This window comes from Chinchilla lanigera, unplaced genomic scaffold, assembly GCF_000276665.1.
Source record: "Chinchilla lanigera isolate Chin_1 unplaced genomic scaffold, ChiLan1.0 scaffold00141, whole genome shotgun sequence".
Taxonomy (NCBI): Eukaryota; Metazoa; Chordata; class Mammalia; order Rodentia; family Chinchillidae; genus Chinchilla; species Chinchilla lanigera.
The window spans coordinates 498,709-637,067 of record NW_004955542.1 but is presented as its reverse complement, the minus strand read 5'-3'; the positions used below and the strand labels follow the sequence as shown (position 1 = coordinate 637,067).

The following is a 138,359-nucleotide window of genomic DNA, read 5'->3' as shown; positions in this document are numbered from 1 at the left end:
ATGTCCTCTAATCTTGTCTAGAGCCGTGTCAAGGTCAGGCGTGGCCCTTCGAGCCCTGAACCTGACTTTTGGCCGCAATTCACTGCTGCCTGCTCTGGGCAGCAGGTGTGCTTGGAGTGGGGCAGGCACAGGAGCCTGGAGGCCCCTGGGTGCTGGCATGGGTCCCAGAGGAGTGGCCCCTGTCCCCAGGAGTCCAGTGACAGAATTAGGGCCTCAGGTGTGTGTGGGGTAGAGGACATGCCTTGCTTGGCCTAGAGATTCCAGGGACTGGTGGGGGCAGAAACAGAGGTGGCCACAGGAAGCCCCTCTTTCTGAAAGGGAGCCAGGATGGGGGCACAAGGCATGTGAGAGGCCAGTGGGAGAGGCAGAGGAGGTGTGGCCGCTCCTGCAGGATAGGGCTGCTGCCCCAGGTGGCCATGCCAGGGCGCCTGGGGGCTGTGGCCCTGTGGGATGCTGGGGTGGAGGACATTTGGCCAGGTGTGTAGTGAAGCAGGAGCAGCATCTACACAAGGGTGCTGAGGACAGCCAGGCACAGGCCATGGGGGCGCCAGATCCACCCAAGCCGGGCTGAGGCTCAGGGCCAAAAGCAGAGCTGTGTGCGAACCTGCAGGCAGGAGAGGGGACTCGGCTGAGAGCGGGCAGGGCTGGCCGGCAAGCTCTTGTCCCTCCCCACCTCCCCAGGCCCCCAGGGGGCCCTGGCCACCCCCATGCTTCCTCCTCTCCCTCTCATGGCCTGGGACTCTCTTGTCCCCTCTGCTGCCACTGGACAGCTGCTAGCCAGGCCCAGCCCCATTCCAGGGCTGGACGTGAAGGGGGCACCCCGCGGTCCTACCCACCTGCTGCCCAGGACACCAGCCCCCACTGTGCCTGCGGGAGGAACCCTAATACCCGGGAAGCTGCCAGGAAATAAAAGGCATACACACGTTTTGCAAAACAAGCTTATAAAATGCCTCAGGGGCTTTATTGTTTGATTTTTGGCAGAAGAATCAAAGCCAGGAACCGAGGCAACGCCCATCTGATCCGTATTTGCAGAGCTGGGCGCTGCTCTGTGGCTCCTCGGCCCTCTGAGGCCACGCAAGGACCCTGTCCCTCTTCACCTGCCCCCCCAACAGTTCTCACTTCAGGGTCCAGGCCAGCCAGGTGCAGGGACAGGGCCCATGACACGCCAGCCTCTGGAGCTCGCCAGGATGTCCCACACTTGCCTGGCTATATCCACCGCAGAAATGCCACCAGCACCGCCTCCCTGCGCCTCCCCCACCTCCGCCAGCAGCCTCGGTGCTCACAGAGCCACTGCAGCTTCCTGTTGCTTGTGGCCTGGGGCCTCCCAAGGGAGCAGGGCAGCTGACCAGCAACCCCCAAACCTCCGCCTGCTCAGAGGGGAGAGGACACTCCTCCCTTCGAGGCCCAAGGGAGGAGCCTGGCCAATCGCAGCCTGCAAAGGGAGGGCTAGCCAGGGATTCACAGGCCCTGTCCACTGCATGGACTCCAAGCAGCCACATGCAGAGCCCTTCGGGGACCCAGGTCACCCACCCTGGGCTGTGTCATCTGGGTAGCAGCCTCGCTCTCAGCAGCAGGTGCTTAGCCAGGTGGAGGAGATAGGAAGGTGGCCACAGGGAGGCCTAGAGCGCTGTGGGGCTGAGCCCAGCGCACCCAGCCCGCAGGTTCCCGGGAAGCACAATCCTCCCTCGCTGCAGAGGGGAGCAGGTCCCTTCTTAAGTGTCCCACGGTGCTGGTCTGGGCCCTGGACCTGTGAATGCCCAGGCTCTGGGTATTCAGGTTTCTGAAGTGCCAGGCAGCAAAGACAGCAAGGTGCCTCCAGAGGTCAGGGCTGGGCATTAAACACATAGCTCCTCTCCCAGGGCCTGGCACACACTCCTACCTCTCCACGGGCATCCTTAGGGGATGCAGTCTCACTGTGTTCCCCTGTTTCTGTGTCTCGATGTGTGTTTTACAAAGTGCTGCTGCAAGCTCAGACATGAATCAGTACAGTTGATGCTTTGGGGAAGGAGATGGACCCAGTACTGGGTGGAAAGGAGCTGAGCTGAGTCCCCGCCCCTGCTGCCCTGCTGTCCCATCTGGAGACGCCTGGGAAGTTCCTGCCCAGGGGAGAGAACCTGCCAGCTGAGCGCTCAGGCCCGATTGCCCACTCCACTGTGGGTCCAGCACTGCCCTGTCCTGGCAGGGGAACAGGGCCGTCTTATTCTGCCTCCTTCCTGGACCCCCAGGGTCCTGGCCCAGCCCAGCCCACCCCACTGGGAAGAGGGCAGCAGCAGTTGGGTGGGGCAGAGCAGAGAGCTGGACCGTGTGGGCCAGAGGCTTGGTGAGCACCACCCAGAGCAAGCAGGGGCAGGCAGGAAGGCTGGGGGCTGGGCGGCGGGCTGGGGCATGGAGGCAGGGCACGGAGGAACTGGAGGGCCGGCACAGGAAGGCCCTGCCCTGCAGGTGGCTGTGCTGGCCCCAGGGACCTCAAGGCAGGGGCCTTGCCCAACGTGACCCTGCTCCTCTCTCGTGCAGAGGTGCCTTCCCATCTGTGACCTCTACAACATGCAGACGAGGGTTCTTGACAGATGTGCAGGGAGCAAGCAATTTAGGGCAGACCCCAGGCCCCCAGCGGAGGCCCCAAGCAGCACCCCCACCGGCCCCTTGCCATCCCCTCCGAGCTGGACCCGTGCTCTGGGCCTCCACCCAGGCTCCCGCCACGCCCAAGGACACGGTGCATTTCTACTTCTATTTAGGTCGCCTTCAGCATTTCAGTGAGGTCTGACTGACTGTAGAGCCTTGTACGTCTTTTGTTAGATTGTGTCTCAGATACCTGATTTTTTTATGCTACTGTACATAGTGTGCTTGCTTTGATTTTACTGTTTATTGCCAGTATGTAGTAGAATCACAGACTTTCTGCATTTCTTCATTTTATGCCTAACAGCCAAACAAAACCTCTAAATTCTAATACAGTATCCATCTGCAAATTCCTTTGCGTTTCACATCCACATTCCCGTCGTGTGCATCTCAGGACAGCTGTGCTCCTCTCTTTCTGATCCTTTGATTTTCGGCTCATTTTCTCACCTGCCTGGGGCAGAGACCTTTCCGACTGCTCACGGAGAAGGTGTGCCTTGGCGGTCACCCTCAGACTGAGACTGCTCCTTACATCCCGAGTACTCGGAGCCTCTATCACCCATGGAGATTTTATTAAATGCCTTCTCTATGTCTACAAAAATGATTCTATGATTTTTCTCCTTCCGTCGGTTAAATCGTAATTTAAATTCATGAGATTAATCTAACGACAAATTAAAAGAGTTGGTTTTCTAATGTAAAGCACAGCTCCTATTCCTACCGCAACCCCAACCTGGCAATGATGAATAATTCGTCCTGTTTACAGACTGCCGGGTTCAGCTTGCTGATGATTTCTGTGAGGTTCTGGCAGCTTTACACAGTGAGATGTACGTAGCTGGCCACCCAGGTGCTGTCCTTGTGAAATGTCATGGGAGAGGCTCACGGCATAAATTCTTCATCCGGAAAGTTTATGGGCCCTGGTTTTTTTCTCAAATATTTGGTAGGACTCACAGTCCTATCATACAACTCAAGAGCTTTCTTGGTGGGAGAATCTTAAAAATTTAAGCAACTTCTTGAATGACTATATAAAAATTATATAAATTTATATATTGATTATATAAATTAATGATTACATAATTATATAAATAGAATTAATGATTATATAAAAATTAGATTTTCTCTTTTTTATTGGTATGTTTTAGATGTACATAATGATAACATTCATTTATTTTTCTTATTTGTGTTTTGAGACAGGGTCTCACTGTGCAGTTCAGGCTGGCCTTGAGCTCACTTTGTAGCCCAGGCTGGCCTCAGAACTTGCAATGATCCTCCTGCCTCAGCTTACAGAGTGCTGGGATTACAGGCGTGTGCCACCATGCCCAGCGATGATAACATTCATCTTAGGGAATTCGTCCCTGTACATGATATATCTTGATTCTTCTGTTTTATCCCATTCCTCTCCCTTCCCTTCCACCTTTCTTCCCCCTGCCTATTTATAAAAGCTTTGCTTCCATTTTTCCTTCTATTTTTTTCTTTCCTGTCTTTCCTTACCCCTCCCCACTCTCTAGTCCCTCTTCCCATTTGAACATTTTCTTTCTATTTCATAATATCTATTATATATTTTGATCTTTACCCTTCCAGTTTCTCCCACCAGAGAAACCATGTGATATTTGAACACATGTGTCCAATTTAGTTCACTTAAGAGTATGGTTCCAAGATGTATCTATTTACCTAGAAATGTCTCAAGTTTATCCTTCCTTATGGCAGAGTAGTAGTCCATTGTATTAAAAAACCACATCTTCTTTATCAGTTCAACTGTTGATGGGCATTTGGACTGTTTCCAGGACTTGGCTATTAAAAACTATGCTATTATAAACATGGGTGTGCATATATAGCTATGCTGTGATTTCTGCTTTTGGGAAGATATCAAGAAGGGGAATCGCCAGGTCACATGCAACCTCCAGTTTTAGTTTTTTGAGGAATCTCCACACTGATTTCCACAGTGGTTGCACCAGTCTACACTCCTACCAACAGTGGAGAAGTGTTCCTTTTTCCCCACAGCCCTGCTAGCATTTGTTATTGGTTGATTTCTTGATAATAGCCATTCTTTCTGGAAATGGAATCTCAGTGTTGTTTTAATTTGCATCTCTTGAATGACTAGTGATGTTGAACATTTTTGCCCTTTCTGCTTCTTCATCGGAAAAGTATCTATTCATTTCAGATGCCCATTTTTGGATTGGGGATCTGAGTTTTTGGTTCTTTATATATTCTAAATATTAGTCCTTTGTGTGAGGAACAGCTGCCAAAAATTTTTTCCCATGCTATGGGTTGTCACTTCACTCTGTTGGTGGTTTCTTGTGCTGTGTAAAACCTTTTTATAAGATGGATCCCAGTTGTTGATTCTTTGTGATATTTCCTGTGCAATCAGGGTTTTGTTCATAAAGTCTTTGCCTATACCTATGTCTTCAAGAGTTCTCCCTATCCTCTCAATAGATTTAGTGTTTCTGTTTTAGTATTTACATCTTTGATCCATTTTAATCTTAGTTTAATTCATAGTGGAAGATATAGGTCTAGTTTTGGTCTTCAGCATGTGGAAAGCCAGTTTTTCCAGCACTAATTATGAAACAGGCTGTCTTTCTTCCAGTGAAAGTGTTTGGCTCCTTTGTCTAAGACAAGGTGGCTGAGCGTGTTTGGAGTTGTTTCTGCATCTCCTAATGTGTTCCACTGATCCATGGGTCTGCGTTTGTTTGTTTTGCCAGTACCATACTGTTTTCGTCACTGTAGTTTTGCGGTATAATTTCAGGTCCAGGATTGTGATACCCTCTGCCTTGCTTTGTGACCCTGAATTGCCTTTGCTATTCTAGGTCTCTTCTGGTTCCAAATGAATTTTAGGATTGTTTTCTCTAATTCTGTGAGGTATGTTGTTGGTATTTTGATTGGAATTGCATTAAATCTGTATAACAGTTTTGGGAGTATGGCCATTTTCACTATATTGGCTCTTCCTTCCCAAGAACAAAGAATATCTTCCCATTTTCTGATATCCTCTTCAATCTCCTTTTTTAGACTCTGTTTTTTTGTTTTTCTGTTTTTGTTTTTGTTTTTCTTCTGGTACCAGGAATCAAACTCACGACCTTGCACTTGCCACCCAGGCACTTTTGCCACTGCATTAAATCCCCAGCCCCAATCTCCTTTTTTAGAGTACTATAGTTCTCAATGCAAGGGTCTTTTACTGCCTTTGTTAGACTGATTCATAGGTTCTTTTTTTTTTTTTTTTTTTTTTTTGGATGTTATTGTGAAGGGTGTTATTTCCCTAATTTCTCTCTGTGAGTTTGTTATTTGTGTACAGGAAGGCTGTCGATTTTTGAGTGCTGACTTTGTATCCGGCTATGCTACTGAATTTGGCTGTTAAATCTAGAAGTCTTTTGTGGAGTTTTTGGGGTCTTCTATGTAGAGTATCATGCCATCTGCAAATAATGATAATTTTACTTCTTCCTTTCCTATCCTTATTCCTTTTATTTCTTTCTCTTCACTAGTTGCTCTGGTTAACGTTTCTAGAACTGTATTGAATACGAGTGATGATAGCTGACCTCCTTGCCTTGTTCTGATTTTAGAGTGAAACCCTTCAGTTTTTGTCCATTTAGTGTGATGCTGGTTGTTGGTTTGTCATAAATGGCTTTCATTGAATTGAGGTAAAAACCATCTATTCCAGTGTTCTGTAGGGTTTTTTTAATCATGAATGGGCGCTGAACATTTTCAAATGCTTTTTCTGCATCTGTTGAGTTAATCATATGGTTTTTGTCCTTGACTCTGTTAATATGGTGTATTATGTTTATTGATTTGCATATTTTGAATCATCCTTGCATCCCTGGGAGGAATCCTACTTAGTCATGGTGTATAATCTTTTTGATGATTTGCTGCAATCTGTTTGCCAGTATCTTATTGAGGATTTTTATGTCTATGTTTATTAGGGAGATTGGCATATAATTTTTTTTTTTTTTTTTTTTTTTTTTTTTTTTTTTTTGGTTGCATCCTTCTCTGATTTTGTTATCAGGATAATGCTTGCTTTCCTTGAGCTATACTTTTTACCTTAGGGTCTGTTTTATCTGATTGCAGTGCCACTGTACCAGGTATCCTTTGGCTAGCACTTCGGTTATCTTTACACTTGAATATTTAATTCATTTTCATTGAATGCATGACTGGTACAGTTGTACTTCAGTTTAACATCTTCTGTGTGCTATTTATTCTGTTTTGCATTTTCTCTTCTCTCTCACCATGCTTCAGGCCTTAGTCATCCCATCTCCTCGCCTCTGTCAACTAGGAACACATGTGACTTCTGTTCCCACGATGACTGCCCTGAACAGTACCGTAGACACCATGAGCTTGTGAATGCCAGTCCTTCTGTTATCCCTTAACTCTGCCCCTGGAGGATGCAGTGACCTGGGACACTTTAACATGGAACATTCTCTCTGCTTATCTGCTATCCTTGTGCTGAACTTTAATTCTGTAGGCTTGCAGCACAATTCCATAGGGCATTGTATACTGCTTCTTTAAACCACCATCATTCACTGAGACTGACACTCGTAAGTTCTTTGCCTTTTTTCTCCTTGTAGGTCTGGCCTGACATTTCCCTTCAACTTGAAGGTGATCCGCTGGAGCCTCTTTGAGTGTGGTTCCGCCACTTATTTATTATTTATCATCATTAACTTGTTGGAATTATTCGTGTCTTGGCTTCAGTAGCAGAGGTTGCGGGGCTTGCTGTGGGCTCTGCTTTCCTGGGTCACATTGGGGTACAACTCCCCCACTCGCCCTCTGCCGGGCCCTCTGCCACCTGCAGCGCCCCTGGTGGTGACTGCTCTGCTTTGTCCTCTGTGGGTCATCTCCTTGGCATTGGCTTTCTGCGTCTCTAGCATCTGCTTGGTGTCACCCTTTTTCTAGCTAGTGTGTCCCTGGGACTGCCGGACCCGTGGCCCGGTTCTGCCTTGGCTCTGGGCACTCTCAGCACTGCCCCACGCCACCCTTCCTCCGGTGCTCCCGCAGTGCCCGTTTGCTTTGTGTCTCCATCCTGTGTCCTGTGCTCCCATTTTTTTTGTCTTCATTCTGCATTCTGAGTAGTTTCTTCTGATCTGTTTTATTTCCAGTCCACTCCTTTTTCTGTAATTGCCTCAAATCTACTCTTAAATCTATCCCTTTATATCTTAATTTCTGATACTTGATTTCTTACCCTATTTATTTGATTCCGTAAAATGTCTTCCTTTGTAATCACCATTCCCGATGCTTTCCACACACCTGCTTCACTGTGGTAAAATACACTAAGGTTTGCTGTCCTCACCATTCCAAGGTGCAGGTCGGTGGTACAGAAGCTCATCACACCGTCGTGCCACCCTCACCATCACCCGCAGAGCGCTTCCTCTTGCAGGACTGAAACTCTGTACCCGTTCAGTGATCGCCCCTATTCACCCCTCCCTCCACTACCAACCATGATTCTGAATCTACTGCCTAGGGACCTCGTGTAAGTGGCATCATGCAGGGCGTGTCCTTCGGTCACTGGCTATGACACTCGTGATGTCTAAGGCTTATCCACGTGATCATGATCAGCATGTTCTGCCTTGTCGAGGGAGCAGTAACCCGCCGTTGGCAAATGCCGTTCTGTTTTTCCACCCGCTCCTCAGTGGGTACTTCAGTTATATCCAGCTTTTAGCTACTGTGAAGAGCGACCTGTGAACATGGCTAACAAATACAGGTCCCTCATACGAGGGCTCTGCCTCCATTTTGCTTCGGAGCCTCTGCACCATCCCCGCGGTGTCTGCAGCGTGTCGCACGTGCACACCCACCCCGGGTTGCACAGGGCTTGCAATTCCTCCTCAGCGTGGCCCACGTGTGACTCGTTGTTGCTGGCATCTCACAGCAGCCTGCCTGCGACACAAGGCGTCTCCGTGGAGCTGTGGTTTGCGTGCTCTGCTGATGCACAGCGTGAGCATCTCCGGGTTCACTTGCGATTTTCATGTCTTCTTTGGAGAAATGTCTCCCAGGTCTTCTGTGCTTCTTAATCCACTTGTTTATCTTTTGTTGTTGAATTTTGAGAAATCTCCGTATTCTAGATATTAGTCCCTAATCAGATGTGTATCAGATATCTTCTCTCATTCCTGTGGGCTGACTTTTTACTTTGTTGTTAGAGTCTTGTGATGTCTTCTTTTGTTGCCAGTGGCCTTGGTGTCATATCCAAGAAGTCCCTGCTGAGCATTCGAGGCTCTGGTCTCCTGTGAGTCCACTTTATCCATAGTATAGGTGAGGGCCCACCTGCACTCTTCTCTGTGCATATCTGGCTTCCCACGCCGTCTGGGAGAAGATGGCCCTTACCCAGGAGAGAGGAGCCTGCGGGACCCACAGCGCCCTTATGCTCTGTTCTCTGTTGGTGGACTTAGGAGCTGAATGACACAGCATGCCCAGCACCTTTGCTAAAGGCCCAGCTCCGATTCCCCTCTTCCCAGTGGCAGATGCTCGTCACCCAGAGTCCAGGACCATGAGCGCATTCACCTCGGCCCAGCACCCCAGTGAGCTCGAGGTCCTGTGACAGAGTGCTTTAGACTGGGCAGCTTATGAACAACGGGTTTGTTTCTCACAGTTCTGGAGACAGCAAGGCCCTGTCATACTCCATGGCCAGGGAGGCCTGCTTCTTGGCGCTGAGGTGGGCCTTGTTACTGTGTCCTCACGTGCAGAAAGCAGCTCTCTGGGCTGTGAGGGCACTGATCCCGGTGCGAGAGCCCCACCCTCATGCCCTAATCACCACCGAACACATCGCCTGGGGGCTAAGGACTTCCGCCGTGAGTGTGGGGAACACAGTGGTTCAGCCCGTGGCAGCTGGTGTTAGCGGAGCATCAAAGCTGAAAAAGCAGGCAAGGTTGTGCTCTGGGAAACACGCCTGCGCCCATGAGTGGCAGAGCTGGGCCTGGCAGAGCTGCCCCCCGAGCCCAGCTCAGCCCTCGGCTTCCTGCCCGCAGGTGAACAATAACGGGATCATCTCCTTCCTGAAGGAGGTCTCTCAGTTCACGCCCGTGGCCTTCCCCATCGCCAAGGACCGCTGTGTGGTGGCGGCCTTCTGGGCAGACGTGGACAACCGGCGTGCGGGCGACGTGTACTACCGGGAGGCCACCGACCCGGCCACGCTGCACAGAGCCACCGCAGACATCAGGCGCTACTTCCCCGAGCTCCCGGACTTCTCGGCCACTTGGGTTTTCATCGCCACGTGGTACCGAGTGACCTTCTTTGGAGGCAGCTCCTCCTCCCCAGTGAGTGCAGCTGCAGTTCCTGGCAGTGGGGAGGTCTGGCCAGGACCCTCAGTGTCCACACCTGAGGGCCAGACGGCCTGGGGCCCACCCATGTCACTTGGCTAGGTCACAAAGCAGGGGCGAGTGGGAGGGGCCGCACACTCCCCAGCCCTTGGTGAAACCCAGATGCCCAGTGTGGCACACAGCTGGGGAGGAGTACGCGGCTGGGGCGGTGCGGCACTGCAGGGGCGTCATTGTCTCCCAGTGCCTTTCTCCCGGCTGACGCAGGCAGCAGGCATGCTAGCGCAGGAGCAAGAGTGCTACCCAGCTTGGGGGCATGGTGGGCTGGCTCCCTGCACACAGACCCGTGCCTGGTACTACGCTACACCCACCCAGGCCGGCGCCAACTCCCAAGGTGGAGGAGGATGTCGGCACGCGTTCGGAGCCTCTGCTGGCTCAGTGACATTTCTTAAGGCTCCTCTGGTGGCAGGCAGTGTCCTGGGCACTGGGGACAGCCCTGATCAGAGCAAACGGTCAGAGGCCAGCCTCGGCGCACACGTTAGTGGGGGGCAGACACAGCCGTGTGACGGACAGCAGGGGACGTATGAAGGCCCGGCTCGTCAGGCGGTGCGCACAGGAGCAGGTTTGCTGACGTGAAGTGGATGAGTGTGCTGCACACATCAGCATCGCCCCTCAAAGCCAGGGCTTCGCAGCGCCCCAGCGCCAGCCTGGCCCTGACCACCACCTCCTGCCGCCCGTGTGCATGGTCAGCAGAGCTTTAGCACTCGGGTTTGCCTTCCTGCGGTAGAGCTCCTCGCTTGCCTGTCGGCCGTAAGCCTCCCCGCCCCCCCGCTGTCTCCAGTACCTGCTGAGGAGCCCAGTGCTGGCCGCGCCCAAGGCTGCCCCATGCAGGCCCTGGTGCAGACGGGCAGCCCAGCGCTGAGGGGGCACTGCGTGACCAGAGTGGCTTTACGCATGGTGGCGGTCTGACAGGGTCCCCAGAGCTGGCCTGGGCTGTGTGGCCACGTGCTTGGGCAGCAGGAGCACCTTTCGGAAGGTTCCCACTCTGGCCTCCTGGTACCCAGCTCAGCATGCTGCCCTCTTCATTCCTTGCCAACGAGACAGACAAAAAGCAAAGTTTCCTTGCCTGCTTGCTTGCTTTTCAGGGCGAAGTATTGAACCCAGGGCCTTCATGCTGAGCCACATCCCCAGACCTCTTACTGAGTTGCTAAGTTATCCAGGCTGGGCTCAAACCTATGATCCTCCTGCCTCAGCCTCCCAGGGTGCTGAAATTATGGGTGGCACCGATGCACCCAGCTTAAGCCTTGTCTAGGATCTTCTCCGTCTTCACTCCTGCCCCAGTGTCACCAGCTGCTCGCACCCTGCTGCGCTGTCTCTTCATGCCTTCACCATTTCCTGGAATACTGCTGGTCTTTCCTTCACTGGAAGAGATCCTTCTGGAATTAAGGGTGCCAGTAGTTTTTTGGGGCCATACATTAAGATACCTCTTTTTCTTTACTGTTTGCCATTCACTTGGATCTTACAACACTTTTTTCTGTTCAAAAGTTTTTTCATACTCATATGTACTCAGAAGTTTTCTATACTCAAATGTACAAGTACACTTTGGATTTGCTGTTAGCAAACATCATACTTCTCTAACCAGAGATGCTGTACATACTGACCTCTGTTTTCTTCTAGGACTTCTAGAGTTCCCTTTTACTTTTTTAGGTTTTTTGAGAGAGTCTGTGTAGCCCAAACTGGCCTCAAACTCACAGTGATCCTCCTGCCTCAGCCTCCCAAGTGCTAGGATTACAGGCATGTGCCACCATGCCTGGCTAAGCCTATTAAAAACTGCTTTTCCTTGGTTCCTTTTCATCTTTTCCCTTTTTTCTTTTTGTGTTTTTGCTGACTTCACACAGGAAATTAGGGAAATTTGGCAACATGAGTGCTAACCCTCTGTGTGCCTCTGTCCCTTGTGGGAGCCTGAGTCCCTTGGAAATGGGGAACAATGCCCCCCATCCGGTCCCTGCCTCTCACCCAGTGTGCTTTACTCACTCGCCCCAGGCCCCAGAAGCCCTGAGGGGAGGGGGGTGAAGCCTGTGCCGGCTGACAAGACCGTCGAGGTCCTGCCTGGCCGACTGTCCGGTGGGGGAGGCAGATGCGGGCACTGGGCACACAGGGCAGCCTCACTAGCCCTCTCTCCCTGGCAGGTCAACACATTCCAGACCATACTGATCACCAACGGCAAGGTCTCCTTCACCATCTTCAACTATGAGTCCATCACCTGGACCACAGGCACCCATGCCAGCAGTGGGGGTGATGCCACTGGCCTGGGGGGCATTGCAGCCCAGGTAGGCTGCTGGAGCCCTGCTCCCGCCTGCCAGCCCATCCTGAGCTGGGGGGTCACCTTAGGCAGAGCCCCTGGCCCTGTGCAGAGGACGGGATGAGATGCCTGGGGGTTTACCACTGCCTACACCACACAATGCCCACAGGCCTAAAGGCAGCTCCCTGCTGACCTGTCCCCGTGCCTGGGCCCCGGGCTGGTTACAGCTGCAGGCAGGCAGGAAGGCCTCACTTCATGTCACCCTGCTGCTCTCCCAGGGCTGCTCCTGCCTCTAGGCCCAAGGGAGGCCTAGAACCTGAGGAGGGCTGGTCAGGTCCTGGCTGGTGTACCCCAACGTCTGTAGGGCCCCACTGACAAGGCAATCTCCCACATCATCCTTGACCTCAGCCACCTGGGGACCCAAGGTTTTGGAACGGTGAGGAGACCCCACGCTCCCTTCCCCACCCCAGGCAGGCTTCAACGCAGGCGACGGGCAACGCTACTTCAGCATCCCTGGCTCGCGCACGGCAGACATGGCCGAGGTGGAGGCCACTACCAACGTGGGCGTGCCCGGGCGCTGGGCGTTCAGAATCGATGATGCCCAGGTGCGCGTGGGGGGCTGCGGCCATACAAGTAAGAGGATGGGCGCAAGGCTCCTCGGGAAGGGCAAGATGGGGGCGGGAGGAGGGTGGAGGCCAGGCCAGACCCGGGAGAGTCATGTTGGCCCTGGCCTGTCCCCTCAGAGAGGCCTGCCAGCCTCTGCTGGGTGTGCAGCTTGGGTGTGTGGATCTCTGGGTGCTCAAGGGAGGGTAGAGCAGGTCACCCTCTGCCCACCCCACAGGTCAGCCTCTGGGTCTCGGACACTGGGGGCTTGTGGCTTGCAGATGGCTCAGCATCACCTGCAGCAAGCAAGTGGTGGGATGGGACCTCAGTGCTGAGCCAGGCTGTCTCAGGATGTCCAGAGACCACCCAGCCACTTAAGAGGGCTGCTCACCGCCAGCCTGACCTAGTCTGGGCCACAGGGACCCAACTGCAAACAGCAAACAGCACTGGGGATCCCTAGACCAGACCTGGGGCCTGGGAGCCACAGAGGATGTATACACCAGCAGGGAGTCTCACCACAGTGCTGTAGCCTGTGCCTGCCGCACCAGAAAGAGGCCTGGCGAGCCCCAGGCTGCCCATACACTGGGGCACGAATCACCCCCAGCTTGAGTCTGAGCTTAGTGGGTAAGGGGCTCAAAGGGCAGAGAGTTCGCAACCTGAGAGCACAGAGCCACAAGGCCCCTGCAGCCAGCATCTGCTTAGCCTTCTGGTAGTGAGTGGTGGTGGCTAGGGCTGCTTTGCCTGGGGAGGTGAGGTCAGGGCACCTACCAGTGGCCAGAGTCTTGGGGTATGTGATTGAGGAGCAGAGTGTGGCATGGACAGGCTGTGTTCCCCGAATGAGCTGTAGGCTATGAGCCTGGGGACCCCATCCCAAAATGGAGGGCTTGACCCCATTCCCCAGCTCCAGTGCTCAGTTGCTGGGCACCAGTGCCCAGGAAGCAAGGCTGCTGAAGGGGCAACTTGTAAGCGCAGGTTGGCTGAGTGTCCCAAGCACTGGACGGCTGGTCCCAGGAGCCCTCCCTGGTGACAGCCATGCCATGAGGAACCTCAGCTTCGGTAGCAGAGTGCCAGCCTCCCATTTCCCGTACCAGAGGCCAGGCAGGTGGCCAAGCAGGCTGAGCTTCTGGAAGTGTCCATGGCTGAGCTGGGAAGGATGGGAGGGACAAGCAGGAACTGGGGGTGTAAGTGATTCCTGCTCCACAGGAAGCTAGAGTTGAGCTCGAGGTCCACCCCAGGTGGGCAGCATCCCGGCCACATTGGGCTCCCCCAAGCAGATCTAGGTAGTGACACCGTGACCTGTGCCACCCCCCAACAGGTGGCTGAAGGTTGGCCCTTTGGGCTGGGGAAGGAAAGGAGATGCAGCCACAGCGAGTGGTTGTGCTGCCCCGTCCTGGAGGCGGAGCGTGAGGCGCGGGCTCTTTCCTGTGCCCACAGCCTCCGTGTGCCTGGCCCTGCGCCCGTGCCTCAATGGCGGCAAGTGCATCGACGACTGTGTCACTGGCAACCCCTCCTACACCTGCTCGTGCCTTGCCGGCTTCACAGGGCGGAGGTGCCAGCTGGGTGAGTCGCTGGCCTGGGCCGGGACTGGGCACCCACAGAGGGACGCCATGGCCACACTGGGCTCAGGAGGAGCTGTAGGCACGGATGGTGGCCCTGGGGCCCCGGCTGAAGGGTGCCAGCCCCATGATGTGTGACTGCCCCTGTGGCAGTGAGCAGGGAGGGCAGACGCTGGCACCCTGGGCACCCGTCTGTCCCTGTGTCCTCCACTGAGGCCCCAGGCTGCCCATGTTTCAGACGTGAACGAATGCGCTTCACGCCCGTGTCAGAATGGTGGGACCTGCACACACGGTGTCAACAGCTTCAGCTGCCAGTGCCCAGCCGGCTTCAGGGGTCCCACCTGTGAGTCAGGTAAGAGGAACCCGCTAGCCCCATGGCCCTGCAGCTGTAGCACAGATGTGGAAGCCCAGAGAGCTCCGGGGGTGGGGCGGGAGCTGCCTGGGAGGGTTCGATGGGAAGGTGGCAGCTTGCTCCTGGGGCCAGAGGGGCAGCTGAGCGTGGACAGGCACAACTACATCTGGACACACTCTCGCCACTCCCAGCTGCTCCAGGGACAGGGTGTCAGGCCCGACTCTCCTTCTCTATCCCCACTGCACTTCCAAACTGCTGCTGGCCCTGCACCTTCAGGGCCCAGCTCCTTCGAAGCAGCTGCTGTGAGACTCAGCATCCATTTACCTGCCCTTCAGGGCCCCACCCTCACCTTGCCCACCTGGTGAGGAAAGGTGGCCCTGCCCCATCCCACAGCCTCGCCAGGTGGTGCTGCTTAGGGAGCTGGACCAAGGGAGCCTCTTAGAGTCCTGTGACCACCACTCCCCCAGCTCAGCCGGACGTGCATCCCCAAGCACTCTGACAAAGGTGGAACAATCATCGCATAAAAGTGTGTGCCTGGACAGACTGTAGATCAAGGGTTTTCAAATAGCCATATCAATATAAATATCTCAGTCTAGAAAACTACTGGAGACTCAGGGTCCTGGGAAGCCAAGTATTTGACTTCCGTGCAGAGACACATTTTCACTGGAAAGAATGCACTGAATGGCACATAGGTCTGCACATAGCAATGCACTGAGCTGAGGTTCTGCAGACACGCAGAACGGGACTTAGCTCAGGGTACACAGGGAGGAGGCGAGTGTGCGTCTAGCAGGAAGGGCTTGTGGTGTTTGCGGGCACAGCGCCAGTAGACTTGGTGACCCTCAGTTTGCCAGCACATTCCCAAGAGAGGTACTCTCCAGGCGGAAGCCTGGCCCTGCCGGCCTTCGGACCCCTCTGTGGGCCTGTGGGGACAAAGCACCCACGGTGGGACAGCAGTGGCAGAGCTGCCCAGGGGGCCCTGGTGTCCCCACCCTCCCTCTCAATGGCCGCTTCCTGTGTAGTGTGGCTGGGCGGACACGGGCCTACAAGGATGACCCTGAGGATGGCTGTGGAGCGTGCAGGAACCGCATGTTGAGGTTGCTCCTCCTTCCAGAAGCCCCACCCCCAGGAGTCTCAGCCTAGAGCAGGGGTCTGGCTCGAGGCCTTCTGCAGCTCAGGTCCACCCTCACCACAGGGTGAGGACTGGGCTCTAGCATCCCCCTAACTGGCAGAATTATACCCAGTTCAGTCCCACCTGTGCAGTGATCCAGCTGCACTGTGGTGGAGCACACAGAGGGTCCCCAAGGCCTCTGCCGTTGGACAGCACAGCCAAGAATCCAGGCTCTGTCCACTCTCCCTTACTTGCAGCCCAGTCCCTGTGTGACAGCAAAGAGTGTCAAAATGGCGGCCAGTGCCAGGGCGACAGCGGCTCTGCAGTGTGCGTGTGCCGCCCCGGCTACACAGGGGCCTCCTGCGAGACAGGTGAGTGGCTGTCCTGGGGACAGGTGCCAGGTAGCAGGGGACAGGGCTCAGAGCCCGGTTCCCACCAAGCCCCTACCTCTGCTGCCCCCAGACGTGGATGAGTGCAGCTCTGACCCGTGCCTAAATGGAGGAGCCTGCGTGGACCTGGCGGGGAACTACAGCTGTGTGTGTGCGGAGCCCTTTGCCGGACCTCACTGTGAGACAGGTAGCACCACACAGGTCGGCCACGGTGACCATGCTAGTGTGCAGCCACCGCCACAGGCCTCCCCTTCCCGCCTTGTGGGGCGCTGCCCTGGGGGCTCTGCCTGGCCTGCTTCCCAGCCCCCGGCCCTGCTGTGTGTGGCGCTGAGCCAGGCTCCCCGGTCTGAGCCCGGGTTTCCATCAGTGACCTGCAGGGAGAGGAGGCAGAACGCCCCATGCCCCTTCCGCTCAGAGACTGTGGGCTTCTAGGGCCTCCCTACCCCTGTACAAGAATGTGGGTCGGAAGGAAAACTGCTTTCACTGTGTGACAAAACCTCCCTCCTGCTCTGCTTCATAATGTTTAAACCCTGGCTAGGGCTTCTTGATCGGGGAAAAGCCGGCAGAGGTCAGAAAGCACAGTGCACAAGAGCACAGTGAAACCGTCCTCTCTGCCGCCGCCGCCGCCGCACCGGCTGCTGTGTGACTCCCTGGGCTGTTTAGGTTCATTCTGAGCCTTAGACTGAACTGAGGAGGACGCTTCTGCTGCAGGGCAGGCACCTGCGAGCCCTGACCCCCTCGGTCTGTCAGCAAGGAGCTATGAGGAGGGTGGAGCTCTGGGCCCTGCCGGGTGTCACAGCACACCTTCCCCAGGGGCTGTTTTCAGACCAGTGTATTTCACCAAATACTGGTCAAAAGCATATGAGTGCTTTCATAAGATTTTTGCATAGAAATCATGCTTTAGAGTAACTATGCAAGTGAAAATTAATAATAATAATAATATCAGAACAAGCCAGGTACAGGGGCACTTGCCTGCTCCCAGCGACTCAGGAGGCTGAGGCAGAAGAATCACTTGAGCATAGTAGTTCAAGGGCAGCTCGGGAAGCATAGGGAGACTCTCCAAAAACAAAAACAAGCTGGGCATGGCATATCCCTGTAATCCCATCTATTCGTGAGGCTGAGGCAGCAGGATTGCAAGTTCAAGTCAAACCAGGACAATTTAGCAAGACTCAGTCTAAGTGTAGGTAAGTGTAGGTCATCATTCCCTGGGTTCAGTCCCCAGTACCACCAAAAAAAAAGAGGCAGTAGGGGAAAAGGCCACATCACATGCCTCTATCCCAGCAAGACTGACAACAGAATGCTCATCAGAAGCCGTGCACACCAGGAGATGCTGGAGCAACGTCTTCAAAGCACTGAAGCAACACGAAGACCTGGAGTGCACCCAGCACCTAGCACAGCTGCCTTCAGAAGTTAGCTGAAGGAGTTTTCTTCCACAAAATCAAGAGCATTTATCTGCATTACTGTGCTGTAAAAAATGGTGAAATTCTTTAGCCTGAAGAAAAATGTTACCAATATGGATCTAATCCATGACCAAGTGTTAGAAATTACCAAATATGAGTAAGAAACTTTTGCTTTAAAAAACCTTTTAAAGATAAATTTAAAATAACTTTTATTTTAAAAATAAAGTGATAGCATGTGTAGAAATAAAATGCATATTTTTTCTGTAAGGGGTCAGATAATACTTTGAGCCTCGCAAGCCACACAGCTGCCCCGCTCTGAGCCAGCTGTAGACAGTACACAGATGAAGGGTGTGGCTGTGTCTCAATAAAACTTTATTGTTCATGGTAAATGGCAGGTGAGATTCCGTCTGTGGGCCATAGTTTGTCAACTTCTGGCATGAAAGACAGGAAGATATGAAAGAATAATATTGTAAAGTCTTCATATAAAGTTATAATATTGATTGAAGTGGTATAAGTAAAAGATAAACACTGTAAACCATAGAGCAACAATTAAAAACAATAAAGTTACATCCAATAAGCCAATTGTCAAGGTAGAATGGAATCATAAAACTATTCAATCCAGAGGCAAGAAAAGAAGACAAAAGCAACGAAGAAGCAGGACAAATAAAAACGAACAGCAAGATGATAGGTTCAGGCCATATCTGCAGCTACATTAAAATGTAGAAAGATTAAGCACAGCAGTTGAAAGGCAGAGTTTAAAGAAACCCACTCTACATACAAAGGTGCAGCTCACTTGAAAGCAACAGCCAGGTTCTGGTGAGACAGAGGAGGCGTGCGGCACCTGTCTTCACTGGACGCAGCTGTAAGGCCTGGACAGATGTGGACTCTGGAAAGTAAATAGAAACAGACGGGGGAAGATGTACCTTGAAGAGCCACCAGGCTAATGGTCAGTTTATCATTTTTTGCTCTGGTGTCCTCTCTGCCTGGACTCAGAGCCACCAGAGACCAGAACTGAACCACAGCATGACAAGCCCAGGAGAAGGTCCAGGCCAGGCTCGGGCACCAGGACCCGCAGGAGAGGGCACCTTCCTCTGCAGTTGGAGGGGCTGTGGTTTTCGGAGGGGCAGGGATAAACTCCTGTGTTTTTCCTCTTTCCCCACTCTCCTCCTGTTTGCGCAGCCATGAGTACAACCACCAGAAGCAAGTGGCAGGGTGAGGCAGTTGAAGCCCCAGAGGACCAGAAAGGGGAGCCCCAGAGAGCCTCTGGGCATGGTAGAGAGGGTAGTTTTGGGAGAGAAACTCCAGAAGGTTACTTATGAACTCTCTAGCTGCCCCAGCCAGGTATGTGCAATCTGATTCAAGGTTTTAAAGAAAGTAGCATTTGTAATAGCTCCCAAAGGTGGAAGATCTAGACATGAATTTAGTATAACATGTGCAGAGTTGGCATGCTGAAAACTAGAAAATGCTAGTGAAGAAACCAGACATCTAAGTAAATGGACAGACATACCATATTCATGGAAAAGAAGACTCAACCTAGTAAATAGGTCAGTTGTCCCTAGATTGATTAATGAATTTAAAGTGATTCCAACCAAAATATCATCAGGATTTCCTTTGCAGATATAGACAAGTTGACTCTAAAATTTATGTGGAAAGGAAAAGGACTTTGAATAGCCAAAGCAATTTTGTAAAAGAATCAATGTTGGGAAATCACACTACTGGGTATTAAGATTTGGTATAAAGCTACAGTGATGGAGACCACGTGTTACTGCCAAAGGATTCCCTATGTAGATCAGTGGGACAGGGGAGAGAATCTGAATTAGACTAAGTATTGCTGCACATTGCTCAACTGGATCTCAGAGGCATTGCACTGTCGGAAAGAAGTCAGTCTCCAAAGATTACACTCCACACGTTGTTACTTGGTTTTCCATCGCTGTGACAGAGTACCTGAGATCAGCATACAAGGAAGAAAGATTTGTTTCGGCTCACAGTTTCAGAGGTCTCAGTCCATGGTCATTTGGCCCTGTGGTCTTTGGGCCAATGGCAAGGCAGAGCATCATGGCAAGGGATGTGGCAGACAGAAGCTCCTCCCCTCCTGGAGGCCAGGAAGCAAAGAGAAAAAGGAAGGAGCCACGTCCCAGTGTGTCCTGAGCACACACCCCCAGTGACTGCCTCCTACCCCAGGCCCCCTTCCTAAGTTTCCAACACCTCCAACAATGCCATCAGCTGAGGACCATGCTTTCAGCACAGGAGCTTTTGTGAGATACATAAGATCAAACCCTCACCATGCAGTTCCACTTACGGGGCCTCTTTGAAAAGGCAACACCATGAGCTAGGCGTGGTGATGCACAACCTGTAATCCTAGCACTCAGGAGGCTGAGGCAGGAGGATCGAGTGAGTTTGAGGCTAGCCTGGGCTACATAGTGAGTTCAAAGCCAGTTTGAACTACTTAGCAAGATACTGTCTCAAAAAAAAAAAAAAAGGGCAGCACCATGGTGACAAGCAGGCCAGTAGCTGAGGGTTCAGGGGTGCAGGAGTCTGGGACTATGAAGAAAGAGGACATGGGGGGCTCTGGGGTCATGAGATGACTCTGGGCAGGGCTCTACATACCTACCCACGAGCTAAAAGTCACAACTGTGCACCAAAGTCAGTTATACTGCATGTTGATTTGCAAAGATAAATTTTGAAAGTACATAAAAATTTTAAAAGAGAAGCATTAGCAAGCACGAATCAAGAGACGGCTGGATTGGCTGCTTTCGTATCAGATAACATGGACTCTAGAGCAAGGAGTGCTAGCAGGAGGGAAGAGGAGCTGTTTACACGCCAAGGGGTTAGTACGTCAGGACGCGCTCTGCACCCATCCCTCCTCATACCTACCAACACTGTCACAGTATGTGGGGCAGGTGCTGCCAGACTGCAAGGAGAAACAGGCGTGTCTATATTTAAGGTGAAGACTGCAGTAATTCATAGAACATACAGAAACTCAGTAAGGCTTACACTTAAACGTGCCTAACAGACATTTAAAGAGTGTTAAACATTCAAGTGCTCATGGAGCATCACAGTGATGGGCCATACTGTGCACCATAAAACAAGACAGCGCTGGGAGGCTGAGGCAGGAGAATCTAAACTGGAGCCCAGTCTGGGCAACTTAGTGAGACCCTGTCTCAAAATATTAAAGCAGAGCTGGGGATGTAGCTCAGCATGAAAACCTTGGGTTCAATTGTAAGCAGCACAATTAATCAATCGATCAATAAGGCTCAGTAGCTAAAGCAGACTGTTTCTTGACCACAGTGAAGTAAAATTAGCCATCAGCAGAAAGGTACCTGGAAACCTCTGATGCTGTGCCAGTAGGACTGTCTGGAGGCCCCAGATTGGCTGGGCTCCTGGACTGCTGGTTCTTTCCAAGGAAGGAACATAGGAGCTGGGCTTCAGGGGCAGAGCAGGTATAAGTCAGCTTCCGGGAAAACCTCTGGCTTGACTTGTGCCCAGCACTGAGAACGGAGATGGACACACAACAGGGGCAAGAACTAGGCAGCTCCCTCCCCCGCCCAGGTTCAGACTCTTCCTCCCTGCCACCCCCATGCCCACTGGTGACTGCTCTCCTTCTTGCAGGAAGCCGCCCACTGCCGGACGCCTGCTTCTCAGCACCTTGCGAGAACGGGGGCACATGTGTGGATGCAGACCAGGGCTACGTGTGCGAGTGCCCTGAAGGCTTCATGGGCCTGGACTGCAAGGAGAGTGCGTCGGGACTGCCGGCCCGTGTCCCTGGGTGGGGCAGGAGACCCGAGGCCTGCATGTGGCCGCAGAGCCTGGGAGGGTGCTCTTGTGGGCTGTGCACGCAGGAAACCCACTAGGGAAAGTGTTCAGAGTATTGTGTGTGTGCACTGTTGCTTTTACAGGAGGGTGGCCAGAATCAGGCAGGGTTGGAGAGGGGCCTCTCTTCCTGCACCCCCACATGGGAGACATCCCCTCTACCCCGTGGCAGGAACCCACAACGACTGTGAGTGCCGCAATGGAGGCAGATGCCTGGGTGCCAACACTACCCTCTGCCAGTGCCCCCCAGGCTTCTTTGGGCTCCTCTGTGAATTTGGTAGGTGTCCGAGGCTGGGGGAGTGGGCACCTGCCTGTCCTGTCCTTGAGTGTCCCCATAATCAGAGTATGAATGGTTCAGACCCTTGACCCCCACCCCACCTGGGCGGGTGGCCCCAGGAGTGCCCCATCCGTCACCCTGGTGGGAGCACTGGGCCTTGGGCCACCCGCCTTGCCAAGCACACAAGATCGCCAGGAAGAGGAGCAGGAGACAAGGGAGGGCTTCCTCCTGTCCTGCAGAGGTCACAGCCACACCTTGCAACATGAACACCCAGTGCCCGGACGGGGGCTACTGCATGGAGTACAGTGGGAGCTACCTGTGTGTCTGCCACACAGATCACAACATCAGCCACTGTGAGTGGCTGGGGACCCCGCGGGGATCAGGGCTGGGAGGCCTGGCAGAGAAAGGCAGTGAGGCAGGCATCCTGGTGACTCCAGAGGACCTGCAGGTGGAGGGGCCTCTGGCTGCAGGTGCACCTGTAAGGTGGGAGGGATGTTGGGGGTCCCAGGTAGGACAGCACTTCAACCAGGCCACCAGCATGACAGGCCCTCTTCCCTCAACCCTTCCCCAGCTGTTACTTAGTGCATACCTAAGTGCATTGCTTCTGCTACTGCATATTTGTTAGTGTAAAGACGATCACATATGTGATGTGTAATTCTATATAACGACGCTGACAGCTGTAAGACATATGTCATAGATCAGTGGTGCATTCTGCTAAAATCAGGAGTCAGATACTCCAGGAGGGGCCTTAGAGCTCTTGTGAGGAATCAAGACGTCCTGGAAGTGTATTTTAAGTGGTGTGTTCCAGACAGCCTGTCTGGGTGACCCCGCGGGCACATGCTCCAGAACCACCTCTGCCTCCCTCAGCCCTGCCATCCCCCTGCGACTCGGACCCTTGCTTCAACGGAGGCTCCTGTGACGCCCACGACGACTCCTACACGTGCGAGTGCCCGCGCGGGTTCCACGGCAGGCACTGCGAGAAAGGTGCGCGAGAAAGGGGCGCTGGCAGGGTGGGGCACGCGGAGTCTGGAACGGCGAGGGCTGCTGGGCGGGGCAGGGAGCTCCTGCGGGGGTGGGCGGGTGGCTGGGGGCTCTTGAGCCGGGAGGGGCGGGGCCCGGCGTCGGCACCATGGACAGCGCCCGCCGCCCGCGCAAGGCCCTCTCTGGTTTTTTATTCCATTGTTTGCGGTGCTGTTGTGTTCTATTCCACTTATTCAGGGCAGCGCCCCACAGACTTAACTATTGTTTTCGTCCCCAATTCTGTTTTTGTTTTGTTTTTGTTTTGTTTTTCTTTTTTTTGGTTTTTTTTTTTTTTTTTTTTTTGGTCTTTTTGCAACAGAGTCTTGTTATGCAGTTCAGGCTGGCCTTGAGCTCGCTTTGTAAACCAGGTGGGCCTCGAACTCACAGTGATCCTTCTGCCTCAGCCTCCCGAGTGCTGGGATTACAGGCGTGCTCTACCACGCCTGGTTCATCCCCTATTCCTTACAACAGGCTTCATTTTGGGCTCAGCATTTTCCCAGATTTTAGAATCATGACATGGAATTAAAAGAGAAAAACTAACTTCATAAGGATTTTGTTAAATCTAATTCAGTGTGGAGAATATATATTTTACAATGCTTGACCACTCAGGGTGTATTCTTCTGCAAGTACATGGCAAGCATATTGTCTTGGCCCAGGCCGGCCCAGCCCGGGACTGGCTTACAGGCAGCTGGAAGACATGCTTAGTAGCCCTGAGGCCTGTGCTCCTGGCTCAGGGCCCTTGCTGGGCAGTCCCTCAGCCCTGGGGAAAGTCAGGACCACTTGGGCCTCACCTAGGAGCCTGCCCACAGCCTCTCTCTTCCTAACAAGGGCTGACAATGACTTCTGAGAACCCGTGGCTTCCCCCAGCACAGTATAAGAGAGGGGTTCCAAAGTTCTCGAAAGCAGAGCAGATAGAGCCACCAGCGTGGCCACCTCTGAGCCCAAACAGGGACGCACAGAGGCCGCAAGAAGCTGCTCTTAGGGTGGGGCCACTGGAGCTTCGACGTGCAGCCTGTGAGGCCCTTGGGGATGGGGAAGGCGAGAGGGTGAGCACAGCGTGGGGAAACAGGCCCTCCTGCTGCTGCACCCGCACTCCCTGATCAAGGAGTCCCAGCACTCTGACCTCCTTGCTGGCCCAAGAAGGTGGGATTTGTCAAACGGGGACAGATGTGTCTGATGTTGAAACTGCCACAGGGTTCACACTTTAAGTAAGTGGCTGCCCCACAGCACCTGAGCTCCTCGGGCACAGGAAATGCTAGGACCCAAAGATGTACCTGTGCCAACACAAGTGCAGGAAGGATGAAGCCTGCATTGACTGCTGTGGATGCTGATGTCAGCTGCGGCTCGGCACCCTGTGGTCAAATGCCTGGCACCGTGGCAGGAAGGAGGAGCACTCGTGCAGTTCTCCTCCAGGAAAGCCAGCTCTGCTTGGAGTCTAGGGCAGAGAAGAGAACACCAGAGGCCGAGTAGGAGTCTGCAGACTGCAACCCCCATCGCAGGCACCTTCTGGGGTGGTCTCTGCTGCACTGGGCCTTGGGCTCCGTCAGAAGCAGGCCTGGCCTGCTGGGCCTGCCCAATGCCAGGGGTCTAAGATGACACAAGCAGGCTGATGTGGCCAGCATTCACCCACACCCTTCTGTCCTTCACACAGCCCGGCCACACCTGTGCAGCTCGGGGCCCTGCCGGAACGGGGGCACGTGCAAGGAGGCAGGTGGCGAGTACCACTGCAGCTGCCCCTACCGCTTCACCGGGAGGCACTGTGAGATCGGTGCGGGCCTAGGGTGGCAGGGGGATGACTGGCAAGGCCTGAGCTGTGCGCGAGCCAGTGGTAGTGTGGGGGAGGGCAAGCCCTGACCTTCACCCTGACCACCCTCAGCCTGACCCTCAGCCTGACCACCATGCAACTGCTTGTCACGAAGGCTCTCAGCGTGGGGCGTTGGGGAGTTGGGGGGCAGCAGACTGTGGCATCTAAACCTGCTGGGTATCTTTTGCTTTCAGGGAAGCCAGACTCATGCGCCTCAGGCCCCTGTCACAATGGCGGCACCTGCTTCCACTACATCGGCAAATACAAGTGTGACTGTCCCCCAGGCTTCTCTGGACGGCACTGCGAAATAGGTAGGCTCCAGGCACCAGGGATGCGTGAGAGAGGCCGCTTACGCAGAGCTGGGCCAGGCCTGCAGGGCAGGAGGCAGGACGCCCCATCGTGACAGGGACCCTCTTGTATTCCTGCAGTCCCATCCCCCTGCTTCCGGAGCCCATGTTTGAATGGGGGCACCTGTGAGGATCTGGGCACAGATTTCTCCTGTCACTGCCAAGTAGGGTACACAGGGCGCTGGTGCCAGGCAGGTGAGAGACCTGGGGGGTGGGCTGGGGACATAGGTTTTCTTCCTGATTCCCCAAGAGCAGGGCAGGGCAGGGGTGGGAAGAAAGGAAGACTCAGATGTGCCCAGCTCCCTGAAGTCCAGCACCTTACCCCCACGGGCCGTAGCGGGAGCTGGCTTCCTGGGCCCTGCAGCTGGGTCAGGCAGAGGAACGGGCAGAGCTTGGACAGGGCCCTCAGCTAAGACAGGCTTCTGCCCCTTCACAGAGGTGGACTGCGGCCAGCCTGAGGAAGTGAGACATGCCTCCGTGCGCTTCAATGGGACTCGCATGGGCTCTGTGGCCCTGTACGTGTGTGACCACGGCTACAGCCTGAATGCCCCTAGCCACTTCCGCATCTGCCAGCCACAGGGTGTCTGGAGCCAACCTCCTCAGTGTCTCGGTGATTCTGTGGGCCCTCACGGGTCGGGTGGGCAGGGCCAGCATGCACTGTGTCACCCAGAGGAGCAGAGGGCTGGGCCCTCAGTGAGTCAGGCTGAAGATTCTGTGGTGACGTGGTGACCATGTCAGCTTGGCTCTGGACCGTTCTCACTAGGGCTTCCCTGTCTTCAGAGCAGCCCAGTGCAGGGGCCAACACTTTGTAGATGAAGCTGAGATCATGATGTTACCCATGGGCAGAGTCCTAAACGGACAGATTTGGGCCCAGGGTCGTCTGCTACTCCTGCCCCCACCAGCCTATGGAACCAGAATCTGCACTTGCTCAGGACACCCACAACAGCACGGGAGGGCACTGCTCCTGAGAGCCGCCCAGGGCTGACCAGAGCTGGGGTGCATGCCTGGCCCAATGCCCTGGAGATGGGGCCCTTAACTCCAGGGCAGGCGCATTACAATAAGGCAAAGCGTGTACACTGTGCTCATCGGAAAGCTGTGTGACATTCATGCAGGTTTTAGAAAAGTATTTTTAACAAGCTTAGGGGTGGGATGACAGCATCCAGAGATAAATGAGACACATAGTGCTCTGCTGTCCCCAAATGTCTGCAAAGCCCTGCCCGCCTGTCAGCCCTGCCCTGTGAAAGCTGCAAGGTTCTGGGATGGGGGACCTTCTGCCCAAAGCATCTGTCCTTTCCTGTCTTTCCACGCGCCAGGGCTCATGCAAGCTGTCAGGAGCCCACCCCTTTAAGTGCTGCTTCTCCCAGCCATTGCCAGGCAAGATGACCGTTTGCTCAGAGAACAGAAGCACACCAGCAAGACATCCAGGCCCCTGAGAAGCACAGCCATCTTGGAGAGGAATCTGAAGTCCAGGCAGCAGCCATCGTTGGAGACAGAAGCATAGGAGAGGGACCAGCACCGCAGAGCGACACACACATTTCATGTTCTACATCCTCACATCCTGCCACACGGTGGCAGACATATAAAAGTGAACATCATGTTGCCCATACAAAAAAAGGATCAATATTTTTTAAGAACTACGACGGTTGAAATAACAAGCGTACTGTGTGAGTGGATAGTGATGAGAGGAAAGCAGCGGCGCTATGGAGATGGAGTTGCTGTGGGCACACCAAGATGAAGGCGCAAAGAACAGAGAGCAGACGCAAGGACAGAAGTTCTGGGCAGCTGTTGAGTTCAGCTCCAAAGTGACCGATGAATGGGGGGTCAGAGGGGCCCTAAGAACCCCAAACAGAAGAAAAGGGAAACGGTGTAGTAAAATGTAAGGATGTCATGGAGTAATACAGAAAGAAATCTTAACAGCCAGAGGGAAAAACATCACCTACCAAGGAACAAGAATCAGACTGGCATCAGACTTCTCGACAGCAACCTCACTGTCAGATGACAGAGGATGCTTTGAAATAAGAGGAGACCCACTGGGTTAGGGTGGAGATGGTCGCTTTCACCATGACATCTAGGAAAGCCCATGAGGCCTAAGGGATCCCATCGTTAATCCACCAGAGGGCTGAGCATTCAGGAAGTTCAGGCAGGCCTCTCCTAGGTGAGAAAGGGCTGGTGGTGTGTTCATCCCTAGGCCCCAGGCCAGCAAGGGCCAGTGCCTGGAGGCTCCAGAGAAATCCAAGCACGCTGTGAATGCTGTGTGGTATGCACACCGACTGGGCTGCCATGGTGCAGACCAAGCACTGAGCTGAGCACCCAGGTTCTGCCCCAGGGTTGCTATGAGCGCAGTGGCACCAGGGGCAGCCTGGAAAGCGGAGGTTTCATCATCTCCCAAGGCAGAGACCGCAACTTCAGCTGGAGGCAGAGGCTCCCCCAGCACTCAAGTGCAAACTGGAGCCACAGGTGGTGCCCAGCCCGGCCAGCTCCGCTCCTAGCAGCATCAGCAGAGCCGCCGCTCAGCCAGCTGCCTGACGGAGGACAAGGCCCACGTGCCCGGAGAAGGGAGACTCTGGTCTCTACTCTCCTGGACACTCCGTGTCTGAGAAGCATGAGGTTATGACGCAAAATCCAGAAAATAAAGAGTCTGCAGAAACAGGCCTGCATCTGCCCAGCGCTGGAATTTGCAGGCAAGGACTTTAAAATGCCATTATAAATTGTTATAGAAAGCAGAGGAATTGAGGAAAAAATGGACAAGATTACTGAGAATGTGAGAAGCAAGGAAGTTTTAAAAGTAGCAAAACAGAGCTTGGGGTGTAGCTCAGAAATAGGACGCTTGCCAGGCACACTCAAAGCCCTGGATTTGATCCCCAGCACTGGGAAGAGGAAGAAAAAAGGGAGATGAGAACAAGGAGGAGAAAAAAATAGAGATTCTAGAACTGAAAATAAAACATTTGAAATGAATAAATTAGATAGGCTTAGCAAGAGAAAAATTCATAGAACTCAGGACAATATAATTATCTAAACCACAGATAAAAGAGAAAAATTAACTTTAAGATGAGTTATTAACTATGAAAAAATGAATTTAAAAATAGGATAGATATCAGGTATCTGTGGGACAATATCAAATAAGCCCAGAAATATAAGACAGAATGGGCAAAAGAAATATTTGAAGAGATAATTACTGAACATTTTCTAAAAAAGAAATACTCCACATCAATCTGTAGATCCAAGAAGCTCAGCAAACCCCTAAACAGGACAAATATTGTAGTAAACAAAGTTAAGACCTAAAAATGTATATCAGTCAGGTGTTATTCAAATGTGAAAGATAATAAACATATTCTCATGCAAACAGCCTCGGAGGCTTAGCAGAAAAAGTCCTTGTTTTGGCAGAATACTTAAATCATAAGAAATCCAGGCAAGAGAAAGAAGAGTTATTACATATTGGCAAAGCTTATCCCTATCCAAAAGGAAAGTAGGCAATCGGGGGAAATGGCACATATGAAGACTAAAAAGAATTACGGAGCCATGGTGGTGGTACACCCCGTAATCCCAGCACTTGGAGGCTGACTCAGGAGGATCACTTTGAGTTTGAGACCAGCCTAGGCTACCTAGTGAGTTAAAGGACAGCTTGAACTACATTGTAAGACCTTGTCTCAAAAAAAAAGACAGGAGCTAGGGATATAACTCAGTGGCACAGCGCCTGCCCGGCAAGCACGAGGTCATGAATTAGATTCCCAGTACCAAAAAAAATAAAATAAAATAAAAATAAATTATGGTAGAAAAAGCACAGACAAATATGAATATACTAAACTCTCTAGGTAAGACGTTATCAGACTTGCTACAAACAAAGCAAGCTATATGCTGCTACAAGAGATACTCTGAAAACATAAGGACCAAAAGTAAAAATCAAGAACAAGTATCAGGGGAACAAAAATCAGAAAGCTGGAACACCAGCACCACTGTCAGAAAAACTAGGCTGCCATTAAGAGCAGCAACAGAGGGAGACAGCACCGCAATGAACACCCAGCCCTGGACACAGCAGTCCTGACAGCCACGCAGCAAAGTCCTAGCTATGGGAGAGTCCGAATCCACCAGAGCACCAAGAGGTTCTGGCCCCCTGTCTCAGTTAGCGGCAGGTTAAGGAAGGAAACGAAATCAGCAAGATGAAGATTTGAACAACACACTCAACAGCTTGAGCTAAAGCATTCTGTCTGAACAGGAAAAGATGTGAGTAATAACAAGAAGGCACGTTTTAAAATCTTTATGGAGACTGGAGATACTTTAAAAGCTGTTTTGAAATAGCTCATGAGTCAAAGGAGAAATCATAAGGGATGCTGAAAATTTTTAAATGATTAACAGTGGGTAGTTAATGTATCAAAACTTGTGTAGTCCAGCAGAAGGAGGGTTTCCTGGGAAATGAACAGCCTCAATATCCACAAAGCTCAGAATCCATAAACTAAATGTCTTACTTCAGAAGTTAGGATAAAAATAACAAATGATACTATTGAAAGTAGAAGAAAAGAGGCAATAAGGGTAAAAGCCACAACTAATGAAACAGAAACCAAAGATACCAAAGAGAAGATAAAGCTCCTGTCTTTGAAAAGTCTAATAAGATATTCAAGTCCCGCAAGGACTGAGCAAGGAAAATAGCACAAATAAAAACCCTTACCAATTAAAATGATGCTGTAACCACATACACAGCAGATTAAAAACATAGTAAGGAAATGCTATCAGCTACACTATGCAAATAAACTTTAAGTCTTAGAAGAGATGGACATGATATTCATAGAAAAATACGGCTTAAGAAAAGTGACTCAAGGAAATGTAGAACGCCTGCATATCCTAGCACTGTTTAAGGACATTAAAGCAGTAGTTAAGCGTTTTCCCATAAAGAAAAGTGGGCCCAAATATTTTTTTTCTTTTCTTCCATGCCAGGGATTAAACCCCGGGCCTCCGCACACTTGGCAAGGGCTCCACCACTGAGCTATATACCCTGTCCTTTGGGAATTATTTTTGTTTTATTTTGAGACAGGGTCTTATTAAGTTGCCCAGGCTGGCCTTGAACTTGCAGTTATGCTGCCTCTGGAGTAGCTGGGATTACAGGTGTGAGCCACCATACCCAGCTTATTTTATGGGTGAATTCTACCCAATGCCAAGAAGCAGGTCTTGTAGTATTTTACAGATTCTTCGAGAGAGCAGAAAATCAATATGTGTCAATGCAGCCTATGTGTTTAAGAAAGGAATAATATCAACCTTACATAAGCTCTCTTGGAAAACAGGAGGGAGAGCTACTTCTACACTCACTTGATGTAGTACTGCGTTGATACCCAGTCTGGCTCTGATACCCAAGGAAGATGGAGACATTACAAAAGTTAAAATTATAAGCTAATACTACGGTTATAGACACAAAAACTCTTAACAGTTACTACATCAAACCCAGTATTGCACAGAAAGGATAACATAGTCGCAACCAGGTGGGAGTTAGCTCAAGAACACTAGTTGGCCCAACATTTGAAAAGTAAGCAATGTACATTACAGTACTTCACCATACTGAGATGGAGAAAACTGTATGATACTTCAGTTGATACAGAAAAAGCATGTGAGAAAATTTAACTTTATTTAAAATTCTTAATGAACTAAGAGTAGAGGTATTTTCCCCAGTCTGATAAAGGACATCCATAAAAATGCACCACTAACAAAAGTCAGTGCTGAAAGCCTTTGCCTTGTGATGAGAACCAGGCACAGTGTCCGTTGCCCTCATCCTTCTCAGCATCTTCCTGGGGGCCCTGGATAGCGGGATGATGTGGAAACGGCGGGTGTGGCTACTGAAGGCAGAGAGGGCCATGACTCATCTCATCTACAGAGACATTTGACTATATAAAGATTAGGAGCTTAAATCCCTAACTCCTGAAGAAGAAAGTGAAATACAAGCTAGAACCTGGAATTCTGCTGTGTATATATGTGTATACGTGTATACATGTGGGTATGTGTAAATATATATATATGTCTATATGTGTTTATATGAGACTGATTATAAAACTACAAGAACACTAATGAATCAGTAAAAAAAAAAATAATAACCCAGTAGGAAAATAGGCAAAACATGAACAGGTTGTCCATGGAAGAAGACATACATAAGACCACTGAAATAAAAAGAAATAGTCTACTTCATTAGTAATTAGGTACATACCAGTCAAAAAAGAAGAGTGAGGTACATTTGGTTGGCAAAATTCCATCATCTAAACGGCCTGCGTGGGTGAAGGTCCACAGGAGCTCTTAGAGACTGCTGGTGGGAGTGGCACTTGGTGCAAGCACTTTGAAATGATTTGGTAACTTCCCTGTGCAGTTCACCATCAGCACAGCCTGAGTCCCAGCAGTTCCACTTCTAGGAACAGCTAAGTAAAGCCTGCACATCCACACTAGCAGATGTGAAAGCACATTCACGGTAGCACCTTCTGTGATATCCAGCACCGTATGTAGAACCAACACAGTGCCCAGCAGACAAGAAGGCATGACGTGCTCACCACGGATTATATAGCAGCGAACATCGCCAAGTGCTGGGACCCCAAACAACACAGCCTTCTCTTAGTAATAAAGTGTTAAGTGGAAGAGAGCATGTATTGTGATATTCTATTAATAAAACTCATAAACAGCAAAAGCAGTACCATATACTGGATAGGCAATTTATAAAATTTAAAAACCTAACTTTAAAAAGGCAAAGATGAAATAACTACAGAAATTGGTATCCCAGAGGGGCAGAGCCCTGAGCAGATGAGCACCTAATATTCAGGCTCCAGGGTGGGTGGGGGTCATTACCATTCATTCGTTACTTCCTGGACACTGCAGTTAGCCATTTAGTTTTGGGGGGTTTTGGTTGTTTTTTTTTTTTTTTTGCTACTGGGACTTGAACTCAGGACCTTGTGCTGGCTAGGCAGGCACTTGTGCCACTAAGCTATATCCCCAGCCCTGCAGTTAGACATTTAAACTCAGGAGCACAATGCCTGGTTTAAAAGAAATCTATGGTGCATCTTTTAAAACTATCAGTTAGTCCCACAAATGTACTATTTTCCCACAGCTGTTAGTGATAGAAATGGCAAGATCAGGCACAAGACATTCCTGCCAAACCCTCTGGGCCTGTCTACCTGATGGTGTGGGTGGGTGTTAAATCCCACTGTTTTCTGAGAGGCTGGAGGTGATCATGAGTGTCCAGGGCCTTTAACAGACCAGGCCATGCCCAGCCCCTGGGACCATATCCCCACCTCCCCGCAAGAGTGTCCATCCCTGGATGTGGCCTTCCAGAGGACCAAGGGGATGGTGTGGACTCTGACTCCTCAGACCTCATTTATACTCATCCTAGTAACTGCCACGCGGCTTTATTCTTGGGTCTCTCCTCTCTCCCAGAAGTGGACAAGTGCCAGTCTCAGCCTTGCCTGAATGGGGGCTCCTGCCAGAGTCAAGCTGCTGGGTACCAGTGTCTCTGCAGTGCAGGGTACGAGGGAGCCCGCTGCGAGCTGGGTAAGAGTAAGAGGGCTGGCCCACTGGGGTGGCAGCTGAAGACGTGGGCCCCTGGCCATGGCCACCTTGCCAGCCACTCTTTCCCCTGGACAGCACTGTCTTGTCCCTCAAGCTGCTGCCAGCTTTGCTGTCTGGGACAGAGATTTACAAACATCTCTGCCTTCTTCTGCCCTGGAGACTGAGCCCAGCTGAAAAACTCTGACCAGGGAGGTGGGCAGGTCTCAGGACTGCCCGCCAGTAGAGCGGGGAGGCCTGCTCAGTGTGTGGCTGATGGATGGGCCCCTCACCCCCGGGGCCTATGTGTATAGCTTGCACTCTGAGTCAGAGATGCTGCCTCAGAAAGGAGCTTAGAACTGTGTCCAGGAGAGCCTGGGGTGGGGGTTGTGCTAGCAGACAGTGCAGGGGTGTCCACAAGGACCCAGGTGGGGCTGTTGGAGGGGAAGGCCGAGGCCCAGCGTGCCAGCCCCAGGCCAAATTCTCAGGGCCACAGACTCCTGGGGACATGCAGAGGTTCTTGTTGTGCAGACATGGACGAGTGCCAGGCACAGCCTTGCAGAAACGGGGGCTCCTGCAGGGACCTCCCGGGGGCTTTCATCTGCCAGTGCCTCACAGGCTTCGTTGGAGTCCACTGTGAGACAGGTAGGGCTCCCCTTGATGTGTGATGTGTCCCCATGTGCAGAACCCAAGCCATGGACAGTCAGGGAGAGGGACACCCAGGATGGTGGCTGCCTCGGGAGGAGGGAAGTTGCCCACCCCGTCCAGCCTCTGCTCCTCGCTGCCCTGTCCCTTCTTCTGCTGTCCTGCCTCCCTCTCCCAGAATCCCCCACCCAGCTCGAGCCAACTGTCTGGCTGTTCTCCAGAGGTAGATGCTTGTGACTCCAGCCCCTGCCTGCATGGAGGCCGCTGTGAGAACGGCGGTGGGGCCTACCTGTGTGTCTGCCCGGAGGGCTTCTTCGGCTATCACTGTGAGACAGGTAGGGGCAGCGGGTTCTCTCTAAAGGCTGCTCCTTGAGGACTATGGTCCTTCCTCTGGTCCCCTTGGTGCCTCTGAGCCTGCTGCACTTCCTCCCCAGAGACCCCACCTCACCCCAGCTCATGCCCAGGCCACGCCTCATGTCACAGGACAGGCCACGCTCCTTGCAGCCCCACGTCCCACGGTCTCCATCCTTCTGCAGCCTGTGTGGGGACCCTCCAAGCAGGGCCTTTCCTGGCCACTCACCCATCCCTCTAGAGTTCCCTGGAGCACTCCAGTTGCCCTGGAACTGCCTCTTCCCACCAGAGTCCCCTTCCTAGGACGGGAGCCATGGGGTGGGAACCTAGCATGCGATAAGGCTGTGTTAGAGCACAGGCACCATGATGGTGCTATCCCATGCTCATCAGGCAGGAAAGACCCCACTGAAACCCCACATTCACTGCTCCCCCAACAGTGAGTGACCCCTGCTTCTCTAGCCCCTGTGGGGGCCGAGGCTACTGCCTAGCCAGCAACGGGTCCCACAGTTGCACCTGCAAGGTGGGCTACACAGGCAAGGACTGCGGCACAGGTGAGCCGGTGGGTCACCCATGGGGAGGGAGAGGCAGCTGGGATGGATGACTCTCCTTCCCTGGGGGGCTGCCCAAGAGTGGTCCCCAGGGTCAGGGCACAGGCAGTGCTGATGCAGGCAGGAGGAGTGCACCAACACAGCCAGGGTGCAGAGGCAGGAGCCTCCAGGGGGGGCTTGTGGAGGTCCAAGGAAAGGAACCCGGGTGAGGAGAGGGCTCCCAGCCAGCAGCAGCCCACTGCCCAACCCCAGGGACCAGAGGAGGCACCAATGGGCTGGGCTCTCCAGCGGGCAGCTGACCGTGCCCTTCCCTTGTGTCCTGGCCGGAACCCTGAAGAGCTCCTCCCACCAACGGCCCTCAGGGTGGACAGAGTGGAGGAGAGTGGGGTCTCTATCTCCTGGAGCCCCCCCGACAGCCCCACCGCTAGGCAAGTGCTGGATGGTTATGCAGTCACTTACGTCTCCTCCGATGGCTCCTACCGCCGCACGGACTTTGTGGACAGGAGCCGCGCCTCACACCAGCTGCGGGCCCTGGCACCGGGCCGGGCCTACAATATCTCCGTCTTCTCGGTCAAACGCAATACCAACAACAAGAATGACATCAGCCGGCCAGCAGCGCTGCTCGCCCGCACACGTGAGCCGCACCACCCTTGGGGCGGGGCCCTGGCAGGCCCCTGAGGGTCGCCTCAGTGAAAGCGAGCTGAAGCTGCCGGGATCTGCAGCAGGGGTGGCCTGGTGGAGAAAAGGGTGGAGGAGGCAGGCAGCACCCTCCTGGAGCTATGGGCCAGGCCCCTGGAATTAGAGGAGCTCAGGGCCACCCTGGACTCAGACAGCCTGTCCCTATCAGAGCAGGGTCCCACCGGAGACCAGATGTGTGCGAGGGACCGCCACCCACGCCCACCCTCTGGGTGGGGCACTGCACCACCGGGGGCTGAGGGCTGCAGCGGGGCTCTGGGCTTGGCCCCTCCCTAGTCCCTGTGCGGCGGCACCAGGCACACGGAACTGAAGTCGAAAGTGCCCCTTCCCTGCAGTCCCCAAGGACATTGCTGTTTCCGTCCTCATGCCAGCAGTGTCCAGCCATGCCCAGGTGCCCACTGCTACACCAAGCTGTCAGCACAAAGAAGGGGAGTGCTTGGGTTAGCAGGGCTTGGAAGTCTAAACCAGGACAGAGATATGGGCTGGCTCTGAGGTCCTGGCTGCCCCAGAGCTGTGCCCACAGTGGCTGCTCTGTGGCCAGCACTCCCACAGGGGGCACCTGGACACCTCCACCCAAGTCCCTCCTGGGCCACTGAAGGGCGCCTCTCTCCAGCTCCTCTGTGGGATCCCTGCACCTGTAGAGCCTTGTTTTGTCTTGAGGCCCCTCCCCTGGGAGCAAGGAGGAGCTGGCCCCTACTGAGCAGCCTGCTGCCCCCCTCAGGACCCCGCCCTGTAGAGGACTTCGAGGTCACCAACGTGACAGCCAACACTATCTCAGTGCGCTGGGCACTGCACAGGATCCACCACGCCACTGTCAGCAGGGTGCGCGTGTCCATCCTCCACCCAGAGGCTCCTGAGGCCCAGGCCACCGATGTGGACAGGAGCGTGGACCAGTTCACATTTGGGTAAGCAGAGACACAGGCTCGTGTTCCGTGTCTGTGTACCTACTATCCCTGCCTGGATAGGTCTGGGGCCCAGGGAGTCAGGCTCAGCTCTGGGGCCTCAGTGTGTCCGTTGGGGGAAGCCTGGCGTTTGTCCAGGACCCCACGATGAACCCCATGGGGTAGCCACTGGTCTGAGGGGAAATCAGGGCAGGCACTGCTGGCAGAGAGAGGAGGGCAAAGGCAGGGGTCTGGCAAGTGGCCCCTTGTGGTTCCTGGGTCACTGCAGGGGCAGGGGCAGGGGCAGAGGGAGGTGAGGGGGTGCTCCCCGACAGCAGCCTCGGGTCAGCACAGGGGCTGCTGTGTGAAGGGCTGAACCTGACCGGCCCTGATGGAGTCCAGCTACCAAACAGTTGTGTGGGACAGACTCTGCCCTGCACTGGTGGGGGCAGAGGCCCCTGCTTCTTCCTCCGCTGTCTCCACCAGAACCTGCCGCTCCCTGTCTTGAGTCACACTGCCCCGTGATGGCGAACCTTTTAGACCTGTCAGTGATAACAAACACCCAGCTGCAGCACATGTGCTGTAGTTTCACCACCACGGAACTGCCGGAGGTGGCCTATGGAAGGCACACAGCAGAGCCCCGGGTGGGTGTGTGAGCGGTCATGGTCCCAAGACCACCCAGCCAGGCTCACCACGAGCACCCAGCACAGGGCGGCTCCTGCAGCCAAGACCCACCACAGAGAGGGGACAGGGTGAGCTCCGGGCTCCTCCCCGGGGACCTGAGCCATAAGCCCTGCGCCCGGGCTGTTTCAGGGCTGGCCACACAGCACCCTGTGCCAGTGCACATGGAAAGTCCAGGCCCCAGGAAGGTCTTCGTGTGAATCACAGTGTCTGGAGACACTTCAGGCACAGGGAGCCTCTCACCTACAGGGCAGTGGGGAGCCCCTCAGTCCCTGCCCCCAGGTGCAGCCCCTGGCTGGCTATGCAAGCCTGTGTGGTGATCTTGTCTGCTGCCCCTTCTCTGGCCTTGCCCCTCTGACCACACTGTGGCTGCCCGCAGAGCACCAGACCCTTCTCAGTCCTGACCTGGACAGCAGGCCTGAGGGCTGCAGAGCTGCTCCTTGTGAAGCAGCCTGATCCCCATGAGGACACCCCCGCTGTTGGTCACACAGAGCTGGCTACTGGCCCCAGATATCCCTGCCCTCCTTCTTCCTCTTTCAGGGCCCTGCTGCCAGGAAGGAGATATACAGTGTGGGTGGCCACCCTCAGTGGGCCTGGGGGAGCAGAGCATCCCACCGAGAGCCGGGCCTCAGCGCCGCTGCCCGTGTGGACCCGTAAGTAGGCAGCAGTCTCCATGCCCACACAGTGTCCTCCTAGAGCTCTGGCCTCCTCCTTCTCCAAGTGTCCATGTGCCAGAAACCCAGGCCCTGGCCTTCTAAGGTCCCTTCCCATGGGGCCCTAGGAGGGGCTGCTGTGCTGGCTGATCAGAGGGCCTGAGAGCACACTGGACTGAGAGTGCCCCTGGAACTGTGTAACTGACTCCCTGTGCCTACAGTCCCTGGTGTCACCAGGCCACAACCCTCCCACTGTGTAGAGGACATGGGATGGACAAGTACCAGGGAGAGGTACGTCACAGCAGGCCTAGGAGGAGTGGTGGTCTGCACAGGACCTCCCCTCCTGGGGACAGTGTGCTCTCTCGGACACAGCCCACCTCAGGGAGGCACTGGAAGGCCCATGTGGCAAGGACCCCTCCCTGTCAAGCCTCCTTCATCTATCCTGTCCCCACCATTACCAGGACTACTCAGGTGTCCATGGTAACCAGATCTGGCTTCTGGGAAGGCCTCAGGAATACCTTTCAGGGCCTATGCTGTGTCCCTGTAAGTCACTTTCCGCCCTGTCCTTCACCTCCCTCTGCTGTCTGCGCCTTGTCCAGGGCCGCTGCCACCAGCAAACCTGACTGCCTCCCGTGTCACAGCCACCTCTGCCCACATGGTCTGGGATGCCCCCACACCAGGAGTATCGCTAGAGGCTTACGTCATCAACGTGACCACCAGCCAGAGCACCAAGAGCCGCTACGTCCCCAATGGGAAGCTGGTGTCCTACACAGTGCGCGATCTGCTGCCTGGGCGGCGGTACCAGCTCTCGGTGACAGCTGTGCAGGGCACAGAGCAGGGCCAGCTGCACAGTGAGCCCACCCACCTCTACATCATCACGTGTGAGTGCCCCAGGCCAGGTGGGGTGGTGTGCTGGGGTGTGGGTCCCTGTCTAGGACCCTCACCTGAAATGGGCCACGCTGTCCCCAGGACATCAGCCAGGCTGGGAACAGGCCTGGTGCAGCGTGGCAAGTCTGAGCGGGGGTGCTCTCTGCATGAGGGAGGGATGGGCTCATCCAGGGGCACTGACAGTCTGGACAAGCAGGCATGTCCAGCCTCCCTACACTGCGCCCTGCACTACACCCAGGCAGGTGGGCAGGCAGCACAGGGCATCACCCTGCAGCGGGTGCCAAGTGGGCAGTGTGGGAAAGGCCCCAGAAGTGGCCTGGCAGGCTGGGCCTTACCCACAGGACCTGCTGGACATGAGCATGGCGAGGGACCAGGAGGCTGGGAGGGCTAGGAGATAGAGGGTGTTTCGCCCAGCGGACTGAGAGCATCTGGGTGAGGGCTCAGGAGACCCACCAAGAACCAGGGTTTGTTCCCCAGGGCAGGGAGCCCCTGCTGACATCCACCAGCAGAACATGCTCTCCCGCTGGTATTCTCAAAGAAGTGAGAACACCACCTGTGTGGGCAGAGCAGGGGGTGAACCATGGCAGTGACAAGAGCAGGAGACCAACAAGCCGAATGCAGAGCCAGACAGACCGGAGCCTGAGAGTAGAGAGGCTCCCTCCTGCTCCCCAGCTCTGCAGTCTCCCAGTGTGGCTGCAGGCATACCTGCTAGGTGGGAAAGGTAAGCTGGGGCCAGGGAGAGATCTCAGCCTGCCTAAAGAGGCAGCTTCTAGGATGCAGACAGACCAGGTGACCTGGGCCAGGTCCCCATGTCCATCCAGTGTCTGAATGCAGAAGGACACCGTGGGTGATGTGCCTGTCAGGTGGACAGCAGCATCTCTCCCTCCCCAGGCAGGAAGAGTGAGTGTGGGCTGGGCTGGGCAGGGCAAGGGTACCCCAGGCCAGCCCTGTGGCCGCTACCTTCCACCTGCCTGCTCTGCAGCCCCCAGGGACAGTACCGACAGACGCTGGCACCAGGGAGGACACCACCCACGGGTACTCAGGAATAGACCACCCCCTGTGCGCCTGCCAGAGCTGCGCCTGCTCAATGACCATAGCCTCCCTGAGGCACCAACCCAGCCGCCCAGGTACATGCCCTGGCCTAGCCTTGTGGTCCCAAAGGTGTGCTCTAGCCATGGTGACCTGCCACCCCGTGCTCTCGCAGGTTCTTGGAGCTTGTAGATGGACGGGGACGTGTGAGTGCCAGGTTTAGTGGCCCACCCAGCAAACCAGTCACCTCAAGATCACGTGAGTGCTCTAGCTTACCTGGGACAGACTCAGTACCACTCCCCCTTGTCCCTTACAACCTGGATGTGAAGATACCCAGCATCCAACCCTTCCCCAGCCAAGACCTTGGGAGGGGCCAGCTGGTAAGGGGCCTCTGCGCTGGCAGAATGTGACCAGAGATGTAGGCTGCAAACAGGCACACCTGGGAAGTCCAAAATAAAGCCATTACAAGTAGATGCAGAGGTGACTTGCTCTGGGAGCCAAGAGTGCAGCCTGCACAGAACGACAGATGAGAGGAGGAGGTGGTGCAACCCCCAAGGAGCACGGACGGAGGGACAGCAGTGGCTCTGAACCCAGGAAGGAGCGCGCCCCTGCATTAGCTATAAGGAGGCGGGGTCTGATAGAGTGGGTCACTGCAGCCTTTCCACAGCCACTGGGGTAGGAGGGTGGGACCTGATCCTCCACAGGAGGCAGCACATGGGGACCGGTGGGTGGCAGGAAGCTGCTCAAAAGGACCACCAAGACAGGCCTGGGCACAAAGCAGCATTCCGAGTGTTCACCTCTGGCTTTCCCAGAACCCACCAGCCTGGTGCCACTTGAGAACACGGAGGAGGCCCCTGAGCAGGTCTACCTGGCCCTCCAGCTCCCTGAGCGCACCGACAAGGACACGGAACGTAAGTCAACAGCATGAGGGGCTGGGGACTGACTGTGCTCAGGTCACCAGTGAGGAATCCCACATCAAGGGGTCTGGAGGCACAGGGTCCGCCCAAGGGGCAGCCAGGCACCCCCTCCTGGAAAGTGGTGGCATCCGTCCTCCACAGGTGGCAGGCAGGGAGCAGGCTGGAGCGGGACCCACTCAGTCACCTGGGGCCGTGTTGGAAGGTGGCCTCCCCGCAGCTGTCCCTGCAGCCCCACACCCTCGCTGCTCTGCACAGCCATGTTGAGTGAGGAAGATGGGAATCAGTGGTGGGAGTGCACACAGTGCCAGCCTGGCCTGAGCGACACCCAGCCAGGCTGGGCCTGCATCCAGGCTCCACGGTGCCTGCACTGTCCCTGGTGCAGTGCTCCACCTTGTGACAGCCACAGCCAGGGAGGTCTCCAAGGAGGCTTCTCCCCTGTGGACAGCATGATGAATGATGCTCCATATGCAGTCAGACTCTGGCCCTGACTGGAAGGTTCTGCTACACCCCACGGCCCCTTCTCCTGAGTCACGCCATGGGCACAAGCTGGGCTCACCCATCCTTCTGACCCCAAAGAGAGCCAAGCATACAGAAAGGCATGAACTCTGAGGAAGGTCCCCAAGGACAGCTGCAGTAGCAAAGGAGGTTTTTGCAAATGCTGGCTCCACTACGACCAGTCCACAGCCTCCCTTCACTGCAGGCAGGCTCACAGGCTCTTGGCTCATGAGGGGCAGGCGGGCAGAACAGTGAGCGGCCACCAAGGAGGATGTCCTTCCCTAAAGGCACAGCTCATCCTGTGAGCAGACACTGGCGTTGTTGCTTTTGGAGTGGCACAAAGCAGGCATCCCATCAAATGGTTTCCATTACATCTGCCTCTCTAAGTATTAGGCGCTCATTTCATGAACCTGAGAAATAAGGACTTGAGCTGGCTCCCCTCAACCCATTCACTGGCCCCGAGCTCAACATGACCCTGGAGGCTGCCAGACAGGGCCCACGCCCCTGTGGGGTGAGATGACTGTAAACGCTGGGCAGGAAGAGCTGGACGTGGCCTGGTTTCTTACGTGCTCGCTGTCGTCACGGGGCGGTGGCTGTGTGAGACACTGGCCCTCAGGTGCAGACGCTGCGAGGGTTTACAGAAGCGCTGCTGTGAGCTGCTCTGCAGTGCCCGAAAGGTAACGGAAGACGGGAGTGCACAAAATGGGTTAGGTGGAAGCTCAGTTACCCAGGTTCTTCACAGTCCATATGTGGTAGGGTTAAAAATAAGGGATTTTTCTTTGCTTTAAGCCCACAACTCATTTTAAGCAGAAAAGAAATTCCTCCAGCTGGGCACAGTGGCCCATACCTGTAATCCTAGAATCCTGGGAGGCTGAGGCAGAATAATCGAAAGTTCAAGCCCAGCCTGGCAACCCAGCAATTGGGCAAAGCGCTGTTCCAGTTGGTGAGCTGGGAATGGCAATGCACGCCTGTAATCCTAGCACTCGAGAAGCTGAGGCAGGAGGACTACTGCCTTTCAAGGCCAGCCTGAACTATGTAGCAAGCCCCTGCCTGAAAAAAGGGGGTGGAGTAGGAATGTAGCTCAGTGAGAAGGCCCTGGGTTCAGTCCCCAGTAATGAAGAGCACAAGAAAAGCCCCAGAGAAGGGGCTGGTGCTGGCCAGCAGTGGCCTGAGGCCTTCACAGGCACCCTGGGCCCAGGCCCAGGAAGCCCCTGGAGAATATGGGGAAGGGCTGGATCCCACGGTGGGGGATGGAGCCTCTTAAAACTAGATGTGGTAAGTGCTGCATAATCCTCACTCTTCAGCCTTCTCAATGCTTTCTAAGTTAAAACATGAAACAACAGGTGTCTCGACAAAGCTGGAGAAAAGGACAGAAGCTAAGGGCAGCCGGCACTTGGGGGGCAAGGCAAGGCTATTGCTGTGTGGTAGGGACACACAGGGAGGTGGGCACAGACATGAGCACAGAGGACGCCAGCCAGTTCTGCACCGTAGGCACGGGCCTCAGGCTCCATGCAGAAGCAAGCCTGTGTAGGGCCAAGGCCACGGAAGAGCAGGCGGGGAGGGGTGTGACGAGCTCGGCACAGATGCCCAGTGGACTCTCTCCTTCCTCTTTCCTTGAAGTCAGAGGTCGGGCCCAGGCGATGGAAGCCACCTCCTCTCTTATCCTCTCTCCACACACCTGGCACGAGCCCTTCCTCCAGGCCCAACAGAAGTGGGTCACCCAGAGGGGCAGCCTGCCTGCCAGCAACTGACTCTTCTGGCTCTTTTCCAGGTGCCCAGGGAAGCTGCTCAGAAGATGCCTGTCACAACGGAGGCACCTGCGTGCCTGGCGCCGACACCTACAGCTGTGACTGTGGGCCAGGGTTCAAAGGCAGGCGCTGTGAGCTTGGTAAGTCAGGGCTGGCCACAAAGTGGGGCCTGGACTCGGCCACAAGTGGGTTTGCCTGGGGGAGGGGCCCAGGTCCAGAGGCCGACGGGCAGGGACCTCTGAGGTGACCAGGAGCCATGGGGGACTGCACAGCCACCAAAGCACCAGGATGAAAGGTGCTGCCTGACAGGGAGGAGGAGAAAGTCACAAACAGGGTCCCAAGCAGCAGCCACAGTGCAGCAAGGCATGGCTGCAGGGCAAGCGTAGAGGTGAAAAGGAGCAGAACCCACAGGAGAGACAGGGACTCCGCTTTTGGACTGAGTGCCAAGGGAGGCCAACAGGCAACCTACATCTGCTAGACCATCCCAAGGCCAGTCTGGCTGCAAAGATGGCCCAAGGCAGGGTGACCCCTGTGGGCACTGAGCACCCCTGGGAACAAGGCCTCTATCCCAGGAAGCAGGCAGTGAGGACCCCCAGGCTCCCCCACAGGGAAAGGCAGGAAGAAAGGCCTGCTCTGGCCCAGAGCTTCCTCCAAGCCCCCACCTGTCCCTTCTGTGCCCGCAGCCTGTGAAAAGGTGCCTCGCCCCTGCACGAGGCTGTTCTCGGAGACGAAGTCTTTTCCAGTCTGGGAGGGAAGCGTCTGCCACCACATGTAAGTTGTCTGCCCTCAGCCTCACTGCACTGTAGAGCTCTCAACTTCCCCAAGGGTTTTCGTACTAACCTGCGGCAGCAAGGCTGAGTGGCCGGCTGGGCCTCCATAGCTGAGCACCTGGCCCGATGCCTTTAGCCTCCTCTCCCACACCTTGGGCCCCCCTGGACACAAGGCCACACCATATGGACGTCAGGACTGACCATCCCTTCCCTTCCTCGGAGCCCTCTGGGAAACAGACAGCACATGAGACCACCAGTCCCAGAGAGGCCTGAGAAAAGTCACAGACAAGGCCCTACACAGCAGCCGATGCGCAGCAAGGCATGGCTGCAGGGCAAGCATGGAGGTGAGAAGGAGCAGAACCTCCAGGAGGGGCACAGGCTCCACACAGCCAGTGCAGTTCTGTCACGTGGCCGTGGGCAGAGCACCCGTGCTGTTTCCCATCTGACCAGTGGGCTGTGGAGGGAGAGACACCTACTGCGCTGGTTTCTGGGGACCACTGCTGCCGACATCTGTGGCTGAGTCGCACTCACAGTGGCTTCAGCTCCAGACCTGACTGAGCACCTACCCATTGCAGTGAGTGCAGACAAGGGCAGAACCTAGTGAGAGCAGGCACGCTGGCCAGACTGCTAAGGAGAAGGGAGAGGTGAAGCTTGGAGAGCCAGGGCGGCCAGAGTAGCCCCCATGGAGAAGGTAACTGCACGGACATGGATGAGGTGGGGATCTAAGGGAAGAACATCCCAGGTGAGGCTGTCTGTTGCCAAGGTTTTGCCTCCCAGTGCCCCCGGTGTGTCTGAGGAACAATGCAGGGGTCAAGTGGGGCTGAAGCCAGTGAGGCAGAGAGTGGTAGGAGGGCAGGGGACCCTCAGAAGGACCCTGGCTTTTGCTGTCCACAATGAGGGGCTACCAAAGCCTTCCGAGCTGAGAGTGATGTGTGATTACATTTCACCGATGCTCTGAGAAGTATGGGAAGAAGGGGGCGAGGGCAAGCAGCTTCATGAGTGCAGTACAAGCCAGGCTCCATCACAGCAGGAAAATGCAGGAGCCTCGGACCCAGATGAGGCTCCCAGCCATGACCCTGGGCTCTGCAGTGTGACCGTCCACACACAGTTCCTTGGTCTTTCCACCCTGCTGGATGCCCCAGATCCTGCCAAGGAGAGCCTTTCACTTACCAGGCGCCTCCTCCACTTTTCCTTGTAGCCCACCTGCATGTCTGAAGTGACCACAGCTGACACGGCTGGGTTTAAATCTACGTTACTGATTATACTTCTTTGATTTGGAATTTGTTGAGCAGTGGCTCTAGGATGTACAACACCCCCCTTCAGCTGTCGGAAGCTACCTTCAGTTACTAGCATCCACCTTTAATGTAACGCCGCTTTCTTCCAACAGCACAGGTCCACTTCCCTCATCATCTGAATCTTCATTAAGCTTTTTTAGTTTCACACGTGCGCGAATGTCACAGTATTTTAACTTTGTTCTCAACAGTTACCTTTTTTTAAAGTGTTCAAAGTAAAGTCTTTTGCATTTACTTGTATATCTGCCACATCTAATACTTGTGTGAGCATTTTGTCCATCAGGTATCACCTTCCTTGACCTAAACATACAGTATCACTTCTTACAGCACAGGTCTGCTGCTAATGAATTCTCTGCTTTTGCCTGAAAAAGTTTTTATCTCATTTTCATTTTTGAAGGAAACATTTGCTAACTATAGAATCACTAGCTGATGGCTGTGATTTTTCTTTTTTTACCTTACTGCTGTCATTCCTTGGTCTTTTGCCCTGCATAGTTTCAGCCAAGACTGCAGTCATGCCCACCTGGGTCCTCCCCACCTCATGGCTGCCTTTACATTTTCTCTTAATCACTACTTCTGGCCAAGTTACATATGAAGTGCTTTGTGTTTTTACTCTCTGAAGTGTAAGCTTTTTTACACCTTTGGGGCTTTAGATTCTGTCCAATTGGGAGCATCAAGGCCATTATTCCTTACATTTTTTCTGTCCTTTCACTCTTCCTCCTGTCCTGGAACTCCATAGATCACTGGAGCCCTTTTCATTTCGTGGAAGTGTTAGACAGATTCTACTGCTGTGTGTCCAAGATCATAATCTTTTCTTCTGCACCATCTAATAATCTGCAATCAATTCTATTCAACGGAATTTCAGCCCTGTCATTTCTAGGCGCCCACTGAGCTCTCCCTTTGATCCTTCACTTCTCTGTCATGTTCACACTGCTTTTGTCACCAAAACGGAGCAAAGGCATCATGTTCAGGGTCGTCACCTGTGACTCCTGTCATCTTTTTCTTTTTTTCTGTCCTTTCCCCTCTCTCAGTTGAGTCATATTTTTCTGACTTTTTAAATGTCTTATAATTTGTTAATGGATCCCAAACTATAAATTTTATGTTACTGAGTACCAGATTTTTTTTCAAGACCATTGTTGGGGGTTTTTTGTTTGTGTGTTTTGCAAGGCACTTTTTGAGTTTAGTTTGATTCTCTTGAGGCTTGCTTTAGAGTATCCTTATTCTAGGGCAGTTTCGCCCCCTTGTTATTAAATGAGATCTGCCCATTCCAGCTCTAGTGTGATACTGCTCCTCTGTCCTTTCGTCCAGCCTCATGGACTCCACTGTGTGCATGCATAGCTTGACCTACAGCCACAGGTTTCTGGGGCTGCTCCTCTGCAGAATTCCTTCCTCTCCAGGACACTGCCCACAACTCCTGTCTTCCTCTGCTTCCCCACTGCAGTCTGTTTCAACCCAGCATGACCACTGCCCAGCTCCCTCTCTGCAGTGCTACGTAATGGTGCTCCAAGCTGAACTGCAGTGTGACTATAGGGCTCATCTTGTGTATCTGTCTTCTAAGGGTTTGCAGTCTGTTTCTTAGATTGCTTGTTTTCTAAGATCAGAAAATAGTTACTTCTTATTTCAGCTTTGCCATCACTGGAGCCAAATATCCAACATTCACAACATAAAGGAGTAGATTTAATTTGGCTCATGGTTTGAGAGGACTCAGTCCAGGGTTGGCAGGCTCCAATGTAGAAACATCAGGGTGAAAAGGTGTGGTGTGGGGCAAAGCTGCTCATGCCTCACTGGCTGGAAAGCAGAGCTGAGGAGCCACACCAGAGAAGAGGCCAGGGCCCAGATACAGTATCCAAGGTCATTCCTCATGACCCACCCAGACACACCCAGAAATGTCCTTACAAACCCCTAGGCAGCTCTGAAGCCAATCAAACAGACATCCAGTTCAACAGTCACAGTCATATGCCTTGTGCACGCTGGGAGTTCGCCCTGGGAGGCCCAAGCACCAGGCTTAGCAAAGCTTCCACCAGACTTGGCATGGGCGGCAGCTCTCCCATCAAGCTACTGTGTGACTCAGAGACAAACCCCTTTCCATTCCTGTCACCTATAAACTTGTAAGAGAGGTGGTATGCAGAGCTCCCACTTTACATAACACTGAGACTTACAAGTTAAACAGTCTTACTCGAAGCAGCCTGGTTAGTAAATGGGAGAGGCAGGCTTGGAGTCAAGTCTCCTGGTCCAAACAGTCCACATCTGCAAGCTTCTCAGTCTTCTCCATGAAATCCCCAAATAGACAGGATTGGGGTCACCCCTTCCCAAGGCCTTGAAGTAGTGTGCTTCCAGGAAAGTCATGTCATTGAAATGTCACCCGGCATCTTCTAATACCATACAGCTTTGTCAGCACTCATCAAAATGCACTCGAAAATGGGTACATCTTATGTATACTATACTCAGTAATGTTTTAAAACTCACATGGGTTTTTATGTTAGACATTTACATGTACTCACAGGAGGTTAAGATTTTATCAGGAAAATAGTGGTCTTCCCCTCAAACACCATGGAATTCACCTGTGGTCAGCACAGCCTAGGCCAAGCAGCTAGGTAACATTTACTTCGGTGTCTGGTTTCACAGAGCTTTCTTGTGATAACAGGTATAAAAGAGTCTACAAAGTTCACCAAGATGTCTGCTTCAAAGAGCGCTGTGAAAGCACAAGCCTCAAGAAACCCCAACCAGGTGCATCTCGGGGCCCCAGCTGAAGCCTGCATATAGCTCAGGGCAGTGGGCAGAGGTGACGGGTTGGCTGAGCCAGGTGGCTGGGCCCTGAAATGCAGACCCTGCGCAGCCGTGCCTGCTCAGTTATGTGTCCATGCCAGGCTGGGCATGAAGGCACGGCAGTCTGCACACTCACACAGGACGTGGTGCACAGTGAGAAGGCACGTGTTCCCTACAGGTCCCAGTGTGTGACCACAGACACAGGGCACTCATTTACTGTGCTCACACCTAGGTTTCTTCTCAGAGGGTTTGAGGTGGCCACAGAATGACTGCTGTTTGGGTTTCACTGCTCTCACAATGGGGTCTGACCCTCAGTCATCCCTCCATAGACACAGACCTTGTTAGCATGATGGGGCACCAGGCAATGGCTAAAGGGTGCCACTCACCTAGGGGTGCCACTCACTCCATCGCCCCCGTTCTTGCCTGCCCCCTTCCACACCCTCCCCGTGACACACATCCAGCCAGCTGCTGTCTTCTCTTTCCACGGTGACCCCCTGGATCCAGGCTCACACTGAGATGTCAGTCTGTGCACCCCTGGAGCAGATATGAGCAGCAGATGGCTAGGGCAGCATCCTGGATGGAGGGCGTGCATGGTGAGAGGTACACAAGTCTCTTTGTCTTAAAGCACTTTTCTTAATTATTTCAGGAAACAAAGTAACAGTCAAACACTGAAGAAACCTTAAGGTGCCTTACCCAGCCAACCTGAGAGCTGTTGGCCAGAGGGAAAGGTGGGCCCATCTGCCCCAGGCCAAGCACTGCGGCTCCTCTTGGCACTGCCACAGCAAGCACGCGGGCTCTGCTATTATAACCCTGACCAGAGGCTGTGGAATCCCACCCACGCCTCCCAGCAGGCATAACCTGGTCAGCCTCAGACACAGTCATCTTCAGGTGGAAATAAGTCCCACTGTCTCAAGGGGAAGGAGAGTAGCTGGAAGAGGGCCTTCAAGGAGGCTGGAGACTACCCAGAAGACCACCTGGCCCCCTGGAGGGAAACCGGATCAGGTGGTGGGAGGGCAAGGAAGGCTGAGAACCCTAGGGGTATGAGAAGAGCATCCTACTGTGAATGGCGTTCTACTGGAAGGAAAATGGGCTGAGGCCTTGGCCAAGCAACATCTGGGAGGTCCTGAAGACAGCAGACACTGGTATTTCCCACATCATCAACTCTGAAATCAAAGAAATGCTACCTTTGTTTGATCCAGCATTTCCCAGACTCTTCTGCAGATGAAACTCTGCATCATGCTCACCTCCCTGCATGTGCTCTGCTGACTCTTAAAGAGCACTGTTATTCACAACTGATTGGAAAATACTGAGTGGGGCCACAGAAACACGCCTGCAGCCTGAAGCCCACTCCACACCGAACTTCTCAGCTGCACGATGTCAGTGGGATGAAAGCTGTGGCCTCCAGCAGCTGCCTGCACTGCCTCTGGACAAGCTGGCCTTGTAGGGCAGGAGTTGCCTCCATCAGGAGCCACCTTGGGCAGTCTCCCTTCTCTTCCACAGCTCAGGAGAAGAGGAAATGTCACTCAAAGGGCATAGACCAGCCAGAACCATGGGGCTTCTGGGATTGTCTCACACAAATGAGGGGTCCACATCATAGGGCGCACTGGGTACAGCTCTACAGGCATCAGAAGAACAAGCTGTCAGACGAGGCCTATGTGACGGAGCACGTAGCACAGCCAGGCTGGCTCAGATGTGAAGTCTGTCAAGAACAGCTGGCAGCACTCAGTTCCTGTCCCCTCCCCTCTCACCTCTAAAGACACACACAACACTCCACGGTGTGCAAGCAACTGAGTCCTGGTAGGGACCAAGAGTTCATAAACATCCTCAGGGCTTGAAATATTTCATGGCAAAGCACCTGAAATATTAATGTGTATCTTTTAAAAACTCATCTAGCAAATGTTTCTATGAAAACTGTGCAAGCCCCAATTAATTATCAAATACTGATTTATAGAAGTTTTATTCTGAAACAATGAGGAAACTACAGAGGAAACAAATACATCCACCTGGACACCAATCCAAGAACAATACAAAAATTCTCTGTAATCCAGAGCAGCCTCAGCGAGGAGACCCGGTATCACCAAGAGGAAGAGGGAGAGGAAAGCAGCCTGCAGACTCAAGTGAAGCCTCAAGGCTGAGCGCAGACAGCCCTGAAGTCAGGGTGAGTCTGGGCCTCCACTCCCTGCCCTCCACACACAGCCAGGCTGGAATTCTGACACTGGAAGAAGATGGGGTCTCTAGGGACAGTGCTTATGGCCTCCAGAAAAGGGAGTCATGCAGAAGGCAGGCAGTATGCGTCCTCCTCCTCATGCCTCACTTTGTTTTTCCTTCAAAGGCTTTGGGATGTGCCTGTCACTGTCTACCCGCCTCAAGCGTTGCTAAAACCCAGAAAGATGATGTCTAACAACTGGATCATAAAGAGCCCCTGAGAGACAGGGTTCTAGCTGGAGGCAGCCCCTTCTGCAACCTCCAGAAAACAGACTACTACACACACCACCATACCTGGTGACTCCTCCAGGACAAGTCACTTGTGAGGCACTGAAGCCCCTGTAATCTAACCCAGGGTGTGGTTACTCAGAGGTGTAGTCTGTGCCCAAGTGCAGAAGTATGCAGTGCACCCAGGGTAGCAGGGCTTCTGTGGCAATGTTCCTGCAGCACTCAAAAACCAGCTCTCAGACTCCAGTTTCAGAGAGAGAAGCCTCCCTTGATCCCTAACACATGGAGGAGACAAGACCTCCGCCAGCTTCCAAAACCTAGACCAGTGGGATGCACAGGGTGGAGACAAGGGAGCCACCCACTCCATGCCTCCAGTTTATGCTGTCTGGACTAGTGTGACAGAAAGAGGAAATGTTCATTACTACTAAAGGGGAGCTTAGTTTTAATCTATACATGGGTTGGCACTTTTTCTAAAGTTCCAGGTGGTTTTTTGGGCTTTGCAGGCCTCTGTGACAACCACTCAGCTCAGCCACTGGCACAAACCACCACAGAGGTGCAACTGGATGGGGTGGTTGTTCCAATAAAACGTCCTTTACAAAAGCAGGTGGTGGCCAAATTGGCCCACAGTCTACGGTCACCTAGGCTTGACTTAGAGGAAGCCATGCTCTGGACCTGTGGACATTCACAAAACAAAGCTATCCAGACCCTTGCTCAGAAAACCATGCCACACCCCAGAGGTCTCATTCATTTATAAAAATATCCTTTGAAGTTGTATTTTAGGCCATCTGTTTTTATTAAATTTTACATGCACATGTCTGTGTATTACACAGTTTGTCATTTCCAGAGGAGGAACAGCCATGAGGAAATCGCTACTAGAAACACTGCCTGGTCTTCGGAGAGCCAAGGGCAGAGACTGATGAAGGGTGAAGGGAGGGGCAGGTCCACAGATATGCATAGCTGATGCCCACTGCAGCACCGGGGCCTGGCCTGTCCCCTCCACACAAGCTCCAGCAGCACTAGCAACTGGTAAAACAGGCATTACTGAATGGTAGATGCCACTTCCTGTACCATGCTAGTGACCTTATGGCCCTCAGCCACCAGGCAAATGGAGATGCGTTCCTTTTAGGGATTTTTTTGTTTTTTGGGTTTTTTGTGACAGGGTCTTGCTCTGTAGTTCAGGCTGGCCTTGAACTCATGGCAATCCTCCTGCCTCAGCCTCCTGAGTGCTGGGATGACAGACATGAGCCACCATGCCTGGCTTCAATTTTTAATTTAGAATACACTGTTTCAGCAAAAGACAGCGACTGGGTGCTGAGCATTGTGCGGTGTGGTCATACCATCAACCCAGTCTGATGTTTCAGAAGCAGTGTCTGATGTCGAGGGCGTTACAGTTACCTGGTCAGAAGAGCTGCCACTGCTGCTCTCACATGTCCTTCCTAAGACTGATGTGGTCTCTGAAAACATTCAAAGTTCAGCCAGACAAATGAACCCTAATGGAATCTGAAAATTAACAGGGTATAAAGATGTACTTCTGTGCCCGAATGAAAGCAGCAGTATGAGCTGTGGAGTTTACCATTCACCACTTAAAATGGGCTCAGCTGACCATCTCCTCAGGCTTAGGTGTAAGAGCTTACCAGTCCTGCTGCCCAAGAACAATGCCAAAGGAGGGAGACGACAGTCACTGGGATGCTACAAAGGGGAACAAAAGGCAGGAACACAGACGCAAAGTGGGCATCTCCATTGTTCTGCCCTTAGCCACAAACAGCCAGACCGTCAGACTCTCCCTTCCCCACTGGCTGGGGGATACCAGGTACACACAGGACACCTTCACTGTGCCTAGCTTCCTTGGAGAGCCCAAACGCAAGGGCCGCAAGTTTGCCAGTCTCCTACACCGCTGGTAAACTGCTGCCACCATGACTCACTCACAGGAGGCGTCACAGAGCTACCGCTTCTCTTTGCAATCCTGCTCCAGCGTGAGCCTGCAGGAGAGTGCAGAATCCCCACAACAAAGCACAGCTCAGATCTGCCAAGGTATGAATTTTAAATATAAATAAACACATTAATGAAACTCCATTAACCACCCAAAGGAAGCGGTCACTGGGCCAAGCCTTACAGTGGTCTCTCAGCTTCCATACCATTTGGGGCTGGATCACCCTTTGTCTTGGGGCCATCCTGGACATTATAGGATATTTTGTAGCATCCCTGGCCACCACCCACTAGATCCTAGTGGCACCCCACACCAGGGTGATTACAATCAAAAAGGTCTCCAAGTCTGTCAGATGTTCCAAGGGTCAAGGCTGTCTCCAGGTAACAGCTGTAGCTTCACAGGATTTTTAAATTAGTCTGTGTGGGAAGAACAAGCCCAGGCATCAGAGGAGTTTCATATGGCTGTTAAAATGCCGCCAAGCAGACTCACATTTTGGCTACCAAAGATGCTCTCTGCAGCACCACTTCTGTGCAATTCCCCAAGGAAGGGGAATGGCCTAGGAGCGACCAGTCTTCGGGCTGAGCATTCTGCCATCACAGCCAGGCCTCTACCTCAGAGCATATCTGATCCGCATTCCCAGCATCTCATACCACTCCTCACGCCTATCCTTCCTCAGTCCACATTCCTATTATTCCTCACTCCACATTCCCCAGTGTGAGACCTACACTTGGGTGTCTAGACAAATTCCTGGAATGAACCCACAATCAGTCCTGGGCCTGTGCTCACAAAAGGGGATGACTGTCCAAGAATATTCCCCAACCCCTCCAGCCCTGGCATCTCCAAGCCAGTACAACCCAGCAGCACAGGCCATGGGCCATAGACACCAGATCTGTAGGAGAGCAACGGCCAGGGCAAGACAGGGAAGTCAACTTGGCTCAGCAGGAAAAGCTGGTTCTTCACAGATAAAGTGTCTGTGCTATACTAGACTGAAGAAAAGATGCAAAACTAAAGCACACATCACTAATCAACTGCCTTTCACTCTGCTGTATAATGAATGCAGTAACAAGATACTTTTGGATTTAAAACATGGGTATTTTTGTGGGAAACCTACTTGTTTTCATAAAATAAAGTACCATTATGTACTAAAACCTCATATGGTCCCCTCATGATTTCTAAGGGAAATAAAGTGACTCTTGAACAAGAAGTCGGCACCTATCTTCCACATCATTATGGACTTAGCACCAACAGTTTTAACAGAGAGAGAGAGAAAAAAAAATTTGGATGTATTGAGTTCCCTCGATTTTAACAGCTATTTTACTTAGGATGGAATGGGGCCTCCCCATCCCACAATCACACCACCGCACCTCCTATTTGGTTTGACCTATCCACATTTTGGGTAGTTCATATAGTTTTTTTTTCATCAAAGATCAGTGTTAGAATGAAATACTTGAGAAGATCCAAGTGAAGTTCCCAAAAGCTTTGAGAATGTGACAATGTTCTTTGTGGTCCCTGGGCCCTTTTGCCTCAGTCCTTCATCACAACTCTTCTTCATCCTTGTCCTCCTCCTCTTCCTCTCCCTCCACCTCCTTTGACATGCTGCTCTCAGGCACCTCTTCCTCTTCCCGAGCCAAGAGCTTTTTAAAAACCACAAATTCTTCAGCAGAGGAACAGGCTGTCTTGGCCAAAAACTCAGCCTCCGAAACTCTGAAAATGTCCTTGAGTAAAGGGTTTGCGATCTGCGTCTGCCCCTTCTTATCAGGTGTTTGGTACCGTCCCAGGCGCTCCAGGTAAATGTGTCTCTGCTTGATCTTGGTTAATGAGTACTTTAAGAACTCAGTCCTTACTATGTCCAGATGCTTAATTCCCATTCTAAAGTATGCATACTGGAAGATACAAATACGTTTACATACAAAATGTGAAAACCCATCATTCCACAATTCATAAAACTTAAGCTGTCCCAAAGCATTTAACAAGAATTGCCTAATTTGGGGCTGGAGATTTAGCTCAGTGGCACAGTGCCTGCCTGGCAAGTGCAAGGTCGTGAGTTCGATTCCCGGTACAGGAAAAAAACAAAACAAAACAAAAAAAGAATTGCCTGATTAACCACAGAATATTCACTCTGTGATACTAACATTTGTATGATAGCTGACCAGTTTCAAAGCATTTTCAAATTCAAACTGAGAAAACAAAAAGGGCTGGAGAGAAAAATTGTATTTTTCTTTAAATGGAAAAAAGGAAAATTGAGTATAGAAAATGGGCAAAAAATTTTATAAAACATCTAGGAATTTGAGGTAAGCTGTCATAACTCTTACTAAAATATTAATACAATTGTCACAATTTTTAAAATCAACATACAAAACAGATTTTAAGCATAGGAAAGCTTTACTATTTCAGAGTCCCCACATGGACTCTAGTAAGGTACAGGACTGGGCCACTCATTGTAACGGAAAAATGCTGTAGGACAGTTTAATCTAGAGTGGAGAAGTAGAAAAAAAACCAGAGACATTCTTTTTGGCAAATGTGTGCAAAGATAATAAAAGCCTTTACCTCATCCACTCAGAGGCTGGCTATTTATTCATTCTGCAGTATTGGAGACTGAACCCAGGGTCTTCACACTGAGCTACATTTCCCAGCCCCTTTTTAATTTTCAGATAGGCTCTTGCTGTTACTGAGTTGCCCAGGCTGGGCCTGGAAGTGTGATCCTCCTGCCTTAGCTTCCCAGAGTGCTGGAAATACAGGCTTGTACCACCACACCCAGTAAGGCTTTTTTTTTTCTTTTTTAAATCTAGACTTGACCTTAGTCCATTTGAGAAACCTGAAAACGTACCACTACTTGCCTAATCACTCTTATCAGTCCCTCTCACCTGGAATTTGTATTCCAATTCATTGGGATCCTGCTGAAGCACGTTGGGGCACCTGTATAAAATCTCAGTAACCTGCTGCACCGTGAAAAGGCACTTCTCCTTGAGGACATGAATGACACCATCAACATCCCGCTGATGCATGGTGAAAATCTCAGGGCAACTGTGGAGCACCCTCTTCAGTTTCCCTGCACAGCAGTAAGAAGAGGAAAGCACATAATTTCAGGGTCCTCCAGAAACCCAGGGCTAGCTTGTGCCTTAAAGCTAAGCCAGCCTTTAGAAATGAATAAGCGCAGACTTCAGACGCACCTTCCATCAGCACCACGGAAATGACTTCTCAGACTCACTAGCCCACCCTATATCCCTGCCTCCGAGCTGAAGGTGCCATCTTCTTTTTTGAGACAGGGTCTTGCTCTGTAATACAGGCTGGCCTTCAACTCACTATGTAACCTAGGCTGGCCTTGAACTCGAGGTCATGCCCTTGTCTCAGCCTCCCGAGTGCTGGGATTACAGGTGTAAGCCACCACACCAAGCCAAGGATGCCAATTTCAAATTCTAGGTCTCCTCACATCCTCATCACTTAGACAAGAATTTCCCAGGGATTTGTAGGAAAGACTAAACATGGGAGGAGCTTCCCCACGGCAGAGCTGTGGCTTCCCTCAGTGATAAAACAAGCACTGAACCATTCACAGCCAACAACCTCAGGACCTGGGAGTCCAACTCAGTGCCAAGGCGTTCTGATGATGGGAATAACAGTATCTTGATATATATCACAAATACCAACATCCTAGTTGCCTAGGAAACCATGCATTTTATCTACACCAAGTAAATGCATTAGGACAACTGGTGTGAACTGAAACTATCCCAGGTAAATTGGGGCAGTCTTCCTCTGGACAGTGAGGCACAGTTTAGAATATGGAAATTTAAAATCACTTTTCTGAACTGTTAATTAAAATTATCCTAATGTTGGTCATTGTCTTACTAAAATATGTGAAGAATGGATTTCACAGTTTAGGCTTTATCTTCATTTCTTAAGCTGTCCTGAGTTTGCTAGTTAATAATAATAGCACATACCTTCTCACATTTAGGCTTTAGGTTACATTTAAAGAGAAAATAAATCTGCTAAGAGAAATACACAAAGCTACCTTTTTACTTATTTTCTAAAGGAAGCTGATAGAGACCCTAAGAAATTGTGAGCCCTAAACCTTTGCTGCCCGCTGCATCTTACCAGGAAGAATCAATGTAAAAAATAATAGTGGAACTCCTCTGGTCAAAGAGGGTAGAGGTCCTTGGAGGTCTTTATGGGTCCTATCTGCCTTCTCCAGAAGATCCCTAAAGAGATCCAAGGAATGTCAAAGGTCCTTGAGGTATGAACACTGTTGGGAAGGTGAAACAGCCAGAGGAGTCCACTCCACCAGCTTCCCAGGAGCCTGGCAACATCTCTCAGGTTCCACAGTAAATCAAACTATTTAGGTGACACCTAAGTCTGTAAGGGATGGAGTCACAGGCTAAGACTGCACTGACTGGTTTTTGACATCAAGAGTTACACATATGTGCACACATGTTACCTCCACAAAGCAACCCCAGTCCACTGAACACAATGTGACACCACTGTCCTAAGAGGTGGAGGTAGAGCTCCCCAGTGAACACATTACCCACATGACAGTCCTTGGTTCCCTCTTCTAGTTCTAATCTCCCCAATACCTACTGCAGTGCCTTCTGCTGAGGCCACTCCTCCAGGCTACATCATACGTTCTCTTCAAGGACAGACTTCTCAGAAACCTCAGCTAACCCATACCACCTTAGACTATTCTTTCCCCAACTCCAACTCCCCTCACATTATTTAAAATCTCCATCTCCTTGTACCTTCTCCAAGGCCAAGCTTTCGCAAGTAACTGGAACGCTTCTTTACTCGCACTACAGGCATTTTCAACAACTGGGGGCTTTTCTTCAAGGCCACATACACAGGCTCTGGATTCACACCCAAGAGTATAAACTCTGAAATGATGTCCAGCAACTGTTGAGGGCTGGCATGCGGCTGTATACTAAGCAATTCATTAATATGGACATCACTGAAACCCATGTCCAGCAGAGTACAGACAACCTTCTCTAGGGTCAATGGCCCTCCATCCACAGAAGTTCTCTGCTTCTCAGGGAGGCAATGAACAGTATTTGCCCGGCTCTCTAGTTCCTGCACACACTTCTTGGATACAACCAAGGGTAACTCCTCAAGGCCCCCTCCACCGGCGGCTATTGTCAGTTTACAGAACAAAGAAGCAGTTGTCCTTTTCTGTTCTCCAAGGTGAGGAGTCAGCTTAGCCAAACAGACCCAGGTGAGGGGGATTTGGTGGTGCAAATCAAAAACCTGTAAGAAACAAAACCAGAAGAGAATCAATTCCACACAGTATAATAAACACCATAAAATGTTCGAGCCAGGGTATTTAATACCTTGATTCCACACAAGTGTAAGTATTACAAGCAATATGAAAAGTCACATCTCAACTTACAACTTACAACTTACAACAAGAAGCTCGGGTAAACCAAACAGGGTAATGCAAGTGGAGACATAGAGTCAGGCATGCACCCTCGGGTGAGCTTTGCTAACTGTGGGGCTGGTGGGGAGAAAAGGAGACAGAGTCCTGGTTTCACAAAGTCCAAGGATAAAGTTCCAAACTAAAGAAGGAACTTAGGAGAGTTTATTGGAAATAAAAGCTGGCAGCATCTATCACGAGGGAATTCTAACAGAAGTCCAGACTGTGTTCCCTTGTCCTGCTCATATATGAATAAGCAGAAGGGAAGAGTGAGAGAAAAAAAAAGAAGTTCAAAATAAACTGGTTATTTTACATTTCTAGTAATTCTCAAAGTCTGGTGGTACAGAGGTGCTGTTAACTAATACTTTGGATATGAGGAAGAGTCTCCATTTTTCTTTTGGAACCCTAACCTTTTGTCTTTTTTTTTTTTTTTGGTACTGGGAATCGAACTCAGGACCTTCCGCTTGCCAGGCAGGCGCTTGTGCGGCTGAGGTATATCTCCAGCTGCCTAACCTTTTTTCTTTTTTCCTAAGCTTAGCTAGCCGCTTGAATTAGAGCTTAATCCAGTGGGCTGTTACCTTTTTACAGACCGGAACGTTATGCTGCTGACTGCCTACTCACAATAACTGGACTACTACACTGTCTCAAGACCATCTGGCAATATATGCTAAACATTCTAAACCGCGAAAGAATCTTCAGATTCATTACCTAAATGCATTCCACAAGAACATTCTTGGCTACAGTGTCTACCAGGCAACCCGAGCAGAGATACCCCGCTGGCCTCCAGGGCTCAGGCCAGCAGATGACAAGCACAAGCCGCTCGAGCCCTCAGACTCCTCTCACCGGCCCCCAAGCCTTTTCCGGCGTCGAGAGCGCAGCGCCCGCCCGCTCGCCCGACCGCGCACCCGCTGCTCTCCCGGCCCTGGGCCGCCCGCCGGGCTCCCTGCTACGCCCTCCGCGGGGACCCCCAGCGCAGCGCCCCCGGCCAGGCGCAAGCGCGCCGACCTCCCCGGAAGCCGCCGCCGCCGCTCGGTGCCCCAGCCCTTCCGCGGCCCGTCCACCGCGGCAACTAACTCCTTTGCTCCTCCGCCCGCCTGCGCGCGACCGGGCGGACCCCGGAACCCAGTTCCACATTACCCGCCTGGCCAGCACAGCCATAACGCTGAGGCAGCGGCGCCGGAAGTAGCGCCTTCTCCAGCCTCTCACTTCCGGCGCCCGGTCCGTCTCCGCCTCCCTCCCCAGCACCGCCGCGGCCGCGAGGGCCAGCGTTCCGAGCGCACGGGCTCCCGGCTGCATCCTCGGGCGCCTACGTTCCCGGTGGCTCCGTGGCTGGCTAGTGCGGCTCACGTTCAGCTGGCTAGTGGAGAGGGGTCCTCAGGACCCGAGCAGTGATGGCCACTGCACCGCCTTCTCCCCGCCTCGCAGAACCAGCCTCTCCAGGGGCTCGAAGGAACGCCGCCGGCCACACTTCGTACCCGAAGTTAGGGCTGCCTGCCGCCCGGCCGTTTCCTGGAGCACCTTGGTGACAGCGCAGGTGCGCCCCAGCTCCTTACGGAGCCAGCCCCGGACGCTGTCTACAATCCGTGCTCCACGGGAGTATCCGGCCGCCACAATCCAAGCGAAGCCCTAGCCGTTTACAAACACATGGCCCAAGTAACAGGACGGGAACCAAGGCGCATCCTCTTTCTAGCCAGAGCCTGTTCTCCGCTGAGGAGGAAACAGCACTGCCCCAGCCTACTGTATTCGAACTTCCGGCCCAGACCTGTTTGGGCGGAGAGCAGAGACATCTTTCAAGGGAGGTCATGGGGTGACAGTGCTGGGTGGGCAGCAGTCTTGCTGGACAGCTGACAGCTGGCAGCCCCGGCCCTGCGCAGCTGTGCGTGAAGGGCTGAGAATATCGCGCCCTAGTCCTCCCGGAAGGGGATGCTTCAGAGTCCTCATCCATCTCTGGCAGGGCCCCTGGGGAGGAACACCGTGCTGACTGAGCCTAGATTTCTCTCTTGCTTCGGCAAGTAGGGTGCACAAATGCAAAAATTAAGAAACTTGGTGCTTCTCACACTGGGCAAAGTGGAACAATTTATGCAGTCCCGGGGCTGGGTAACTGTTTATCAGCATAGCTGCTTTAACTTGGAAACTGTTCAATGAAATAGTCTGATTCACAATCAGAAGCCTTTTAATAGTATAAAATAATTATATACTAGAATGCTTTTCAAGGTCACAAAAAAACATGAATTCCAAGTCCACTTTATAAACTTTGAGAAAATATAGTACCACTGGCTTTTGTCTTACCACCTATCAAACTTGCACCTGGGTTTATAGAAGGTGAACTGGACCAGTTCTTAACAATTTACTTTCTCCAAGTGGAAGGGGTCCAAAGTCCACAGTTTTCCAGAATGAGTGGAGATGAGCATGGGAAGCCCACGTTCAGCTGGCTAGTGGAGAGGGGTCCTCAGGACCCGAGCAGTGATGGCCACTGGACGCCTCTTCAGGGTCAGGGCCCCCCTGGAACCTTGGAGCCTGGGCTGCTTCACTCAGGCTCCTGCTGCCTGTCCTGCATTCCAAACTGCCGGTGGACAGCAGGCCACTCTCTGAAGGAGAAAGAAGACACTGTATTGCAGACTAACAATAACAAGACACTAATGTACTTTCTCACTATAAGTCCGAAGAACACAAGAATTGGTGGGGAAAGACGGGCAACAGAACCTGCTAAGGAGTGAGGTGATTCTGAGCCCAGAGCCAGTCAACTCTGTCTGCCTGCTCTGTGCCAGGGTTCTGGCTTAAGCCAGGAGCTTTGTCTGAAATGCTGCTCTGCCACCACAAGCCTCAGAGCAGCAACCTCAGCATCTGTGGCCACACCCCACCAGCAGCTGCACTCCAACCATCCACCTCACTGCCCGGGGCTCCCACCCTCCAAGTCAACAGCCACACTGAACTGGGGGCTTCCAGGGCCTCTGGCATAGAAACAAGCCCTGACACTCACATCCAGGACAGCAGGGAGGAGAAACCTCATCCTGGAAGGCAGCCTGGCTTCCTCCCCATTCCAAGCAAAGCCACACAGAGAGGGAGGAGTGGAGCCTCTCACCTGGCTTGCTGGTACTGCACACCTCCTCCCAGGTGTATTTAGCAAGGTTCACAGGCTGCGTCACCCAGGGGTCTGTCACCAGCTTCTCCAAGGTGGTGCGCTGCTCAGGGGCAGGCTGCAACAGCCCAGAAATGAGGCTCATGAGTTCTGGGGACATAAAGAACACAGGCCAGGGGCCTCGTTGGGATCAAGGGCAGCATGCCTCAGACCACAGAATCCCAAGCGCCCTGCCCCTCAGAGCCTCTGACAGAGAAGGGGACAGCCAGGAGCCTGGGCTCTAAGGCCTGGTCTGATGGCCCTGCAGATAGCTTGTTCCATTTGAAATGAAAGCCCAGAGTCGAAAATCCATCATGCTAAGACCTAGAAGGCCTGAGCTTCCTCCTTAGTCCATTCCCAGAAGCCCTGAACACCCAGGGTGGGCGTGGCAGGTGGAAGGAGCAGCTGGCTAGAGTGAGCCCAGATCAGCCTGTGGGAAGCACAGGGAGCTCTGAGGACCAGCAGCCTTGGGTCTGGATTTGGGTCCCACTTGCCCCAACAGTGTGGGGTCAACCCAGCCAGAGCCACGCAGGCATCCCTATCCGAGACCCCATCCTCCAACCTAGCGAGAGAGCACCCAGAACTGCCTCTGTAGGTGGAACCTCGAGCCACAGGGCCGTAGCACCTCAACAATCCAAAGCTTCAGCGAAGATGCACTTCCAGGCTGAGTCTCACCGCCACCCACGCCAGGTGTGTATACTGAAGCCCAGACCCTGATGTGATGGTATGGGGTCACTGGGAGGTTGTTTGGAGTCGATAAGCTCCTGAGGGAGGCGCCCCGATGGGATCGGTGTCCTTAAAGAGGAAACGATGAGGCGCCCTCTCTCCCTACCATGTGAGGACCTGTGAGCCAGCACCCTGACCTCTGAGTTCCAGCTCCCAGAACTCTAAGAATAACTGTCTGCTGTCTCAAGCCCCTGCCTGTGGACTCCATGACAACAGCCTCAGCTACAGAGGCTTCCAACCTAAGTTAAGAACACAGACTGCCTGACAATGCTCCTCGCCTCCCAGCTATTAAGGTGACTGTGATAGAACTGCATGCTGTCAGATGGGAAGGGCCCAGTGCTCCTGCCAGTTCTCCTCCGGGCTTGGGAAGGCTTTCTGGCCATGGACCCCACATCGGCCTCACCACACCAATCCTCAGCCCAGATGTAAACCACTCCTCAGCCCCAAGGAGGGCTGCGCTTCCCGCGGTCACAATACTGGGGGCGGGGGCGGGGGGTCACAATGTGACTGACATCCCAGGCTTCCACGTGAGCTGCTGGGGGTCTAGTCCCTGCCACACTTCGACATCCCCTCCACATGCCAGGGGTTCGGCTCTACGTGCCTGATCTTACCATTGCTGCCCCTGACAAGGACCCTAACTGCAAAGTCTATTGCTCACAAGGGGGCCTGGAAGATCCTAGGGATACCAATAAAAATTCAATTGTCAAAATGTTTTCAAGTCATATTCAAATTTTTCTTGCATTCAGATCAAAGAATTAGGAAAAAGAGAGAGGTGAACGATGTCACTGGTATGGACAGAGAGGGAGGAGAGGGAACTAAGTGTGATAGTACCTGCCCTCAACCCCTGTCTGCTCCTCATCCTCGGGAGGCTGAGGCAGGAGAATCACCATGAGTTCGAAGCCAGCCTGGGCTACATGGTGAGTTCAAGGCCAGCTTGGATTACATAGCAAGACCCTATCTCAAAAAAACAAAAAGAGAAAGAGCAAGAGGAGAGGGAGGATAGCAAGAGCTGTTCAGCTCTCAGGACGGTGGAATCCATGTGCCACCTGTGCCCGTGCTCACCTTGGGACACCAGGTACGGGGGGTGGATGGTGGCCTCCATGGTCTCTTCCACCTCACAAAAGGGGTTCTCCTCAAAGATCAGGGTGTACAGTGTGACACCGAGAGACCACATCTCCAGCTCCGGCCCTCTGTAGCTGTTGGGGGAGGAAAGGACATTTCAGGCCTCGGCGCCCCACACATTCTTGCTCAGCCCCACAGGGACTCGGACCTCCCTAGCCAGCCACAGGCTCCCAGGGGACTACAGGGATGCAGGGGCCACAGGCAGCGTCAGAACAGGGTGGTACAGTCAGAGTAGGTGAAACTCCGCAGGACAGAGTGTGGCCCCAGCCAAGGGACGGGCAGGTGGGAGGCAGCGCCGAAGGAGCAGGCCTGGGAGGAGATGCGACTGTGCCGGTTACTACTTCCCGCCATCGTAACCCTCAGCCAAGCCCAGCGCGTAGGTGGAAGAGCTCTCATCCTACACTCCAGCAAGACGGTGTCACCCTCCCTCTACAGAGGAGAGCAGCGAGGCTCAGGGAGTGGGAGAGCTGCTGGGCAGGGCCTGGAGCTGGGCAGCGCATCCAGGGCTGCCAGGACGCTGCATCTCAGGCTCTGGTGATGGGGGAGCCTGACTGAGACTCCTATGGGAACTGGTGGCTGCTCCCAGAGCCCTGGTTAGACACAGGTACCCACAGCAGCCACGGCGCAGAGAAGTGGGCTGTGGGAAGCTAGGGCCATCACAGGCAGAAAGCAGGCAGGCCCGGGAGCTGCACAGGGAGAGGCAGGCAGGGGAGCTGGGGTAGAACAGCACTGCAGGCTGCGGTAGGCACAGAGGGACGAGGAGAGCAAGAAACTGACTTGGATTTGGAGCAAGAAAATCAAGTCAGATAGCCTGTGTCTGCGTCATTTCTGCTTTACAGAGAAAGATTTCCAGATGTTCGAGAGAAAGATCCACTAGAGCAAACAGCAGTGGGGCAGCTCTTTCTACAAAGGGATAGGAAATAAATGTGCAGGGCTGCGGGCCACGTGGTCTGTGCCAACTCCTCAGCTCTGCCGTGGGACACAAAAGCAGCCCCAGACTGGAAGAAAGCAAATGAGCTCATCGCTTCCACTGACAGAAACAACACAGCCATGTTCACAGCCGTGTTTCCTCACAGCCGACCCTCACAGCCGACAGGAGGTGCAGCCCAGGCCTCCACCAACCGCGGAAACAACAAAGTGCAACCTGGACATACAAGGGCCTGGGAGCTTGGGAAGTGGGGGATTCTGCCCCACAGTGCAACACGGGTGAACACCAAGGTCATCACACTCAGTGAAAGAAGCCAGTCCAAAGACAATACTATGTGATTCCACATGGTGGCGCACGCCTATAATCCCGGCACTCAGGAGGCTGAGGCAGGAGGATTGTTACAAGTTTGAGACCAGCCTGCGCTACAAAGTGAGCTCCAGGCCAGCCTGCACTGCATAGCAAAACCTTGTCTCAAAAAGACCAAAAAAAAAAAAGAGGGGGCTGCTGGGGATATAGCTCAGAAATAAGGCCCTGGGTTCAATCCAAGTACCCAAAAAAAAGAAAGGAGGAAATGTTCCTCAGGATGGAATCTGGAACCTGAATCAGAACTCAGAAAGCCTTTTGCCCAGCTGGGTGAGGTGGCATACAGCTATAATCCCAGCTACTCCCAAGACTGAGGTAGGAGGACCTCAATTTAAGAGCCCAGCCTGGGCAACACAGTAAGACCCCTTTCTCAGAAAAACAAAACAACGAAAGTTCCTGCAAGAAAGCCCTGTGCCCACTCAGATGGGGAGAAGATGGGGGAGGGATAAGGAGCTCACAAGACAAGCCCCTGGCCAAGGCCAGAGAGCACTGCTGAGGAGAGGGACAGGACCGCAGGGCAGGGCAAGCCTCAGGGGACAGGCAGGGTAGGGGGACAGGGAGGAGGCCATGAGCAGCACTGAGCTGCTCATGACCAGGCCCACAGCAGCAGGACTGGCCCAGGGCAGCAGCACAGCCATGAAGCACACATCATGGGCCAGCAGGCAGTGGACGAAGCTCCCCTTCAATACCAAGGACGGAGCAGCCACTGCAGAACACGGCAGAGCCAGCCACGCTCATTGGGTTCCAGGGAATCCTGCCAGATCTGAAGAACCCCGAGGCCCTCCTTTGCCCATGGCCCAGTGTCTCTCCCTGTGGGGACCCTGAGCACATGAGGACCCGGACCTGGAGGCACTGTTTACTCTGCAGCTGGCAATGTCCAGGAACCACACAGGGGCCAGGCTGGCCCAGGCTGGGCAGCCACACACCGCCTGTGAGGAAAGTCCGGAGCAAACCCAGGGCCAGGGTTTCAGGAACCAGTATTTCCTGGCTCCAAGATGAAGCACCCTCATCTGGGCCTTGATCCCGTCCCCACCCTCCCAGTCACTGAGCGGTTTCTCGTGAGAGCTAAGAGCCAGCACAGGGACAGCAGCAGCTTCGAGCGGAGCCTGCACTCATCAGAACCCACAAACCAGCTTGGGACATCTCTTCTTCTCTTATGGAGAGCCCTCATCTTCACCAATCACATTTCCCTAACTTTCTAGTATGGTAAACTCCAAACATAAACAAATGTTGAGGAAATAATAGAATGAACTCATGCCTGCTGCCTGGCTTCCTGTGACCAATCTTACTTTGCCTGTTTCTTCACTTTTCTCCAAAACGTTACCCTTCTCACTCAACATCTTCATGACAAAGGCACAGACCGAAGCCATCCTGCCCCAGAATCAAACCAACTGGGCCAGCAGGACAGGCAGCGGACACGTGATACATACGGGTTCCCCATGAGAACTTCGGGGGCGCAGTACTCGATGGTCCCACAGAAAGTGTAGAACAATTTGCCCTTTTCCAAGTAGGCAGCTGAGCCAAAGTCGATCAGCTTGATGGTAAAGTCCTCGGCAATCACGATGTTCTCGTCCTTGATGTCCCGATGAATGATGCCTTTCGAGCGCAGGTACCCCACTGCTGATACCAGCTGGAACCAGAGCCAAAGTGGGCTTTTTAAAGAGCAAGAAGTAAAACATGCATCTAAAATAAACAACATCCCCTCCTCTTCCTCCAAAAAAGTGGGGATTAATTTTTTGTCCTATACATGCCAAAAGTACTGTCAAAATGCCACCAACTCTTCTGTTTGGCCTGTTATTCTGATTGCTACTGTGCATTAAATTTTTTAATTAAAAAATAAAATAAACAATGACAAAGAAAAAAAACAGACATTTTCCAGTGCCCAAGTCTGGATGCTGGAGATCTGATTCAAGACCAACGGGCAGCCCCACCAGCATCTCAGTGAAGAACAAGACAGGACACAAAGCAGACGCTAAGAAATCCATGGTAGTTAGTGTGGGCTGGGGGCAGAACAGAGGTGGCACCAGAAGGTGCCACGCAGACAGACACAAGGAGGCCAGCACAGAGTTCAGGCCACAGCTGGGGGCAGCATGGGTGTGACGCTCCTGCTACTGGGCTCAGCACCTCTGAGAAGGGCAGCATGCAGTGTCTGCCATTCTGCTGCAACGAGCGGATCTCCCACCAAGGAGAAAGCTCTGGAACAGGCTCCTCTCCACAGCCACGGGGCATGCCCACTTGCCCACACACTGTGTCTGCCTGCCCACTCTGAACCCCCGGGACAGGGTCCACCAAGTCGGCCTTGTCCCCAAGCAAGGAAGACTCAGCTGTCTGACTGCATCACAGCTGGGACACCATCCAGACTGCTCAACTTAATGATCTCAGGGATGAGGGCAATCAGTTTGATCTTTGAAGCAACTTTACATTTACAAATGAATCAGAAGCAATGATTAATGGCAGGTGAACTAAGCCCAACCAGTTAACTTACATTTAATTTAAAAAACGAATATTTACATACACATACACAAAAAACTACATCTACCTGCATGTTTCCATTTGCACACAGATCTATATATGCACATGTGTACATGCCTCCATATACACGTGCATATACTTGTACATTCAGACATGTAAATATACCTAAACATGCACATGACGCACAGGCACACATACGTAGACACATTCAGAGCAGAACCAGTCAGGAGACAGAAATTCCACTTCAGTCACAACATGGGAAGTCTCAGTGAGATGTGCTGACTGGTGCCCTGCCCTGGACCCACAGAGCTGCCCAGCAGAGCCGTTCACGAGCCCTAGCCCTCACCGAGCAAGCCTTGACAGGCCAGGAGCTGAGAGGTGATATGCTGACCCCCAGTACTGTTTATATGTATGCATATAGAATTATAGGTCTGTGTTTACAGGTAACAACACAGGTACATATATATATATATATATATCCACAAGGTCCACAGAAACTTTTTGCCCAAATTTTAACATATAAAACACCATAAACTAGGTATGGTGGCGTATGCCTACTGTAACCCTGGCACTCTGGAAGGCTGAGACAGGAGGACTGAAAATTTAAACCCAGCCTGAGCAACTTAACAACAGCAAGACCCTGTCTCAAAATAAAAATAAGATGGGCTATTGAAGCACACCATGCGAAGGCCTTCAATTCTCAGCACTGCGAAAAACAAAACCATGCACCATGTCATCAGCCCAGAATTAATAACTGGGAGGGGGCAGCTTTCCCAGGAGGCTCCTGAGACCACTGCATAGACTTTCTGCACATAAGGTTTCAGACACAAACCTGCCACACACTGAAGCAGACAAACACATAACCTTCCAACACAGGAAGGGGGAGGCGAGTGACACTCTTCTGGCATAACCATGAAGCCTGAAACTCACGAAGGAGGTGCCTGAGAAACTCAATTTCAGAAATCAGGTGACTTCTGGAAGTTTATACCTTTGAGGGAAGAAAAGTTCACATTTGGAACCTGTGAAGGGCAAATGGAATTGTCACACAGCCCCTCTCTGGTCATTTTTCCTCCCTTGCCAGGGATCTGGGAACAAACTACGGTGGAACCACCCCTCTCCTTGTGACTCAGTGACAGCTACTGTGCCTTCCCACCCTGCCTCTTCTAGGGTGCTTTTCTGTCCTCCTGAGCGCTCTCTCATTCCAATAAAGTATCAGTGGACAAAGATCAATACACAGTTAGACACAAAACAGATCGCATCGGGCTGGGGATTTAGCTCAGCGGCAAAAGCGCCTGCCTGGCAAGTGCAAGGTCGTGAGTTCGGTTCCCGGTACCGGAGAAAAACCAAAAAAAATAAAAAAATAAAGTGGCAATACAAATTTAAAAAAAAAAAAAAAAGATCGCATCAAATACTGCGAAATGAGACTGCCCCAGTCTCGTCTTGCTGATTAACTGACAGCACTTTTCCTGCGCTGTATGCCTATCTTGGGGGCACTCTCTGGTTTAACCCTAACCCTTACTGTGCAGTACAATAGTTATCCAACTACACAGACCAGAAGATTGAGGACAGCAGTGATTTCCCCAAGGCCTCACGCCTATGAAGACAAGAATTCAGATCAAAATCACAGAGCTCACAGCTCAGGGACCCCTGTGTGGGTTAGTACTTGTAACTGATGTAGCCATTGTACTTATATAGATAAATCTTAATCACTAAACACACTTCCTCGCTCACTGCAGGGTGGTATTTGGCTTCTTTCTTCCCAACCTCACTTTCTGTACTTCAACCATCAAATTCTCTTCTCAAAATATGTGTCTTACCCATCAGATCCTAAAGCTGAAGGCTAGGTCCACTCACAGAGACGCGGGCCTGCACCACTGATCTGTGCAGCCACTGGCCGAGCACCCCAAAGCCACATCTACCCAGCACAGCACCAGCCCGCCTCACCTGCCGGAAGATGTAGCTGGCCAGGGGCTCGTCCAGGCTGGGGTGCTGGTCGATGAAAGCAAAGAGGTCCAGGCCAGAGCCGTGCTTCTCCATCACCAGCTGGAAGAATCCTGGGTTTTCAAATACATCCACTACCTAGAAAAGACAGTGCCGTGTCCAGCTCACTTGAAATATCTTTTTTTTTTTTTGTCTTTTTTTTTGAGACAGGGTCTTGTTCTGCAGTTCAGGCTGGCCTTGAGCCCACTTTGTAGCCCATGCTGGTCTCGAACTTGCAACAATCCTCCTGCCTCAGCCTCCCAAGTGCTGGGATGACAGGTGTGCACCACACCTGGCTAGTTGAAATATCTTCAATCAGCAAATTTTACAGGGACACAGCTGCACAGGAAATCACCATAGATACCTTGATGATGTTGGAATGCTCCACGCTGGACAGAATTGCAATCTCTAAAGTGACTTTTCCAAGTTTGGAGTCCTCAATCCAACAATCCTCCAAAACCTTCTCCTTCTTAATAAACTTCACCACCACCTATGAGGAAAAGGAGGGTAGAAATAAGTAGAACTGTTCCTGACATGACATTAGTTCCTCCAAATCACAGGGTGCCAAGACCACACATCCCAACAGCACAGGGGCGGGGGAGTGTGTGGACAGTAAGCACTGAGGCTACCGGGCAGAGGAACACATAGACACTCAATGCACCCAGAAGGGCACCCAGCACACAGCAAGCACAGGCCTACATACATGTCGGGCACCACATACAGGCCACCCCAGGGCTGGGAAGGGCGTCTGTTGGTTAGTTTGCTGCTTTGTTTGTTCAGTGGCAACTTTTTTTCCAGTTGAGCAGAGACCTAAGCTCAGCTTTAAAAGCGAGCCTGTGGTGCCCACGAGTAACAGCGGGCCACATGGGCAGCAGGAGAATGGTACACAGCCTACACTCAGAGAACAGGGACAGAAGAGGCAGACAAAGCCTCAGTGTGGATCCCCTAGGGCTGCGGTGCCTGCAGGAGCGAGGTCTGAGTCTGAGATACGACAGGACCATTGCCTGGGTGTCAGTGGGTATCCGGTCAGAAGTGCCCACCTTGAAACCAGAAACCGCCTACATGCCAGCCTGAGACCTCAGTGCTCCCTTCCCAGCGACAATCCCAGATTCCAAGAGCCAGGGACCCAAAGTTGGGGCTACTCCCTGCGAGCCTCAGAGCACCTCCTTGTTTTGTTCCTTGTCCACAGCGATCCACACGAAGCCGAAGGCCCCACTGCCAAGGGGGCGCTGGGTGCTGTACTTGCATGAGTACTCGCCCTCACAGGCCGCCAGCCCCTCCAGCTCCACAGGCGTGGGGGCCTCCTCAGCCCAGGGCTTGGCTCTGAGCACCTGTGAATGCAAAGGAAGGTCTGTGGGCACATGCACGCAACGGAGGATGGGGGCATCATCACCCCATCCCCAGCACAGCAGCACCCTCACCCACACTGCCTTCCTCCCGTGCCACGGGGAGCTGACTGGGAAACTGTCCTGGGGCCCCACTGTGCACACAGTGATTATGCAGATTCAGAGCCTGCATCTGCTTTACCCTCATGCAGGACACTAGAAGGCAGCATCACAAAGCCACAGACAGACCCTCCTCCCATCCTGGCAGAGACAGCAATGCCACTGGGAAAAGCTGGCACACTGGGGGTACAGAGACACAGCCTGAGCTACCTGACACCGACCTCCCCGAGACCGGGTCCTGGGGGCTCAGGCATGGAGTGGGTGGAGCTGGGCAGGCTGGCAAGCAGCAGGCGGGTCCTGGTGGCCGAGTCACGGTGGCTGTGCAGGAGGTCCTTCACCAGCCAGCAGCAGAACAGGCTCGTAGGGCCCTGGAGCTCCACCCGCTTCACCTCAAAGCATATGCCTGGGGGTGAGAGGTGGGATGGCACCATGCTGAGCTTGCCCCTGCCAGGTGACAGTGTTAAGACTCAAAAGCCTGCCACCCAGAGCAGCCTGAGGACCACCCAGAAGCCCTGGACAAGGGGGAGAAAAGCCCTGAGCACCAGCAGGAAAACCACCACCAGAGCCTGCTGTGCAGCCAGGAGCCAAGATCCAAGGACACCTGCAGGAAGCTGCTGGCCACCCCAGCTCAGAAAAGCCAGGACAGGGCGTTCTCCCACCTTCAGGGGCAAGAACTGACTGGAACCTGAATGGCTGTGTTAAGGCCACAAGCACAGATGCACAGTGCAGTTACTCACAGCCATATTAACCTTGTACACCATCATGAGGCACTAGTACTTCTGTGAAAATGTGCGCGTCTTCACGTAGCTGCCTAAGTGCATGGGATCTGCTTTTTGGCAGAGGGTTTATAGCTAATTTTATTTTCTTGTTCACATTTTCTAATACTTACACAAATAATATCACCTAAGTATTTATTTTTAATTTAGGAAAAGAACCATAGCATTCAATGATTCAAAATCAGTCATGTGGAAACAGCTGGCCAAAACACTATGGCCCTGTCAAGAAATGAGGAAAGTAAAGCAGACAGCATCAACCTGGTCCTCACGCTCTGCACAGAATGGGGTTTTGGGGAGACCCGAGTAGCACTGCACCCAAAGCATCTGATGAGCAATGAACAGCAATCCTGGCTTCTCAATGTGACCTGGGGGAACAGACCCTAGCATCATACCACCCATTTCTGAGCCTGGCAAGGTCTCCCTGGCTGTCATAAAGAGTGGTCTGAGAAGCAGGAATGACACACGATCCTTTAACAAAGCCATTCAGAGACAGAACCCTTGCAGACCCCAGGCCTAGGGCATCCCTGGACCTGCTGTGCTGAGCTCCTGGGGCCACATGCCCACCCCCAGGGCCGGGGACATACTCAGCCACAAGCCATCTCGGTGATAGCAGCTCCCTGAGTAGGTGCCCTCCTGGATCTCCCGACATGGGCTGGCAGCCCCAGGCGTCACAGGGGTAGAGGTGATCCAGGCACTCAGCCTCAGGTCCTCTGCAGGCGGACAAGTACCCTCCTGGCAGGTGTCCACAGCAGGAAGGACACAGCCGGGGCTTTCTGTGTTACTGGCTTCACAATGTTCAGAGGACAGGTACATCTCAGGTAGTTCTGTTGGATCATGCTCTGGGCAGCTCTCCTGGGACCCTCGGCCTTCCCCAAGATCAAAATAGGTGCCAGTCAGTAGTAACCGCTCTCTGTCACCCAGAGCACCTGGCCCCTGCCTGTGGAGCATGTCCACATCGAAATCAGAGCTCACCGCTGAAGGAGAGGGCGTTGCCCCAAGCTCAGATGTCGCACAGGAACAACTGGAGGAAGTTCCATCTGTGTCGTCACTGAGAAGGAGCTCCCTAAGGTTCCAGGAGCAGGAGTTCATGGTGGCCTCCCGGGCTTCCACTGCCTCCAGGACACCAGGGAGGTCGGTGGCCAATGCGTAGCAAGCAGAGGAGCTGCCCAGGTGGCTGCCACGCAGGTCTCTGCCCCCCAGGCTGCTGGAGAGGGAGGCACTGCAGGGTCGGTGCTCTGCAGGGACAGGCTCCAGGCGGGAGATGCCCAGAGCTCTCCCAAAGCTCAACCGGGACAGCTGCTCCTTAACCAAGCACACCTGTAGCTCTTCACGATTGGCTCTCCCTCCCGGCCACGGCTCATCCAGGGTGGGTGTTCCAAATGAGACACAGGCCACCCCTGGGGGGCTGGGCGCCAAGTCTGGGCTTGGCGGCCGTAGGAGACACTCGCTCCTATAATGGGGGCAGTACGTCAGGAGGCCCCCTCCTGCTGGCTGCCCTGCAGTGTGGGGTTCAGGCCTGGTGGCACCGGCCTGAGGGCTGGCACTGCTGGCAGCCATCAGTGCCCGCTGAGCTTCTTCATGGCCCCACATTACAATGTCACTGCTCCTGTCCTCGGGTGGGACTGGAGAACTGGGGTCTTCACAGGAAACAAATGGTATTTTGTCCTCTGGTTCAGATCTGCTTTCTCCCAAAAGCTCCTGCAAGCAGATCTGTGCTACTGCAGGCTCTGCCCTCCCCAAAGCAGCGAACTGCTGGTACCTGAGCAGTGACCCCGCACCAAGGGCTGGAGGGCTTCCTTCTCGGCTGTCCTGAGGGTCCTTGGGCAGCACCCTCTCTCCAGGGGAGGGTGAGCTTTCCTCTGAGGCATCCTGCTGGTTCTCAGATGGTGACTGCTTTTCATGGGCTGGCACATGCCCCTCTGGGACACTCCGCTGGTCTGTGGGTAACAACTGTTTGTCCTGGGCCAGTGGGTGCCCCTCCGGGATACTGTCTGCCCTGGGAAAAGAGATTCAGATGCTAATGTCACTAGTGGCCACAGAAGAGCCTAAAGGAGAAACCACATCTTGGGCCAAGGATATAGCTCAGCGGCACAGGGCCTGCCTGCCAAGCCTAAGGTCCTGAGCTCCATTACCAGTACCAAAAAACAAAAGAAAACAAAAAAGAAACCAAGGCCAGGCATGGTGGCTCATGTCTGTAATCCCAGCACTCAGGAGGCTGAGGTAGGAGGATCGTTGGGAGTTCGAGGGCAGCCTGGGCTACAAAGTGAGTTCAAGGTCAGCCTGAACTACATAGGGAGACCCTGTGTAGTGGATTGATAACTGGTGGTCAACTTATAACCCTCAGCTGAACTGAGTGAGTGGTGCTGGGTGTGGGAGGCCCACCTGAGGACTGTTGCCAGCAGCATAAGAGGCAAGAAGCGGAGAAGAAGAAGCGGGGCTGTTGGGAGCTGGGAGAAGCTGTTGGGAGCTGAGAGAGACCATGAGGAGCTGGCTTCCTGATGAACTTGGCTGCTTTCATCCTCCGAGGAGCTTGGGACCTCGCTGGCACTGAGAATGGCTTCAGTTCACTTTGGGGAGCTCTGGTCCTCACTTTGAGCATAGCTTCCTGGTTCCAGAGGGGAAGATGGTGCATTGCCAGCCTCCTGGAAAAGCTTGCTGCATTGGCTTCCCTGATGGGAACTCGGCCATCCTGGTCATCGGAGGAGCTCGGGACCTCACTGTTGCCAGCGATGGCTGTGGTACCTTTTGGGGGAGCCCTGGTTCTTCTGAGCATCACTTCCTGGCTCCAGTGCAGATCCCTCAGCCTGCTAGTGCAGATCCTTCTTCCTGCTGGCATAGACTTTGTAGATTCTACCACTGACCTTTGGGCCTTTCCAGCGGATCCGTGAAACAGGCCTGCATGGGACGTTGTCATGGGTTCTGGGCCTCCAGTTGGATTCATGGAAGGCATTATTATGAGCTCTGGGTATTTACCTCAACTCATGTAGGACATTGTTGTGGGATCCAGGCCCTCAGCTGGATTCCTTGGTCTTAGTGTGTGGACAGATTTCCTGCACTCTTTTGTATACTGTTCTTTGGGTGACTTATAAATAATCATATAAAGTATGTGTCCTGTATTATGTTGTTCCCCTTGCAAAATAAGCCGCCCCAAACCAACACACCCTGTTTCAAAAAGACAAAAAAAGAAAGAAAGAAAACAAGACCAGTCTGGGCTACAAAGTGTCAAGGCCAACCTGAACTGCACAGGAAACCCTGTGTCAAAGAGACAAAAAGAAAGAAAAGAAACCACTCTTGACTAGCCCTCTCTTAGAGACAAGTACAAACTGTATCACATCACAAATGTGAAACAAAAAAGACTAAATTTTATAACCCAGTTAAAAAACAAAACCCCTCTCCAACGTTTTCCATAAAATCCACATTTGCTGAAGATTTCTCAGCAAATGCTCCTGGAAACCCACACTGCAGTGAGAAACACATGCTTGGCTTTGCAGCACCCACCCCAGTGGTCCCAGACCTCCCGCTGGCCACACCTTTAAGTGAACCACCCAGCAGCTGCCTTGGTCCTGAAGAGACCTGATCCTGGGGATGCACTGGGGGCTGGCACAGGTGAGCCCTGGCAGCTCTCCCCATCTCCTTCCTTGCCTGCTGATGCGCTCACAGCAAGGAGAGCCAGGTCTGAGCTTCTACACTGTCCAGTTGTACCCCACAGGCAGACAGGAAGAAGTGAGGGAGTCAAGGTAAATGAAGGAAGCACCTGCCATAGACCAGAGCAGTGGTGCCACCCACGAGGTCCCGGGTCTTGGGAAGACCATCAGACGGGAGCAAGCACACAGGTTCCACTCAAGAGACAACAAACACGGAGACCCCAGCCTTGCTACGGGAACAGAAGTAGCATATGTGCACATACATACATGCATCACACATGTTTACATGCAAACACACAGGAAGACAGGTCTGGCAGGCACCAACTGCACAGCCATGCCCTCTGGAAAGAGCAGGACTGGACCTGGAGGTTGGGAGCAGGTCAAGGGGATCTTACTTTACCACTGTTCTGTGCTTAAAAACAGATTTGTGTGATTTAAAAACAATTTCACAACAATAAGCTGAAAATCCTAACAATGTAGATAAATCTCACAGCTGTAACAAGAGGCAGACAGAAAGAACAGCAGAGAGGAAGCTTGAGGACAGGACTGTGACCCCAGCTCTGTGCCCAGGGGCCTGGGTGTAAAACTCGAGGGCACCAGGGAGCCTGTGGGGCTGGCACAGGAAGATGTGGGTGACATGTGCATGAAAACAGTGTTTTAAAAAGAAGGAAACTTGGATGAAACACACAATAGTAAGCACAGCAGGACTACGATAACAGAATGAATGAGTTTCTGATTCCCGTTTTTCCAAGTTACCTAATGTAAGCATCTTGTACTCTACATAGCATACTGTACTCTACTTAAAATATAGAAAGAGAACAGCATCAAATGATTCTCAAAATTCTACAGAGCCAGTATCAGTCCTCTGAAATCTGCCTCAACATTGCTGCACTCTCAGCAGCCCACTTCCTGACCCATAAGCCCGACAGTGATGTCACGGCACCTCTCACGGAGGCTGGGAAGACCGAGCAGGGTACCCAGGGCCTGTCGTCAAGTGTGGACAGAGTAGTGCCCAGGGTGCACCAGCTGCTACTATCCCCACTAAGCAGGGCTGAACATGCCCTCCCGCATCTGCTGCTGCCACAACCTTCGGCACCCCTGCCACTCTCCACCAGGACTCACCGGGAAGAGGACCTTGCAGGGCGGGCAGCTGGGAGCCAGCACCCAGCTTCTAGCTGTGTCTGCATCCTACCAGAGACTTCTTGGCTTCCCACCAGCTTCCGGGTTTCGTCTTGTGGCAGCACATGATCACCAGCAAGCACTGGATCAACCTTCGGATCTAAGAGCAGCCCAGGAAAGAGCGTTTTGCACTCACAGTCGGGCCAAAAGGAGCACCGTTAGGGCCAGTGCTGAACCTCACTTATAGACACCTGCACTCCAGCATGCAGGACTGTTCGGGACAGCACCCCTACAACACTGCTCTTTTACTTGTTTGTTGTTTGAGTCAGGGTCTCACTATGCAATCCAGGCTGGCCTTGAACTCAGGGTGATCCTCCTGACTCAGCCTCCCGAGTGCTGGGATTACAGGTATCTGTTGCCAGTCTCCCTTATCTCAGTGCCTCTGCCCCGCTGCCCCTGTAGGACAGCAAGCACCCTGCCCTGTGCCTGTCATGCTCCCAGCTCCATAGGCCCCACCAGTACCCCCCCCCCCAGTGGGCCAGGACTTGGGGCAGAACTTTGCCCAGCATGGCAGGGCCCCTCTTCACCGTTCACAGCACCAGCAAGGTGCACAGATGCTGACTCTGTGGGGTGTCGATGGGCTCCTCCTGGGGGTCCCTCAGGACAGGAGGCTGGGCGCTCATGCTGCCTCCACAAACCACCCACTTGTGGCTGTTCATGGAACCGAGACCCAGGAAGCCTCGCTCAAATGACTTACAGTGAGTGCTCAATGAGAACTACAGGGGATAAGCAGCAAGGTCAGCACATATGCCAGGAACAGTTCCTGCAGGAACAAATCTGTTGTGCTACATCAATTTAGTCTTATGCGCCATAGAAGTAAGTAAACTCCCCTAGAATGGCAGGACAGTCAGCCAACTATGTCTCACACATGGGCACAGGTGACACAGTCTTAGGATGTCAGAGACGTCAGGCTGGGCAAGCTGGGGAGCAGGAGGTCGTGTCTCACCCTGGGAGGGGTCCAAGGTCATTTCTCCGCATCCGCTGCCACTGCCGACGTCCAGGCAGCTAGTAAGGTCAGGCTGCTGCAAAGAGCTATTGTATGTGAGGTCCATGTAATGGTAGAAGCCAGGGATCAGGAAAGTGATGTTCTAGGAAGCAGAGTAGGGATGCTTCAGAACCTGAAAGGAACACCCACTCCAACCTCAACCGTCTACTGGGGAGAGGCACAAGCTGTGCCAGCCACCTCTAGGCACTGTACCCCTGGGGGTCAGGCTCCCTTTGACCATCCTGAGGCCCTGGGCCATCAGCCAGACCAGGAACCGCTGGGCACAGGGCTCCTCTCCATCCCCTAGAAGACTGAGGAGATAACCCAAGTGACCACTGATGTGGAGCCTAGGGAAACCTGGGTAGCTGTGGGCAGAGACCCCCCTCACCCCACCCAGGTCCAGGTCCCTCCAGATAATGTACATATGTTGGGCAGCTGTTAGGGACAGGCTCTGTGACACCCACAGATTAGCTGCTTGGAGTAGACAGAGACGTGGCAGCAACAAGCCCCACCTTGCCCAGGAGCTCAGTTTTTCCGTAGCCAAACAGCATCAGCGCAAAGCTGTGGTTGATGCCATAGATGGTGCCATCAGGCAGGAGCGTGATGAGGCCGCTGATGGTGCAGAACACCCACACGGATGCCCAGTAGCCCTGTGCAGGAGCCGCCTCTCCCTCGGCCACTGCCTCCTCGCCGCACTTGGGCTTCAGCTTCAGGCTCAGAGGAAAGGTGGTGCCATCCTTGGCTCTCCCAACAGACCTCTGAATCTCTAGGTTCTAAAACAGACACGCACAGCTCATCTTGTGGACAGAACTGAGCTGCACCACTTTGGACCCCAGCTCCACCAGCACAGCCACAGACAGGGCCAGAGCGGACACATGTGCAGGACAGTAAGAGGACAGGGCTCTGGTCAGGCGCCACGGGCTCTGTGCCAGGCACACGTCCACCTGCTGTGTGCTGGCCTCCAGGGGCTGTGCCTGCTCTTCCTCTGTGCAGGGAGGAACGCAGCATGCTTGTGCCACCCATGGATAAAGGCCTTGGTCTTAGACCGTGTCCCCAGGACCTGCTTGTGTGGGTGGCTCTGGCCCTTTACCCATCTCCTGTCCCTCCACCCCGAAGCACCAGTTTCCTGGTGTCACTGGCTTCTGGGGACGTAACTGAGTCAGTATGTTCATGTAATCAAGTTCCTCCTGCCCTAGTCAGGCAGATCCAGGCCTTTGCATACCTCTTTTTGTTCATAGGTTCCCCCACTCCATCCACCCCGAATGTAGGGAAGCCTCCTCCACAGCACTGCACCCTGACAGAAATCAGGACCCGCTGTCCCCACAGATGCAGGCTGCAGCCAGGTCCCATCAGCCTTCCCTGGCCCCAGGCCCAAGGGAGCCCCTCTGCTGGTTCCACTTGCTGGGGTTCACAAGCATCTTCTGCCGAGAATCTTCAGGACATCTGCCACCTCGTGGGTCAGAAGACAGCCCGTGGGCAGTGGATCCCCGCCAGCTGGACAGCCCAAGTGGCAGCTGCCTCAGGACAGAGTAGAGGGTGCAGAGCACCAGGTGGCTGAGCTTTCCTGGAGGCGTGACACAGTGAACACAGCTCAGGGGCTGAGTCTGCAGGACTGTGGCCTGGGTCATCCTAGAAGGACCATCACCCTCACTGCAGCAGGGCACCCAGTCCACTCAGCCCCTTCCTCCAGGTATGGACATGACATCAGTGAAGCTGAAGCACTCAGGTCCCCGCACAAAGGCCCACACTAGCTAGGAAAAGGGAAACAACCACTGCCCGCACCCAGGCCTCTGCTCCCCACCTGCTAAAGGACGAGCAGTGCTGCCCCAGGGGTGGAATGGGTGATCTCACACGTCAGCCCAGGCTGCTGGGAAGCACTGTGCTGGGCATGCCTGTGAGGGTGCTTGGACAGATGTGCCTTGCAGGCTGAGAAGGAGGCAGCCACAGCATGGGCAGCACCCTCCAGTTGGTTGGGGACCCAGCAAGGACACTGGCAGAGGACAGGTGAGAGGCTGTGTCCTGGAGCTGGGATCCACTCTCCCACCCCCACCCCAGAGCATCAGCCGCTGCCTTCACCTCGGGTTGAGCCATACTTAGGGAGCTGAGCAGTGACCAGGCACCGCGGCCTGCAGGACCCCCTCTTGGCTGTCTGGTGGGTCCTCGAGTAACAGCCAGTCACCATCCCAGGGTCCCCAGCTTGCAGATGGCCTCTAGAGGATTTGTCCGCTGCATCATCATGCAAGTCAGCTCCCCTAACAAATCCCCTCATTTACCTGTGCACATGTATCCCACTGGCTCTGTCTGGGGAGCTCTCACCAACACCAGGGCGACCCTGCATCAGCCAGCCCTCCCTGCTCCGTGTTAGAGAGGGGACAGGAGGGTCATCCAAGACCACCAGGCTCCGGCCCATGGTCAAGCCTCCAGGACAGCCTTGTGGCTTGGTTACAGCACAGGTGGTGTAGGCCGTCAGGGCCCTACCTCTGGGACAGGCTGGCCAGCAGGAGGGAGCCGCAGGGACGGGATCAGGTCTGTGATGAGCTGCCCGACCACATCCTGCCCAGACGAGAACCCATGGAGATGAGCAAAGAGATCATCGCAAGACGTGACTGTTCCCTGGAGAAAAGCCCACACCGTGAGTGTTGCAATAAAAGCGTCACACACCTCAGCGTTGTCACTACACCTCAGCGTCTGCAAGCTAAAAGCAAGGCCATTTTCACGCCCTCCAAATCAGAAGCGCAAGAGGCATGCACATGTGCTCTCTCACAAGAACAGCGTGGTCTCCCACTTGTACCAGACGTGCAAACCGCTGGTTTTTAAGCAGGCTGCTCAGAGGCCCTGGCCCACACCGAGGCTCCTCCATAACAAAGGCCCAGCTCACAGCTGAGAGCTGTCTGCGATGCCTGCCACTGCTCTGAGGGCTTCACCTATGTGATTTCACCCAAACATAAAAACAACCCTATGAGCAGTTAGGTTTAGATTGCCTTTTAGAGACAAAGCGGCCAAGGCACAGGTAATGAGCACGCTTGGTTACTCAAGGGCAGACACCCGGCACTATCTTCTCCAGGAGTGAGCCAGGAAGGCAGGAAGAGTGCTGGCTAAGGTAGTTAGTGCTGGGTTCCCCAAGGCTCCCCAAGGCAGAGCTGCATGCACCCAAGACTCAAACACACACTCACCTCACTCTGGAAGGCAACCCAGGCCGCGATCCTCTCCACAGGCTCCAGGACCACCACACAGCACAGGCCACGCTCCTGCCGCACCCTCTTCATCCACACAGAGACCGGAATCTTCTCCCCACTGTGGCTGATGATGTCCACCTATGGACACAGGTGGCTGCTCCAGGTGTGGAGGACCCCCGTGCCCTGTGGACCCTGGTGAGCAGGACAGTGGGTACCTGTCCCAGAGAGGCCCTCCCTGCATCTGGCATGTCTGTGAACTCAACCTCCCTCGCATGCCTCACACTTCACTGACCAAACATAAACTAGGCTTCCAAGACCCAGCTTGCAGCCTCTGAGTGAATGTTTGATCAAGAGAGATATTTTCCCATCCTCAGTGTGGTAGTTAATCTTGGCTGTCACCTTGACTAGACTGAGATGCCTAAAAAGCTGGAAGGGCATGGGTCTGGGTGTCTGTGAGGGCATTTCCCGAAATGCCCACCCTCTGGCATGTGGCCAGGGGCGGGTGTGGGGAAGCCTTGTCCTGCCTGGGCAGCACTCTCTGTGGCTGGGGATCCAGATGAGACAAAATGCAGACAGGAAGGGGGCTTGCATGTGCATACGGGGCTTTTCTTGAGTAGAACCACTTTCTGCTGCAGCCATCACCGTAGATATCACCCTCCACACTTTGAGCACAGACTTGTACTAGCAGTTGTCCAGGGGCCCCTCAGCCTGCAGCCCGGGACTGAGGGTGCATCGCTGGGCCTCTTGCTCAAAGGCTTCCCTTCTCCAGCATGCAGATGGCCTTTGTGGGACTATTTAGCTTCAGATTACATAAGCCAATCTAATATATCTTCTATTACAATTTCATATGCATATTTGTTATTGGTTCTATTCCTCAGGAGAGCCCTGGCCAATACACTCAGCTTTGTGACATTATAGGGGGAAGGAAGGAGTCTCTGTTATTCTTAAACAGTCATGAATGTATGTCTAGTATTATAGTTTTCTTCTTTGCAGTCAACAGCTCTTGAGTCAGTCATTTCCAGATGTGGTTGGCCCTGTCCACCTCCTTCCACCCTGGAGCTCAGGCCTCAGCATCTGGAGACTCTGCTCATCCACATCCAGGTTGGAACCAGTGGAACAGGTGAGAGGATCGAAACTCTCCAGGGAAAGAGGCTGGGTCACACCACCCACCAACAAACAAATGGGATGTGTGGGTTCAAATGTTAGAATGAGTCAAAGCAATAAAATTACACCGCTCTTCTGGGGATCTGAGTGGTGCCTGCAAGTCTGCAAAATGGGGGCAAGCCTCATCCCTCCAACACAGCCCGGGGCTTTCCAGGATGCCCGCCCAGGTCAGTCCCACAGCAGTGCACACCTGCTGTCTCTGGCATGCCCCACCACCTCACAGAGAAAGCTGTGAAGCTCAAATTATTGGTGCTGCCCGGCCCTGCACACAGCACAGCTCAGGGCAAAGCCTGGCAGAGGAAGGCAGAGCCTCTCCACCACACGCCACTCCAGCTGCGGAGCCAAGCCAGCACTCTACCGTGCCTGCTCACCACTGTGCCGAACACCACTGCGGCATGGCCGTCGGCCTCCACATGCTCCTCACTAAGGGCCTCTGCCACCTCGGAGTCCGGCTGCAGGAAGAACTGCACCAGCTTCTGGCCAATCAGGTCGTGGCTGCTGTACCCCAGGAGCCCACAGGCTTTGTCGTTGGCAACCAGGATCTGAAGGGACACAGAGGAAAAGGACATGGCTTCACCAGCAGCTCCACTAACTCCCGAAACAGCCAAGGACGGCAGTCTGGGCCCCTCAAACCTGTGTCTCCAACTCTCTGGCCAGGGTCTCAGGAGACGATGCACAACTGTACTCGAGTACCTCAATCACATGGACACTGGCCGTGGTCAGTGCTGAGTCCCCCCAGGACATCTCCCCAGCCACAGTGGGCATGTGACAACCAAGACTACGAGGAAACACAGGAGACTGACTCCACTCCTGTCTGCTACCGTCAGCTACATGTACACAACCGCACTAACACAATGCTGAGCACAGTCCTCGGGCAGAGTTAGGCGGTGACAGCTCACACTCATCCTCCCCGCAGCCCCTCCAGGGGGCAGAGTCAGTGTGGTCTACTCAACTCATACTTAGTTTTCTGAATTTTTATCCTTTTGCTTCTACACAGGTAAAGCCAAATGTTCTTCTGATGTATTTATAAAACACAAATTCCAGCCAGGCACAGTGGTGCACATCTTTAATCCCAGGTACTCAGGAGGCTGAGGTAGAGAGACCAAACATTCAAGGCCAGCCTGGGCAACTTGGCAAGACCCAGACTCAACATGAACAATAAAAAAGGACTGGGACTTTAGTTCCATGATAGAGCACTTGCCTAGCACACAAGAGACCCTGGGCTTGATTCCTGCACTTAAACCACACACACACACACACACACTGCGTCCTCTGTTTGAAGTTCCGAGTTCACAGCTGGGCCTTATGCCAAAGCCAGTACCTCTGTGGTCTTGGCGTCCACGGTGAAGATGGCCTTGTTGGGGTTGTACACTGGGGCTGGGAGCAGGGGCATGGAGCATCCGGAAGACAAGCCTCGCAGCAGGGAGCAGCAGGAGGCGCTGCCCAGGGGCGCAGCTGGGTCCGAGTGCTCGGGGGCTGTGGGGCAGCACAGTTTGCTGGTGCAGATGTTCTGGGCAGCCAGGGACGAGAGGCAATAGGAGCTCCATCTGTCTTCTGGGGAAGGAAGGACATGGCTTGAGCCTCGAGCCACAGCCAGGAGTGCACTTCTGACGCAGGCAAGCTCACAGCCTGTGTGAGTCCACGACTTTGGTTAATCTGCAAAGTGAGTCACATACCCAGGACAGTGCCAAATACTTCCCAGGACTCCGTATGTGGCACTTCTGGCAGGTTCCCACAAGATAGGGACAACATAAAAGAGACGGCACCATAGGAAGCCAACTACATGATTTCCCATGATGGTCCACCCTACGTTTCCCAGACACAGTATGTACTTTTATTTTTTCACTTATCTTCTTTTTCTCTTGCTCTGCCCAAGTTTGCTTTGCAGAGCTGCTTTCTGCCATACTCATTCACCCTGCGCTTTTCCGATAAACTTTTGCCACAGTTTTGGCTTGTTTCATCCAATTCTTTGTTCAAGGCAAGAAAGACCTACAATACTTTTGATTGGCCAACCACTTCTAAAGGAAACATCCAGTAACAAGCCCACCCCTGCTGCACAGATCAGGAAACACACCCCAAATGGACAGGAAAACAGCCTGGCCCTAATCTGCACCAGGAGGTGACTTCCAACCGCAGCCAAGGGACACTATGTGCATACAGCAGAAAGGACAGAGGAGCAGGAAAGGGTTGTGGCGTCCTCCCCAGCACAGCCCAGCACCTCAGAAAGCACCTACTCCTACAACAACCCAGAACTACTTACATGTGCCCAAGAGAAAAGGGAGACACCACATGCTCAGCTTGCAAGGCTGCTGTCGTACCTGAGAGTGCCACCCTGCTCTGGCAGAGCTTGGAGAGTCCATCCTTCCTACTCAGGTGTCTGCGGGCTGAAAGCAGCTTGCTGGGCTCCGAGGTGTCCAGTGCGGATGGACCCTTGGCAGGTACAGGCACAGAGACATTGCCAGACAGGCACCTGCTGTCCTCGTCCACAGGCAGGGGGCCTGGGTCATCCATGGGGAGCAGGCAAGCCAGAAGTCACACCCCCACCTGGAAAAATAAGACCTGGTGAATGCCTGCAACATAAGAGCACAGAGCATCTTAGCCAGCAAACCCTTCACAATGCTGAGTTATGCTCAGCCCCAAAAGACACCTACACCACCCCGCCAATCAGAGCTGCCCTAAAGATCTTCTTCCGAGGAACACAGAGAGGCATACTAGAGAGAGAAGAAAAAAGGCAAAAATTAAATGAGGGAGTGGGAGGGGTCCAGAAGGGAAAGCAGGTCCACAGGAATGGGAAGCACTCCAGGGCCACTCTGCTATGCCTAGGCGTCTGCAGAGTCTGCAAGTCTCCCCAGCACAGGCAACAAAAGCAGGTCCAGAGCTGAGAGGCTGCTTCCGCTGCCCAGGCCTGGCACCAGAGTTCTGTGCTTTGAACTCTTATTTTGATACAAGTATAGATTCAAATGCAGATTTCAATAAACAACCCAAGAGAATCCCACACGCCCTTCACACCTGTAAATGCAATAGACCCTCTCCTCCTCTCTTGGTAAATTCATCTTTTTGATGACCTTGAAAACCAGGATAACATGGCTGGCTGGACTCCTTGCAGTGCTTCCTGGAACACTCCCAGGCCCTCTCTTGAGGCCTGTCCTGCAATAGGAAGGGCCTGTTTGCCATGTATCATCCACCAGCTTGTCCAAGCATGGCTTTCCAGCGAGGCCACTTCCAAGCCAGTTCTCAGGTGCTGCTGTGGGGTCCCCAGGTAGGAGGAGGTTCTCCCCAGGAGAACACCACAGAGTTTCCTCCAATGGCAACATCTTCCTTAAATGCAGTAGACTTACAGCCAGGAAACTGAAGTATGACTGCTTATCTGGACTTGTGTGTGTGTACTTGTTGTACATGAATACTCACACACACTTACAACGTACTGAACAGCTCCACACCACATGCCGGCAGGCATGTGAATCATGAATACAAACTCCCCAGCGCTGTGCACACACAGCCACTCAACAGAGCCTTGGAGAAGGAAGTGCCTCGGCGAGGAGAGGCCCCACCTAGTCATGCTGGGGCACCCAAGGTCAAGAGCATGCTGTGGCTACAGCGAGAACCTAGGCAGAGTCCCCCTCCCAGTCCAGAGCCACTCCCAAGGCCCATACCAGCCTCCTCCTACCTGGGGACCCCACAGCAGCACCTGAGAACTGGCTTGGAAGTGGCCTCGCTGGAAAGCCATGCTTGGACAAGCTGGTGGGTGATACATGGCAAACAGGCCCTTCCTAATGCAGGACAGGCCTCAAGAGAGGGCCTGGGAGTGTTCCAGGAAGCACTGCAAGGAGCCCAGCCAGCCATTCTATTCTAGCTGTCAAGGTCATCAAAAAGATGAACTTACTAAGAGAGGAGGAAAGAGTCTATTGCAGTTACAGGTGTGAGCCTGGTTATAACCAAGAAACTACATTCATGGCCCTGCACTGAGTCTGAGGGCCTGACCACGCCTACTAGGGCTGCCAGCGCTTGACCCCGCAAGGCAGGAGCCTTTGGCAAGGGAAGCTGAGAGTTCCTTCAGGAACACTGGCATCAGAACAGGCCACAGAGCTACACACATACATACATACATACATACATAGCACACAGGCATGTGACACACACCTGTAATCCCAGGACTCTGGGACCCCAGGCAGGAGGATGGCAAGTTTGAGCCCAGCCTGGATAACTGAGCGACTCAGACGGAACTTGTTTCAAAATGTAAAATTTTGTAAAGGGTAGAGATACAGCTCAGTGAAAAGGACCTGAGTTCAATCCCCACTACAGCAAAGAACAAATAAATAAGACAGTAGAACACAGTCACTTTCAGAAACAAACCAACAAACACATAGCCAGGCACACATCAATGGGCAGCCCACTTCCAGTAAGCAGGGAATCGGGGGCATACTCACCTACACTTCAGCACAATCTCAACCAACATGTCAGCAGGCTTTTCGTAGAAAATGAAAAGCTGATTCTAAATTTTACAGCAAGCAGAAGAATCGACACAATTTTGAAGAAAAAGAACTACAAGATTTATAGCCCTGATTTCAAGACTTAACTACAATGCAACACTAACCGAAATAGCACATTGGCACAAAAATAAATGTGTAACATAGAAAGTATCAGGGTAAAAAACCACCCACATATGGTGAAATAAATTTTTGATAGAAGTATCATGGTGTTGGGAGAATGAGATGCCTGTAGTTCCAGCTGTTCAGGAGGCTGAGGCAGGAGGATTATAAGTTCAGGGCCAGCCTGAGCAACTTAGCAAGGTCCTGGCTCAAAATAAAAATTTTAACATGGTATAGTAATGTATCTCAGCAGAACAGTGCTTGCCTAACATGTGCAAGGCCCTGGGTTCAATGCCCAGTACTGCAAAAAAAAAAAAAAAAAAAGATGATAATAATAATAAAAACTACCAGAGTTACTCAATCCAGAAAAAGTAGTCTCGTCTAGATAGATCTAACATACTGGGAAAAAATAATTTTGACCTTTAGCTCTTGCCACCTTAAAAATTAATTCAAAATGAACCATTTGATTAGCCTTCTGTGTGAGTTTCCTAGGACTAGCATAACAAGCACCACAAAATGGGTGTCTACAAACATACATCTAAGGCGGGCATGGTGGCACACACCTGTTATCCCAGCACTTGGGATGCTAAGGCAAGAGGACCGTTGGGAGTTCGAAGCCAGCCTCAGCTGCAAGGTCGTGAGTTCGATCTCCGGTACCAGAAAAAATAAATAAATAAATAAACATATCACTTAATAAAACACAAACACAACCATTAAAAAAAATGAAAAGACAGACACAAGCAGGGGAAAATGTTGACAACATGTACACCTGGCAAGCACCATGCAGCCAACACACAGAGCTCTCACAACTTAGCTGCAAGAAGACAAACAACACAGCTTTTTAAGAGTGAGTGAAGGTTTTGAAGAGATGCTTCTCCAAAGACAAACAGCAAGGAAGGCATGATGAAACGTCCACCGATGTTTCTCAGTGGCATGTAGATCACACCCACAGCCAGCACTCTTCAGATAATCACGAGAATGACTGAAGTGTGAAAAAATGAAAACACAGAGTGCTGGTAAAGACGAGCACCTGGAAAGTGCTACGTTATCGATGAGCAACGACAGGTAAGACCAGCTTTAGAAAGCAGTTTTGCCGTCATGGTGGCCCACATCAGTAATCCCAGCACTCGGGAGGCTGAGGCAGAAGGACTGACACACTGGGCTACATAGTGAGTTCAAGATAACCCTGGACTACACAGCAAGACCCTGCCTCAAAAAATCAAAAATAATAATAATCATTGACAACTTTTCTTTTAAAAAGCAGTCTACCGACAACCCCAGGACAGAGGAAGGAACACACATGTCCATACAGAAGCTACAAGTGCTTGACAACAGCCTCTTCACGGTGGCTCCAAACGTGGCGATCCAAATGTCTGTCCAACAGCAGGTCAGATGAGCAAATGTCGGTGAAGCCACACAAAGGAATCCTGCTCGACCATGCAATGCAAAGGCATGTGCCGGGGACACACACTGACACAGACCAACCTCAGGCCCATTCGGCTGCACCCAGCTGCCAGCCACACAACACTGAGTACCGAAGGGTTCCACTGACACAAACGCACCAGCAGCACGGTCTGGGGCCTCCCAGGCCCACGGCAAGGGCATGGGGCCACAGGGAGAAGCTTCGGGGACGCTCTCCAGTGGCTCCACTGTGCTTCCAGGACTGTACACACACCCTGAAGCTCACTGAACCTCCTGCTCAGGGTGGGCCACCGTCAGGGTACAAAATCATGCTCAATGAACTTAACGTCCAAAATGCCAGTAGGTGATTAAACACGTAAACAGTCACAGCTGAAAAGACTGCATGTAATGACAAGACATATGTGAATAATACAAAATGCATACAGACAAGAAAAAAATAGGACAGAGCAAAGTTAAGAGACAAAGAAGAAAATATAAAAGACTCTCTGCAAGCTTTCAGGCAGGAAAAGTTTTCTTAAATGGGAAACAAAAAGCTCTGGCTATAAAGTAAGATTAATAAAGTTAACACTAAAATTGAGACCACAAGCCTCGTGTGGTGGTGCGCACCTGTAATCCCAGCACTAGGGAGGCTGAAGCATGAGGATCATTGCGAGTTCGAGACCAGCCTGGGCTATAAAGTGTGCTCAAGGCCAGCCTGAACTGCATAGTGAGACCCTGCCTCAAAAAGGCAAAAATAAATAAATAAATAAAATAAAATTGAGACCACATGTCTACAAGAAGTACCATAAAGAGAGCCAGGCGGTGGCACATGCCTATAATCCCAGCCCTTGGGAGGCTGAGGCAGGAGGACTGCCATGACTTCAAGACCAGGCTGGGCTACATAGCAAGACACCGTCTCCAAAAAAAGAAATTAAAAAAAAAAAAAAAGAAAGAGCCAGGCATGGTAGCGCACGCCTGTAATCCCAGCACTTGGGAGGCTGAGGCAGGAGGATTGCTGTGAGTTTGAGGCCAGCCTGGGCTACAAAGTCAACTCAAGGCCAGCCTGAACTGCCAAGTGAGACCCTGTCTCACACAAAAAAGCAAAGTTTAAGGCCAGCTTGAGCAACTTAAGGAGACCTTATCTCTTGTAAGAAAACTAAGTGGGCTACAGGGTGTAACTCAGTGGCAGAGCACAGCAAGGTCCTGGGTTCAACAGCAAGGTCCTGGGTTCAATGCCCTATACCACAAAAGCAGGGCACAGACAGAACAAGCTGTAATTTGAGAGAAGATGTTTGTACACGCCATATCTATAACCAACCAAGAATACACAGAACAATTTTTAAAGGCAAGTAATTTAGCATTTAAAAAAGTTCAAAGACACACAGCTCAAGAAAAGTAACAGAAATGTTAAACTACCAGGTTTTAAAACTGTAATTTGTAAAAAGCATAATACAACTCCTCAGGCTACACTGTCAATGTTACGAACTTCATCGCGAAAGTAATGATGCTTCAAAATACATTGTCAGTGTGACAAAAGGTCACTGACATAAAAGGGAGGGAGTAAATGCACAAGGAGCATAAAGACGGGGATCTGTCCTGTGGAAAGAAGATGAGTACAGACTGAAGTATGTGCAGCAAAAGGGGCTGTTTAATTACATTACTGACAGCTGCAGTGGTATCCAGGGAGGAAGGTGACAATCCAGATGTGGAGGAAGGTGAGCATGAACGGGTAAGCCTTTTCCCCTCAGCACCTCCTGTGCTGTGCAAGATCCACACAGCTACCTGACCAGCCCGGTCAGAGCCTGGTTTCACATACCCATGGAGCAGTTAATTTTTCACAAGTTTAATTTTGACTTAACAGTTAACCAGAAATGCCTATTGTAAGCCCAGGTCTATGATTTTAGAGTAGTTTTTTTGTATATGGAGGCAATCTTGCATTCCCACCAGAACAAAAGCTAGGAAGCAAATAGCTCCAATTATTCCTGCTGCCCATGTACAATAACAAACAGAATCAACCTCGGGTGAAACTAACCAGTAGAGAGCAGAGCAGAAAATGGTTAAGGAGGCTGGATCTGGAAACGTGAATACTGAATCAGTCCACCCTAAAACCTGACTTCCTCTGGGCTTCAGGTTTAGAGGCCAATTGCTTCCCTCCTCACTGTCAGAGCCACCCTGAGCCCACAGCTCTGTTCCTTGTCTCAAGCCACCCTAACGAATACACACATGATGCTTTCTTAATGAAGCAGGGACACAAAGGGTACCTCCCAGATGTTCCTGGAGGCAACACCTGCAGAACCTTACAGGGAGACTGTTCTGGACTCAGAACCTAACCATGGAACTGACCGACAAATACCAAAGTGCACGGATCACCAGTTGGAATTGAAAATGAGCCTTTATTATCTGGCCAGCGACTGACTGAGAGCCTCCACGCAGGGTAGGATCAGATCAGCTCCAAACGAGGGGTGGGAGCAGCTTTTAAGGTAAAAACCACATCCTGTTTGGCAAGCGGTATCTTTGTGAAACAGTCTTATGAGAAACTACAGAGAACTTACAAGAAAAGAACAGTACAAGGGTTGGGGATTTAGCTCAGCGGCACAGCGCCTGCCTAGCAAGTGTGAGATTGTGAGTTTGATTCCCAGTACTGGAAAAAAACAAAAAAAAAAGAGAGCCAAAACTCCAAGATAAAGGGGCTTATAGCCTCTTAGACTGCCTTGCCTCCTATACCAAATTCAGTCACCTTTATTGAGTGAGAATCAAGGACATAGCTAGGACAAATGGGAAGATACCAAACATTTTGGGACTAGGGATTTAGCTCAGTGGCAAAGCACCTGCCTGGCAAGCACAAGGTCTTGAGTTCAATTCCTGGTACTGGAAGAAAAGAAAAAAAAAAAAAAGCAAAAAGAACGGTACATTTCAGGGAGTGGCTAGCATGAGGAACTACCTTGACGACACAGGTGGAAAGGGAGAAGTGGGGAGCGATCAGCAATTTTCCATGTCCTTTGTGAGGCCATGTCCCTTGTGAGGCCTTCACATTCTCCAGATTTTAGGGAGGAATCAAATCCTTGATTCAGAGGGCTCCTCTTTGAGGGGTAACCTGTCATATTGGGTGTGGAGGACCATTAACTTTATAGCCTGGACCCTTCCTTGAACCATAGTTTGTAATGCAATTTATGGCACATGGTCCCACTGTGGCCAGTAGGAGGACTAGCAATAAGGGACTGACCAGAGCTGGGGGAGAGTGGTCAACCATGGAGACATACTAAAGAACCCCTCGTACCAGTTTTGATTTTGTTTTCTTTGTTCCTCTGTGTCTTGAAGTCTTTTTCTAAGTTTATTTAGGTTATCTTTTATGACTCCGAAGTGGTTGATATAAAAGCAACAAGCCTCACCTAGGGCTATGCAGAGACCTCCCTCTTTAAGAAAGAACAAGTGCAGACCTCATGGGTTTTATAAAACCATTTCAGCCAAGGACCCGAGAGACTCCTTGAGTTTTGTGACTGAATTTTCTAGAGCGGCAAGGTCCTTATCGATCTGGGCACTAAGGTCCCGGAAGTTTTTGTCTTGGAGGATCAGTGCAGAGGAGTTTAAGGCAGTTGATCCCGCTAGTCCAATCCCTAGCAAAACAGGGATTAATATGGGATGGGCTCTTCTCGACCTAGAGAGACCAACTAGTGAGAAATGTTCTCGGCCTCCTTCTCCAGTGTAATACACCTGGGGGAAAATATGTATCAAAATGCAAAGTTCAGGTGTCTGAGTGGTGACAGCGGAGAACAGGCAAGGAGTGATTCCCGAGGTGCAAGCAAACCAGGTTCCCTGGGGCGCGGCCAGGTGTTGAGTGGGACTGTAAGTTATGTTTTTGATTGAGACCCAGCAGTTACAGAGAGTGCGATAAGGAGATTTGTCCAGGTGATACGCCTCAGAGTGAAAGCAAACTACTTTTCCTTGGATATTCCGCAAAGTTAGAACGGGCTTTTGGCCCCACCAGCAGGGTGAATTACTTGTAATGGTACTGGAATTCATGATGTCTTGGGGTCAGGACCCGATGGAGGCATTAGCAGTGAGTCCAAGTCATAGCCAACTATCTTTGGTCATGTTGGGGTTTGATCTATTTAGATAGGGGAACATAATATCTAGTGGGAGCAAAAGAGGAGAAGCCAGAGGGCTAGTTTGAAGCAGACCTAGAGCTGAGGAACGGGAAGTCAAGATGGGCCTGGGAGGACAAGCAGGTTGTAGGATGGGTACTAAAGGCCCCAAGGGTAATAATGGTGGGTTAGGGGCACCATTTTCATTTGGATGTTTAGCCAGAACCCTGGGTCATACCCTGTAACATACAGGCGCACTCCCCAGGTCTTTCCTCCTCATCAAGACGAGTGATCTGGCTGTACAAAAGTTAAGATAAAAGGATTACATTTGTTTAACTGACAATTATTTGGGCCTCTAGGCCTGGTGATATTTAGAAACTGGTCAGTATGTCTCCAGGGTGCAATCGACTCACATCCCCAGTAATAACAATTAAATGCCTGGTGCCCACCACAATTGGTATCAGCACTAGGGGTGAAAGTGGGACAAGCATAGAAGTCGACATCCCTTAATGCCTGTTGCATGCAGAGGGTTTGACAACCATATTTTTTGTTTACGTGAGCATTGGCTCGGACCAGGCGCCAATTTTATCCGAGGAGCTCACAAAGGTCGAAACGGAGTTTGGGGTGAACAGTGGTATTCCTGGCAATTTCTCTCCCATCCAGAGGCGCAGAAGCCCACCAGGTGCAAGGGAACGGATGGTGGGGGTCCAGCTATGGTCACAAAAGTAGGTGAATGACAGACAAGGAAAACATAAATCAATCTACAGTACGTTTTAGTTTTACCCATAGTGGGTCGTCTGTGGTTTGGACTCTCCATGTTGACCCTAAATCAGGCCCAATGAAAGACTTGATGTGGGAGTGGTGGATCCAAGTGTCCTTCCTGGCAACTTTAATCGAGGTGGGAGTGCTGAGGACAACAGTGTGTGGGCCTGTCCAGTGAGGGTCCAAGTTGTGAGAGTCTCTCTTTTTAACCTAGACTAGGGAGCCAGGCTCTGCAATGGGTTTGGAGTCCAGTTGGTCAGTGTTCGGCTGATGATATTCTCTGAAGAGGCGATGAGCCTCTTGAAGCACTGGCTGTAGAACCTGGAGGGACTTAATGAGATCTTGGTTATGTAAGGTTTGGGAATGGGCACTATGGAGCTTGGGTACCAGAGGTGGGGGTCTCCCATACATAGCCTCAAAGAGAGTAATACCTTGGATGTAGGGGGTACAGCGAGCGCGCAAGAGGGCAAAAGGTAGGAGACTCACCCAGTTTTCGCCAGACTGCAGAGCCATCTTGGAAACTGTGTCCTTGATGGTTCTATTCATATGTTCTACCTGTCCAGAACTTTGAGGCCGGTAGGCACAGTGGAGCTTCCAATCAACCTGTAAACACTTAGCTAAATTTTGCGTTATTTGAGCTATGAAAGCAGGACCATTATCAGACCCCATTACTAGGAGCAGACCAAATCGAGGCACCATTTCAGACAGCAACTTTTTTGTTACAACCAAGGTTGACTCAGTCCTTGTAGGGAAGGCCTAAGGCCATCCCATGAAAGTATCCACTAGGACCAGTAAATATTTATATCCATAGCGTCCAGAACCCATTTCAGTGAAATCTATTTCCCAATGTTCTCCTGGATTTTGTCCTTTGTCGTTGTTGAGGGGGATCACCAGATGATCTTCCTTTGGGATTTACTTGAGCACAGTGGGGGCATCTTAGACTGATGTCCTTTGCTTTGACTGTAAGATTAGGAATTAAGTAGGTTTTCCAAAGTAATTGAGCAAGTTTAGTTCCCCCTAAATGTGTGGCTTGATGAGTCTCCCATAATATCTGGGTCCCAAGTACTTCTGGCAGGAGAAAGCGACCATTGGGGAGGATGTGCCATCCTTCAGCATTAACCTGGGATTTCAGGGTTGCTGCTAACTTTATGTCCAAATCAGAATAAACTGGGGGGGGGGGGCCAGCCGAGGTAGGGGAAGGGTAATGATGGCCAACGTAGTTGACCCCACTGATTTTAGCGTGATCTGTTTGGCAGTGGAATCTGCCACTTGGTTCCCTCGGGCTATTGGGTTGTCTTCTTTTTGGTGGGCCTTGTAATGTATCACTGCAAGCCTCTTGGGCTCCCAAATAGACACTAGCAAGTCCAAAATTTTGGAGGCATTTTTGATGGCTTTTCCCTCCAAAGTCAGTAGGCCTCGTTCCTTATAAATGGTCCCGTGGACACGTAGAGTGGCAAAGGCATATCTACTGTCCATGTAGATATTAACAGTCTTGTCCTTTGCCCATTTTAGGGCCAGGGTTAAGGCTGTAAATTCAGCCTTTTGTGCAGAAGTGTGAGTTCCCAGGGGCTCCGCCCAAATCATCTCAGTTTCAGTAGTGACCGCCGCCTCCGATACCTGAGTACCTTTATGGAGATAGCTGCTGCCGTCTGTGAAGAGCGTGGCATCCACTTGGGTCAAAGGCACATCGGTCAGATCTGGCCTGAAGTTAGTGATGGCCTGGAGAACTTCGAGGCATTCATGGGTTGGTCCATCTGGATTATCGTCACGAAGTAACGTGGCAGGGTTGAGGTGGTGGCAGGCAGGAAACGAATTCAGTCAGGATCCAGCAACAAGGCCTGATACTGGATGATTCTGGCATTTGATAACCATCTTTCAGGGGGCTGTTTAAAAGAGGCTCAAGAGAGTAGAGGGTAACCACATAAAGTTGTTGACCAAAAGTCAGGTTGGTTGTTTCCTTGATAAGAGTAGCAGTAGCGGCAAGGGTCTGCAAGCAATTGGGCCACCCAGCAGCTATGCGGTCTAGGTGCTTAGAGAGGTAGGCCACCAGCCGCTTCCAGGGGCCCAGATATTGAGAGAGGACCCCTTTTGCAATCCCTCAGACCTCTGCTACATGGAGCTGAAAGGGCTTGGTTAGGTCCAGCAGGGCCAGAGCTGGGGCCGAGACTAGAGCCACCCGTAATTTGTCAAAGGCCTGTTGTAACTTCTCAGTCCAATCGAGAGGCTCAGTTGTGTCTCCCTTTGTGGCCTCGTACAGAGGTTGGGCCATTTCCATGAACCCCAGAATCCAGAGCCTTCTCCCTCCTGATAGGACTGTGTATTCTGTTTTGGATTTAAAGGATACCTATCAGGAGGGAGAAGGCTGAGGAGGGTGTATGGGTTAAGTATGGTGGGGTGAAGGGTTTCCACCCGTCTGTTTTCCTCTCGGAGATCCTGGACAGGCCAGTAGTCATCGGTGCCAGGCTTTTGGACTGGGAGCAGTGGGGTACTCCAGGGGGACTTGCAAGCAACCAGGATCCCAGAGATCCTCAATCTTGTGATGTGTTTAGCTATGCCCTCCTGAGCCTGTTGACTCAGCGGGTACTGTCAGACTCGCACAGGCACAGCAGTGGGGTTTAGGGCTACCACAATTGGGGGCTGATGGGAAGCCAAGCTGGGAGGATTGTCCTCTGCCCAAACTTCAGGTATTCATAATTTCCACATTTCTAGAAGCAAATTGGGTATCTGTTCTGGGGGCCCTGGGGGTTCTATGGTAAGGATGTCTCCCTCCATAAGAGGACAAGTAAACAAAATAGCAGGGGGCTGAATCCCTTTGGAAAAAGTTACAGTTGGGCCTTCATCTGCAAAAGAGATCTGGGCTTGTAACTTGTGTAAGAGGTCTCTCCCAAGTAGCAGGTAGGGACACTTGGGCACGACCAAAAAGGAGTGGGTCAGGGTTTGTTTTCCCAAATCCGTTATGGTTGCCCGTGACCAGGGGTAGGCCTTAGTTTTACCAGTTGCTCCCTGAATGTTAGTTTTTATAGAAGACAGAGGTCCAACAGGCTTTTGAAGAACAGAGAAAGTGGCACCCGTGTCCAGGAGGAATTGGACCTCTTGGCCCCCCACCGTGAGGGTTACCCAGGGCTCCTTGGGGGCCAGGGGAGCCCTGACTTTTTCAATCTGTTTCTTGTGTGCTCAAGACGGTGGGACCTTTTTCTTTGAGTTTTGGGCAGTCCTTTTTCCAGTGACCCTCTTCCTTGCAATAAGCACATTGATTTTTCCCCAAGGGAGGTCTTTTATCCTTGGTCCCAGTTGTGGACTTGTTTGTCCCTTTTTGGAGCTTTTCTCCCATGGCCAACAGAACCTTTGCCATCCTCTTGTTTAGCTCCCAGGGATTGTCCCAGTTGTTGAAGACCTTTTGAACCACCCCTACCAATTCTGAGAGCGCCTTTCCCTCAAAACCCTTTAACTTTTGTAACTTTCTCCTAATGTCTGGGGCCAATTGGGTGACAAACGCTATGTTAAGAGCTCTCCTGTTTTCTGGTACCTCCAAATCAACTGGGGTGTATATACAATAAGCCTTGGGAGGCGCTCAAGAAATGCTGCCGGGGATTCATCCGGCCCCTGACTAACTTCAGTTACCTTAGACAAATTAGTTGGCTTGCGGGCAGCGGCCTTAATGGCACTGAGAAGAGTCTGGCGATACCGATTGAGAGCCTCCTTACCTGCATATCCGTTGGGGTTCCAATCTGGGAGGGCAGATGGGAAACGCTGTTTTATTAGTCTAGGATTGGTGGCAGGTTGGCCATCAGGTCTGAGAACGGCCTTTCGTCCGTGGGTGTGGACGTGTTCTGGTTCCTCTGACATGAACTGTTGGCAGTCATCCCAGGTGGGGCAGTGGGTGGCAAATATTGACTCAATGAGAGTTATCAAAGCTTGGGGGTCCTTTGAGAAAGGTGAGTACTGATGTTTCCAATTGAACAAATCAGTGGTAGAGAAAGGAACATGAACTAGAAATGGACCTTTCTCCGAGTTGGCTTGGGGTACCTCGCAGAGGGGAAGGAGAGCCGGGGAAGCAGAGGGAGGCAGAGAAGGGTTAGAGGAGTCGGGGGATGGGTTGGAGGCGGAGGGAGCCTCCCCAAAAGGTCGGCCACTCCACGGTGTGTGAGGGGCTGGTAAGGGTGGAGGGACCAGGGGACAGAGAGGAGTCAGGGGAAGGGTAAGGTGGGGGAAGTCGAGGGTAAAGGGTAGGAGAGTCAGGGTGAATCAAGGGTCCTTGGAGGACTGGAGGAGGGGAAGCTGGCTTAGGAGTTCGGCGGGGCTGAGAAAGAAGGACCTTGTGGTGTGGAGAACACTTTTTGACCCATTTTGGGGGGGGGGGGTCCGTGATGAGATCAATCCACACCTGGATGTAGATAATCTGATCAGGGTGTCCTGGATTGCCAAATATGACTTGGCAGACCTGTTGGCAAATAGAAATGTTAAAACTCCCCTCCAGCAGCCAATTAACTTTAAATTTTGGCCACTTAAGTTCACAGAACATTCGGAGTTTGCCAGGGAAGACCGGCTTGCCATAACTGGTGGCCCTCTGTTTAAAATCAGAAAAAGTGGTTTAGAACACATTGAAGCAGCGTAAGCGACGTAGAAGCAGACTGACTCATTCGGACAAACAGAACAAGAACAGACAATGGCAGGACAAATGGAAACCAAAAGTCTCTCTGGCGCTTAAAGGCACATCTGCCATCTGGGAGATCCAAACGGGGCACCCCACAAACAAACAAATCAAACTCTTACCAGTAAGAAGACAAATGGCTCCGAAGTGCCCAATATAAGAAATTTTAGTTTATACCCTCGGCAAGGGATCCCATCAGAGTCAAGGCACATCTTCTCGAGAAGTCCCCTGACAGGTGCTGGCCGAGGGTTAAGTAATGCGGTTGGTTAAGCCCCATAGGGCATCTCGATGGAACCTCCAAATGTTCTGGACTCAGAACTGAACCATGGAACTGATCGACAAATACCAAAGTGCACGGATCGCCAGTTGGAATTGAAAATGAGCCTTTATTAGCTGGCCAGCGACTGACTGAGAGCCTCCACGCAGGGTAGGATCAGATCAGCCCAGAACCAGGGGTGAGAGGACCTTTTAAGCTAAAAGCCACATCCTGTTTGGCAAGCGAAGTCTTTGTGAAACAGTCTTATGAGAAACTACAGAGAACTTACAAAAAAAGAATGGTACATTTCAGGGAATGGCTAGCATGAGGAACTACTTTAACGACGCACGTGGAAAGGGAGAAGGAGGGAGCAATCAGCAATTTTCCATGTCCTTTATGAGGCCATGTCCCTTGTGAGGCCTTCACAGAGACAGGTGGGACAATACACAGGTGAGGGGGAGAAAGGTCCAGAGAAGCACACAGAACTCCAAAAGCCCCAAGGCCGGCCCATTCTGCTCAGTTTAGACCCACCATGCACGCGAGTGTGTGGGGATTGCTACAAATCTCGGGAAGACCTGACAGTATCTTAAAAGTTTCCTTTCCTCCAAGTTATTCAATCTCTCTTCCTTTACATCTGGATTTTATCCCTATGGTTAACTTTAAAGAACTCAAGGTTTAAACATGACCAGACATGTGTTTGACAAAGATCATTCCAGGCCAATGTAGGTGCAGACATGGGACAAGAGGAAAGGTTACGGTTATCCAGACCCGAAGTTGTGAGATCCTTAAGACCATGGCAGAAAGATGAAGAGAAGGAATCAATAAAAGAAAAATCGACAGAATTAGTTGGATTTGCTAAGTGGATAGACGTGGTGGGTAGAGTGAAGGTGCCAACACAGCATTCCAAGTCTAGCTCAGGCAAAAGAAAAAGCAGTGAAGAGAAGGTTAAGGCCAAAGCCCACGTGTGTGCCGGACACCCCCGCCCTGGTGCAGGAGAGGGGAAGGAGACAGCAGGCGCCGCTGAGCTTTCTTCTCGGCAGGCGCGGACAGGCTGCAGCCGCCGCAGGAGTTGGGCTCTCTTTCGCCTTACCTTCTAGTAGGATGACAATGAATAGATGGGCAAAATCCGCACGGTTAGATCCAGGCGAGAAGACTAATCGCTGAGCGAACGGCAAGCAGCCTCCACCGCGCCGCGGGCGGAAACCTAGGGCTGGCGGGGGCGGGGCCGGGGGTGGGCTCCTCGGGCAAGGAGTTGGGGCTGGCGGGGGGCGGGGGCTCCTCGGGCAGGGAGACTGGAGGCAAGGTTTCTCGGCCAGGCATGCAGAGCCGTCAGCCGTCCTTGGCTGCCGTCCACTGCTACCGCTCCGGAGCGCCAGCTCCTCACCTGTAGCTGGTCAGGGTCACAGTACCAAGATCACTTCGCAAGGTGGAGGGAACCAACTCGCGCTTCTAGCCCACGGACCAATCGCAGAGCAATTCGTTACGATTGACAGGCAATGTGGACCAACCACGAGTTTATGGGTGGGACTCGGAGAGCCCAAACCCTGAGCCCGCGCAAACGGTTACTAGGGACGCACCGGACGCCCCCTACGGCGCCTCAGAAGAGTCATAAAATATCCGCGCCTCTGCACCCCGCCCCCCCCCCCACAACCAGTCCAGGGGACTCAGTTTCCTCCCGCCGAGGGATAGACGGTGATCGGCGCGCAGCTCCAAAAACAAAAAACAATGCCCGCCGTGGGCTGAGAGGGACGAGCGAGCGCCCCGGGGCCAGCCCGCTCTGAAGGCGGCCCTTCTCACGGGTAAATCCGCGCGCGGGGGCCGGGAAAAGTGGACGCTCTGGACGCCCGGCGGCCCATCATGCACACAGAGCAGCGAGATTCCCGAGGTCGGAGATGCACGTGCAACTGACTGCAGCTGTAGCGCGTAGAGAGATCGCCCGGCTGCGACCTCTCCACACTCCGATGCAGGGCCAGAACAGACGCGAACCCGCGAGCCCAGAGCTTCTCCCATACTGCGGGACCCTGCCAGTCCTGGGAACACCTGCCGGGGGCGGGGTAGGGCAGGCGGGGCGGGACCGGGCCTCTCGGAGAACTACGACTCCCGTGAGGCGCTGCTTCTGCACAGGAGAGTAGCCCGAGCCTCTGAGCCGGGCCCCATTGGCTGACTGGCTCGGAGTCGGGAACTCCGATTGGCCGAGGGCCCTGAGGCGACAGATTCCGGAAAGGGGAAGAGCAGCCAATATGGCGGCGGAGCGCGGCGCGGGGCAGCAACAGTCGCAGGAGATGATGGAGGGTGAGCTACCCCTGCGGGCGTCCGGGGACGGCGGGTGGGGGAAGCGGGCGGGCACGACCCCTTGCTCGGGAGGACCTTAGCATCCCGCCTCCGACCACGGCGGCCGAGCCCTGACAGCTGCCCTCCGGGCTCGGCTGGGCGGGGGCGGTTCAGACCGGGGACCTCGCCCCGAGGGCGGCAGCTACCAGGCGACTGGCGTCGAGGAGAGGGGAGGGCGCTGCTCCGGCCGGCGGGGGCGGGGGCCGACGGGGACGTGGCGCGGCGGGAGCCTCCCCAGAACGCCGGAGATTGACAGGTGGGGAGGGGCGGCCCTCTGTCAGCTCGCGGGGAAACTGAGGCTGCTGGCGCAGAGACCTGCAGAGGCTGCTGCTTATTCGTGTGGCGGGGGCGGAGAAGGATCCTCTGTGGGGAGCGAATGGGTTGTGGCGCAGGGATGGCAAGGAGCTCCGGAGATCGAGTTATACAAGGCCGTCCCTGATTGCCGGGTTACAGTCCCAAAAAGACTCCGTTCAACTGACTGACTTCTCTGCCACTTGACGGAATTATTACATTATTATGTACTTGCATGTATGGGTGTGTATTATACATACATGTAAGCATATTTACATATATGCATGTTTATTGCGTGCATGTAAAGACCCACGCGTACACATACTTGTCCCCAGTGGGAGTCAGTCATGTCTTTGTGCACTTAAATGTTTGTGGCTCCAGCGGTTGAGTGAGTGGAACAGTCCTCCAGAATAGCAATCACTGTCTCCTGTGAAGAATTCTGGGGAAGAAGGATATGGAGCTAAGCGAGAGGGTGCAGAAGCAATGGCTAGGTGCCTTGAGGTGGTGCTACTGGCTCTGTGCTGGCCCTTGATGAATCAGTAGCTGTCAGCCAAGTTGGGGATAGGTAGGGTGGGCGGAGCGGTGGGTGTAATCAAATATCATTGCAGATAAAGGAAACCCAGTCACAGGCGAAGGGTTTGAAGGAGAGTTTTCCAAGAGTGATGGTCATATATGAGTGGCCAGTGAGGCTTACCAGTGGCCAGGGAGGGCCTGGCAGGGAGCATCACACCTAAGGGTCCTAGACTTTGATATCCTTGCGTCTTTTTAAGCAAGAAAATACCTCTTCCTATCCCCATCTTCCTGCAGGCCCCAGCACAATCCTCCCCCAGCTGTTTCCATTTCTTGATAAAGGGAAAACAGAAAACTGGGCTTCTCTCTCTTCACTCCCACACATGTCTTTACCAGATCTGACACTTCTACTGTTTCAGTAGCTCCAAACCTTCAACACCACTTTGGTCCCCACTGCCAATACCTTAACTCAGACATTCCCTCTTCGGTGGTAACTTTATTTCCCCTCTTTGCGAGCCCATCATACCCAGAGCTCCACAGACACCTTGCGTGCTTATTGGCCAGCAGTCCTCTGATCTGGACCCTGTGCAGGCCTCAGGATAGAGGTGCAGATTGTCTCCGGCTGCTCATCCTCCCCCTCCTATGGAGTGCTCAGGCCCAGACCCAGAACCTGTGCTCCCTAAAGCTGCATGATAGAGAAGCCTGTGCCTGGTGTTAACTCATTTACTAAGTTCTCCTGTGTGTCATGCACACACTGACTGCTCCTGTGTCTTTTCTGACTTAACCCTGACGGTAGCTTTCTGAGGTGTGGGCACTACTAGTGCCTTTCTACAGATAAGAACACTGAGGCTTGGAAAAGAAAGTTATTTGCCAGAGCTGTGTCTCTAGAGGTGAGACGCAAACTCAGAAGAGCCATTGGCATTTCAGAAATATTTTTGGAAACACAGATCAGATTTAGCTTTAGAATCAAATCAAATTCTCTGGTGCTGAGAGAATAAATTAAACAGGGCAAGAGACCACAGAGAGGCCAGTGAACGGGCAAGGCAGGAATATAGGCTTCAGGTCGTAAGTAGCCAGGCCAGGTCAGGAAAGAAGGGATAGATTTCAAGATTTTGGAGGTGGGTTTTAGAAGTACTTGTTTTACCCAGCAGTTCTTTCCTGGGTGTGCTTTGTAGGTACAACAAGAAACACAAAGACATGTGGAATTTTTTCCCCTCAAAGGGTGCACCTCCTTGCAGCTTAGCCAAAATCTAGAAGGAAAATGCTTCCATGGTGGTTGATAATTCTAAGTAATGTGCTAGCATCTCCAGCCCTCCAGACAGACTTCCAAAGAAGTCACAAAAAAATTACGAAAAAGGATAATTACTTTATAGCCTTGCCAGAGAATTTTTACGTGCCTCCCACATTTAGATTGCCTTATGCATTAACTCAAATATTTCTTTACCAGCCTTTGAAAGCTTGGATTTATAACATTGTGTCCAGTGACCTTTGAGATCAGTAACTTTCATGAGGGGCATTGGCAGTCTTGGCACATTCTTCTTTTTCATTAAGCTCCCTCCTGCCCACAGTCTGATTTGAGTTAGTCTTGATTTCTTTCAGAACATGGGCCTGTGAACTTGGCTGGTTTTCTTGGCCAAATGGATAGTGGAGCGTGGATGAAGGTATGTGTCGGGAAGATCACTGTGCCCCTTCTGAGGCAGATGTCAGGCCAAACTTGTGCACCATCCAGGAGGCTCCACACCACGTGGTGCCCCCTAAGACCTGTGATCACAGAACATCCCAGGGCTTTTAGAATATCTGGCAGTTCTCCACCAACCCGCTGAGGATGGGGACAGTGTGTCACTCACCCAAATGTCCACGCAGCCAATGTACCACGTGCCCAGGTACCCCTGCCACTCTGTGCTTCAGGTGGTGCCGGGACGCAAGAGACTCAGATGTTCATGTACTGAATCTGCCCACCATTTCTAAGCAAAGTCTTGCTGACTCACAGCTGTGCGTTAGCCTGTTGTGTGCTCCTCAGAGAGTCACACAGAGGAGACGGCATTCTTACTGACGTGTGGGTTCAGTTGACAGGCGAGTCGAGTCTGAAGAGTCGGGCGACGAGGAGGGGAAGAAGCACACCAGTGGCATCGTGGCAGACCTCAGTGAGCAGAGCCTGAAGGATGGCGTGGAGCGGGGTGAGGAGGACCCAGAAGGTACCGGGCCTGTTGAGAGCCTTCGCCCCACCCAGAGGGTAGCGTGCCAGGCAGGGGCAACGGGGGCTGTGTCCATTCTGGAAAGGGCCACCTTGCTCCTCAGAGGCCCTCAGTGGGCTGAGGCAGGGGGCGTGCTCTCCAGATGCAACCTCCTCCTAGGGGGCTCCCCACTGATGTGCTTACAGCACTTGCTGGGGCGGTGCAGTTTTGCCCAGTTCCGCTGAAGGCGAGTAGCACTGCTGGTTGCATTGGCACAAGTGTGTCATCTGTGATAGAACCAGGAAAGGGGTCTTCAGCCTTGTGTTTGGAAAGAGTTGAAATTTAAAAGGGAAGCCAATGACCCTGCCTTTGCGTGCAGTCGCACTGGGAGTGATGCTCAGTGACTTCCAGCAGTCACATCTAACCCTGCTTTGCCATTCTATGGCCGGAGGATCAACTTTTCAAGTATCATTCAGGGTCATTTTATGTAGAAATATCCAACCGGCTTCCTGTGGTAGTGTCTCATCCTCCCCGTTCATGACTCACACCTTTTTGTTTGTTTGCTTAGAAAGTCAGTTTTTAAGCTAGGCAGGTGCCTATAAGCTCCGCATTCTGAGAGGCAGAGGTGGAAGGATTATAAATTTATACCCAGCTAAGGGGAAAAATTTACATGAAAAGAATGAGAGGATCATATGAACATAAAAAGATATCCAAGAAAGATTATGAGGGTTTTTTTTAAAAAAGCAAGTTTCTAAACAGTGTTCACATTAAAATCTTATTTTTAGTTAAGAAAATATGAATATGTAGTTTTAACACCCTAAAAGAAGCTAGGCACAATGATGTATGCTTTAATTCCAGCTACTCAGGAGGCTGAGGCAGGAGAATCACAACGTGGGCGATTTAATGAGACCCTGTCTCAAAATTGAAAAAGGGAGAGCCGGGTGTGGTGGCTCATGCCTGTAATCCCAGCACTCAGGAGGCTGAGGCAGGAGGAGCACTGCGAGTTCGAGGCCAGCCTAGGCTACAAAGTGAGCTCAAGGCCAGCCTGAACTGCATAGTGAGACCTTGTCTCAAAAAGACAAAAAAAAAAAAAAATTTAAAAAGGACTAGGAACATAGCTTAGTCGTAGAGCACTAGCTCAGCAGCCTCGAGTGCAGGAAGCCCTGGGCTCAGTCTTTAGTACCACACCAGAAGAAAGAAAGTCAGCATTACTGAGGGTCTCTGAAGAGCAGGCTCAAGAGACACCTCTGCTTTCTGCATTTTCCACATTTGTAGACAGTGTATGAATATTTCAGATATTTGTAATTGTGCATTACTCTTATAAAAATAAGTTCATAAAAAAAGCTAATTTTTAAAATAGCACTGTGCCTTCTGTGCCAGCAAGGACTACTGGTAACTATGGCAACCAAATTTTAAAGCAAAAGAAGCAAAGAAGCGCCCTTCACATTTAGTTTGGAACTTCAGAGTTGGTGTTCTGGAAGTGCCGGGAGTGGGTGAGGGCATGGGCGCTGGCGTCCTCTGACGCAGTCACAGGAAGGCTCGGATTTTTGCTGTGAGGTTGTGAGACTTCAGGCACCCAGGGTACCCCGGGACTTGGAGGCCAGGCTCAGGGCTTCTGTCCCCTGGCTGGTTGCATCACCCTGGAGCACTGCTGCACGTAGATGAGGGAAGAGCTTTTCCATGCCTGCTGCAGGGCAGCCCTTCTGGCCCAGTCCAGCTTGTCTGGATCCATAGGTTTTCGGGGGAACTCACATTTCTGATGTCTGAGAAACTGGGACTGGCTCCTACCAGCACTTACTTACATTTTATCTTTTTCTTCTTCTTTTTTTTTTTTTTTTTTTTTTTGGTCTTTTTGAGACAGGGTTTCTCTATGCAGTTCAGGCTGGCCTTGAACTCACTTTGTACCCCAAGCTGGTCTCAAACTAACAGCAATCCTCTTGCCTCAGCCTCCCCCCACCACCAGTGCTGTGATTACAGAGGTGCGTCACCAGACCCGGCCCACTTAATCTTTAAACAAAACAAACACATTTACTGTTATCCTGTACTTATTTCCTCTAATTCATTTTTAAAATATGGTCATGGTGCATTTGGAAGGTTGTTCTAGGCGGGTACATTTCCTCTAGGTTACACTGGCATCTCAGGAAGGAGACAGGCCAGCCTTGCAAGGTGACTGCAGGTAGCAGCCCCTGACCGTGGGGCATGTGTCCTGAGGAGCCAGGTTAGCCCTGGTCCCACCTCTGGCTGGTGCCTCTGTCTGTGGTGTCTCCTTTTAGTTTCTCGATGTCCTGGTTGGGCACCATATGGCCACGCACCCTGACTTAATTGCAGGGTCTCTCACCACAGCTTCCTGAGCTCCAGGACAGTGAGTCAGTGCTGGGGGCAGGGGACCTGTCTTTCAGTTTTTCCCAGTTTTTTTTTTTGTTCAAGTCTTAGGTCAGTTGGTACCCTATAAAGTTACAGGTAAACTGTAACTATTTTTTTCAAGTGCCCCCTGTTCATCATTATAGAAAAGGCATTGTGAAAAGACAGTGAAGTGATTGGCCAAGCAGGGCCACACTTCTTGGTTAAGCTGGTCCCGTGTGGAATGTCTGAGGCTGCCAGCTGAGGAGCAGCTGCCAGTGCATACTCTGCTTATCACTGGGGGCCCTGTGGGACAGACACAGAAGAAAGAGCCCCAGTAAAATTCTAACAGTGACAATCAGCTTACAAGAAATGCAGAAGGGAGAGCATCCTGGGAACAATTCAGGACCCAGAATTGAGAAGCACCATAAGACAGGCAACCGACTTTCTGCCAACAAAAAGTTGCAAGGGAAAAAAGGGTCCTAAAAAATACTGTGCAGAGCCAAGCAGGGTGGCCTATAATCCTAGCATTCAGGAGAGTGAGGCAGGAGGATTGCTTCAATTTTGAGACAACCCTGAGCTATGTAGTGAGTTCGGGGCTAGTCTGAACTACGTGGTGAGACTCTGTCTCAAAAAAAGAAATAAAAAAGAAAAATAACATCCAGTCACAGTAATAACCTTATTTGGATCTTACCTCATACAAACAAGAAAAAAAGTAGAAGACTCTTGGGAAATGTGAGCAATGGCTCGATATTTGTTGATATGGAGAAAATACTCTCTTAAAGTATGGTAAGGGCGTGTGCACACACTGGTGTGTGTGCACATACATGTGTACTGTGCTTGTGTACATGCATGTGTCTGTCTGTTCCTTGAAGGTAAGTAGGCTCTGGTGAAATGAGAGGGAGGGGCTGCTGGTGAGACGCTGTGAGCCCCTCTGCTGGAAGCAGCCACTCTGAGGGGAGAGTGCTGTGGAGTCGCAGTAGGCCTGTCCACTGAAACTAGTTCACCAGTCTCCCAGTTGAGGAACATGCTTTAATTATTCATCGAGGCTCTTTGATCTTATCTGTTGAGCTGTGCTTCATTTTATTTTGGTTTTTTTGCAGAGAAAAGCATCTGTAGATGCTGGGCCACTTTCCAAAGCAGTAAAAGGCACATCCTAGAACATGTGATGTGCCCAGCATGATCTGTGTTCAGACGGCCTGGTTGTATTGCCACAGACAAGAAGGGGAGTTGGGGGAGGCAGCAGTCTCGAAGCAGTACTTCCCAGCAGGGACTGGGCTCGCCACGCAGAGCCAGCCTCCTTGCCCTCCTTTCTGCCAGCAGCTTCAAGTTGTACCTCCCTTCTAGTGAAGCTCAGAGGCACAGGTGGAAGTTTAGAAACATTTGCCAGTAGCTGAATTCAGGAAGCTCAGAGTACTCGAAGCATCACCTTTGTCGAGTCATGCTGGGTGGGCGCTTCCTGCCAAATCTGACCTGGGTCCACTGCCTCCTGTTGGGAGTCCTGAATGAGCTTTCTTCCTCGTCCCTTTTTCAGAGGAACATGAGCTGGCTGTAGACATGGAAACCATCAGCCTGGACCGAGATGCGGAGGTAATGCTTCCTGTTCTGCCCAGCTCAGGGTGCGCGGTGATGGGCCACCTCATTATCAGGTTATCTTTTATGAAGGTGACAGATTAGTGATTTCCCTAGAGAGGTTGCCTACGCTTCCCTTGGTTGGGTCAGTCTCAGTGTTCTTCCTGTTTTAATCCCAGTAATTGAAATTCCATGGGAAAAAAAAAAGAAAAAAAAAATTCCATGGGAAATGGAAGCCAAGTGCAATACCTTTGGCTCATAAATCACGTACATGGGTCCGTATCACATTGTCTGTCCTAGGCCTTCCTATTTCCAACCCCCAAAGAGTCACACATGTATGCAGCTAGTGCTTGGGGGCTGGACAGGGCCTGACTGGGATCTTCTCCTAAGCCCACAGGAATGATGATCATGTAACAGTTCCTGTCCATGGAGCTGGGCTTTCTTTTGTGCTTAGGGAGTGGCAGGCAAGAGAAAGCTGTCACAGTCATTTATACAAAATGAATACAAGTCACAACTAAGGGCTGGGGATATAGCTCAGTGGCACAAGCACCTGTCTGGCAAGTACAAGGTCCTGAGTTCGATTCCCAGTACAAAAAAAAAAAAAAAAAAAAAATAAGATTACCTGCCTGACAAGTCACAGCTAAACCAAAGAGCTCCCGCCAGCTCTCGCTGCAACACCAACACTTCTTGTCAGGGTGTGATGTGGCTGAAGCTCATGTCCTCTCCCACCCTCCCCTCCACTGCCATAGTCCTCCTCCACGGCTCATGCTCCAGGAAACAGACCTTAGCACTTGTTTCCTCTGGGTTTCAGGATGTGGATCTGAATCACTATCGAATTGGGAAAATCGAAGGCTTTGAGGTGCTGAAGAAAGTGAAGGTGAGAGGGATTCTTTCCTTGCGTACAAGGTGACTTAAGAGGTTATACACAGCCCTTGTCCCTGTCCTGTGCAAGGCGCCTACCTGTGGGGGACCCTGCCATGCATCTCTGTGTCTGGATGTGGTGGAGGCGTGGCAGCACTTGAGCTCACAAGGCCCCTGGAGCTCGGCCAGCCTCACGGCCAAGTACCAGGGTGACACGTGACAGGGTATGTGGTGCTCACTCCTGCAGCTGGGTTTGCTTCTCAGTGTAGAATCCATGGCAGTTCTTGGGTTCTGCCAACTTGTGGCCCCCCCAGCCTGGTCCAGCTCCTTCCTGCCCTCATGGGTTCTCCCTGCAGGCCTGTGCCTGTTCTCAGGTGGGACAGGGTGGCGGTAGCTGTGTGCCTTTGCCCATGCCTCTCAAAAGCCAGTGCCATTAAGAACCTGGGAGGATGGGGACTTCCTCCCCATGGAAGGAAGCCCTGTCTCCCTCCCTTGCCCGTGGCAACCATCCTCTTCCCATCCCCAGACTCTCTGCCTCCGTCAGAACTTAATTAAGTGCATTGAGAACCTAGAGGAGCTGCAGAGCCTCCGTGAGCTGGATCTCTACGATAACCAGATCAAAAAGATTGAAAACCTGGAGGCACTGACTGAGTTGGAGTGAGTGGGGGACCAGAGAAGACAACTGGGCGGCGGGTGGCCAGGCTCCCTGAAGCCCTCCTTTTTTTTTTGTTTTGTTTTTTGTTTTTTGTTTTCTCCGGTACCGGGAATCGAACTCATGACGTTGCGCTTGCTAGGCAGGTGCTGTGCTGCTGAGCTAAATCCCCAGCCCCTCTGAAGCCCTCCTTCTGGCTCTGGCCATCCTGAGGCTGACCCTGCCCCAGATCCAGTACCACCCCTAGCTGTCACAGGGCACAGCAGCTTCACACGTGCCATCAAGTTGCTGGACAGCCTTGCTTGGAAGGCTGAAGCAGGGCTTCCAGCTAGATTCTGTTCTGGGTGGTAGCAAAATCAGGGAGAAGCCAGTTGTGGTGGCACATTCTTATAATCCCAGCTACTCAGAAGGCTAAGGCAGGAGCATTGCAAGTTCAAATCCTGAGCAATTTAACCAGCCCCTATTGAAAAAAAAAATTTTACCAGGACTAAGGGCAGTCATGGTGGTATATCCCTAATCTCTGTACTCTGTACTCTGGAAGACTGAGGCAGAAGGATCACAAATTCAAGCCTAGCCTGGACAACTTTTGATTTAGTGTCTCAAATTACAAAATAAATAAAAAGCTGGCCGTGTAGCTCAGTGTGAAAGCTCTGGGTTCAATTTGCAGTTCTGGCCAGGGATATAGCTCAGCAGCTTAAGTGCTTGCCTGGCAAGCCTGAGGTCATGAGTTTGATTCCCAATACCAAAAAAAGAAAAAAAAATTTGCAGTTCTGCAAAAAAGAAAAAGACTTAAGGGTTGAAATTGTGGAATGCTTCCCCAATATGTGTGAGGCTCTGGGTTCAGTCCCCAGTACTGCCAAAAAGAAGAAAAGATAATTTGGATTAATGTTCCTCTTTTCTTGATTTTTTTTTTCCCCAGTACTATACTAGGGATGAACCCAGGGCCTCACACATGCTGGGCAAATGCTCTGCCACTAAGCTGCAGCCCATTCCTTTTTTTTTTGGTCTTTTTGAGACAGGATCTCACTCTGCAGTTCAGGCTGGCCTTGACCTCACTTTGTAGCCGAGGCTGGCTTCAAAACTCGCAACAGTACTCCTGCCTCAGCCTCCCAAGTGCTGGGATTACAGGCGTGCACCACCACGCCTGGCTTCACTCCTCTTTTTTTACATAGCATCTCTCAAAGTTGTCCGGGCTAGCCTCAGACTTGTAGTCCTGCTGCCTTAGCACCTGGAGTAGCTGGGATCACAGGTGTGTGCCATCACACCCTGCTGTTTTGTGGTTAATTCAGCACATCTCAGATGCCTCCTGTGTCCTGGTTCTAGGTCCTGCCACGGACACAGGCATGAACAAAACCTGGCTTCTGTTCCAAATACAGCCCTGGGAGTCTGCATGCTGCCCCAGGACTCTCCTGGCTCCCAGCAGAGTCACGTCCCCCCCCCCCCCGACAGCGTGGGTGTGAGCTGGTGGGGACAGAATATGGTCAGATCCCACCCCACAGTGACCACAGCTTCCTAGAAGGGAGGCTGCCTCTCAGCTAGTTAAATTCTGGCACCTCTGCAATTCGTGTCCATTTTTTAAGAAGTGTTTTGCTTGTTCCTAGGGTTCTAGATATATCTTTTAATCTGCTGAGAAACATCGAAGGGATCGACAAATTGACCCAACTTAAAAAACTCTTCTTGGTCAACAATAAAATCAGTAAAATTGAGAACCTAAGTAACTTGAATCAGCTGCAGATGCTGGAGCTGGGATCCAACCGCATCCGGGTAGGTGCGAGGGCACCAGGCTGTGATCAGTAGCCATGTGCATAGGATGTGTGCCTGGCTGGTTTTTCTCATGATGCCGTGGTGTTTCAGGAACAAGATTATTCTTAAGGAAAAATGTTACCCAGAAGTCGGTGTCAAGAGTGTGTGCCCCTTAGCGAGGTCTGGCCTGTGCGCCACACATAGAGTCCTGTTGCTTTCCATCCCAGCCCTGCCCCAGCCTCCGGCCTTCCCCAGCTATGCTCTGCTGTGGTGAGCCTGCCAGCCCGGCACTGTGCCTCCAACTTCAGAGAAGCAAGATCCAGTCCGTCACTGCCAGACAAAGCAGAGGGAAGTCCTCACAGGCAGAAATGACTCTCGGCCAGAAGACCCTGCACACCCACATCTGACCTCGCTGTGGTCACTGTGCTGATGTGCTCCCCGGCCTTGCTTAGCACCTGGGGCAGGTGTTTGTGAGCCCACGTACCCTCCATTTGGGGTCCAGAGCATAGCACATCGAGCCAGTCCTGCTGGGCCCAGCAGAGTCTCTCGAAGCTCATTATTGGAGATCTCACAGCCACAAACAGTGAAGCAGCACACTCACAACGAGAGGGAGCCCAACATCCGCCTCACCAAGTTTTTCACTGCAGAGTTTCTCACTGCAGGAGGTTCATCGCACCTGAGCACAGCTCTGGCTCCAAGGGGTGCCCAGTCCTGTCACAGTGGGTGGGATGAGCCATACTCCCCTCGCTGGCCAGCCTGCTGATTGTGAGCACCCTGGTCCAGTGATCTTGTCTGTGAAGCATCAGCTTCCTCTGAGAGCAGGAGGGAAACAGGCCAAGTCAACACACCATGACTGACCAGCCATGGGGAAGGCAATGAGGAGGTCAGATAGAGGCCACCACGATGGCAGTGAGGAGAAGCCACGGGGTGAGCGCACCGCCCAGGGTCCTCGGGCTTCCAGGTCACACAGACCTGGCAGGGCTCCTGGCATCCCACTCTCCAGAGGCCTCAGCTGTGGTCAGTGCAGTTTTGGACACTGGAGGGTAGTACAGATGTGCCACCTCAGGAAGGGATGTGGGAGATCTGCTGGTCTGGGGATTTTCAGACCCTGTTCCCCAGAACCCCAGAGCCTAGAGAACTGGAAGGAACCTGGGTGGCTGGACCTTGAGCTTCCACCAGCTTCCTGTCTTCCATATTATACTTCCAAGTGGGATAGCATTGGAAATGCCCAGAGCCGGTCAGAAAGTTGCCCAGGATCCCAGAGGTCAAGTCCAGATGGCTCCTGGCCTAGGGCCCTGCCTGTGCCTGGCTCAGCCACTGGCCACTGTCCTGACGGTTCTTCCGTCCTTTTCACAGGCAATTGAAAACATCGACACTTTAACCAACCTTGAGAGTTTGTTTTTGGGGAAAAACAAAATTACTAAGCTTCAGAACCTGGATGCCCTCACCAACCTGACAGTACTCAGTATGCAGGTATGGACCTCCCAGCCCCCTGCCCCAAAGCCATAACCATAGTCGGAAGCCACCATACCTAACCACAGTCCTCTTCCCACACCGCATCCCTGGGGGCCATGTTGTCTCACTGTCAGTAAGGGAATCCACACAATATGCACAACCAAAATGCCATTCTTTCTTATGTAACTTTTTACAATTTTTTTTCTTTAAATTTCATTGTTTTGGGTCATGTTCCTTTTCCCTCTGAGAGGTGGGTTATTGGGTGGGTTTCGGCCACGAACCCTCAGAAGGGCAAGCTTGCCTGGTCCTCCTGTCCACTGCAGTCCACAGGCGCTGGGTGTACTGGGTGCTTAGGCTCACGTTCTCCTCTTATGTTAGAAGTAAACTAGTGGGATCAGACCTCTGAGGGGACATGTGATATTGCCCTGGGATGTGGCAAGTCCTGCCAGCCACCTGTAAGACCAGTATGCACCGTGTGAAGCAGATGTTTCACAGAATGGTTTGAAAAAGAAGTTCATAAGAGCTAATTTAAGATGCAATGTATCCTACAAAAATGAGAATTTATTTCAAAATATTCAGTAATTTTAACATTTTAGAATTGTTCAATTAAGCCAGGCATGGTGGTGCACACCTGTAATCCCAGCACTCAGGAGGCTGAGACAGGAAGATCACCGTGAGTTTAAGCCCAGCCTAAGCTACATAGTTCAAGGCCAGCCTGAGCTGCATAGCAAGACCTTGTCTCAGAGAAACAAAAACAGTGCGTGGATTACTCCCGGTAGAGGAGACTTGGGAGTTCGACCCCCTTTTTTGCACACACCCTGCTCTGGTAGGTTCTAGATGAAAGCCCTTTCTCAGGGTCCTTCAGGGTAGTTAGAAACCCCAGCTCCCACATTCCCTCTGTTCCTCCCTTTGTGCGGCTCTGACATGTGGCTCCCTTCTTGCAGAGCAACCGGCTGACAAAGATCGAGGGTCTGCAGAGCCTGGTGAACCTGCGGGAGCTGTACCTCAGCCACAATGGCATCGAGGTCATCGAGGGCCTGGAGAACAATGTAAGACTCTGCGGGCAGCAAGGGTGCCGGGCCGTGGGCAAGAGAGCAGGCTCCCCCCAGGGCTGGCCTTAAGTAGATCCCTGCCCCAGGGGTGTGTCCTGGGGGCAGTGAGGGGTGCCTGCGGGATACCAGCTATGGTCCGTGGGTGCCCTCCTGGGCAGGGTGCTATACTTACTCATCGTGTGCTGCTGGCCTCCTGGAAGGTTTAGGCAACCCTGCCTGCCCTGTACAAGGCTGGCTGGCCTCCTGGCTGCCCCACTTCCCAGGTACTGCGCTTCCTGCCCTGCTCCTCAGCGCCTTTTCCTTGAGCTTGGAGGCCTCGTCTGCCTCCTGCTGCCAGAGCCAGTGCTCAGGAAGAACTTCCACTCTGGCCGGGCCCAGGGCCCCGGGCCCCGTCCCGCAGCAGCTTTCACCTCAGCCTGCCTGTACTCAGTGTAGGGTTTAAGATGAATAAAGTACTTTTTCTCCTTCACTCTTACTGGGTTTTTTTTCCTCTCTGTTTTGTTTGGTGGCCAGCGAAGGTAACCAGATGGGTCACTTTTGTTACCATGGACAAAGCATTTCAGTCGCAGTTCTGGCTCCTTTGGCCTTTGTGCCTCAGCCCCGGGCCTGGTTGCCATTACTGATGGTGTTCTGGAAGAGGCACCACCATCTGAATTTCATTTCACCAACATCTATGGAAAATTAGGAGAAAGATTTGCATGTGGGAAATTTGCTCACTTTGCTCTAACCTTACAGGTGAATTAAGAGTTTACAAAACCAGTGTGCTGGCCAGGTGTTCACCTCTGGTGCAGAATGAGTTGCGCCCCTGGCAGCTGTTGCTAGAGCGTAGTGCCGTGCTGGAGGCACCATGGGGCTGGCAGGGTGCACAGACGGCCCCTCCCCAGGAGCCCATACCCCTGGGAGGCAGGAACCCGCAGCGGGCCGAGCACACGGAGCAGGCCCCCGGGCAAAGGAGAGGAGCCGCAGCACAGAATCTGCTAGTAGGAGTGCTGCACCACCATCGTGGTTAAACACCAGGTCATTCCTGGGCCTCTGAGATGAAACAGAAAAAAAAAAATTATATTAGACATAATTATGTGTTGTAATATTCAGATATGACCATGTTTTCTCTGGAGTTTTTTCCTACCAGAAATCAAATATTTATCTCACTTTCTTCCAAGTCTTATTTCTTGATTGAGAATTTATTTTTGTGGTGGGAGGTAAGGAAGTAATGTCCCTTTTCCCACATGGCAAGTGCAGTGTCCCAGCCCCTCTTCCCAGGAGGCACCTCCCCAGGTTCCATGACATCCATCCTGTGACATCTGTCCTGTGCGGAGCTGGCTGCCCTGGCTCCCCTCCCAAGGGTGTAAAACACGCTCTGGCCCCAGCCTGTGTTACTTGGTGGCACAGGACGCCCATCCTGCCCTGTTCCTTTTCCTTTCATTTTTTTAGGTAGTTTACTGGTTTGCTTTCAGATGAGCTTTCACATAGGTCTAGCTCCTCCTAAAAGCCACAAAGGGAGTCCCGGTTGTCTTGAGTCCCTGGGCTGGGAGGTCAAGGTGCAGGCCTGACTGCCAACCTGCGCCCAGTGCTGCAGCTGCTCCTTGCATCTCACAGGGCTCCAGTCTGCCTTGTTTGCAGAGCATGCTTACCTCACCCACCTCCATCCTGCACAGACGGGGACCTTCACAGGACAGGTACAGAGTGTGGGGAAGCAGCCCTGCTGCCACACTGTGTGTCCTTGGGCTCCCCACGGTCCCCTCCTCTGCAGTTCTCAAGGCCTTTGGGCTTTGAGGCCCCTGAACTGCAGGCGCCCTCGGGCATCGCTTGTCTGAGTGGATGTGGCGAGCAGTGAGATAGGATGGCTTGAAGGACCCAGCACAGTGTGCCCGTACCCTGCCTCACCAGACACATCAGGATACCCATATAGTTTTCCCGGCCGTCGCGGCCTCGCACCTGCAGCCGTCTGTGTCCCGGTCAGTGCCATAACACCTGTGCCTGTGCTCGGTGCGGTGTGGGTGTGGAGGCCGTGAGCACAGAGCTGAGTCCTGGAGCCCTTGACTGGGCGTCCTGTGTGTCTGTGGGCTTCATGTATATTTTGCTGGGACTGTGCACTGTCCCTTAAAACGTGGGAGGACTTGGAATGGTGATGCCAGGAGTGCAGAAGGAAATAGAAGGCAGGGACCCTCAGAAGTGCAGAGGGCAGTGAGTGCAGGGACTCCCTTTCAGTTTAGAGAAAACTTGCCAGGTGATTAGTTACACACAGCAGCAAGCAGCAGGAGCTATGGCAGATGTAATGCCCACCATGAAATTCTTGTTAAATCTTGAAACTGTTAGCTTTGAAAAAGCCTCTCAGGCTTACCATCTGCAGTGTGTCGGGGGCATCTTGAGAAGGTCATAACATGATGCACCCTGCTGGGCACGCACTGTCCCTGCAGCAGGCACTCAGCCGCTCAGGGCGTGACCCTCAGTGACTGTCTGTGGCCCTGCGTGCCCATTGCCATAGTCCCAGTGGGGCTCAGCGTGGCCCTTCTCCAGCACCCTGTCCTCCCCCAGCTTTGCTCCTGTGGACTCACCCTACTGAGGGCCTCCTTCAGGATGGCTCAGGACTAGGCACCTCCTCCCCCATTGTGTGCCCCGGCAGTGTCACACCCTCGCTGAGCCCCAGGTTCCTCCACCCTGAGGAGGAGAGGAATCTCATGTAGATGGTGATGTGGCGTTGTCGCGCATCTCCTCGTGGTAAGCACTCAATACAGACCCCACAGTTACCCTGAGGGCAGAGGCGGGCTTGTCCTGCAGCCCTGAGCTCAGCACCCCACACTGCACAGTCAGGTAACCACAGGTAAACAGCGATAATCCAGGAGAATTTGTATTTTTTTATTTTAGAACAAACTCACGATGTTGGACATTGCATCAAATAGAATCAAAAAGATTGAAAATATCAGCCATCTAACAGAGCTGCAGGAGTTCTGGGTAAGTTTCATACCTCGGGATCAGTACTGCTTTAGCTGAACAGGTCCTGTTGACACAAGGCCTCTGATTTTGTGAGCCGTGGTGCCGCGTGACAAGCTTTGTCACGTGGAGGAGGTTTGAGTGCTCAAGGGTCGTCAGGGTGTTTCTGTGCCCTTGCTTCTATGTGCAAGCCGCACGGCAGTACCTGCCAAACAGCACTGGTCAGAATCACATTCACCACTGCGCTGGAGCAGACTCAGATGACCGTGTGGAAGGCCCAGTCTGTGTGTGGTTCGGCCCTGGAACTGCCACTTGACTAAGAGAAGGGGTGCACGCACTCGCACAGCTACACCCCAGCACCATGGAGGGCGCTTGTGCTTTCTGTGGCATGGCGTCCAGGAATCTGCCTCGTGCTCATCCCGCAGTTGTGATGTGGCTCTGGGAGCGGCACCACAGGGCTGGCGGCAGGAGAGTCGGGGTGGAGAAGAGGCCGTGGTGGTGGGGTGCGACTCGGGTGTGTGGTGCTCACGCGCCCCCAGGGAGGGTCTTTGCATCTGCTGTGCGGGGCTGGGAACAGCCGCTGAGTCCTCCGTACTGAGGTTCTGCCGGGGAGCCTCACTCCCTCAAGCACACGGCGCGGCAGCGACTACGGCACTCAGCAGCCTCATGCTGAACACCAACCTCAGGCTCATCCAGCTGACCCGGAAGTCACACTGAGTCCATGCTTGTCCAGTTCCCTGGGACATAGGCGACCTGCTCTGAAAGTGTCCCTTTCCCTCACTGGGCACCCTGGTTACAGGCTCGTGTCAGGTGACATGGTAGGTCTGAGCAGACCAGGGACAGTGACAGGTGGCAGAGGCACCAGGCAGGGAGACGGGCTCTGTGAGTCAGGAGGGCAATTAGCAGTTGGCTGCAGGGAAGCCAGGAAGGACACTGAGGAGCCAGGCAGCAGGGAAGCGGGGTCCAGAGACAGGGCCAGATGCACTGTCATTGCATCGGTCACCGCTTAAAGAAACCTAAAAGCACAAAAACTGTTACCTTACCATTAATAGCATTCTCCATTTGTCTTCATAAATCTGAGTTTCCACTTGGTATTTCCTTTCCACTCAAAGAATTTTAATGTTTTTTTGTCATGCAGTGTCCTGTAAACCAGTTCTTCAGCTCTGAGTTGTCTGAAAAAACATCTCCGTTTTCCTTTCATTTTTGAAGGATGCTATGGTGGCTGTACAATGCCGTGTGGGCAGTTTGTGAGAGCCCTTGAGCAGTGTCTCTCCGTTGTCCTCCGGTTTGCCCGTTTCTGTTGAGAAGTCTGCAGTCATTCCTATTTGTATAACTTGCTTTTCTCCTCTGGCTGCTTTTGAAATGTTCTTCTTAATAAACTTTGATTTGGTTTGGTTTTTGAAACTTGAATAGAATATGCCACAATGTGGTTTGTCTTCTTACATATGGAGAGTTTGTTGAGTGCTTTGTGCATTTATAGGTTTAATCAATATGGAAAACTTCCATGGATTACTTCCTCTAAACTTGTTCCAGCCCCTCCTGCTCCCGCCTGTGCCCCGCTGCCTCCCCAACACTCTGTTCTCAGTGGTCCCCATCCCGCATTCCTGTGTCTGTCACTGCTTCCTTCCTTCAGTGCTCGGCTGCCCCGTGCTGCCCGTCCTTGTCCTTGGCTCTAGCAGTGCCCTTCAGCAGAGTCAGGCTGGCCGCCATCCTCCCCCACCTGTTATGAGCCCTCTCCAGTCAGGCCCGCCTCCTCAGCCACCAGGGGACCTCCCAGCAAGTCCGCCCATGCCCGGCCATCTTCCAGTGCTGCAAGTGTCACTTCACGTGCACACATGCGGACCCAGGGCCCTTCTGTCCCTCTCTTACTCCCACTTCTCAGCAGACAGGTTTGATTGCTCTGTCCTCACTTTGGCTCCAGGAGAAAAACAGAAGCAGCATGGGTAGATAGATGGTATAGCTAGGTGATAGGCTGGTTGCTTGATAGATGAGAGGTAGGTAGTAGGTGATGGATGGTAGATGATTATAGATTGGTTGGTTGTTAGAGGATAGTTGGATGTTTGGATGGGTTGTTCGGTGGTAGAGATGAATGGATGGACGGATGGACGGACGGACTGCCATCTGGCAGACAAGTGATAGATGGGTGGATAGATGATAGATGCTAGCTGTACTAGGTAAGGTCGGTCGACCTTAGGTGAGCATGTGGCTAAGAGCTGGGTGGCTGCTGCCCGTGTGCCACAGTCCTCCAAGCCAGCAAGCATGTCACGTCACCTTCACCCGGAGCTCTAGGCTATCACTGCAGCCGCTAATCCCAGCATAGGGTCTGCGTGTGCCTACTGGACAGTGTGGACCACGTGGTCCTTCTGCGTGGCCTGGGCTGTGCGCCTGCCACTCTGACTCTGCACCCCCTTGCTGGGGCACATACCTGTACAGGTGCCACACACCTGTAATCTTAGCACTCTGGGAGGCTAAGCAGGAGGGGCACAAGTTCCAGCCTAGGCTGGGTAAATTAGCAAGACCCAGTCTCAAAAATAGAAATGGGCTAGGAATGGAGCTTAGTGCAAAGGCCCTGGGTTCAACCCCAGTACCACAGAAAACAAGACACCACCCCTCCGCACGCTTGTGTCCTCATGCCTGGTGTCGCAGCAAGAAGTAGCCTTGGAAGTGGGGTGTCCTCAGGAGCCAGCTGTAGTGGCTCACAGGAGCTATGGGTTTAGGGGCAGCTCTGACCTGTGTGTCATTCAGTGCATAGTCCCAGCCTTGGAAACAGTGCTGAGCTGGTTTGTAGGATCTGGGTCCCTGTGCCTGTGGGAGGGATGCTTCCCAGCCCAGTTCCAGTATGAAGAAGCCATTCTACCCAGCTGCTGCTGAGACGCGGCCGGGAGGGACAGCAGGCAGCGGGAGGTCTGGGGGTAAGGGAGACCCCCAGTGACCAGCACCTTGGAGTCAGGTCCTGGCAGGACATGGTGGGGGTCAGAGCTGCCCTCTCATGGCTCCTCTCTGCCCCCAGATGAATGACAACCTCCTCGAGAGCTGGAGCGACCTGGACGAGCTGAAGGGCGCCCGCAACCTGGAGACTGTGTACCTGGAGCGCAATCCCCTGCAGAAGGACCCGCAGTACCGGCGGAAAGTCATGCTGGCCCTGCCGTCTGTGCGGCAGATCGACGCCACCTTCGTCAGGTTCTGAGTCTGCACGGCTCCTCACCTGGTCCCTCTCCTCACAAGACTTCCCGGCCACAGTTTTTTAATCTACCTGTTGCTCCTGACGTCGTCACTCAACAGTCACAACCCACGGCAATAAAAGGCACTGATGGTAGCTAGCATGTGTGATGCCCTTGCCATCGGGGCGCCTGCCGTCAGGGGCACCAGTGCCGTTAGCCCTTGCCACATGGTCCCTGGCGAGTGGCAGGCGGACACTGCGGCTATGGGGAGCACACGCCTCATGTGGCCAGCTGTGCCCTTGTCTCAGAGGTCATGGAGCCCCAGTGTCAGTAACACGTGTCTGGGCATCTGGCCTTCAGGACCATGGCGGGGAGGGTGCAGATCCTAGCAGGGCTGAAGGTCCTGGGGTGCAGGTGTGAGCAGTCCTGACCTGCAGCTGCCACGCTGTTTAGTCTTTCAGACTAATCAGTGCCAATTCTGAAAAAGTAATATACATTAAAAAAAATTATATGCGTTAAAAACAAAATCCAGGGTGGGGGTGGGGTCAACACGCTCCCTCACCCTGAGCAGTGAGGAGCAGCAGCGCCTGCTCCCCCTCAGCCTGGGGCAAGGCCGCGTCCAGCGTTGACCTCGCTCTCCAGAGAGCAGAGCTCTTGGGCTGCACCGCTCCCATGCCATCAGGCTGGCACCTAGGACGCACCAGGGTCTGTATTTAGCACACAGGCCGTGAATGTCCCTGGGCCTCAGATTCCCCGCAAGTCATGTGGCCACCAAAGTCCCTTCTGCTTCCGGAAGTCCAGAGCTGTACTGACAAGCATGGGGCCTTCATTGCCACCCTTGGCAATTTGAGGTCAAATTCGAGGCCACTGAAATCCAGCTTGATGTCAGCACCTCCACCGCCCTCTGCACTGCAAGCACTCAGCAGGTCGCCCGTCCCCTTGCCACGGAAGGACCCGCACACCACCTGAGCCCACTCGGGGTCTCTGGACAGGGTCCTGGGTCTGTGCAGACTCTGTGGCCACCACCACAGGCCTGGGATTGAATGTCCACTCCTGGTTCCAGCCCTCTCAAAACAGACTGACATAGAAGTGGGAGGATGTGCTGTGCCCAGCCTTGGGTTGGGCCCTGCACCACACCTGCAGCCACATGGGTTGGTCTGGGGACCAGGGCAGAGGGTGCTTGCCGTGCAGGACTGAGCCCAGGTGCTCTTGCGGAGGCTGGCGGGAGAGAGGGCACAGACAGCAGCCACTGGAGCACCGGGTGGCCCCAGCCCAAAGCCTCCCTGGACTCAGCGTGGCAGCGGAAGAGGAGCTCCTGCTGTAAACAAAACAGGAGGGGAAGGAGCCCCTCAGAGCAGCCCAGCAAGGCTGGATGAGGTGTGCCTGTGGGCCCCACCCCTCTGGAGGCCGAGGCAAGAGCTTCTCCTGAGCCCAGGAGGTCCTGGCCGCAGGTGCTTGGCTGCAGCAGGGAATAGCTCTGCAGTCTCTCACCTGGCAACCTCAGGTTCGGGCAGGCACAGTGTGAGCTGCAGCTGCGCTGAGTTAGAAGGGCCGAGTCGTGAGTCACTCGAGCTCTGGGCGCTGAGCACTGGCCAGCGCCAGGGCAGTGAGGACGGCATTTCCTGAAGATTCTGAGCGAGTGGCAAGTGTCCTCTGACGCCTCTTCTGTCCTGCTGGCATTCTGACCAAAACAGAAAAACATCTTTGGTGATGTTAGTAGAATGAAGAAATAAAGACCAGATAATTAGAACACACAAAATGGATATTAAATAAGATATATGGAAATTGGCAATATGTTTGTCTGTCTTTTTGAGACAGGGTCTCACTATGCAGTTCAGGCTGGTCTTGAGCTCACTTTGTAGCCCAGGCTGGTCTCAAACTTCCAACGATACTCCTGCCTCAGCCTCCTGAGTGCTGGTATTACAGGCCTGTGCCACCATGCTTAGCTGGTAGTATGTTTTAACCTACAAAAATTCCACTTTTGTGTAGTTCAGACTAAGTCTAGCAAGTTTGTTAGATAAAAGGTAAATTTAAAAGTGGGAAGAAAGATACAGATAACCATAGAAATGAGAGTACTTTTTTAAAAAATTGTAGGAAAACCTTATCTAAAATTTAAATGCAATGACAGTTTTCTAAGAAAAGAAAAATTATCTCTAATTGAGTTAAAATTCTGAAAAGACTAATAATTAAGGAAGAATTAGAAAAAGACATCAAAGAATGACTCCCTCAAAGAGGTCTGGATCCCAGAAGCAACTGATATGAATAGCATTTAAGAAACGGGTAGAAATGTCTGAATTCATGTTACAAATTAGGGAATAGCCCTGTTAAAAATCTTGACAAAAATAGAGGGACAGCAAGACCCAGTCTCTAATTAAGAATAGAATAAAAAAATAGAATAAAATAGAATAAAAAAATAGAATAAAAATTTAAAAATCTGCTTTTAGGGATATAAATACAAAAATCTTAAATAAAAGACTTAATTAGAACCGCGTGTGGTGGCGCACACCTGTAATCTCAGCACTTGGGAGGCTGAGGTTGGAGGATGGTTGCAAGTTCGAGACCAGCCTGGGCTACAAAGTGAGCTCAAGGCCTGCCTGGGCCGCATAGCGAGACCATCTCAAAAAGACCAAAAATAAAAAATAAGAAAATGTTAAAAAAAAAAGACTTAATTAGGGGCTAGGGATATAGCTCAGTGGCATAAGTGCCTGGCTGGCAAATGCAAGGTCGTGAGTTTGATCCCCAGTACCGCAAAAAAAAAAAAAAAAAAGACTTAATTGAAGACGACTGCTTCTTCTAGGAAGCTTTTATCTCAGAAGCTCAAGGATGGCTCAAGAGGATATGAGGTTCATAAAAGTCACTGTTTAATGAAGTAAAGTTTAAGAGCTGGGGATGTAGCTTGGGCACAAGCGCCTGCCTGGCAAGCACAAGGTCCTGAATTCGATTCCTGGTACAAAAAAAAAAAATGAACTAATGAAGTAAAGTTTAAAAACCTTGGACTAACTAACATCATAGTCTTTAATAAGATACATATTCCTGGCTTGGGTAAGTTATTTCTTCCTTAGTAAAATAAAGTCTGTACAAAAATCACTGACTGTGAGGCTTACATGGAAGATGGAAGATGAAATAAAAGTAGCAATTTATTTTTTAAAAAAATAGGGATTAGGGGCTGTGGAGGGGGATCTCACCTGCCGTGTGGGAGGCTCTTGCTACCAGCTCAGCACAGCAGGAAGAATCCACACGGCAGGAGCCCTCCCATCAGCTGCAGGGCATAGCTTCAGGGGTGTTGCAGTGTGAAGAGTAATAGAATCTGAAAATCAGCGAGCTACTGTACTTAGGGCGCGTGACACTGCCACTACAAAACAGTTGAGGAAACAGGAAAAGCTCAGAAATCAAACAAGAACGTCCTGTGTGGTAGAAGGGTCAGCAGATGGAACCCTAAACAAGACAGCTGTAAAACGTGAGCCCTTGGTGAAGACTAACTGCCTGAGGAAGATTTCCAGTCATGAGATGTGAACCCGAAGCCAGAAGGAGAAGAAATGGGAAAAAACCTTGGCTGCCTGGTGTAGTCGCCCCCACTGAGAGACACGGAGAGGCCAGCCACCATGAGCCGCATGAGGAAGGCGATTGCTGTGGAAGGCCTTCACATTTCAGCACGGGGGTCCCCGCCAAGCCATGAGAAACAAGCGTTCACCCCACCAGCAAACGGAATCCACTAAGTGCTGGTTAAGCCTTCCAGTGGCTTGGGGAAGTAAATGCGGAAATCTTAAATAAAAGACTAGTACATTAAAGACCACGGCTTCTTGACCAAGAAGGTTTTGTGTCAGGAATGCAAGGATAGGGTCTATAACCCCAAAGCCATGGAGGCCCAAGGAAATCAGCCCATCCACCATGGCCGCAGGAGCTCAGCCAGCCTCCTGGGCTGGGGTTTCTGCCCCGTGTCAAGGGCTCGGGTCCTTTTACTAACCCCGCTTCTTGGACATTCTTCCTGTAGCAATAAGCAGAGACAGATATGCCGGGCCATTGCTTACGTTGCCCTCAGAAATGGGGCCAGCTTGCTGTGTGATCAACAGAGTAAAGGTCTCAAATAGGCCCAGATCTTCCCGGCTTCTTGGGAGGCTGAGGCAGGAGGGTCACTGTTTGAAGCCAGCCTGGGCTATACAGCAAGACCTTGTCTCAAAAAATTGGGGGGAGTGCTAGGTGGTGGAGAGCCCTGGGCTCAGTCCCCGGTTCTGCCAAGAAAACAAGTCAGATCCTAGTGTCTGGGTCCCGCTACCTGACAACAGCAGGGCTTCCCAACTGGCTCTGAGTGTAAAGTGTGGAGACTGAGGTGGTCCCAGACACCTGGCAGTCAGATGGGTAGAGAGGCGCTGAGCAGGAATGGACACTTCTGGAAGTGGGGAGAGGAGCCCCTCCTGTCCCAGAAGCCAGCACAGCCGGGGGCTGCACGCTAACCTGAAGCTCCCAGCCCACGCGAGGGATCCGCTCGCAGTGGAGCAGGCGGAAGCTGTGCTGGTTTCTCACAGCAGTGACAGGAACCGCCTTCATCTCCCCAGCAGAGACGCTGTAACCCAGCAGAACCTGGGGCCGTGTCCTTCCAAGCCTGGCTGTGCGGCACCAAGTGGCTTCCAGGAGGACGTGGGTGGGAGCCATGAACACCTTCCCTTCCCTTCCCAGCCAGATGGCAGAGGTCTACCCACCGTGTCCCCTGCAAGGCCCTTGCCCTTAACCTTGTCCTCACAGCCTTCCCCGTGGGAGCCCAGACCCACACACTTCCATCCACTTCCGCTCAGCCGGCTGTGACCAGGATTTGTATGCGGAAAGCCGGGGGCCCTCACAGAAGCATCCTGGGAAGGCCGGAGCAAAGCCCCTTGCATAGGGCCCTGCCTGCTGGCCCAGTGGAAACCACAGGACAAGCTGACCATGCCTGACCTCTCAGCAAAGCCCATGGGCATGTGGGGTGCAGAGCAACAGAGTGGAGGCTGCTCCTGCACCCATCACTCAAGTCTTGGGGTGAGGATCTCCACAGGGGTCCCGAGGGTCCAGGTTCTGCCACCCATCCCAAGGTGTCCCCTGGGGGACAGGCAGCAGTGCGGGCAGAAAGGGGCTTGGCTTGAATGGGTACAGCGGGGTAGGTAGACAGCCAGGTCCTCAGCTCCACCCTCAGGGCCCCACCATGACGTGAGCTTCAGGTTCCAACAGGAGGGCAGGAGGAATGCAGGCCTCACAGCTGCTCAGCCGCCTCGGCTCCCCCGCAGTGATTGCTCCTGCGCGTGAGTGAGGAGCCCATCACCAGCGGCCCTCGGGGCCCTCCAGGCCGGGGGCCCTCAGTCTGCAGCTGAGGCCCACGACTGCATGCTTCTGCCTATTATTGCTCTGGGGGTGGGACAAGACGTGGAGACAGCTGCCACCAACAGCTGCTGAAAATACTGAGGTACACTCTCGTGTCGTCGGCCGCCCGCTCTGCCCCGGGCCTGCCGGGGAGAAGGGTGAGGGCCCTGGGAGGGCTCCTGGAAGGGGGCGCAGGAAGAAGAGGAGGGAGACCCCAGCGCTGGGCTGGGGGCTGGCAGCAGAAAAAGCAGTCCCAGCTGGGTGGGTCCCCAGGGAAGGGATGCAAGGGCAGAGTCCTGCACGCTCTGGGACCCTGGGGCTCCCCTGCTGGTCGCCAAGGTGAGCGAGCTGGACAGACACAGAGACGGGCCCATGGGAGAGGGGTGCAAACAGGCCGGAGAGGGCCTGGGAGGGGCGCAGAGGGCCCAGTGGGCACAGTCCTGACACAGGACAGAGGATGGCTGGTGGGAGAGGAGCACCGGGCAAGGCCGCTGAGACCCAGCAGGTGGGGGCGATGGCAGGGAGGCCAGGAAGGTGCCGTGGGGGGTGGCCAGAGGCAGATGAGTGTCCCTTTAGGTCTTGCCCCGTGTGTGGTGTGTGGTAACCTCCTGTACCTGTTCCCACAGTCTTCCCGGCTGCCCACTGTGAGGCCACGGAACCAGCTGCCCCCCGGAGAGATGGGGACTGGGGCGTGGACTTCCCTGGGCCCAGGCGGGGACAGCAGATAAAGGCGCATCAGGCCGGGAACTGAAGAGTCAGCCTCAGCCCCACGGCTCTCGGCTGACTCGAGGGGTTGCAGCAGGCAGAGGAGTCCACAGGACAGGACAGTGGCTCAGCTGTGCCCTAGCAGGGATGTGAAGGGGCAGGAAGACTGTGCAGAGGGCAGGCCCCGCCCTGCCCAGAGGTCACCACCTGGAGCCCTGGCCCACGGTCAACACGCTAACGCGCAGAGCCTTGGTTTACCCATGTGAATGCAGCTGCCAGGCCTGCCTAGTGGGTCACGGCGAGGACACCCGTGGCTGTCCCTGCACAAGCCACCTCGCCACCGAGGCAGAGGCTGTGATGGAGCTGCCGGTGGCGGAGGTGGGGGTTTGCGGAGGAGGGAGGGCGCTGAATGGCTTTCAGCTGGAGCCCCGCACCCCCTTTCCGAACAAAAGCTGTGCCTGTTCAGGAGCTGGGGACCCCAGCCTAGACTGCAGGCCACCACCAGGGCAGGGCTAAGCACAGAGCCGTCCCGCCCCTGCCCTGCTGGCCCAACTGCTGAGAAGACTGGGCCGCTGCCTCGACACTGGTCATGACTTCCCAGGCCTCACACAGAGGCTGCTATGCCAGGGAGGAGCCTTCCCAGATGCCTGTGGAGGAAGTGGGGAGGCTGAGGCAGCACCGCCCTGAACACTCTGGATTGTAGAGCCACATGGGGACTGGGTGGGTGAGAAGGGATGCAGTACGTGTGGCTTTGGCCAGGTCCCCAACCCTAAGGAACCTCCACTTTCCCTGAGTCGAGCGAGTCCACCACGGAACAGAAGACATGGGAGGCCTTCAGTGGGAGTTCCTTTGCTTGCCCTCAGCAGAGCGCAGAGTGAGCCTTGCACCCTGGGGCTCCCTCAGGCCACAGCAGCCCAATGCCAGGGCTGCCCCCTGGCGAGCCCTGCTGTGTCCTAGGGCTGCTGTGACAAATTATGTCCAGGTAGCTTAAAACAGCACACACTACCCTGCAGTTCCAGGGGTCGGAATTCCCTAAGCTAGATGCGGATGGGGAAGGGTGCACGCTCCCTGGGGGTCCTGAGCCTTGTTCTCATCCTCATCCTCTCCAAGATCCCTATGGTGCTGGCCAGGGTCCTGACAAGACAGGGTGGATGCCCCAGCCGACAGGTCCCTCGTCCCAGGGAGGGGGTGTGGGCCTCCCCAGAATCCCCCGAGACGTGGGGCTCCAGCCAGCGAGCCCCTTGTCTCCTGACCTCCCCAGAGGAGTTCATGCCCCAAGGCCCCTAGGTCCCTGCATTTCCCCAGTGGGGCTCCCTCGGGCCAGTGACTTGGAGCCGGCAGCCTGGGAGCGAGCTCCTTTTCCTGCCACCGCCCGCCGCTCCGCTTTGTCTCTGTCTCTGCCCAGGTGCAGTCTCTAGCTGCCCTGCTTTTCCCACTTGCTCCTTGAGGACAAATGCTGAGGGCCCAGCTTGCACCCCACAAACCTGTCGCCAGCTGAGATCCGGGAGAGGGCACAGAGGTACACAGAGCAAATGAACTCAGGTAGGGAAGCCACTGGGTGAGCTCCCGACCCAAGGGGCCTTGCGCCCCCACAAACCTCCCCGGCCTCTCCCTGGTTGGGCGCTTGCTTCCTGTACCGAGCCTCCGGGGGCTCTGTCCCACCCTGACCCAGTCGCTCCCCTGTGCATCCCATTTTATTTTATTTTATTTTATTTGTTTTTTTTCCAGTACCGGGAATCGAACATATGACCTTGTGCTTGCCAGGCAGGTGCTGTGCTGCTGAGCTAAATCCCCAGGCCCCTGCATCCCATTTTAATGATTAGGGTTCAGAGGTGGTTTGTGCTGTTTTTGAAAGACCATTCTGAAATTGGGAATATATGCTCCGTTCCTTCCTTTGATGAGTGTCTCCACCCAACATGGGGCGGCGGACTTGTGAGGGGGTGTCAGGGGACACAGGCAGGTGCAGGGCTGAGCAGGAGCCCTGTGCCCAGGAAGCACTAGACACAGACTGAGTCCATGGATGCCTTCATGCTCCAGGTATTTGTCTTTCAGTTCTTCAACTTCTACTCCTAGCCCATTCCCGTGGCCTTCTTTGAGGGGAGGTGAGCAGTGCCGCCCCCCACACCTGCGCCCAGGGCCAGGCTTGGTCTCCTTTCACCCTGTGCCTGGCAGTGGTGTAGATGCTGTATGCCTCCACGCAGGCCCTCGCCATCTCCTGGGCTCTGTGGAGCTTGGGGCTCGGGGTCCCCTTGAAGCCAGCAGTCAGGCCAGGTCCAGGATAGCAGCTCCGTCCAGGCTTGGGGGCGGGAGGGAAGAAGGGAACCCGGCACTGACTGTTTGTGGGACACCTGGGAAACTACCACACCTTGTTTAGAGTCTGCATCGAGGAGGTGAGTGTGGCCTGCAGGTGGCAGCATTCGGCCAGGGCCAAAGCTGTGGCTTGTTGCCTGGAGGAGTGGTGGGCTTTAGGGTGGGACCAGCGTGTGCCGGGATGCACGGGACCTTGGCCTGGGGGCTGAGTGCTGGCGGTTGCAGACCTGGCTGTGGTCAGCACTGTGAGCACCGAGGCTGGGGCTTGGGCTCTGGGGACCTTGCTGCCCCTGGGTGCCCCCTGACACCGCCCGCACTGGCCTTCCTGCTGGCCTTTGCCTTCAGCTTCCTGCCGTGTGCTCACTACACTGGACCTACTTGCTGGGCCTGAGTGGCTTCGTCACAACCACACATGCAGGGAAGAGGAGACAGGAGACAGGGGCCCAGGGGGTGTGGGGGCCAGGCGGGGACGCAGTGGCCAGGTAGCCCCCGGACCTGCGCTGCCCTCCCTTCCCCTACCTCCTGTGGCTCCAGACTCAGCCCGGTGCCAGGACTGGGTGGGGCTTGGATGGTAGGGCCAGTTAGCTGCTCCCAAGCCCATTCCTCCAGGGTCACATTCCTTCCAGTTTCTTCTTGATTCAAGTCATGTAGTTTCTATTTTTACAGGAAGTTCTCACCTAAGCCCTATAAGGTACTCACACAAACTTCACCATGTTCTCTTACGATCGTGCTAAGCTTTTCTGTTTCTTAGCTGTGCCCACATTTCCTTTCCAGAGATAGTTTTTGTTTTTTTAAAATATCAGTCTTTGGGCTGGGGACTTAGCTCAGCGGCACAGTGCCTGACCGGCAAGCACAAGGTTGTGAGTTCGATCCCCGGTACCAGAAAAAAAAAAAAACACCCAAAATAAATAAATAAATAAATAAATAAATAAATATCAGTCTTCTAGTACCAGGCACATGCCTGTAATCCCAGCACTTGGGGTGCTGAGGCAGGAAGACTGTCATGAGTGCAAAGCCAGCTTGGACTACTCAGTGAGACCCTGTCTCAAAAAATTAAAAAAAAAATCAGTCTTCTAAATTGGGTGTGTTCCTCATAACTGTAATCCCAGCAATTGAGGAGGCTGGGTTAGGCGGATTGCTGGGATTAAAGCAATCGGGCCTACCAACTATTAAACTAGGTCAATGTTTTTAAAGCAGCAAGTGATGGCCCCATAAGGAGTTATGGGGACCGACTTACTGATTCACACTAACTTCATCATGTTCTCTTATGATCATGTTAAGCTTTTCTGTTTCTTAGTGGTGGCCACATTTCCAGATCAAGAGTCTGGGTGCTTACTCCTAAACGGATGGCAAGAACTGAAATCACAGTTGGGGTTGTAAAAGTTTAGAAGTGAGGAAAACTGCATTAACACCAGTGGAGTACAACTTTTACAGGGAGCATTCAAGTGGTTGGTTAGACATAAATTCATTAACTGAGAGCCAAGAAAAAATGAAATGCTACAAGAGGTTTAATGCTACAAGCATGATTTTTTTCATTTTCTCTCTCTTTTTTTTGCTTCTGTTTTTGTGATGCCAAAGGTTGATGCCAGAGCCCTATGTGTGCTAGGCAAGCCCTCTGCCACTGAGCTACACTCCAGCCCTTTTCTATTTTCGAGACAGTGTCTCACTATGTGGTCCAAGCTGGTCTTGAACTCACAGTGATCCTCCTGCCTCAGCCTCCCCAGTGCTGGGATTATAGGTGTGTGCCACTAAGCCTGGTTCTTTTTTATCTTTTTTTTTTTTTTTTTTGGTCTTTTTGAGACAGGGTTTCACTAATGCAGTTCAGGCTGGACTTGAGCTCACTTTATAGCCCATGCCGGTCTCAAACTTGCAACAATCCTCCTGCCTCAGCCTCCCGAGTGCTGGGATTACAGGCGTTTGCCACCATGCCCGGAGACCTCTAGTTTTTATATGTATGAAAATATTTGTATGTCTTTGTCTTCCAATAGCTAGTACAGTAAGTCCTGGACTTAGGAGTGAGCTCTGCTCCTGGAGAAGATTCATAAGTCAGATTCATTTGTAAGTCCAACAAAGTGCATCTTATACACCTTGGCCACAAATATACAAGGTATATTGTATAATTATACACGATTTGACACAAATATACAATGCATATTGTGCAAGGCATAAAATAACCAAACCAAATATACCAAGTCATCCACTGTGATGTCCTACACACACTGCACTGTAGAGGAAGCACACAGCAGCACAGCTGTAATGACACTGGGCAGATGTGTGAGCTGCCTCTGTGCCTTGTGGCATCAAGAAATGTTTGTAATGAGAGGTCTGTTGGTATCTGCGAAAGTTCTCAACTTGAATGTGCAGTAAGTTGGGGACTTACGGTATACAGTTCTAGGTGAAGGGCTGTTTCTCCTCATTTTAGGAAACATGCCTACCAGGGCAGGGCCTTCGTGCTGTGGGGCCCATTTGACAGACAGAGAAGGTGCCAACCTGGCCTGCCTGCCCACCTGGGACCCTTCTGTTAAGGACATATGGGCACCGTTTCAGGCCCCTGGACAGAGAGCTGGGCAGAATGACAGTCAGGGAGGGCTGAGAGGTTGAGTCGGGGGCTCCTTCTGCCCTGGTCACCATGTCTCCTGCAGGCAGCATCAGGCTGTCCAGGCTGATGATGGACCATCTTCCTAGACCTGCTGGGCCTTCCTGGGCACTCACCTGGCCTTTGTCTTGCTGTCTGAGGTACCCGAGGTGTCTGCCAGCCTCTCTATGCCCCCATCCTCGCCTTGTCCCTCTTGTTGGGCCCAATTGCTGCCTTTGTTCAGGAGGGGTGGTGGGACCCGCCCTGTCCTCTTATTGTTGAGGCCCCTTTCCTGGGTGGTGGGGTGGGCAGCAGTGCTGCAGGGAGGGGTGGGCTCCAGCACTCTCCTGTCCTCCGTGGCCACCATGCTCTCCATCAGGGCCTGCTGCCAGCTGAAGGCCACTCTGGGCCTTTGTCTACCACTCATGCACGTGGTGTTCTCCACTGGGCACGTCCTCCACCTCCTGGTGCCCGACATCCAAGTCCGTGGCCATCAAGGTGAAGTGGAAGTACTATCTGGCCAAGCAGATGCTGGCAGAGGTATGTCCTTCTCCGTCACATGGCCCCCCACAGGGTCCTCCTGGGGACGGGCCCTCCTTGGAGCAGACGGTAAAGGCAGTCCAGCCCTCAGCCCATGGCCACCAGGGCCTTGAGCCAAGGTTCCAGGCACCAGTGGCCTCCTGCCCCCTCTTGGAGGTCCTGGCAAGCTCACCAGCCTGCCTCGAAGAGATGGAAGGTAGCAGCGCCAGCTCACCACTCCCTGGGGCTGCAGCTCCTGCCCGCCCCTCCCTCCAGCAGCATGGCCCTGCTTGTGCAGCCTGCTCCCCCTACGGGACACCTCTCAGGCTCTCCAGGGGCAGACATCTGGTGGCCTTCGGGGACTGACCCTGCTGCCCCCACTCATGGCCCACAAGGTAACATCTCCTTTGTACCCCAAGGCTCAAGGGCCCTGTCTGAAATGCTGGGTGTGGTGGCCCTTGCCAGCCTGGTCACTCTCCTGAGTCTGTCCTCCTTCCCTGGGCCTCTGACTCCCCAGCATGGACCCCTCTGCTCACAGGGCCCCAAACCTCAGCCCACGGGGCCCTGTCAGGCTGGCCAAGAGGCAGCCGTCTCCCAGGACACATAGGCTCGTGGACCCTCCACCCCTGGACGTGACTCTCTGCCAATCTGGCCCACGGGACTCGGGTCCTGGCCTCCCACGCCCAGTACCACCACCACCAGCCCTTCACAGGTACCTTTATGCCTGCTGTGCCCACTGCCCTCTCTTGTCCTGACGACCAAGGTCCCTACCTGACTGGGCAGGCCCTGCACCTGCATCCCCACCGTGAGAGGAGGCCTGCTCATCCCAGCCCTCGTCCCAGAGACTTACTGCCCTCCTGGCCGCTGTCAGGTGTCTGGCTGTGCTCCTGTAATGCCCTTCTGAGCAGTCAGGCTGAAGTCAACCCTCTGGGCTGGGCTAAGGGACGGGAGGCAGCAGGTGCCCACGTGGGACAGGCTTTGGAATGGAGCCCTTGCCCATCCCCAGCGGTCCCTTTCTAGGTTTTCCACGATTATACACAATTGTTTTCCAACCTGGGCAGTAAGACCCACAGCTTCGCTTCTCTGTTCTCTTGGCACTGTGGGTAACGGGGTATTCTCCGTGTGTCTCCCAGCACGGCTCTTCCTTCATGGTGTGCACGGAGGACTTCCTCTTCCTCCCTTCATCAACCATGCTGGAAGGTACTCCGCAGGGGCCAGCTTCCGGAGGCTGCAGTTCTGAAGTGTGACGGAGGCGCCCATGGCGCACGCCTTTCCTCCCTCAGCTTGAGGGCTTGAGCCCTGCCACTGCCACACTTCCAGCCTCGAGTCTTGCTAAATTGCTCAGGCTGGTCTTGAATTTGGGGTTCTGTGCCTTGGCCTACTCCGCCTTGCTGGCACTATAGGTTTCTGTGTGGATACACTCCTGAAGCTGGGCTGTGGGTGGCCCCATGATTACGGGAGCCCCCGTGACCTTCTCCACCCAGTGTCCCCACCTCAGCATTACGCCAGAGAAGGAGCTGTGGGATCCCAACTTCTCCCACTGGCTCCGGGGCCTCCTCTGTGGTGCTCCAGGGGCTCCTCCTGGCTGCTGAGTCCTAAAGGGTAATGGGTCTGGGTGCCTGGGCACCTCAAGTTCAGCCTAGGTTCTTTTGCAGGTGTACCCTCTGCACAGCACCTACTAAGGACTGAAAGTGCCACACACTAGGTACAGGCATGGCTGTCTTAGGCAAGAACCAGGCCTCAGGGCCAGGGTACCACTTGCCTTTCCACAGGATCCCCACCACACAGGGACCAGCATGGGTCTTCCTGTGAACCTCTGCACCCCAACTCCACCCCAGGCACAGGCACGTGTGCTGGCCTAGATGCTGACAGAATCCCTGGCTAAAGAAGGGCGAATCTGTAAGAACCCCGCCAGCTCCCAAGTACGGCAGTGCCCCTGACAGTAACAGCTGCAGGGCGGGGTGGACAGCAGGGGTGGGCAGGACCCCTCAGTTGGGGTCCATGGCTGGGTCTCCTCTACCTGGCTCTGGAGGGTGCAGTGGCAGCGCCGAGAACCACCACAACCATGGGCACTTAAGGCCACAGGAAAAAGAATTGTATATACAATAAAGCAAGTCCATCAGCTTTCTGATTTTATTATTGAATTTATAAAATTCCAGTGTCATCCATATTCATGACCCTTTACATGTTTGCATAATAATCTCCAAATTCCAAAGTTAAGGCCAAGGGATGGATGTAGCTATGGAAACACAGGATATGGAAGACATTCAACATGGAGGGACAAAGAGACTCCCGGGTCCCTGGCCAGGGCCTGTGACAGCTGGGAGGTTGCAGGGAGACACCTGGTAGTCGTTGCATTGTACCAACAATAGAAAAGAAGCAAGGAGACCCCAAACAGCTCAGGGCAGGGCTTGAATTCACAGCACTTAGCAGTAGGGAGAGATGTGCAAAATCCAGTTGTGAGAACTTAAAATTGACCTACAGGGAGCGGGGGTGGGGAGTGGGGGAGGTGGGGAACTGGAGATTCAGGAGGATACTAGAAGAGAGACCCAGGAAGAGAGGAGGGGGTGGGCACCAGAGGGAGGCAGAAGGGCTGGGCTGGGGTCAGGGATATGCAACTGTCCGACAGGAACAAGTCCCCAGACCACTGCGGACGGAAGGGGTGACAAGTTATGAGACAGCCCCGGAGACGCAAGCAGCACCCTGCCGTCTCTCTCCGCCCACCAGCCCAGCTAAACCAGAGTCATGGCCTACGGAGGTGAGGCAGGTGTTTCCAATTCCTGCAAGTGGGCACGTGTGGGGGTATGAGACCCCCGGGACTGGGCCCACTTGCGAGTTCTGTAGCCTAAAGGTGTCAAGCCTGAGTTACTAAGCCGAGTGAGACTTCGGGGAAGTGTCCTAGTGGAAGTGCTGGAATCCAGCAAGGCGGCTGTGAGATGGGTAGTTTGGTCATTCTAGGAACCCAAGTACCTGGGCTCAGACAACCTGCCATTAGGCCTGCTCAGTCCCCACACGTGGCAGAGATGCCTCTGCTTGGGACCGCTTTTCCTTGTGAGGGTGACCAGGGGCCTGGCCAGTGGTCCAGCACTCAGCCACCTGCCACACCCCTGAGGAAGGGCGGACTCAGCTGGTAGGGCTCTCAGCTGCTGGTGCTTTGGTCCTTATCTCACTTTGCTCCTTGGTGCAGGCTAAGTGACAGCCTGGCCCCAGGACTGTGAAACCTGCCCTCCCTTGCTTCTGAGCACCCTGCGTTGGGCCAGCCACAAACCACTGGCCTGAGGGTGGGCACTGGCCTTGAGCTCGGCACCCACCAGCCCTGTGGGCCCCAGCGATACAAACCATGTGGGCAACGCTGGCCCTCATGAGACCACTGTACCGGTGAGGTAGAAAGAAGGCAACTGGACAAGAGGTGTCTGGGGAGAGCGGGCATGGGGCCGAGGATGGGCTGAAAAGCAAGTGCAGCCATCCTCACTGAGGAGAAAGCATCCATCTCCCTTGCCCCTACACCCTACGAGTCTCAGGCCACACTAAGCCACAGTGGCAGCCACGGGGACCCAGGCAGCACACACACAGGTAGCCTCGCCTCCAGGCTCTGTGCACCAGGCTAAGGGGCTGAGGCACGGCAGAGACCCCCAAACAAGCATAACCAGGACTGTCTAAGGTCCCAGGTGACCAGCTGCCTCAGACGACTCCTGCTCCCAAGATGGTCCTTCCTCCCACCCCAAACACCTGGCACTAGGCAGACCTGGCAGCTGAAGGTCTGGATGACAGGCAGGGGCAGGAGTGAATGGGAAAGGAAGAGGGCAAACGTTTTGGCTTTTATAAAGTCAAGGAAATTTATTTCCTGAGGTCATGACACAGGAAGTCGACTCCTAGCCGCTGCTGCGGAGCTCTGGTAATGAAGGTCAGAGTGCTGACCACATGCTGGGTGGACAGGAAGCTGGAGTCTATGTGGTCATGAGGTGCTCAATTACCTTGGCTTAGTGTTTCAGACAGTGGCGCACCTGTCCTGGAGCAGTGTCGGAGGCAGACGCCGAGTTGCTGGGTGCCGACTGGGCCTGGAGGACGGCCACATGGGGCCGGCCCGCCAGGCGTCACTGCAAGACCTCAGGGAGGGGAAGAGCGTCAACTCATCAGGGTCCAGCTGCTGGACTGGGTGGAGACATACTGCTGTACGGGTGGGTGCAGGTCAGCAGGCTGGAAAGGTTTCTGCTTTTTGATCATTATCGTTTGGGACCCCAGGGGAGGGTCTTGGGGGCCACCTGTGCCCCAAAGCTGGGAAATTCCTCAGAGCTGCTCATGTCAGGAGCCTGTGGAGAGGGAGTATGCAACTTCAGTATGGGTTTATTCTGCCTACACTCAAGCAGCATCCAAAGCTGCTGCCACCCGCAAGACACTGGTCCCACCAGCCCACGACTGTCAAGGGCAGAGGCAGCAGCTGCCCATCTCCCATGTGTGCTGACCTTCTCACTGCTGCTGGCCCAGGGGGCGTCCCGCACCACAAAGCCCTTGGACGGGGCCTTGGCCTCCTCGTGCACTGGGGGCTTCATGTAAACCTGTAGCGCCTCGCTGTCTACCACGTCAGCCAGCTGTGGACAGGGGTGGCATGTCTGCCTGTGGTCCAAGGTGGCTGGCCTTTGCATGGCATTCCCTGGGAGGTACAGAGGGCACCCACCACATATTCGCCCCTTCCCCGCCAGTCACCACAGGCTTTTGGTGGGGTCTGGGGTCCCAAGATCCTGCCCACTCAGGACTCACGTATTCTTCCTCAAGGTTGAGGATGTGGTCAATGGCCTCCTCCACATTCTCTGGGAGCCCCGTCACAGTGACACAGTTGGGGTCAGGGGCTCCGCTCTGGGGGAAACGAATGTCCACCTGGAAGCAGGACAACATTGTTGGGTGGTCGGGGAGAGTGGGTCTCCCCACTGCTGGCTTGTGGGGCTTACCTTGAACTCATCCATGATTTTGCGGATGGCTTTGCCACGGGCACCAATGATGCGGGCATGGACACGGTGGTCCAGGGGGACGTCCTCAGACACCATCTGCTCAAGCTCACCCACGATCTTCAGGATGGCATCCCGGGCAGCTTCTGTGTTCTTCTCATACCCAGTGATGGTGATTTGGTCCTGGGGCTGAAAGTGGAGAAGGCAATTGGGACACACAGCTTAGGTACTGCATAGTTTCTTCTCTATGTGAAACCCACAGCATAAAATAAAGAACAACAACAACAAAAAAAAAACCAATAAAAGGGAACAGGAACATTGCTCTTTTTCGAAAGAAAAGGGGACTAAGAAATGGAGGGGAGTGGTAGGGGATGTGAAAAACAACTGAGACATGCTATGTACGTATGCCAACTCCCCAAGGTAAATGTAATCATTATGCACTGCAGACATATACTGATAAAATGTAAGTGTTTATAAGACTAACCCAAACCAAGCCAAACCAAGAAGCATGAGCATAGTGCACAGGAGGTGGGAGGCCCACAGGGATGACCCAGTAGGGCTGGTGCAGGGCTTGGCCCAATGCAGGCCTCACCTCAGGGGAAATACTCACCATCCGGACAGCACCCATTCAATGCCTGTCCATTCCCAAGCCCCACTCACAAGACAGTCAAATACAGGACTAGAAAGGACACTCCATGGAGATGTGGACTCCAGGGAGGCAGAAGCAAAGCCCTCAGCCTGCAGCTTCCCACTCCCCTGCCCACCAGGAGGATTTCCTGCTCCATCACCAGAGAGCCCCTGCTCTGCGTGACCCTGAGGTGAGCAGACAGACAGTTCCCGCATACTGCAGGAAAAACAGTAACGATGACCCATGATCCTCAGGACAGATGCAGAAGTGGCAGGTCCATGTGAAAGAACAGAACATGCAGAGATGGGCCAGAGAACGAGAGTCAACACCCCGAGACACAGCAAAAGGTGGGAGTGTGAGGAATTCCCATCCAGACTGAGAGGAGGGTGAGGTCAGCAATGCCACAGGGCCAACACTGCAAGTGAAGAACTCCCAGCGAAGGGCTGTGTATGAAGAAGGGTATGCCTGCTGACCCTGAATATCAGCTAACATGGTCTAGGTGCAAAGGTAAAACAACATGGCAAGGGCAGCAGGGGCACAAGTTTAAGACAGCCAAATTCCTAAGAGCAGTCAGGATAACCAAAGATTCAAGTGAGAAAACTAGTCGTATAAATACATCCACTACAGGCACCGAGGTAAAGGCAAGCAAAGGCACTGAGAAAAACGTCATTCGAAGGAGGAGCCCAGGGAGTCGAAGGCAAGGCCTGAGGGGATCCCAGCCTACTGGTGTCCAGGAATGAGGTGTGCAAGTGATCGTGAAGACAAAGGAAGAGCGAGAACTGCAGACATGCTTGAGGGCTGGGAGACTTGGCCAGGTCCCGTGGCCAGAGTGCCTAGTGAGCTGCTGGGCTTCCAGGGCAAACAAGGCAGAGTCGCCCACACCCCAAGAGCAGAGGCTCCACTGAAGTCAGGGCGGCCCCTGGCACCCATGTGTATGAGAGCAAGCCAGAGAGATACGGGGCAGCAGGGGGCTGCAAGGAACCAGACCCTGCTGTCTCGGGCCGTCTGCCTCCTGAGCCCCGACAACTGGGGAACAGTGTGCGCCTGCAGGTGTGACGGCTCAGAAAGGACCAGCTGAACTCTGCTGCTCACCAAGGAGGGACCAAGTGGGCACTGAGGAAAATGGCCCAGGACCCCAGAGGACACACGCTGTCCCAGAAGCCTCACCCAACTGGCAAGGGCAAAGACAGCCAAACCTGAAGCCAAAACTGGATCCGCAGAGACCAGCCACTCACTCTCAATTCGGCCTACTTTCAGCCAGAACATAAGTTTAGAGTGACTTCGCAGGACAGGGAAAGGTCACAGTCCGAGTGCCCCTAAGATGCTCAAACCCAGCATCTCAGCTGGGTCCCTCCTTACCTGGCTTCCATCATCCTTATCCGGAAACTGGATGTTCACATCATGCTCCAAGCGGATTTGGGTGATCACTGCCCCTTTCCTCCCAATAATCTTGGGATGATATTTGGGGTCTACAGTGACATTCAGTTTGAAACTCCTTAGAGCCTGTAAGTGAAATGACAAGCATGAGGCCTCACTTGGGAGAGCACCCCATCTGCAGCTGGGCCATATGCCCCCATGGCCCACTGCCACCAGGTCCTTAGCCATGAGTCAACCCTCTGGGTCCCAGAGAGTGAGGTGTCTCTGCCTGGCCCTTGCCACCTCAATCACCTACTTAGTGTGGGAATAAGAGGCCATGCCCACTCTACCTTGAGCACATTTTCTTTTTTTTTTTTTTTTGTACTAGGAATTGAACTCATGACCTCAGGCTTGCCAGGCAAGTGCTTATGCCACTGAGCTACATCCCTGGCCCCCAATAAACAATGCCTTTTAACAGTGGGTTTTTTTTTTGTTGTTGTTGTTGTTGTTTTGTTTTCTCTGAGCACATTCTTTAACTAAGGATGCTCTGACCACTGCTGCCCACCCATGAGGGCGGGCTCTGGACTCAAGCCTGACACAGCCAGGCAGTGAGCTGCTTGAGCTCTTGGCCCTATTTCCCCATTTGTGAGTCAGGGATCTGAGGAAGTCTGTTGGAAGAATGTGTTCTGGGTCTGTCAGGGCTGGGTCTGGATGAGGCATGAACAGAGCACTAGGAGTGTCTAGGGACAGATGGCCCCAAGGCCTGCACAGGGCCTGCTCACACCCGGTAGCAGGCTTGTGAGGGTGAGCAGGTGGAGGCACAAAAAATGCCCTGCCCTGGGAAGAGCCCAGGACTCTGACACATCTGCATTAGCTCCTGGGTGCTGTGCCAGGGGCAAGGCAGGGTCTTACCCACTGCGAGCCAGTCTGCAGCCTAGGGCCCAAGCCCCACCTTCCTGCAGGGAAGATGTTTCTCCTGATGTGGCTGAACTGCAAATTAACACAACAGCCCCACTCTGTCTCTTCTCATTACGAGAAGAGTGTCTTTGCCCTGAGCACCTTTCCTTCCCCAGCAAGCCCTCAGGCCCCAAAAGTCGGCAGAGTGCCCACAGTGCCCCCATCCCTGCCCCTGGTGGGCAGCCCTGTCCCCACTCACCCGGTCTTCTTGCTCAGCCTGCAGTTCTTTCACACGCTCCAGCAGCCCTGCCTTGGCCCTGTCCAGATTGGCAGCAAGGCCTGTGATGGCGATGACGTCAGACTGCAACTCGGGAGCTGGGACATGTATGTTCACCTGTGCCACGGACACAGAGCAGAGCAGGTTTCTGAGCCCACAACAACACTGAGTCTGTCTGGTCTGGGACCACAGCCTGAAGCACAGGAGCCAGAGGAGAGAAAGGAGGCCCACCCAGCAGGAGGCCCACCCTGCTTTTGCAGGCAGTCTCTCGAGCTCACCTCAAACTCGTCCATCATCTTGCGGATCCCGCTTCCCTTCTGCCCAATGATGTAGCGGTGAAGGTCAAAGGGTACCTCCACTTCAATGGTGACTGGAACGAGTGCCTGGAGGGAGGATAAGGGCAGAGTGGCCCAGGAAGCGACAGGAAAAGAGCTCTGCTGACACCAGTGAGCCCTACTGCCACTGTAACTCGTGAGGGACAACACAGGACGAGGAGCCCATGCTGGGGCACATTTGCCTTCCTGAACAGCTGCAGGCTAAGGCACTGGGGAGAGGCCTGATTCCTAGCTGCCCCTGAGGTGATGAGCACTCTAACCCTTGCCATCCTGTTTACCTCTGCAGTCGGCTCCTTCACAGCATGTACCACATGTGAAGTGCGCCTTGGCACAAGCGCTGATGTGCACAGTGCTGGGGGAACACTTAAAGGATGGACACCGAGGCTGGTGATGGTGATCCTATGGCACATGTGCCTAGTCAGACAACAGTCATTTATCCTCAACTGAAACCTCAGCCAGGCGTGGTGGTGCATGCCTGTAATCTTAGCACTTGGGAGGCTGAGGCAGGAGGATCACTGTGAGTTTGAGACCAGCCTGGGCTACAAAGTGAGCTCAAGGCCAGCCTGAACTGCATAGCGAGACCCTGTCTCAAAAAACACCTCAGTATTCAAGTTTAATTGCAGTGTTGCCGCTTTAAAATAAATAAGCGGGCTTTGGGTTGCAGTTTGGGTACTCCGTCTCTACAAGGTTCCCCATCACTGACGTAGGTAGCGCCCCACAAATGCTTGCTGTAGAAGTGGCTCACCATTGTAATAACCCTGGACTGGGTGACCCCCACCTCCTAAGAGGGAGATGTCACCTTTACCCTACTGCCCATGGGTCTCAGAGACTGGACTCCACATTGCTGCCTGGGGAAGGGGACTTGGGCCCCAAGTCCTGTTGAAAGGAAGAGCCCTCCCTGGGCCCTACACATCGAGGCACCTGGCACAGCCAGATGCTTGTACTTGAGGACCCCATGACGAGATCCACTGTCCGCCATCACTCAGGTGGCAATGGGCTGTGGGGAGGATTTGGGGAGGCAGACAAACCTCCAAAGCTTCCTTGGCGGCCTCACACTTCTCTTTCCGGCCAGAGATGGTGATGATGTCGCACCTCCTGGGCGAACCGGGGTCAGCCTCTCTGCCCTCACTGGCTTCGTCTCCATTCTCCTGGATGGTGTGTTCCATGCCATGAGCTAGAACAGAGGAAGAGGGCAGCTGACAGCTGCTCTGACGGTCTGGCTCTGCAGCACACACTGGTCTGCATTTTGAATCCCTTGTTAAGCATCTGCTACATATACTGGCGGGAAGCGGGAGGAGTGCCTCACTTGTCCTCCAGGAGATCACAGTATGGGTAGGGAGAGCAGAAAGCCCACGTGGGGCTTCCCAGCTTGGGAGACATTGACAGCCTCCCAGGGGGGCCATGAGTTCTGCACCTCCGTCCTCACCTTCCTATGGTGCCCACAGCAACCTCAGAGGTGTAAGGAGGCACAGATAAGCCACAGGAGTGTGCAGTTCCACTGTGTGGGGAGACTGACTTCTAGGCAGGAGTGGGCCCTGGCCTGGTCCAGATGAGCCAAGAGGCAGTGAGGGGGACCATGAGCGAGATGCCAGCACAAGCCTGCAGCTCCTTGTGCCAAGGAGTAAGAAAAAGCTCCAGAGGGATGATGGGGACCCATGAGCCACCTGGAGACCATGCATGCACCAAACAACATCTGTCCATGGAGCAAGACAGAACCTGGAGCCCATGTGATACAAAGCATGAACAGGAGACTGACAGGAGACAGAAGAACATGCTGCCTGAGGATCGCCACCCTAGCCAAGCAGCAGTGAATGCTAGCTGGACTTTAGGCCTGACTTTGACGAGTGTGCTATGGTTGTAGAAGACAATTGTCCTCGTTTTTAGAAAATATGGGTAAGGGTGTCTAAATGTTACACTCAGACCGGGCATAGTAGTGCATGCCTATAATCCCAGCACTTGGGAGGCTGATGTAGGAGGATAGCTGAGAGTCTGAGGCCAGCCTAGGCTACATACTGAGTTCAAGGCCAGCCTGAATTACATAATGAGATCCTGTCTCAAGAAAACCAACCAACCAACCAAACAGACAAAACACCCAAACCCAAACATCACTGAGACTCAAATGATTCAGAAGAAAAAACAAATGTGTAAAAGGGGAGGAGTCCAAAAACAACCCATGAC

General features: G+C 52.9%; 5 protein-coding genes across 14 annotated transcripts in view; 2 read left to right on the top strand and 3 right to left on the bottom strand.

Annotated features, from left to right (window-relative positions):
• The first annotated feature begins 8,908 nt into the window (after nucleotides 1-8,908).
• Nucleotides 8,909-49,909, top strand: Sned1 (sushi, nidogen and EGF-like domains 1). Of its 4 annotated transcripts, XM_005411144.2 has the most exons (30): nucleotides 8,916-9,836; nucleotides 12,026-12,166; nucleotides 12,609-12,771; nucleotides 14,176-14,301; nucleotides 14,536-14,649; nucleotides 16,015-16,128; nucleotides 16,220-16,333; nucleotides 21,156-21,281; nucleotides 21,529-21,633; nucleotides 21,873-21,986; nucleotides 22,501-22,617; nucleotides 24,305-24,421; nucleotides 24,652-24,768; nucleotides 24,886-24,999; nucleotides 25,241-25,414; nucleotides 32,200-32,313; nucleotides 32,839-32,952; nucleotides 33,174-33,287; nucleotides 33,741-33,854; nucleotides 34,189-34,485; nucleotides 35,269-35,452; nucleotides 36,650-36,762; nucleotides 37,362-37,643; nucleotides 38,633-38,777; nucleotides 38,855-38,937; nucleotides 39,492-39,590; nucleotides 41,863-41,979; nucleotides 42,523-42,610; nucleotides 46,543-46,625; nucleotides 47,311-49,909. In XM_005411144.2, the coding sequence occupies exons 1-30, from the start codon at nucleotides 9,147-9,149 to the stop codon at nucleotides 47,334-47,336; spliced, it is 4,419 nt and encodes a 1,472-aa protein (XP_005411201.1). In that variant the 5' UTR covers nucleotides 8,916-9,146; the 3' UTR covers nucleotides 47,337-49,909. The 4 variants fall into 4 exon arrangements, with proteins under 4 accessions (XP_013363513.1, XP_013363512.1, XP_013363511.1 ...); XM_013508058.1 differs by lacking the exon at nucleotides 24,886-24,999 and having other exon boundaries at nucleotides 8,914-9,836; XM_013508057.1 differs by lacking the exon at nucleotides 33,174-33,287 and having other exon boundaries at nucleotides 8,915-9,836.
• A 2,541-nt stretch (nucleotides 49,910-52,450) lies between these two features.
• On the bottom strand, nucleotides 52,451-57,885 carry Mterf4 (mitochondrial transcription termination factor 4). Its single transcript, XM_005411139.2, has 4 exons — nucleotides 57,554-57,885; nucleotides 55,752-56,250; nucleotides 53,889-54,073; nucleotides 52,451-52,907 (listed from the first exon to the last, which is right to left on the bottom strand). The coding sequence occupies exons 1-4, from the start codon at nucleotides 57,710-57,712 to the stop codon at nucleotides 52,560-52,562; spliced, it is 1,191 nt and encodes a 396-aa protein (XP_005411196.1). The 5' UTR covers nucleotides 57,713-57,885; the 3' UTR covers nucleotides 52,451-52,559.
• A 686-nt stretch (nucleotides 57,886-58,571) lies between these two features.
• Pask (PAS domain containing serine/threonine kinase) lies at nucleotides 58,572-97,262 on the bottom strand. Of its 2 annotated transcripts, XM_013508060.1 has the most exons (18): nucleotides 96,326-97,262; nucleotides 81,813-82,038; nucleotides 80,816-81,048; nucleotides 79,866-80,036; nucleotides 78,328-78,468; nucleotides 77,633-77,767; nucleotides 75,667-75,927; nucleotides 75,116-75,257; nucleotides 74,113-74,269; nucleotides 69,931-71,342; nucleotides 68,792-68,973; nucleotides 68,289-68,456; nucleotides 67,490-67,615; nucleotides 67,090-67,224; nucleotides 64,104-64,303; nucleotides 61,323-61,456; nucleotides 59,499-59,645; nucleotides 58,572-59,004 (listed from the first exon to the last, which is right to left on the bottom strand). In XM_013508060.1, the coding sequence occupies exons 2-18, from the start codon at nucleotides 82,003-82,005 to the stop codon at nucleotides 58,841-58,843; spliced, it is 4,101 nt and encodes a 1,366-aa protein (XP_013363514.1). In that variant the 5' UTR covers nucleotides 82,006-82,038; nucleotides 96,326-97,262; the 3' UTR covers nucleotides 58,572-58,840. The 2 variants fall into 2 exon arrangements, with proteins under 2 accessions (XP_013363514.1, XP_013363515.1); XM_013508061.1 differs by lacking the exon at nucleotides 77,633-77,767.
• A 106-nt stretch (nucleotides 97,263-97,368) lies between these two features.
• Nucleotides 97,369-116,463, top strand: Ppp1r7 (protein phosphatase 1, regulatory subunit 7). Of its 4 annotated transcripts, XM_013508064.1 has the most exons (11): nucleotides 97,483-97,527; nucleotides 99,967-100,028; nucleotides 100,434-100,562; nucleotides 104,416-104,471; nucleotides 105,265-105,330; nucleotides 105,841-105,971; nucleotides 107,568-107,730; nucleotides 109,066-109,182; nucleotides 110,109-110,213; nucleotides 113,082-113,168; nucleotides 116,158-116,463. In XM_013508064.1, exons 4-11 carry the CDS (start codon nucleotides 104,439-104,441, stop codon nucleotides 116,332-116,334), a joined length of 879 nt encoding a protein of 292 aa, XP_013363518.1. In that variant the 5' UTR covers nucleotides 97,483-97,527; nucleotides 99,967-100,028; nucleotides 100,434-100,562; nucleotides 104,416-104,438; the 3' UTR covers nucleotides 116,335-116,463. The 4 variants fall into 4 exon arrangements, with proteins under 4 accessions (XP_013363517.1, XP_013363516.1, XP_005411198.1 ...); XM_013508063.1 differs by lacking the exons at nucleotides 99,967-100,028; nucleotides 116,158-116,463 and adding an exon at nucleotides 114,286-114,557 and having other exon boundaries at nucleotides 97,369-97,527; XM_013508062.1 differs by lacking the exon at nucleotides 99,967-100,028 and having other exon boundaries at nucleotides 97,378-97,527; nucleotides 100,434-100,544.
• Nucleotides 116,464-131,555: 15,092 nt separating this feature from the next.
• The window catches only part of Hdlbp (high density lipoprotein binding protein), a 61,292-nt gene continuing 54,488 nt past the window's right edge, over nucleotides 131,556-138,359 (bottom strand). For all 3 annotated transcript variants that reach the window (XM_005411130.2, XM_005411132.2, XM_005411131.2), the window contains exons 21-28: nucleotides 137,210-137,355; nucleotides 136,125-136,229; nucleotides 135,829-135,963; nucleotides 134,676-134,819; nucleotides 132,692-132,877; nucleotides 132,504-132,620; nucleotides 132,209-132,334; nucleotides 131,556-132,055 (exon numbers count right to left, since the gene is read on the bottom strand). In XM_005411130.2, coding sequence (XP_005411187.1) covers nucleotides 131,969-132,055; nucleotides 132,209-132,334; nucleotides 132,504-132,620; nucleotides 132,692-132,877; nucleotides 134,676-134,819; nucleotides 135,829-135,963; nucleotides 136,125-136,229; nucleotides 137,210-137,355 — 1,046 coding nt within the window. In that variant the 3' untranslated portion in view covers nucleotides 131,556-131,968. The remainder of the gene's footprint in view (nucleotides 132,056-132,208; nucleotides 132,335-132,503; nucleotides 132,621-132,691; nucleotides 132,878-134,675; nucleotides 134,820-135,828; nucleotides 135,964-136,124; nucleotides 136,230-137,209; nucleotides 137,356-138,359) is intronic.

Excerpts from the sequence above, each read along its gene's own strand:
- Sned1 (XM_005411144.2), top strand. The coding sequence starts at position 9,147 with ATGAACAACGGGTTTGTTTCTCACAGTTCTGGAGACAGCAAGGCCCTG. Across the intron at positions 21,634-21,872 it reads TGGGCTCCTCTGTGAATTTG|AGGTCACAGCCACACCTTGC; the intron begins GTAGGTGTCCGA and ends CCTGTCCTGCAG. Across the intron at positions 37,644-38,632 it reads CCACCTCTACATCATCACGT|CCCCCAGGGACAGTACCGAC; the intron begins GTGAGTGCCCCA and ends CCTGCTCTGCAG.
- Mterf4 (XM_005411139.2), bottom strand. The coding sequence starts at position 57,712 with ATGCAGCCGGGAGCCCGTGCGCTCGGAACGCTGGCCCTCGCGGCCGCG. Across the intron at positions 54,074-55,751 it reads AAAGCTTGGCCTTGGAGAAG|GGAAACTGAAGAGGGTGCTC; the intron begins GTACAAGGAGAT and ends ACTGCTGTGCAG. Across the intron at positions 52,908-53,888 it reads AATTGGAATACAAATTCCAG|TATGCATACTTTAGAATGGG; the intron begins GTGAGAGGGACT and ends TGTATCTTCCAG.
- Pask (XM_013508060.1), bottom strand. The coding sequence starts at position 82,005 with ATGGATGACCCAGGCCCCCTGCCTGTGGACGAGGACAGCAGGTGCCTG. Across the intron at positions 75,928-77,632 it reads CTGGCCAGCCTGTCCCAGAG|AACCTAGAGATTCAGAGGTC; the intron begins GTAGGGCCCTGA and ends TGTCTGTTTTAG. Across the intron at positions 68,457-68,791 it reads CAGGACCCGGTCTCGGGGAG|GTGCTCAGAGCCAAGCCCTG; the intron begins GTCGGTGTCAGG and ends TTGCATTCACAG.
- Ppp1r7 (XM_005411141.2), top strand. The coding sequence starts at position 97,476 with ATGGCGGCGGAGCGCGGCGCGGGGCAGCAACAGTCGCAGGAGATGATG. Across the intron at positions 105,972-107,567 it reads GAGGCACTGACTGAGTTGGA|GGTTCTAGATATATCTTTTA; the intron begins GTGAGTGGGGGA and ends GCTTGTTCCTAG. Across the intron at positions 113,169-116,157 it reads CAGAGCTGCAGGAGTTCTGG|ATGAATGACAACCTCCTCGA; the intron begins GTAAGTTTCATA and ends CTCTGCCCCCAG.